Source organism: Xenopus tropicalis, chromosome 5 (assembly GCF_000004195.4).
Source record: "Xenopus tropicalis strain Nigerian chromosome 5, UCB_Xtro_10.0, whole genome shotgun sequence".
NCBI lineage: Eukaryota > Metazoa > Chordata > Amphibia > Anura > Pipidae > Xenopus > Xenopus tropicalis.
In genome coordinates this window covers 96,488,461-96,632,639 of record NC_030681.2, presented here as the reverse complement: position 1 = coordinate 96,632,639, position 144,179 = coordinate 96,488,461, and the positions used below count along the sequence as shown (strand labels likewise).

Sequence of the window (144,179 nt, the reverse complement as noted above, 5' to 3'; positions counted from 1 at the left end):
TGGTTGGGGATCCACTACACAAGGGAATTATCCAATTGCCAGTTTGGAATTAGAAGGAAATGTTTTCCCTTTCCAGCAAAATGCTCTAGATATTTACCCACATGGGCCAAAAGCTGGTCTTGGGACTTTTATCTAGACTAACAGGCTAACCTCCAGCACGACTCAGTGCAAAACCTAAAGCTAGCCATACATTATAAAATTCACTCTGTTTATGGCCAGATATCAGTCAGATAGGCCAGTCGGAGGGCCCCATTCATGGGCAGATAAACTGCTAAATCGGTCTGAAGGACTTGAGTCGGCATCTTAAATCTGTGTATGGCCGCCTAAAGGGGACCTGTCGCCCTAAGAAGTAATTTCAAATGATTGTCTATTGTGTTTGTCAAGCAAAATGAACTTCCCTTACACTATACAAATAACATAAGTCATGTTTCCTTTTGTCTTGGAATTACACAATCTCAGCAAGCAGGCAGGCACCATTTTGTGGGCACTATTAACCCTTTTACTGCCAGCCATTTTGGTCAAAGCGGAACTTGTTTTGCCAGACAGTTTTTGAACATTTTGCACTCTTTCACTTTAGGGGCCTTTCCTCGGGGGGACTTTTAGTTTACCCAGGAAAACAATATATTGTTTTTTTCAGAACAACCTAAGCTTTCAAAATATGGTAGAATTTTTGTGTAATTCCAATTCTGTAACAAGATATAATTAAAAATTATTTTATGCATGAATATACAACTGATTTGGAAAGTCCCATGTCTCCTGAACGTGCCAATACCAAATATATATATAGTTTTATGGAGACTTGTCACTTGTATAGGTCAAAAACTCCCAGCAGTACACTACCAAATTTCCAAAGCACATGCCGCCGCTGCAGAGAGCAGCGCTTAAATGCCAAGGACGTATGGGACACGTCGTTGGCATTTAAGCCCTTTTACTGCCACGACGTATCCCATACGTCGTTGGCAGTAAAAGAGTTAAGGCAAGCTTTGCATCATGCCAAAGTCTTGTGTGTGTGCCAGAATGGGGGGACCTGATTCATATGCCCATGCACTGGCTACAGAATTAGACAGAGAGGTGGGAGAGGGAAAGTGAGTGCTGAATGGAAAGTGAAAGTAATTGTCTGACCTGCCTCTGTCAAAGACATACAGGTGGGGCAGGCAATATATGATTGACAGCTGGGGTTTTTAAATGCCTTTATAATGGGTATGGAGGTGCTTATAAAAAAGCTATTTGAGTTTCATGTTTCATTTGTAAAGGACTTTTATTATATATCTTTTTATATCTTAGTGACGGGTCCCCTTTAATGGGGAAAAATTGCGTTTACTGTAGGAAAATGTGTGTTTAGGAACTGCACCAATTAATTATTTATATCTAAACCCTTATGTAAATAAAGAAATTCTTAAATGTACACCACAGGAAGTGCATTCCTATATAGTAAAATGGAGTACTGAATTTCTGCCAGCTAGTCACAGTACTACATTGGATCATAATGTAAATGTTTCCATCCATTTAGCTTTACAGTATGCCTTGATATGTATTGGGCACTTAAGGAATAAAGCCTTTTGATGCTTCAATAATACAGCTATGAAATTCTTATACTGTATGCTCAGCTGAATGTGTTGGCTTAATTCAAGTACGTTGTAATGGTTTAATTATGGGAAAATTATTTGCTCTTTCTTAGATTTACAAAGCTCTCAGCAGCTTGAAAGAACTTGACATCACCCTGGATATTCTTGTGGTAAGTTTTTTTTTTTTTTTTTTTAATAAAAACAATGTTTGGAAACCGTGTTACTGACGAATAAATGTCACTCATAGCTACAAATATTATTTATGTCTTTTTTATAAAAACACTGCAGTCATTTAATGGAATACAAAATATCTTTAGCCCTGTTAGGTCTGCCACTCAGCCAATATTTCAGCAGCTAGGGCCAGAGTCAGCTTTAAAAAAAAATTACCAGCAATGTACTGGCCAGTTATACACTGTGCATTCCAACCCTCCCAGGCCAGTTCCACTACCCGATGCAGCCTCTGTTCCTGCCCTGATGACCTACAGCTCCCGAACACTCCCTTGCACTGCCCATTCCCACCCCTGTAACATTGCTGCCCCTCTCAAGCAGGCAAGGAGTAACTACTACTCAGACGTAAAGGTGGCAACCTTAAGAACAGTGTACCCCTAAACTAGTGCCAAGCTTGTCCAGTACAGAATTTTCTTGCCAAGAGAATCCCAAAGCATGGACTATCTGAATATAAATTGAACTGAGGGAAGGCAGAGAGATTTCTTTTCAGAGCTGGTACACCCTTATTAAATGGGATAGTAAAACTAAATTTGAATATTGCAAATGAACCTTAAATAAGTTGAGGTGTCAGGGCCTCACCCTCTAAAATAGTGTTGCTCTCTACGCCTCTCCCTTTTCTTTCCTGTTTTCCTCTGTTTTTGCTTTGTATAGGAAACTGGAATTGGAAAAACTGTGAATGGATTACGAAAACACTCCGAAGTGGGAGATGTTGCTAAATCAATTGTCATTCAGTGGAAAAAACTAGTACCTGAGGGGAAAGAACAGTAAGTTTGTTTTGTTGTTTTATTTATTTATTTTTTTAATATACATAAAATATTGTGGTTCTCAACCTGTGGTTCGGGACCCCTTTGGGTCACAGGGGTCGCCTAAGACTATCGTAAAACACATATTTCCAATGGTCTTAGGAATAATCTTATGGTTGGGGGTCACTACAACATGAGGAACTGTATTAAAGGGTTGCGGTATTAGGAAGGTTGAGAACCACTGTTGTAAGGCAGATCTAAGAAATCAAGGCTTTAGTATGTAAATCCTAGAACCTTTTATTTTTAGCCTTAATTATGCATCTGTTATATGAGTAGGTTTGTAAACTCTTCAGAGTACTCTGCTACATACTGTAAGTAAAATTTATGTTTTTCATTTTTAGTGTTTAGCTTAAATGTTAGGTTTGGATATTGCTAGTGTCTATGCTTGTGATTTCTTCACTGAAAGAAGCAGATTAGTCTTTGGCTAACGTATTTTAGTTCCAGCAACCATAAACCAAAAATCAAGACTGGTGGGGATCTTATCAGTGAGAAGCTGTCACATCCAGTTTCAAGAGAGAAGACACAGTTTAAGGAAAAGACTTGTGAGACTGTTACGTCAAGATGTCTTGAGTCTGATAAAACTGCTGCTAGTTGTATTAACAAGAAGCTGTCTAAGGAACCAAAGTCTCAGAAAATCCTAAACAGTAACAAAGAACGCAGCCCTGATACTGGTAATTCACACTCCAAACCTTTCCTGTCCGCTGACAAAAAGAGCTCTGCGAAAGATGAAATGGCAAAAACAAACTGTGTACAGGCTTCTAAAAGACATTTACATAAAGACAATAAAATGGAAGGACTTGAAAAGAAATCAAATCATACATTTTCTGATGATGAATATGATATCCCCTCTATGTCCTTCGAATCATATCTCAATTATGATCAAACAGCAATCAAAAGGAAAAAAAGATCATGCCCATCAAATGAGCCACCAAGAAAGATTCAAGTGTGCAAACAGTACAGCACTACACAGCTGGGCAAGACTGAAACTGCACCATCAGTGAACAGTAGTGATCAACAGAAAATGAAAGTGGAAAGTCATACAAGTGAGGTAAGTTGCGTTCTTTCTTCTGTCCCCTATAAAAGTATGCTGTATCCAACATCCTAAAGTTTTAGTTATTAGGTTTGATTTTAATTGTTTTATCTACTATAATATTTGGGAAGAACATTTTGATACCCAGTAGGGTGGCAAACCCACAATCATGCAAACAAAAACAGTTTGTATGTACTGGGAACTAATCATCTGATAAGTTATCACTAGTGAAAAGGGCTTTAGCAAAGAATGTTCTCTTTTTTTTTTTTTTTTTTTTCTAAACCACGTATACAGAAAACAGTTGCATGACATGCTATGAATTCTTTATAGGTAACACATGGCAAATATTACATAAAAAAAAATAATTTCAAAAGGTAAAAGTGTGTAGAAAAGGCTGCTTCATCTGTATTTAGGCTTCAACTTTTGGCTGCACCATTATGTTGAAAGTTCAGCATATTCTTGGCACAAAATTGTTATGTTTGCTAGGACCTTTCTCTGTAAATGTGCAGGCTCATAGAGTTCTAAGTTGGCCAGTGACCTTATACACATGACCGTGTCTTCAAAGGCATTACTGAACTTTAAGGATTTTCTCAAAACATGCCACTTTAGTGAATCTTATATTGGAATGGTGTTGGACCCTTTTATTGGAGCTCTACTATTTCTGACATAAAGTGGATTAACCTTGTGACTACAATCTAAAACCGTGGTAATGCAACTTAAATAACTTTTTTATTTATAATTCAGTGTTTGATAGCATCAAGTTGTAATTTAATCATGTTAATCAACTTTCAAGGCTGGAAAAAACTTTCATCTGTTTTCAGGGCAAGACGGGGACTTTATCTGATTTGCTTAAGGTTCCACTGCCTAAATTTTTACCAGACTATTCCTTAATGCTGTCACCACCACAAACCACAGACCATAAAGGTAAGTCAGTAATTGCTGAAATAGATGCTGACATTTGCCAATTGCTTGGGACTTGACCTGCAACTTTGTTGTTTTTGTGCAAACTGCAATATGATCGCTTACCCAAGTTTATTCATACTTTGATTTGAATTGGCAGCGCATTCATAAGACTAAATCATTACGAGGTGATGGCTTTTTCAGAAACCATAAAAAGGAACAGTACATTTTAACCTTGCTTAATATTAATCATAGGGCTTTTACTATATAAGAGATATGGGTTGATTTACTAATGATTGTTATGGAACAATGGATCTATAAAACAAATTTTAACCAATTTATCCTAGAAAGTTCCCAAAAAGTAAATTTGATAAATGTTGATCAAATCTATTATCTGTTTGATACAAACCACACTAATTTAGCTTAGCTGCATGCAGATGTTTAAAGTACCAATGCATATTCAACCCATGGTAGCCTTTCAACATTATAAGTAGTTTCCCACTCATCAGCCCACTCACTGTAATGGGTTAGGGCAGCGTTTTTCAACCGCTGTTCCAGTGTGCCGCGAGATGTTGCCTGGTGTGCCGTAGGCAGGGCTGCAATTTTTACTTTCAAAAAAAAAATCCGGGCCCTGTCATTGGTTGCGCCCCGTGTGTACGGGTGACGTCCGTACGCACGGGGTGCAACGTTATAATAGGGCCTGTGTGCGGTCGCGTGTAGGCAGAAGTGCAGAGGCGGCGCGCATGAGGGGAAGATGCTGCTGAAGCCGCCGAAGAGTAAAATGCTGCTGGGCACCAATGTATTAGGGGGGGCCACGGGGCACACTGACTTATGGGGGCACTGCTGCTGGGCACCAATGTACTAGGGGGGCTGGCTCTTAGCACCAATGTACTGGGGGGCACTGCTGCTGGGCACCAATGTACTAGGGGGGCACTGCTCTTGGCACGAATGTACTAGGGGGGCACTGCTCTTGGCACGAATGTACTAGGGGGGCACTGCTCTTGGGCACCAGTGTACTAGGGGGGCACTGGGCACCAGTGTACTAGGGGGGGCACTGCTCTTGGCACCAGTGTACTAGGGGGGCACTGCTGCTGGGCACCAGTGTACTAGGGGGGCACTGCTCTTGGGCACCAGTGTACTAGGGGGGCACTGCTCTTGGCACCAATGTACTAGGGGGGCACTGCTGCTGGGCACCAGTGTACTAGGGGGGCACTGCTGCTGGGCACAGAGTTAAATTTTTTAACATTTTCTAATGGTGGTGTGCCTCGTGATTTTTTTCATGAAACAAGTGTGCCTTTGCCCAAAAAAGGTTGAAAAACACTGGGTTAGGGCACATTATAAAGCACACTGCTCCCAACCTCCATTTTTCTATTTGTCAGACATTCCACCCCCAGTGCTCCATTTTGAAGAGCATTGGTCAGGCTTTTGTTTGGCATGCTGTTCGAACAATTATATCCATATATTTGGTTCTGTGGGAAGCTATTGCAGTAATTTAAGTCGACTAAACTGCAAATGACCATCAGTAATTGGCACAGTAATGGAAAACAAAAGTCAAAATATAATTTATTAGGACAAGAAGAACAGCCCAGCGTGTTTCATGCCTTATGGGGAAGGTATTGCAGCAGTTTGTAGCTTTATTGCTCTGGACTGCTCTAGTTGAATGTCCTTGGTATAGTTGATATACAGTAACTGTTGTTGTTTTGCTCAGAAAATTGCCATGTCTGTGGAGGATGCTGCTTCTTTTAAAGATGTGATAGAACATAAAGCTTAGATTTCAGATTCAGAAAGTCTTTATGGAGTGTGGCTACTAAATGGACTGAATGAACTAAACAGAGCTCCCGATTCTAAGCTACAACTATAGCCTTCATTTCAGCAGCAGCTCATTACTCACCAACATGGGTAAAAATAGTAAGCTGCACCATCCGCCTCCACCTACTCCTACTCAAACCACAGAGACTCCCTCAGTTTCCAGATCTTTTGATAAATGAGAGCTAAGAGGCCCTCTCTGAAACAGATAAAATGGCACAGTTTCCTGAACGCAGCCCTAGTCCTGCAGACTCCGACAGCCCCTCCACTACAGCACAACAGGACTTATTTCTCTCTGTGGCTTGCAACTTGGGAATATAGAAGTGCAAATGGCCACCAACTGGCAAGCAATCGATAGTCCGCAACCTCCTAGACATCCTCCAGAAGTGTCCCCCCCACGTCACCCTTGCTATGTTCTACTAATCTGTCCACTGAATGATTGCATCCATTGCAGGTTATTCAATTGTGGATTAAATGAACACCTTCAAACATCAGAGGTGTTAGTAAAGGCCACAACTTTTAAAAGAACTTTTATTCATTATGTGTTGGGTAAAAGCAAACTGAGAAAGTGTTATGGCCTTTTATGTCCCTGGAAGATTGAATCTTTTTTTTTTTAGCACTCTGAATCTCAATACTTCAGTCTTTTAAGCTGTAGTATTTTCTTTTCAGGTAGATCTCATGGCATCAGACCAGAATCAAAAATGCAAAAAAAATATTTGTCAAACTGGATGGATGCTCTTTGAGCTGGAAAGCAGCATTATATCTCTTGTAATAGCAATAATCTGGTTTGGACCAGATGCCTGTAGTAACTCCAATTACATTAACTGGGTGTGAAACCAGCAATGAGATTACCAGTATTGCATGATCTTTTGATTTAGGATCCATTTTAGTAGATATGTGCAACCTGTCCCTGACGATCTCAAAATTTAAAAGGCAGAGACTTTGGGGAATTTGTGACCTTGTTACTCAAATTTAGGGGAATTTACAGTTTCTACCAACTCTGTACTGTCAGCTTTGACTGGGAAGACTTTGGCAGGAGGTATAGCCCCCTTGGCTTTAACGATCTCATAATCCCAATGTCTTTTCTCTTTAAACATATAAACAGAGTTTCTGATATGACCCTGTATCTGGTTGCTGTCTACTCATCATTTACAGTCGGAAAATACTTTTTTTTTTTCTTTGCAAGAAAGCCAGACCGCGCTCTTTACAAATGTGATATGAGATGGCTTTGGAATTTCTTTTAGAAAGTCACTACTTTATCATTGGGATTTAGAAGTCAACCTACAATGCTTTTGCCCAAACCCTGAGTCTTCTCAAAATGATGATTTTCATACTTTTGATTTGGTGTAAGCTATTTCTTATTGCCCAACACTTATGAAAGCTTGGTGTAAGTCCAACATATTGTTTGCAGGGGTACAAGGAAAAGCTTAACTCCTTTTGAAACCTACCATTAGCCTTTGGGTTGCACATTGCATTGTGCTGTCCTTCATTGTTCTAGCAGAGAGGTGCCTAAAAACCTCAAGGCTTAATTAACCAGAGTGAAGGCTGTCAAGAAGCAAAACTTAAAAGGAAGGTTTAAAAAAAAAAAAAAAAAAATATGAAGCAGTAAATGAGCCCCTCATCTCTCAGATTTGGTAGTTTCCATGCTGGCAAATGGCTGTTATGTTTGACATAGAATAGAGCAATTTTACATATTTACTTCATATACTAAATTTGTATTCTCAGATTCTCTTCTGTGGCAGCATTTGTCAACCTCCCACTTTTCTGAAGCACCTGTGGGCCTGAATGTTCCTACAGGTTTTGCAAATGGCACATATATTTTAATATGTTGCTGTAAAACCATTTGACCTAAAGATACAGCATTTCCAACTTAACATTTTCCTTTATTTGCACAGACCGTTTCTTCGAACCAAGAAGCTCAAGGCATGCCTGAGCTTCCCTGATTATCATGGTAAACTATTAGCAAATAACTAGCACCAGGTATTTTAGAATTTTTAAATATTTTATTGTAAGTTTCTAATAAAAGCATATTACAATATAATTTTCCCCCCAATAGCACTCACCTACCTCTTTAAAAATCTTGTCCTTGCAGCAAGGGTTTTTATGGTCTTTCCAAAAATCCAGGCATTTTTGAGGTCCAGTACAAGTACCTCTAGTCGACAAAGCCTTCTCAACCCCTAAGGGTGGCACGTGTCTTTCTCAACTTATCAGACCTGGGTGTTTGAGGGGTATCTGGCTGTTCTAGCATGTGTATGTGTGATAGATTTACATAATGTGTATGTGCTGTAATTTGTTTTTAATTTTATGTTTTTTAGAATACAGTCTGAAATTCCAATGACTAATAACTTTTGTATATTTTGTTGTAGCAAACCTTCCAGAAGCTGAACAGAGCTGTGAATCATATGGCTTTACTGGGCGCAGGTTAAATTCCAAAATGCAGGTCTATTCTGGTTCCAAAATCATTTATCTTCCAAAAATGTTAACTCTATATGAACAATGCATACGAGTTCTTCAAAACAATATTGACTGTGAGTTTTGTTTTGGGAGAGAAGGGGTGTTTGATCTGAAACCAGTGTGACTTAATTTATTTATGGACAATAAATGGTTTAAAGAATGCTTTTATAAATAGTTTTCTGTAGAGGAAGGGTTGAAGTTGATTGCTGCCTTTAATTAATCTTGCATGCCTGATCAATGAGTATTTAACATGTGTAGGAAAGTAAGATTGCAGCTGCAATGACTAGAGGATGTTCTGTAAACTGGCCATCGGCTTAATCACCATTTTAGTTTCTTACCTATGTTAATAAATCTTTAAAGGGAATCTAATGATTTTTATTAGCATACTGGTATACTTTTTTTTTTTTTTTTTTTTTTTTCTGTGACAAGAAAAAAAACCCTTTTTTAGTGATTAATTTTGTTTTTAATTGTGTTTAGCTATTCAAGAAGTTGGGGGTGTACCATTTGACATTCTTAAACCTGTCCTTGAGCGCTGTACACCAGAGCAGTTAAGCCGAATTGAAGAATATAACCCGGTATGTTTTCCCTGGGGCAACAACTCCATGTGCCCTTATTAAGCACCCACAAAGCCTAAAATTGCTAACCTGTTACCCTGGGCTGGTGCTTCTCTTTAGTGATAAACACATGTTCATAGAAGTTTTTGCACACTGCTACCATGTTACCCTGTCTATCCAAGCATGTCCTGCACTGCTTCAGATTTCTCATATTTGCAGTTGCTGAAACCATTTTGCATTGGGCTTGGTCCAAGTCTGTTTTTTTTTTTTTTTTTTTTTTTTGAAGATGTCTGGGTAGGTAGGGGAACATGGTTGTGGCCCTGCTGAAGTGCACTGGGCCATTCTGTTTTGTACAAAAGAGGAACACTGGCCCAGGGAAAGATGTCATTGATTACAGACTTCCACCCCACCCCCCAATGATTCTTGCCTTTACTTGTTCTTTACAGTGTATAGACACATAAGCCAAGAATAAATAGAGATGTCCTGGGCAAACTACCACAAAGATTGTTGGTTACAAAGCAGAATAATAAAGTAATGTGGATTGGTAAAGTATTTTCTTGTTTCAAGGTCTTTATAGAGGCCTCTGGACTTATGTGGGAAAAACATTGTGCAAGAGATTTTAAGAGCCACAAACTTATGGAATATGAGACCTGGCGTGAAATGTACTTAAGGCTTTTTGGCGAGAGAGAAGAAAAATTAAAAATGATTACACAAAATATCAGCTCTGCTCATTCTGGGAAACCAAAAGGTAACGGCATATACTCCCTTTTTTTTCCCTGTAGGTTTTCTCGGTTAATGTTCTTTAGTTTTTTTGTTCTTTAGAAAATAAGATTCACTGAGAATTAATAAAAGTGTGTTTTTTTTTTTTTTGTTTTTCTAAAAAAAAAAAAACATTTTACACATACATATAGGCTTGTAATTACTGCAAATATATAATGTCTATATCCTGGCTGTCCAACTGGCCCCCCTCTATGTGCCCCCCCCACCTGTCTGGCTGCTGTGACTGCTTACCTTTTTGTATAAGCTTTTAAATCAGGGGTGGGCAAACTTTTTGGCTCACGGGCCACATTTACTTACCCCCGGGGCAGGGCCAGGCCAGCGTTACGCCCCCTTAGTCTGTTTAATTCCGGCCCGCCAATGACACCAAGTCTCGCGTGATGAGACTTGGCGTCGTCGGCGGGCCGGATTAAAAAGGCCAAGGGGCCGGATGTGGTCCGCGGGCCGTAGTTTGCCCACCCCTGCTTTAAATGGTATCACTGCTGAGTAACTGTCCCTCTCTGCATGGTTCACACCTTGAAATTCAGGCTGTATTGTAATCCTCTGTACTGTTCACACCTTAGTTTCAGACTGTAAGCCCCCACATTGTTAATCTTGTTATACAGACTGTAGGAGTAGTGCCAGCATTGTGTCGCTGTGTGTGCCATACTCTGCCTGCCCTATGCTGCCTGTGGGAGGTGATCCTGGCAGGTGTGTGTTTAGCATTTGGAAATATTCATTATATGGTCCCTAAGGTGTGTAATTATATGCTGGGGGTTGCTGTGCTATGCACAGGGTAGGAAGAGGCACATGAATTTAAGGGTGTGTCTTAACATGACACAATATTATTCTTTCACATATGAATGAAGGGTGATATCCCTACACCAGCCATTTGGGTTTTTGCTGCGCTACCACCATTAATGTGGGGATGGTCTTAAAAGCTTTTGTGATGACATTGGTGTGGTTTGAAGTGGGTGCAGTTTAAAAAAAAAGGGGGGGGGGAAGTGGTCAAAACTGACATCCATTATTGGCCCTCCACCATGTAGGCTAGAAAAATTCCGGCCCTCTGTACCACAGAAGTTGGACAGCACTGGCCTATATAATTTCATAAGTGTAATGCAGAGTTAATAAAGATATTTGTTAATGCCAAAACAGGTCTGTTTTGGCATACAGTGCTTTTATGGTAGTCACTGCCTTTGGACAATTGAAGCCAAAGGTGATTCTAAGTATTAAGTCAGCAGTTCCAGCAAATATTGACTTATTTATTTAATTAACAAATGCCTGCATTGTTTGCATTTTGTGACAGGAGTGTCAAGAAATGTTGTGTAAACTAATTTACATGGGGGTTTACCATTTGAATTCCAGGTTATAATAGAGCATAATGTGAGAGAGTAAATATGCAAGTCGCTGTGTTGAGTAGCTACAGCAGGCCTGGTGCAGGTGTTGAACTAAAAATACAAAATGAGTGAGCACAGAAAATATTCAGACACCTCCTATTAGAACTGAGGCTATTTATGTACGGCTGACAGACCTCTTGTGGCTGTTGTTACATGGGGAACTTTATAACAACGCTGTAAAATGAAATAAACTAGGTGAAAATGTCAGCCACAGTGAATTCACCTTTTTAACTGCATACCTTTAGTTCTATCAATGTCAGAATTCTCTAACGTGATGTTTATCCACAAACTCTAGGGGGGGTCATTTACTAATGGTTGGAATATTTTTTTTTTTTTTTTTTTTTTCTACCCGATTCTGATTTTTTTTTTTTTTTTTAGCATTAAAAATTGCAACTTTTTTTTTCGAGATTTACTATGTGAAAACAACTGCTAAAGATCCAAATCTGATGATTCAGCAGCTAAAATTTTTTGAGATCACATTCAATGGCAGATGTCCCGTCCCTTCCCTTCCCTGGAGAATCCAAATTTGCTTTGAAACTTTGGAGGTTTTGGATTTTTTATGCTTGGCTTTTTGTGCGACAATGTAAAAAGTAGAGGTTTCAATGCAACAATTTGAAAGTCGTTGTTTTGCAACTTTTCTTGGATTAAAAAGCTAGGGTTATATGGAGGCTCATAATTTCTCCCAGTTTAAGGAAATGGTTCTGCTACTTTATATCCCACATTTTAAAGCCTCACAGTCATTCATGTGCAATTAGAAAAGTAAAAATATATTTGGGACATGTCATGTTTTACTTTTCTAATAGCTTTTGAATGACCTGTTTCTATGAGGCTTTAAAATACAGGATAAAGTTTACTAGCATTAATGTAATTTGCCGGTTAGAAAACACATTGCTTATTGGCCCAAAATTGCATGCAATCCATATGTATTTCCATGTGCTATATTGGACAATTTGATGCATGCACGGAGGTTGCTATGCCCTTAACTTTTATAACATCTGAGCTCTCTATGACTTAATGGAAATAAGTACAGTTGTATGTTAAGACATTCTTTGTTAGAAAAGAAAACTTTTTAGTGTAAAAATATTCATTGTGTGTATGTGGGTATCTTGTCATTTTGTGAACACGAGATTAAAAATGGAAAAGGTGACTAAAACCCCAGATTTATTTAACTCCCATCTTTGTGGGGTTTCTTCTGTTTCAGGCCGTCAGGTAAAACTAGCTTATATAAATGGTGCAGCCAAACCTCCACACAATATTCGCAGACGACAGGAGATCCTTGGGACAGCTGGACCAATTGTACAGCCTCATCCAATAGACAAGCTCAAGTAACTTTTTTTTTTTTTTTCTCTTTAAGTAGACTTACCGATCTTTTGCAGTCTCTAACATTACAGTCACGCAGCTCCTTCTCTCAATAAGCTTGTTGTAGTTTTAAAGGGGTGTTTGTTAAAAAGGTGTTTTTTGGTTTTTTTTTTGTTTAATTGGACTTCAAGGGGAAAAAACTTTTCACTTAGAAGTATGAAGTACATTTTTATGCATCTTTTATCTTTATAAGTGCTACTTGTACACTGAACTGTACAGAAGAAAAAATACATTGATAAAACAGGAGTCAATACAATATTAAAATTAAAATATAGATACAAAATAAGTGCTATAGACAAAAATCAGTATGTCCCAAATCATCTCACTGAAAACTGCAGGCTGTACATCAATAAATTGTAAGGGGTGGAACATATACTACATCTTTAGTAGAATCTTCAGTGTGCCCGTTGTTTTAGGGAGTGGGCAGGATGTAGATTGTGAGCAGGGCTGGTGAGACTCAAGGGCCTGGACTTGGGGGTAGGCAGACAAGAGATATGTTCCTTGCACCCCCCCCCCCCCCCCCCCAGCATTGTGTTGTGCCCAGGGCATGCCTCTTCTGTGTACCCCTAGTTCCAGCTCTGAAGTAACTGTAGTTAATGTTGTTTGGAGGCATATATTAAAAGGAAAACTAGGGGCCCCCCCCCAGACAAAAGACCCCATCCGCTACCATCTAATGAGGCCTCCCTGCTTCATCCACACAGTCTATTTTAGTGGACGGTGTCTGATCGTAAAGTAAAAAAGTGTATTGGAGCTAGCAGACGCTATTTTTTGAATTTTCGTGTTCTCTTCTGATAAGTTTGTCGACATGGAGCTCGCTGGTGCACGTGCAGTTAATGATACTCCTGGATAACCATCAGCTGTGCATGCGCCAGCAAGCTCCATGTCGCCAAACTTCTACAAAGAGAACGCGAAGATTCATAAGATGGCACCTGCTAGCTCCGCTGTTCTGCTTGTATAGGTCAGCGTTACTGTCGGTGTTGTTCAAATTAAATAGACTCTGCGATAAAGGGGCTCATTTGATGGCAATGGATGGGGGCTTTTGTCTGGGGGTTTCTAAAATGAAGTGCTTCAGACTGAAGTGAATTCGTTATGCTGCAATAAAAACTTAAACAGTTGCTTTAAAATATGTTTATATAATTCTATATTCATTATGTTGCCCACAGTCCTCTGTATAGATTGCTCAGTATGCTACAGCGAGTCTAAACAGGGTGAAAAGCAAGAAATGTGAGCACAGTAGTGTGTGTGCTCTTTACTTCTCTTGTATTTCATAATTGTGTTTGCAAACCTACTTCCATAAATATAATGTACTAGGGTACTCATCATATCATATATCTACATTTTCCTGCCACTATACAATAAACCGTGAACAGTTCACATAGTCACCCAGCAATTTTGTGTTTTAAATGTTCTCTGTATTTCAAAATGAGCCAAAGCAATGTGTAGCCTGCTAGGCCACTATAAACTATTTTAGTTTTGTAACCAAAGTCTGAAACCTGATCTGGAAATCTCAGTGAATTCATGGGCTGCCTGTTCCTGCCAGTCAATCTGCTATGCCCTGGTGACGCACTTTAATTTTTAATTGTTTCATTTTTTTTTTATCCACAGTTTGTTTTTATGCAACCTTTTCTAACCTCTAGATGATTTTGAATGAAACTGATTTAATTACATGGAAGTTTTAATTTAATTAAAGGTTTATTCAAAATGTATAACTGTTTTCTCTGAATTCTGTTTTAATTCTTTAATAATTTGCCGGTTTATTTAAAAAATTCAGTAGAGAATTTGAAAAGAATGAAACCTAAAATGCACTAAGGCATTCTCAGCTGGTAACTCTTCTAGAATATTTATATTTCCGGTATGCTGATCTAGGGGTGTAGGGGACCTTAGAAGTAGCAAAACTTTGAAACATGTGGTTGGATTTTTTTATGTTGGTACACTTTCATTTGTTATTTTGATTTCCTATTCTGAATAATATGATTCTGCATGACTTGCTTCTAACTGGTAGAACCCACTCTGCTAATAATTTGCTTTAATCAAATATTTCCACGTGTCAGGGTTAATCATTTTTAAGATCTTCGTTCAGCTCAGTTAGAAAGTTTTTCAGGTGGGGTGAAAATGTTCCTCTCCATACTGTAAATGGAGACCTGTTTAGCAGCAAGGAATTAAATACAGCGGCCTTACCCTCATGGTGGCTTTTTCAGGAAGGAGTGGAAGTATTGATTTAGATGGGACTTGTAAAGGGAGACCCAGCATGTGTTGTATAGTCTAATTATAATCTTGGGTGATGGAATGAAGCCTCTGTGCAAGTGCGGAAGAACAGAAAAGGTGGAGCAGCTGTTACCACTCCACAGGCATATTGCAGCATCCCAGAATACTGAACACTGCTGTGCAGCAATGGTTAAGGGAAGGAACAATTTGTTTCATGTAAATCAGTGCCTCTATTTTGATCAGATGTCTTTGGAAATGTCCAGTGCTGGCAATTTTTGAATCTTGCCACTAATTTCTTATCACAAAGGCTAGTATTAAAGGTCCATAGACAGGCAGATTTAAGCTGCTGATTCGAGTCCTTCAGACTTATTGGGCAGCTTATGTGCCCATGTATGAGGCCTTCAGACAGGTCAGGTTGAGTCTGTTGGACCAAGGATTGTATCAGCTCGTTGATGCAGTCCTCGCCCTGGTGGCCTGTACCATGTCATTGTGATCTGATCCCTAGGGCCAAATGATTGGATCAGTCTATCGCTCACCTCAGGTGGTCATATCGGGGGGGTAAGGATCCCCTTGTTTGATGACCTGCCAAACAAATGGCTCTTATAATATTTGGCCAGCTTTACTCTGAACATTGATTGCTTAACTGACCGTGAAGCTTCAGTTAAAAACACTTCACAGAAATCTCTTTAGGTGATCAGTCACGCACAGATTTTATGCACAGTCCTTTGTGCAAAGCCTAAGCATGTTTTGGTGCATGCAACATCTATGGAATATGAATAATACATTTGTTGGAGGGTGGAGTTTGGATAGTGCAATTTTTGCACTTTTTAGTCCAAAGTTTGCCAGAATGCTCTTTGCATAGAACCACCTGATCTCTGGCCATTATTCCCCCCCCCCTTTTTTTTTTTTTGCCTTATACAAATAAGTATTGCACTTTCAATATTGGGAACACTCATAACATTGCATCTGGTGTACTTGGAGATGCATTTCCTTTATCTCAAAGTACTAAGAGTCTGTGAGTGCCTTGCAAAGGCATTCAAATCCTTGCTCTCTACTTAAGCAACTGTGGAGATCTAAAACAAATATCTTAGGCTAAGCCAAGCTAAGTGCCCTCGCAGGTGCAAAATGCATAAGGCTTGTAATTTTAGGATTAAACTTTGCTAACTTTTTTTTTTTATTGTATTTTCTGAGCTCTGAGTGTCTGGTTCTTGTCAGCCTGACAGTAAATACTGACCCCTTACACACAAATGAGTATTGCATTGCACCCTATTGCTTCCCATTTGTGCCAGCCTGCCGGTTATCCTGTGAAATGTTTTCTAACCAACCCCAAGCTGAAGGTCTGGGGTATGCACACCACCCCATCCTGTTGGAACCTTCTTTTTCTTTAATGATTCGGTATTTACAGTCTGCCCTTATCAACAAATTCATGCAGTGAATCGTAATCAAATTGCTTAAAAACTTTAAATCTAAACAAGTTCTATAGTTTTTTGTCTGCAGCTCAAAGTAGTCTGAGTGATGTCTTCCTCTGCAAGTCATAGATTTGTGTTTTTACTAAAATGTGAAGTAAGCAAGCTTGGGTGGTAGTTGAGGTGCTAGCAGGCTCCTCTTCTATCTTTGGCAGTTAGAGGCATAAAAAGGACAGTCATTAGTCAGGGGCTGCAGTTAAAAGTTCTAATGAATATATACTGACAGGAGCTGGCCACCACAAGGATCTGCCTTTTAATTGCATACTCTGCTGCCTGGGTTTATAGGCTATTTTAGAGTTTTGAGATCTGCAAGGAAGTTTCTAATGTATCTATAACAAATTGCAAATCCAATTTTCAAACTTTCTCTAAATCCCTAGGCAGCAAAGGAATGAAAATAAAGACAGATGTATTGCTACTCCAAAGCAAAATGCACCAGCTAGCATGGTTGTTAATAGTAATGTCCATTCTGGAGGAGGACCAAGCCAAGATCCAAAGAAGACTGTTAAGAGTAAGTCCCTGAGGAATCTGTCTTGTTGGCACATTCTATAATAAAACTATAAGGTTATGAGATGTTGTCTGTTTAAAATAAATGAGTGCAAGTTCTGGAAAAGTGTAGTTAATGGGTATTGTAAGATCATTGTTTTAAGATCTACAGCCCTGGCAGTTGAATCTATGGCAGGCAAGCATTATGTTTATAACTTGCTGTTAAATCTGTGCTGCATTGTGTGTTGGGGAAAAGCTCCTTGGCATGGTTGAGCCACTGTGACTATTTAAACATAAATGGGATTCTACGTACAGATCCTAGCAGGGGGAACACTATTTATATTGAAAAACTAGGGGTGATCTTATTTTGTCCTAACACTAAACATATACAGACATGGGACCTATTTATCCAGAATGCTCGGGACCTGGGGTTTTCCAGATAAGAGTCTTTCTGTAATATGGAACTTTTAAGGATTGTTTTAGGATTGCTTTGCTTCCAACAAAGATCAGTTTTATCTTAGTTGGGATCAAGTACAAGGTACTGTTTTATTAGAGAAAACTGTGAATTATTTTATTATAATGGGCCTTCCTGTAATTCGGAACTTTCTGGATAAGGGGTCCCATACCTGTATTTAAATTTTAATGCTGACTAATTGCATAAATTATAAATAAAATTAAATAAAGGTGATCACTTCTTTAAATATACATGAGGGCATGGTAAAAAAAAAAAAAAAAAAGACAGACAGAAGTTCTGCATAGGCCTGGGATTTGTATTGCACTGTGTGTGAGCTGTTATACCAAGGTTAACAGCATTACACAGTTGTTGGAGAATATTGGGAGCTATAGTCGGATTAAATGGCTGGCTGGGAGTTTGGATCTGCATTAGGCTGCAATGTGTAGCTCATTAGCAGAGACGTATAGACAAGTGCTTAAAATGGTTTTATATTTTCTTGTTTAAGTGCCCACAGAGCTCAGACAGCTGGGTTTCCGCATATATCTGTCCTTATCAGGACTGGTGCATGCTTGGGTATGAAGCAGCCTGCACTGTGTTTCTGTGTATGCGATTCTGTGGCTCAGACCTTCAGCCTGGTCTTCATTTGATACTAGATTATAATGTATGTGCTTATTGGGTATACATAGGTTTGGGATAGTTGCATGTTCAGATACTAACTCCTATTTTCCCTCCTTCTCAGAAATTGCTCCAATGATGGCAAAGTCAATGCGAGCCTTCAAAAACCGAGTTGGGCCAAGATAAATATTCTCACAATTTTGTGTTTTCGAAATAGTCCAATGTATAATAATTATGTAATTATGTAAACATTCTTTAATTTGACAAAAACTATGTATGTAAACATATTCCTAATGTAATAAAGAGTAAAGTGAGAACCACTGTTTGTGCTGTTATACGTGCTACGGAATGACTAAACTAATTGCTAACTAAAGATCTGATATAACTTTGTTGCTGTATAAAAGTTTTGGGACAAGGGTGTACTGAGGGGTTGAAGGGGGGGGAAAAAAGTGTAAATCACAACAAACTAGGTTGATCAAACTTAAATGATGTCCTTTTCGTGAAGGCATCCACTAACTAGGTTCATGTGGATTTATTTTAAATACACAATATAGTTTAGCTGGGCATTACTAATGTCCATCTTTGCCTTTTATTTGATGTTTTAATGTGGACTGTTTTTGAAGTATTTTGTCTCCATTCTTGGTGATGGCTACCTGGGCATTATTGGCTATCCTTAGTAACTGATATTGTGGGTGGGTGGAATGTTTTAAAATAAAGACTGAGTAAAACCAGACCATGGTGAATTTCCAAACTTTATACATGTGTATGGCCCAGTCCTTTAGCCTTCAGGCCGATCTGTATGTGAAGAGCTTTAGTCTTAAATCTTGGCCAATTCAGTTTTATGCTGCCTTCTCAATCCTTTATTCTAGGACGTTGACATAGAGGTAGCCACAGGATCTCCAGCACAAGGCTGGAGCAGGGGGATAGGTCGTAAGTAAACTGTAATGTTACATATCCCACAAAATACTGAGTAACATTACATTATTATGTAAGTATTTAGAGTCTTATCTAAGCACAATATTTTAAAAGGGATTTGGGGTTTATTCAAGGCCTTCTTAGTGTTTATTTGCTGCCACGTGCAGATCTTTTTAAAAACTGCATATAAATCTGCTACGTATTCCGTATAACTACATTATACCTATTTTATCAAAGCCTTAATTTAATCACTTTGGCCTCTGTTCTCATTATTAGATTAAAAACCATGTATGGTGAGATTTAAAGGAACAGTAACACCAAAAAATGAAAGTGTATAAAAATAATTAATATATTATATACTATTGCTCTGCACTGGTAAAAGTTGTGTGTTTTCTTCATAAACACTACTGCAGTTTATATAAATACCCTGCTGTGTAGCCATGGGGGCAGCCATTTAAATTGAAAAAAGGAGAAAAGGCACAGGTTACTAAGCAGATAACAGTTAAGTAACAGATTCCCATTGTATTCTACACAGTTTATCTGGTATCTTCTTATGTAACCTGTGCCTTTTTTCTCCTTTTTTCAATTTAAATGGCTGCCCCCATGGCTACACAGCAGCTATTTCTATAGTAGTCTTTCTGAAGCAAACACGCAACTTTTACCAGTGCAGGGCAACAGTACATTATATTTTAATTATTTTAAAACATTTTTATTTTTTAGTGTTACTGTTCCTTTAACAAGTCTTGTTTTGACATGTCACGATTGGCAGTTCCATATATCCAGAATAAACTCGGATTCAGAAGCTGAGAGCTAACGTTAAAAATTCTCATTCAGAGTGCCAAGTGTACTCTTAATGCAACTCTTGCCAGATATTACAGACCACCTGTTGCATTCTTTCTTTAAAAGTGGCTGTAGTTAGTACTTCCTTGGGTCTAGGCAGAGTCTGTCGTGTGTTATGACTTGCCCCACAAACAAGTTTATATTTTGCATTGGCCATTTGTCTGTCTATGGTTTCATTTGGGAAGTATATAGTATGCCTAAAAAGTCTGATTGTATGCTCCATGGGTTCTGCTGTAAGGTCAGTATAAGGGAGGGTGTGCAGTGGTCAGCCCTGCTTCCTTCCATTTCTTACTTCACAGGTTTTTGGCTAGAACCCCTAACTCATATCCTATTAAACATTTTCCTGTAATTATTTTAACAGCAATCGGGACGAAATTATTGTGTTTTCTGTGATCATTGTCGTCCTAGGGGATTGTTATAATTAAAGTATTTTTTTATTTTTTTTTTTTCCAGATTTCTTCCCACAGAAATAAGTTTGAACTATTGTGGGTAGCCACAAACTGAACTCTCCCCAGCTACAATGCTAATGTCAGAGGGATCTGACCAAATCTGACCAAAAGCTAGTCAGAGGCTCTGATTATTTTGCATGCATGTTATGTAGCGCATGTTGTGTATGCAGCACCATCTGGTGGTTACAATATATATTATATAAGATTATGTTCTTGGATGGAACTTAAATTAAAAATGAACAACCCTACCCTCCAACATTGATTTTAATCTTGCTGGGCTGGAGAATTATAGGTTGCACACATTCTGTTTAACATGTTACTCTGTAAGAGTAGAATCATGGGAGATTAAGCTCTAGATCTTGCGCAGGAGCCCACTTTAGCCATGAGTATTTTGTACTAGTAGTAATGCAACAAAAAAAGAACACACAGAAGAGAACAGCTGGCCACATAGAAGTAGTGGGGGAGCTCCTGCTATGTGGCAAGATGAGAACCTTGCTTCAGGTGGCTGTGCCCCCCCCCCCCCATGACCAAAGTCTGCAAAAAGTCACTCACTCGTGGCAGCAGAGATCGCCATCCACGCTCTCCCTGCAGGACAGCTCAGTAGGAGTCTTGGAAGCAACCACTATTGCTATCTTTGCATAAAATGTTCTCCATAAACTAGTGAATTGGCATCTATTGTGCAAATAGTCTTGGAAATTAGTGCTGCCTTTTGGCTATATTAATCTGTTACATTTGAACATTTGCTTAAACATGGGGACAGCTGTGTTTTTCTCAGCAAGAGGAAAATGTTTAAGGACCTTGGCACCCCAGTCCAGGCCCTCAGCTTATATGCAGTTGCCTCACTGATATAGATAGAACTTGCTTGTTGCAAACAATGAACTGTGCAGACACTAGCCAGTGGGAAGGAAACTTAACCTACTTTCGTCAGAAGTAATGTTGGACAGTTGTTAGCTGTCTGCTTGCTTATTTAAAATATGAGTTGTATACTCATACAACTCACAAGATGTATCTGAACATTATCTGAAAGCTGAAGAACTGATTCATGTTGAAAGGGAAATGGGAGCAGACTTTACAACATAAGAGTAGGAATAAGTTAGTAGGAAAGAGCAAAATGACAATAAGGGCAGAGCAAAAGTGGGGGAACGAGAAAATACAAAGAAATGAGTGAGCAATTGAGGGTGATCAATGTTGATCAAGAGCTACATGGGACTGAGGAGAGAACAGACGATCAAAAGATGATAGGACAAAAATGGAAGGGAAGAGAAAATGGTGTTGTGTTAAAGAAATGAGAGGAGAGAATATGAGCAGAGGGATAAGTGGCAGAGAAGTATGGAAGAAAAATGAAGAGGCAATACACAGATAAAAAAAAAACAATACTAAATGAAGGAAAAGAGGAAAAACCAAGATGAGAAGAATGAAGTAGGATTAGGGCTAAACTCCACGGGAGATTTTGTGGGTAAGTTTTTTTTTTTTTTTTTTTTTATCAAATCTCGTCATGCAACAGCTCAAGATTTTGTAGAATTGTACACAATCTGATTTTAATAGGCTGCAATGTAAAGTTGGATTGTGTGTTTTGTTCCTGCATCTGCATCTCAGTCAGTGTATTTCAATGAGAAAAAAGTCTGCCAGACACCATCAGATTTTATGATGAAGACACAGTATTTGGCATTTCCATCCGACAGACACGTTGTGTTGGATGGCAGATCGTTCAGGTAGTTTGAACAGTCCCATTAAATTTTGACCCATGCAACTACATCCAACTTGTAGGATATGATTTGATGATCCAGCACCATCTGAAAAAAGCTCCAATGTAGTTTAGCCCTTACAATTTCAGTGGGACTGCTGTATCTGCCTATAGCTTAATATAAAACCTCCCCATGTTTGAATGAAAATATTTCATTAGTGTCTGCTGTTGGTGTGGTATAGTATAAGCTTCATAATACTGAAATACGATGTTTTCTAAATATAATTACACATTTTGACCCATTTCTGAAATAAGTTAATCTTCACTATCCTCTCTCAGCATCTGTCTCTCTTTATTCTCTCTTCATGCAGGAGTTGGGAGTCTGATTCTGATTGACAGCTCTATTACAGCCCTTGGGGGGGGGGGGGGGGGGTGTTCCATTTGCCTAGAAATTGTATTAGAGCTCACTCTTTTATTTTGTGGTGAAATTAATTATTTGAGAGAGCTGTAATTCATGTCTTAGGAAAGGGAGCCCCTCTAAAAGATATATTGGATCTAACTGTCAATGAAAATCTGACACCTAACTCATGCATGAAAAGAGAATGATGAGAAACAGATGCTGAGAGAGGAACAGTGAAGATTTCTGAATGTTTAATTGGTTATATTTTATAATGTTTCTTATTTCAAGCTTTCATTTTTGCAATAGTTCCCCTTTAACTTTCCAAGAAATAAATGCAGTGGAAATACGGAACTTCCTCTCTAAAAAGCTTAGGCTTTAATGCTCTCTTAGGCCAGGATTTATACTGTTCAGATATCATAATGCAGATCCATACTAATGGTAATATGTTGCCTTTTAAAGGGGATCTTAAAGGAAAACAATACCCCCAAACAATATAGGTCTCTATAATACTTCATAAAGCAGCTTATATGTAAAGCTCTCCTAGTAGTATGTGCCATTGAGTAATCCTAAATAGGAAATTGCCATTTTAAGTACTAAGGCCCACCCTCTGGGACCATATGATTCATAGTGCACAACAAGCCAAGGCACACATACATGCTAGGCCACATCAGCCAATTAATGGACAGAGTTGTGTCTGTTACTCCCACACATTGTCCTGTTACAGTTAGAGCTGCATTATTTCTTTTGAGACCACACACAGCCCATCACAAAATGGTAGCTCAAAGTAAAAGCTGTAAAAGGGCAACATTTCCTGATCTATTCCACTTTCTGTGATACAGTATAGTCCAACACCTTCACAAATGTAAAATGAAATTGCTTCAATTTAAATTCTAGAACTGACCGTTAAACAATTAAACTGGCTTTGCCACCCAGCCCCCATATTTCCCTGTAGCAGTTTACAGTGCAGCAAGCCTGATCATTGACTCACTAAAAGGTTGCCTGCTATTGATTTAATCCTTTGGCCACTGACCTGCTAAATTGTTGGATGCAGGAGCTTTAACTTTTTATCTGCCAGGCATTATAGACTCTACAGCACTGGATCCATAGTGGTACGCCTCCTTTTCTATAAAGCCAAACTATTAACAACTTGCCTGATCTGATGTGTACAAAAGGAACCGCAAACTTTCTATGAATTGATAGTGCCATAGTATCTGCTACACCAGGGGTGGGCAAACTTTTTGGCTCGGGGGCCACATTCACTTACGGCCGGGCCAGTGTTATATCCAGGGCTGCCATCAGAAATCACGGGGCCTCTCAGCTCCACTCCCTAGCATCTTTCAGCTCCTCACCCCAGTATCCTCCCCAACGTCCTCCAGCTTCCCCCCCAGTATCCTCAAGCTTCATTCCCCATCATCCTCCATCACCCCCCAGGAACCTGCAGCTCGGCTCCCTGCGGCTGCTTCGGCATCCTCCGACTTCTGTCTCCCCACCGGCATACTTTTATACGGTTGCGCCCTGTGCTCGCTGACTTCACGCACACGCACGGGGCCTAACCAGTTAGGGCCCATATTTCTTTTAAGGGGCCCGTGTCAGCGGGATGGATTAAAAAGGCCAGCGGTCCATAGTTTGCCCACCCCTGTGCTACACCTTGACGGTAATAGACCATCTGAAGAGGAAATGCAATAGCTTGGCAATTTGATAATTGTGCTTTTGATAAGTCTAAGGCTGATGCCACACGTGGCGTTTTTACGCTGCATATTTTCTAATTCTCTCAGCGGCTGTAAAACACCTGATATCATCATCCATAGAAATAACTTGAAAAGACTCGAAGCAAACCACACAATGCGGAAATACGCTAGAAAACGCCTTAGCATGGATTTTTCAAGCATTGGCTGAAATACGCCAGTATTTGCAAAGCAAGCTATTCCTATGTATACACAAAGGCAGCTGCCAGACCTAGCTGAAATACGCAGTGTTTTTACTATTTTGCACTATTAGCACCATGGAAACGGGATTTGCTACGTCACCAGTACTAGGCTGAAAAACGCCATAGTCAGGGGCTGTGTGGCTTGTGCGGCGTTTTTAGGCTGAGAAAAAACGCAGCGTAAAAACGCCACGTGTGGCATCAGCCTAAGGGCAGACCTCCTGTGATCATAGGATTCACACTGCACTCAAACAAGTCAAGGCACATCTTGTTGGATAAGTATTCATTCTGGAGGTATAGTTTTGGAGGTATAGCAAAATAAGTGACCCTCATCCACAATAGATAGATTTTATAATTTGCCCCAGTGTGCAGTGTATGTAATAAAGCTGAAAAAAAACCAATTCTTTACCTGCCATTTTTCTGCAGGCATGAAAATGTGATGTTTGCAATAAACATTTGCAGTGCAGCAACTTTGTGACTTTTTTTTATTACATTTCCCCGTGATCACATATTGTGCTGTTGCATGACTAGTTCCTGTGGGTCATAAAGGGGTAAAATGTGTTTCATAAATGGTATCCTTAGATCTAGAGCTTAGTCACAGAGAATCATCTGTTTCTTAGTTTTGAAAAAGAGCAGAAAATGAAACCTCTGGTCTATGCAGGCCATTTATTCCCATGTCCAAACACGCCCACTTTTATGCTTTAAACCATGCCCACTTTCTTGTGAGCCCCACCCCTTTGGATTCTAGATTTGGGGCTGTCCTACTGAAGTCAAGAGAAATGGGATGTATGCCTTTAGTTAGTACTGTGAATTAAAGGGCTTGCATAACATTCTGTTAGTCTCACAATGACTAGACTGGAGAACGGTGAGCTGATTACAATGAGTGATCCTCAGTCACTGGGAAGTGCTTCATTTCAACAGTATGAAAATAGAAATTGCAGGACTCGTTTTTAACCTTTTAACAGTGACAAATAGGGATGTGCATCTGAATGCATTCTTTGGCTGTTTTTATGTTCACCCCAATGTTATTTATGTTATTTTGTTTGTTTACCTTGTTTCAGCCAAGTAACTAATAGATCATCTAGAAACTTAGATAGATGAGAACTGCATAGTAAATCAGAGTTCTTTTATGTCTGTTTTGCTGTGAAGAAGCATTTAAGGACAAGTACATGATCTCCCGGTACTGCACAAAGTAATATATCCTATTCCCTGTTCTTATTAATCTCCCAGCAGTCATAATTCTGCAGAGAGGTGACTATGACTAAACTGTAGCCAAGCTGCAAATCATCCTGACGCCTTTTTAAATAAATTACTATTTTCTCTCCTCCATTTGTTCTATTTTAAACAATCCGTTGTATATACATTATAAGCCACTAGATGTCACAATGCACCAGTCCGAACAGCAAGCAATTCTCTTGCAGTGATAAAATAGGCATTTGTTCTCCAATATTACAGACAATGAATGATTTTATTCTGCTTTAAAACAAAACAAGATATTGGCCTTCATTCAATTTCATAGGTGTCAAGTTTGTGCTAGGGCAATGCCTCACAGCAACCAATCAGATATATCTTTTATTCTACTGATACATTTAGGAGTATATTTATCAATGGGTGAAAATAGTTCACAGTTTGCCAGAGGGGAAATTCGCTACCTCTATTGACTTGTGTGTTTTCTAGGGGAATATTTATCAATGTGTGAGCCACTACCTACTTTACTTCCTGATTTCGGTAGCCCCTCCGGCCCTGACAGCTAGAGAAGAGAGAGCTGTGGAGTTCCCTAGTAACAATCTCTATGTGATAAATATGCCCCTTAGTGAGGATGCATGCCTTCTCCAGTGAATGAGAAAGCCTTAGAGGGTTATTTCTATGGAGAGCTCCATGCCCCTAATGGCACCACAACACGCTCCATGGGTTTAGGTTCCAGCCAACTCCGTAACACACAAACCTATGGGGAAGGGACAAAAGAGCAAGCTTCTTTTCATTGGGGATGAATAAATAATTATTTCCATGGCTTCTATAAAAGTAACATTGACATAGCTATCAGTTTCATCTTTGCATAAATCTCCATTGTTTTCTTGCTGGGAATGGTCTTCTAGCAGTATATTGCTCTGATAGGGTAAAAAGTCAGCATTGGTCATGACTTAATGATAACGCATCAGTCTGGCATAAATATGGGCACTGCAAGCCAAAAATGGATGGTAATTTAAAAACTCCAAGCATAATATAAGCAATGACCATCAGATCAAAACTTGTCCAGAGATTTACAACAGCCTTAGTGTTGGTAGCAGGATCCCTTGTGGGTCTGTCTCTGTAAAATGTAATATTTTATATATTCTTTCCATTTTTTGTCCATGCTGAAATTACCCTTGAGAGCTGCAATTTTTAAGTCATTGAGGCTGTTTATTGGTTCTGAATTGCTTTCCATCAGGGTTGTGTGAACAGTTTTAAAGTAGTGCCTAAATGTATATTATGGGGAGCATTATATGTTCAGGTTGAAACCAGGTTTACAGAAGGCTGTAATGCTTTAAGACCTAATATATATATGGGAAAAATACTTGAATCAAGATTGAGTAATTGCAAAATTAAAGCAGTTATTATTATTATTAACATTTATTTATAAAGTGCCAACATATTCTGCAGCGTTGTACATTAAGTGGGTTTCATACATTGGACATACAGAGTAACATATAAAGCAATCAATAACCGATACAAGAGGTGAAGAGGGCCCTGCCCAAAAGAGCTTACAATCTACAAGGAGAAAGGGTTGAGACACAAGGTGTGGGAATGGGCATGACCAGAGTTGTGAGAGTTATGGCACAGGGTATTGCTTTTAGCGGCACACTGAGGTTATGTTAAACTAGATTAGGGTAAGCTTCTCTAAATAAATGTGTTTTTAGAGATCTCTTGAAGGCAGAGAGATTGGGAGAAAGTCTGATAGTTTGTGGGAGCGAATTCCAGAGAAGGGGGGCAGCCCTTGCAAAGTCTTGAATGCGAGCATGTAAGGAGGGAATGAGAGAGGAGTTGAGGAACAGGTCAGTAGAGGAGCGTAACAAGCAGGTTGGATGGTACCTAGAGATAAGTTCAGAGATGTAGGGTGGGGCAGAGTTATGAACTGCTTTGTATGTGAGAGTCATTAGTTTGAATTTTATCCTGGATGGTAGGGGAAGCCAGTGCAGGGATTGGCAGAGTGGCATGGCAGAGGAGGAGCGGTTGGAGAGGTGTATGAGCCTGGCAGCAGTATTCATTATGGACTGGAGAGGGGACAGTCTTTGGAGGGGAAGGCCAATTAATAGGGAGTTATAGTAGTCCAGGCAGTTCAGTCAGCTGCAAACATATTTACACACTTTCGCAATGTGTCTTATTGGGAGTATCATGGCCCTACCAGGCAGAACCCAATACAATTGACCAGGGTTTCTCCTTATCAGAGTGCTGCGCAGTGACCTACACAGGAAGGCCTGTGACAGGAGAAGCTGTCTGCTTTACTAATGAACCCCTGAGCAACCAGCCGTGTTGTTACCCTAATTTCTTGCAAGAGCTTTCAGAATAAAAATTGCAAAACTGGAGCGTGTTTCACATTTTTACTATAATTTCCACTACATAACCAAAAGTATGCTGACAGCTGCCTGTCCACAAAAAAGTATTTTGGAACTGTCAAGAATTTCATTATATGCTGTAGTGACAAGGTTTGTTTTTACTAGAACCTGAGGCCTTTGCCCAAATCAAGAAAAACAGGCCCAGACCATTATTCATCTTGTAGTAAACTTTCCAGTTGACATGTCCCACTTTTTGCACGTGGTGATATTAGGCTTGTATACAGCTGCACACCTATAAATATCTCCATGCTCCTGATGCATATTTTTTGTGCTGATTCTTCCAGAAACTGCCTGCACTTTAGCAGTATATGGAATATTATAAAAAGTTTCAACTTGGTCAATATTTAGTAACCCATCTTTATCTGATGTTTGTTTTGAGTCAGCCAGCCTGTAAATTCTACCTGCTAATTAGTTGCTAATTGTATATACAGGTATGTAGGCATTAATATACATAAATCCCTATAAACACAGGCTTATGAACCATGAACCAGTCATTAGACATTATGCATGGATCATGGGTATATTCACAGTAACTACAGGGCAATACAGAGAGATACGTAAGTGCTATTAGGAGGACAGCCTCAAAACATTCAGTGATAGTAAAGTCTGATGTGGGTTTCAGGACAGACATGCATGACAACATAGTAAGGAACAGTTCAGTGTAAACATGAAATGGATAAAATAGATAGACTGCGCAAAATACAAATATTTCTAATATAGTTACTTAGACAAAAATGTAATCTATAAAGCCTGGAGTGGACAGATGTCTAACAAAATAGCCAGAACACTTCTTCCTGCTTTCAGCTCTCTATCCTCTTAGTTAGTCAGTGACTTTAGGGGGGAAGGGCACATGGGACATAACTGTTCAGTTAGTTAGCACTCAGGCCAGATTACTAACTGAACAGTTATGTCCCATATGCCCCCTCCCCCCACCTCAACACAATGATTGGTTACTGCTGTAAAGGAAGAAGTAGAATTCTGGCTATTATGTTAGACATCTGCCCACTCCAGCCTTAATAGATTACATTTATGCCTTACTAACTATATTGAAAACATTTTTTATTTTGCGCAGTCTATCTATTTTACCCAGTTTCATTTTTACACTGAACTGTTCCTTTAAGAAACTTTCATTAACTATCCTTTTTATGGAAACTGTGCTTTGTATTAAACATAAAGGGCAAGTGAATACTCAGGGTACACATCCTTGGTGAAAACCAGAACTAAATGAACAGATCTGTGAGCTAATCATTTGAATTAGTAATTTTAGCTGAAACAAAAAGCTAACGTTTCTAACAGTTCATTAAAAAATGTAAATCACTGCCAAAGCAATGTGTTCTTTTGCCCAAAACCAACAGCTGCAATGGGCAAGCCGCACTGCGTGCATGAGAAACGGCTCGCTCATCCGTAACAGATACTGTCAATACAACAACGGGATTTCTGTCACTACTCATTATTGAGTCCGGCTCAGTAATCAAATCAACTACAAAGCACAACCTTGTCGGTTTTCTACCATGGGACAAAAGGCAGAGTCAGTAACCAGGCTGTAGAGGCACAGAACCCAAACACACACAGCTTCTAGGCAAGGTCTCCTCGTACAACTCATTGTGCATGTGGTTTCTATAAAAATCCAGGGCAGCAGTTAGAGGGGGGTTGGAAAGAGTGCTGCTGCTGCTGAAAACATATATAGCCTGGCAGTTGCCACCAACAGTTTGGGGATGTCGTATAGAGATTGGGAGAGTTTTACATTTCCTCTAATTGAAGGCAATCAAAATTAAAAAAGCTTCTGTTTTTCCCTTTATATTAACACAAGGCTCTGTTTCATGGCATATGAGATGGGTTTTTGTATATATCAATATCTGCCATACATTGCATCAATATTTTATAAAATAAAGAGTAAATATGCCTTGAACACTTATTATGTTGTGTGGTGAGGTTTTTCTGTGTTTCTTTTAGATGTCATTCTGTACTGAAGGAACAGCCTGTTGGATGGGCATTTGAGTGGATACAATATTATAAAAGCTATTTGGGAGGTGGCATTAGCCAGACTGCCCTGATACAGAGCTGTGTTATTAACCTATTAGCAGTGAGCTTGGCTTGGCACAAAGTAGACAAAAGCCTCCTTGGGGTTAGTGGTGTAGACCTGATTCAGTATGGAGAAAGCGCAGGCAATTTGGCATTTTGACGCAAGCAGTTCACTTTTTAGAAAATAATTACAAGCTTCCAGAACACCATTTATTACATGTCAGCAAACACAACATAATGGTCCTTTCAACTACTGTTTGTTTTTTGTACAGTTTGATGAAAGGTTTGCTATGAATATCACTATGACTCAAGTGTGTAACAAAACCCTTCAGGTTAAACAAAAACATTTGTTTAGTATCCTTTTAAATATCTGAGGCCACTAAAGACTTGTTCAGGGAGATAGCTACAGAAGAAGCAGACACTTCTATTGCTGGGGGGGGGGCACAAGAGATAGGGGCTCAGTGGGGCACTGACTGATGAGCAGTTTGTTATTGGAAAAGCTTTTTCTTACTGTGGGACTCAGTAACATCTAATTATGCAACTGTACTTGTTCTATCTATATTATTTACATACTGGTTACAAACAAAGCTAAGGGTCAAAACAGTGTTGCAGCTCAGTGCATGCACCTTAAATGGGTCACCCAAAGATAAAATGAATGTGATCCTCTTAAGGATAAATAGTTCAGTGTGCTGAATAATGATATAATACATAAAAGCTATGAATAACCTATAAAATATATAGCCTTATACTGATGGAACGTGTGTCACATGACTCACTGAAACTCTTCAGACAGTAAAATACCTACTAAAGTAAACCTTGAAGTTCTTCAGTTTTTATTGCAGAAATCAGCACGTGGCCCCTTGCCTTTTACACAGCACTGGAACTTTGGAACATGTTGTTAAATTATGGATTACATTTCAAACAAGATAAAATATGAAATTATAGCATAATAACTTCTTACCAAGTAAAAATTTTAGTCCATGGACTTTAAGCATACAAATCCCAGTCCCACTGACTTATTGTCATTTTGCAAATTTTTTTGTGAAACGGGAAAGAATTGCTCATCACTACTCAGCAGCAGATGGTCAAACATGCCCGCCCCAGCCCCACTTAGCAACTTTTAAAGAAAACATTTTTACCACCAGAGACCTTACTAATGATGGCATAAGGCTTAGCTCTTAAAAATTTGCCACCTCAAAAGGTAACAAAAGGATGTAAATTAGTTTTGGACACTGCCCAGGGATTCAGCCACAAGGCTCTCTGCACTCACCCATTATTAATATATATGGGACATTAAGACATTTTACAAAAGGGACTGAGTTTAATTTGCAATGTACTTACTACAACCATTTGGGGGTTTTAACCTTGAAACAATCAAGTTGCAGGTAAAACTCAGTCCCTGTATAAAATGTATATTGAAGCTGTAGAATTCTTAATGAATCAGAAAAAAGTGAGTGTAGGACTGGCCAGACCAGGGATGACTTAAAGTATATTGCAATATATGGACAAAAAAATCCCTGTTTTGTATAATAATGAGAGGGCATTTCTTCGTAGCTTAATGCACAGAATGTCCTATATATATTGATAATGGGTGAGTGCAGATAACCTCTTGTTTCTGCCTGTATGAACTTTATGGTCACAGCCTCATTGCACCCCCCTAATGGTTTCAAAAATTTAGTGGGGAGCAAAACTTTTTGCTATAGTCACAAGGCTCTTGTGGCTACCACTTATAATGCTATGGCTCATGCTCATGCAGGGATGCCTCTGACATAAATTCCAAAGCTAGCGTGCAACATAAGCCACCATCTCCAGAAGTCTAGTCCTTTTTACATTTGGTGAGATGACTTTGATGGGCTACTGCATTCTAACAGCACTACCCACTGCTAGTTTGTGTTACTGTATTTTACTCTTAAATGCAGGCAGGAACTGAGGGACAGGAAGGGGAAGAGGGACTAGGACAGGGAGTGGGCAGATGGGGGTCTGGGCACCGGGCCCCACCTAAGATTTTTCTGCAGGGGGGAGAAAGCCTGGCATAGACTAGTTATGCCACTGGATAAAATCTAATGCAGAGCACTCATTAGAAAAAAAAAAATGATTCAAAATGTATTTGTGAAAAACGTGTTTTGGTCCCAATAAGGAGCCTTCGTCAAGGGCATATGCAAAAAAGGTGCACCTTTTTTTTTTTTTTTTTTAAGAAATGCCCTGTATTTGATTTTATTTGCAAATACTGTGGAGGCATTCAGTGTGCCTTCCTAATATCTATAGTTACGTCACTGGAGCCAAGGGTTGAAGTTCCTGTTCCAGCTTTAGAATTTGCTCCACATACAGTATAAGGAAATATTGGGAAACCCAAGGTACATATGAAGCTATATTATTTTATTCTATTATTATTTTTTTATTGACACAAATGCTTGAATTAAAGCTTCCTTAGACCCTTACAGTGTCCTACAATTTGGCGTCCAAATAAAGTAAAATGAAGGGTTGAACTTGAGAGATTTTTGCCTTTTTTTTACCCAAATTCACAATGTAACTATGTAAAATTAAATAGCACATTTTGTTGCAAAAAAAAAAAAAGAAGCCACAGAACCACTGGAAATATTTGTTTTAATGATCTCAAGCTGTGACATCCAGAACAATGCTTCATTAACAAGTAATAAAGGGCACTGAACTCTCTCTGTCTCTGCAGGGAAAAACTAAACTTGCAATGCAAAGTGTTCTGAAGGCAAGCTATTTTATATTTCTTTCTGGGATGTACGTGTATGATGCCAGACTGTGTCACATTACTAATTCACAAACACTACAGGTACTTGTAGAATTACCAGTTTGTCACCAGGTCAGGGGTCAACTGTATAAATCATATACTTTAAAGAAAAGAATCCATACTGACAGAAGTTATCATGGCTGCTGAAATATATGAAGCATCTCTCTCTCTCTCTGCTAACAGCCTGTCTTAGGGTGAAGACACACGGAGCTACTAGTAGCAGCTACTTTTTAATGGCTACTAAACACCAGAAAATACTCTGCCATAGACAATACTGAGAATTGCCTCTGCTAAAACACATGCAGAGACAATTATCAGTAAATGATCAGTGTTGTTTCTTTTAGTAGCCACAACAAGTAGCTGCTACTAGTAGTTCCATGTGTCTTTACCCTGCTTAGGGTAAATAGTGCCCTGTGCAAAATAGTGTGGTTGCTGCCAATGGAAAAAGTACAGTGGTCCCTATACCCAATGTCTGCTTAAAAGCTGGCTACAACAATTTACATTAGAGATTAGTATTAGATATATTGTTTTTATTGTACAGTGTAAGTTTAAAGTTTCTTTATAGAAGGATAATGCCAGTCTAGTACCCCCTTCCTCATGGCACCCTGTGCAACCACACAAGTCTAACAACCCAAAAGCGGGACATGTCTGCTAATGATGAAAAGTGTGTCTCTAAAAGATATTTTTTGAATCCCCGGCCTGCTAGCTGCCCACATACTTCTACAGCGATTTCATTCATAGTCCCTGGCATTTGGCTTTGGAATGCAACCAGGGCCAGTAAGAAAGGCTTTCCATTAATGCAGCAGAACAGAATGCTCTTTAGCAACAAAAGAAACAAAACAGAACACAAACCTGCTTATCTGGCATGAAACAACAACTGTACCTTGCTGTGTGTAGACTCACCTCCCTTTAATAAATCTAGCTACCTTCTATGGGAATCTTTAGACTTCAGGCAATGTGGGGCTGATATATAAACATAGCAAAGTTGCCAGTACCAGACAGTCAGTATTCAGCTTTCAATTGCAAGTTAGAAAATAAGCAAAGACCTGATTTTTTTTACAATAACCAAATGTGCTTGTGCAAGTTATCTTGCATCTCTTTCTGTCCCTAAAGTCTGATGTAACACGGAATGAGTGTCCTTGTTTCATAAAGTGCTCATAGGCATAACTATTCAAAATGTACATGTGGGTTAGAGAAGTAATTTCATTCTATGTCATTACTGCAGAACCTGTACAACACTTTGGCTGATGTTCCGCAGAGTGTGTTAGTCACCGTGATAAGTCCCTGCTATTGTGGGCAACTAACCGCTACAAAATGCATTTCCACCAGCAAAAATAGGAATCACTGGTGAAATGGCCTTCATGTAGCTTTGGTTTTCCAAAGTCACGCAAAGTTTCCTCCTGCAGGGACATCAGACTTAAGGGGCAAGTTTTCTCGCTGCACATCAGATCAGAACAGGTTATGTGAGTTGATCTGGCAAATGCCAGAGGGACTGCTGTAAGATACCACATAGACAGTAACTATTTAGTGAGCTGGTGGGGGCTGTTTGGGCCTCTCTGTACTTAAAATGCCAACACCTATTTTAAATCCCAGTCCAGACCTGACTGATCCCATTGTGGTGGTATTTCCAAAACAAACACCATACAAGGTATTTTGCTGAAAAGTAGCAAGAGCAAAGAACAGAAAAAAGGAAACTCTTGTTTCATAAAAAATTCACAATTTTTTGTTAAACACTAACTTGGTAGTAGCCTTGTTTTAGTTAGTCAGCAATATTATTATTAATGTTTGTTTTAGAATTCCTTAACTGACGGGTGTAACTTCCCTTTTACTTCTTCTTTAGAAATTATACTATAAAATACAGATGGGAAACAGATTTTGAACCTTATATATTAAATAAAAGGCACATGACCAGAACACAAATAGATTAAATACCATATCCATACCAAGCACAATCAATTTTAACCAGGGCTTTCATGCTTCCTATTGAGTTTAAATCTCAGGTGTCATCTTCCAAATTGGACTCGCTTCTCAAATTGCTAACCTACTGCCTCGTCATTCATGAGTACACAGGGGCAATTGAGCAGCATTCCTTTGTAGTTTTTGTAACTAACATCATTTACATTCTTAGCAATACAGTTTTTTTTGCCGACTATCGAAAAGCCCATTAAAGATGGAAATGATATAACTCATATTCAAGCTTTCTGTGCTAGCCAATAAACTAATCACCCCTTTATGGGAATCCATGCAAGTTGTGCCCTGTTGCTCCCTATCTTTTTTATCTTAGTTGCCTGAAGTACAGTATAATTTATTTTGAAAGTATATAATAGGTACCTTTATAGTTCAGCAGATAATTATTTCTGTAGGTAAAATGGCAGCAGACGAGACCCACCAACACTTAGGGGCTGATTCATCAAAGTACGAGTTTGAATCCCAAAATGGGTAAAATTTGGATTAGTTACAATAATTTCTGATGATCGCAAATGTCACGAAAATGCTTACGAAAAAATCGTATTAGTCACAATAATATCGTATTGGCAATCCGAACGTCACAAAATTTTCGTATCAGAACGATCGTAAAGGTGGGAAAACCTTTCTGACTTTGATCCTTCAGTGCATGTTTTTGGAAGCCTCCCATAGGACTCAATGGCACTCTGCAGCTCCAACCTGGCCCAAGGAAAGCCTCCCATAGGGCTCAATGGCACTCTGCAGCTCCAACCTGGCCCAAGGAAAGTCTCCCATAGGGCTCAATGGCACTCTGCAGCTCCAACCTGGCCACGATACCGAAGCTTGAATGAATCCGAAACTTACGTACTCGGCGCGACAATATGATTTTGTTGTGTAATTTTTTACGCACAGTACAAAAAGTCACACAAATTAGCGAAAAAATCTGCAAAAATACGCAAAGTATGAAAACTTAGAAAAAAATACGATTTTTTTTTGTATTCGGAGGCAATCATACTTTGATAAATGGGCCCCTTAAGTTTTGTCTGTGATCACTGATCCCACATAAATCTCAGTTGTGTTTATTTATATGAATGGTAGTTTGACTACAGTTCACATTTTTGCAGATAGTAGTCAGCACAACACCTTGTCTCTGTTCAGGATCTCCAATGGCCACTTGGGCCAGAGCTTGATAAAAGGCCACACATGGTCTGAAACAATGCTGCAATGGCCTATAAGATTTATGCAATAAAGGCAATTTAAATAAGAATACAAGTGGTGCTGTTCCGGACTGTTTTTGCTTGACTACAGTTCACGCAAATAAAAAAAAATGAGCATGTTAATAATGCGACAATTTTCCTATGACAGTAAAGCGATAGTTATAAAAGTGTATTGCCATTTTAGCACCTTAAAGGAGAAGGAAAGGCTAAGTCACTTGGGGGTGCCAAAATGTTAGGTACCCCCAAGTGACTTTAATCGCTTACCCGGGGTAGCAGCAATCGCTTCCTCCTTCCTGATAGATCGCGCGCATGCGCAGTAGAGTGAAAAGCCGAACTTTAACAGAGAAGTTGGCTTTTCACTGCGCATGCGCATGCGTTTGTCCGGGACAATTGGCTAGCGAGCGAATAGGAAGGAGGAAGCGCTACAGCTACCCCGGGCTGGTGCTGTTTTCTCCTAACAGGGGCACCAGCCCGGGGTACAAGGTAAGCGATTAAAGTCACTTGGGGGTGCCTAACATTTTGGCACCCCCAAGTGACTTAGCCTTTCCTTGTCCTTTAATATGCCATTTAAAATTCAGGCATATAAAGAAGATCAATCTTTAATCAGAAGTCCTTTTTAAGTCCTTTAAGTCAGATATTATTAGGATTTAGATGAGGACATACAAGCACTGATCAACTGATCATTTAAAACAACTGCCACATGTTTCACTGGAAAATTTGTTTTCTAGAAGATAATTTGCCATATTCATATTGATTTTGTTAACATTACCTTGAGTTTCATCCAGATGACGTGGTCCTTTGCCTACCAGAACTTCAGTCTGTTTGTTTAAGGAATTTATAGCAAAGGATTGTGTTTTCAGCTTTCTGTGCTAGCTAATAATCTGATCACCCCTTTAACTGTGATAACCCCTTTAAGTTGTTCCCTGTGGCTCCCTAACTTTTTTTTTTATCTTTGTGCCTTAGGGCTGTGACACACAGGGAGATTAGTCACCGGGACAAATCTTTCTTGTCCCAGGCGACTAATCTCCCCGAAATGCCATCCGGTGAAAATGTAAATCGCCAGTGGGATGGCATACGCGGCCTTGAGAGGAAACTTCCGCAATTTTGGGAAATCGCCATGGCCGCGTATGCCATCCCACCGGCGATTTGCATTTTCACCGGTGGGATGGCATTTTGGGGAGATTAGTCGCCCTCGACAAGGGAGATTTGTGGCAGGCGACTAATCTCCCCATGTGCCGCAGCCCTTTAGTAAAGTATAGTTTATTTTGAGAGTATATAATAGGCACCTATTTCCGTGCAAGCTAGACGTGATCCTTTGCCTACCAGAACTTCAGTCTGTTTGTTTAAGGACTTTATAGCAAAGGATTGTGTTTTCAGCCATTTTCCCTTTACCCAAGTGTGCACACTTTATATTTAGTGGGATGTCTATATACTTGCTTCAGCTGGGTTAAGGCGTTAGAATATCTAGCAATTTGCTTATTAAACATAGGCTGTGTGATGACACAGGAGCAAACAGGGGTTGGGCAGCATTTACTGAAGCAGACAAAAATCTGGGCAGCCTACACAAGAGTGGACCAATGCTAGGCAGCAAGCACAGAAGTGGGAAGGGGTTAAGTAGCTAGCCTAGGAGCAGACAGAGTCTGGGCAGCTAACACAGTAGCAGACAGAGGATGGATGCTGACACAGTAGCAGACAGAGGCTGGTTAGCCAACACAGAATCTGTCAGGGACAGAGAGGCCAGCAAAGGAGCTGGAGATAAGACAACTGGCACAGAAGCTGTAACAGCCGATATAGGATCTGGAAACTGAACAACTGACAAAGAAAAAGGAGGCTGCAGGAACTGGAAGCTCTATTGTTGGTACAGGAACAAGAGGGAATGGGGCATAAGCTGGAATCTTAAAAGACAGCACAGGAGCAGATGGATGGTGGGTAACTAGCACTGGAGATCAAGACCAAGGTACACAAACTACCCAGACATATAGTCCCAATCAATATGGAAAGATCTTCCACCTATCCATCCTTGCATACAAGCACAAGGGTTTTTGAGGCATAACATCAGGTTGAGGATACCTTGAAATTCAAGGAGTAAATCAGGTAGTCTCAACAGATTCAGAAGTATTCCGAGAGATGAAAAGACAAATCATAGGAAAATGCCCAAAATACCCTGTGGAAATTGAGTTTGGGAAAGATAAAATTGAATAAGTAGTGGGCTTCTTCATTTATTCATCCCTTAAACCACTCTTTTGTCTTACCCATTAGGAGGAAAAGGATAATAAGTCTACTATTTATGTTGCCCTTTCTCCCTCATAATTCTTAATGGACAAAAGTCTTGCTGCATACTACACATGAGATGGTACCAGCATAATGACAGAGCTCAATATGTTGGGTAACAGTGGATGGGACTAAATACAGTCTGCTCTAGTGGTAGAGAGTAAACCATTCATGGTAATGGTCTCAACCACAAGCCAGAGGTCACAGCAGGTGTCAGGCAAAAAGCTGGATCAGTCTTCTTCCAAAGAACATTTGGATATCGGTAATACGTTTAAATGCAACAACCTGAAACTAACATTATGGGGCACATTTACTAATCCACGAACGTCCGAAAAGCGTTCGAAAAGCGTCCAAATGCGTTTTTTTTCGTAATGATTGGTATTTTGCGACTTTTTCGAGCGCTCAATACGAAAAAGTCGCGACAATTCGCGAAAGTCGTAATGGCTATGGAAAACTTGTGTCAATTCACGAAAGTCATAATAGCTATGAAAAAGTCGCGACAATTCATGAAATTTGTAATGGCTATGAAAAAGTTGCGACAATTTGCGCAAGTCGTAACGGCTACGAAAAAGTCGCAAAAAATACGAAAAAGTCGCAAAATGTTCGTTTTCCAATCCGAATTTTTCCCATTCGGATTCGGATTCGTGGATTAGTAAATCAGCCCCTTAGACGGAAATAGTAGGATAAAGCCTTTAAGATATAAATCGGAGGATGTTCTGAACATGAAATAGACAGACACCAATCGTACGATCATGACTTCCACTGTAGGTCCCCCAAGGATATTGTCAGATACACAATACATGCACAGATTTTATCGTTATCCCACCAAAATTTTCTACCCTGGCCGTTCAACTAAATGACCGATCACCATGGTAAGAAAATTGTCAGGACAATAATTTGGAGCCCGCGCACGGTCCAAAAATCGCACTAAACTGATTTTATCGGTACGTGTATGGTCAGCTAAAGTCTAATATACAGAACAGAGGACAAGGAGGATGGCAGGTACAGGCAAGAACTGGAAAGAGAAAATCCACAGGCTGCATCACTTGTAGGTAGAATTATGTTCTTACTGATAAGACAGCAGGGATCACAACAGCCCTCTGTACCATGTTTATTATAATTACTCTTTCACTTACAAGACTTAAAAACTTTATTTCACTTACAAAGATGTCAAGCCCGCAGCACAATATAATAGGTAGATATTATATTGTTTTACACAATAATTTTATATATTTTAAGAAGATCCAGAAAACACAGTTTTTAAGTTATGATCTAAAGTATTGTATCCCTGCTGGCCACCATCATGATCTAAATAAGTTCCCCTTGTTCATGCGGATAAATATTCTCACAACCCACAATCCACTGCCAAATCAGGATATGCAATGATCCTTGCACAAGACTAGAATATGATATGATTTATCTACAGATTTTATCAATATTAAAAGTATGTTGTAGCAAATTCTAAAAAAAATAAAGATCACACACTGGCCACTGGTTGTTGTTTGTTTTCTTTAATTAATATATGTATTTGTGTAACACCAGTATAATTTAAAGGGAGTCACCCAGGGCAAGTCAGGTCAGTGAGGCAACCCTAGACTGCATATACATAAAGAGACAATTCAGACTGAAGGATTTCTGTGAGAGCAATTGCAATTGTTACTTAGAATCAAGCTGAATTATTTACAGAATTGAAAGTAAAGGCTTTAACATACCTCACACTGCTAGCCAGTTCAGCAATGGCCCCCAAGATATCCTCAGTGCTAAAGTACTGGCCAACTCATTGCAGAAAAACAGCTACAATTTAATAAATTGCAGAAAATTGGAATGAAACACGATTTCTTAAAAAGGTGCAAAGACATTGGCACTTATAGAATTGGTGTAAATCTAACTTTGAAAGTGCCAAAGGCACAGACTCTTAATGGCATTTAAATACCCCCTTTCCCTTTATAAAAGCCACTTTGATTGCAATAATGGAAGCAAAACTGGAACTAAAAGAGATAAGTAAATGTAGACAGGCCAGTGGAATATTTTGCGTAGATAAAGAAAGCAGCACACAGGACATAGCCTACATCTACTTATCTAATCCCCTATGCTCCCTTTATGAGGGGGCGGCCATATTTGGTCATGTTGGCAAAACAGTCAGGTTTAGGCTTCAAGTAATAATTACTCACAGAAGCAAAAGTGATCAACATGACTTTTTTAAGTACATTAATATTCTGAAAAGTAGTTTTTCCTGCCAGTATTAATGGTGAATAGAGGACCTTAAACAGTGAGTTTCAGGATCTAGGCTTAGGGAAAGGTCTTCCAATGTCATTTTTTTAAGGTTTGTCAGTGCAACATACAAGTTCAGTAAGACAGCATGAGCTTAGGGAAATACATGAGTGGCTAAGGTCTTGGGGATATATTAACATTGGAGACAAAACATCACAAGTGATGTTGCCATAGCAACCAATCAGATCTTTGCTTTTGTTCTCTAACTTGTAGGTAGAGATGTAGCGAACTGTTCGCCGGAGAGCTAATTTGCACGAAAATCGGGTGTTCGCAAGTTCGCGAACTTTTAGCGATGTTCGCAATTTTGGGTTCGCCTTAGCTGGAGCCAAATTTTGACCTCTCACCCCAGAGCCAGCAGATACATGGCAGCCAATCAGGCAGCTCTCCCTCCTGGACCACCCCCGGACCACTCCCTTCCATATATATAAACCGAAGCCCAGCAGCCATTTTACATTCTGCCTGTGTGTGCTTGATGAGTTAGCATAGGGAGAGAGCTGTGCAGGGGTTTGAGGGACAGTTTAGGTAGCTTTGCTGACTAGTTATCTACTTTCTACTGCTCTGTATGTAGCTGCTGTGGGCAGCTGTCCTGTGCTGATCTCATCTGCTGTAACCCAATAGTCCTTGTAAGGACTGCTTTTATTTTCTGATTACTGTTACTCTTCTTTTCATTGTGTACTGCAGCTTCGTCTGTGTGTGTGTTGGAGACAGGTGTGCTGCTCATAGTAGTGCACTAAGCATCAACCACACATTCACATAATTTTTTTTTATTTGTGTTTTTTTACTTTGCTACTGTAATTTATAGAGCCGAGTGCTATTAGTCTAGCTGTGTTGGGGACTGGTGTGCTGCTTCTAGTAGTTCACCCCCAGCACCAACCAGAGATCACTTTTTTTTTATTATTAATTTTTTTTTTTTTATTTAACTTACTGTTCTTTAATGTGTCCAGTGCTGTTGCTGTTATTCATAGTGCACCAAACACGTTACACATAGTAGTGACATTGCATTGCAATAAAATCACCTGAGCGATGTTTTTCCACCAGCAATAATATATTCCGTATCCACTACTGCGGCGTTTTGTCTTTGCGTGTGAACCGGCTGTAACCTTTACACGACTTGATTGGCATGTAGACGCCAGACGTTTTAAAGCAGTTTATTACACAAGTTTAGAAATGTAGTGTGATTTCTGCCCTTTACAGCACAAAACGCAACGCTGTGTCAACAACGTATTTTTCAGAGAAATTTTTGCCCTTGATCCCCCTCCTGCATGCCACTGTCCAGGTCGTGGCACCCTTTAAACAACTTTAAAATCAGTTTTTCTGGCCAGAAATGGCTTTTCTAGTTTTTAAAGTTCGCCTTCTCATTGAAGTCTATGGGGTTCGCAAAGTTCGCACTTTTTGGCGGAAGTTCGCAAATTTTTGTGAGGTACGCTACATCTCTACTTGTAGGTGACAATGTCCAATGTTAATAAATAAGCCCCTTGGTGTAGGACGGAAGGGTTTGGATTCCTAGAGCACTGGACTGATTTTTGCTTGGGGTACAATCTATATAACCATTAATAAGCTTTTTGAAACGTAGGGGCTGGAGCCTTAGGGGCTGGAGGAGTTTTTAATTAGGCAAGAGGGTTGGGTGAGTTAGATTATTATTGGGAAAGCTAGTGTATACCTGGCAGTGGGATTAGTAAGGGGCTATGGGGGAGTGAGGGGCCATACAGTTTGCCAGCAAAGGAGATTCCCTGTTACAAAGAAAATGGTAACCTTAGATCTAACTCTCTGTTACACAATTTAAATGTCAGAGGGCAAATTAGTAACCTCCGCTGTATGCTGGCAAATGAACAGAGCTTGTCAGGTAAATGTGGAGAGCTGAAGTTTATTGCACGTGCTTTAAATTATGATATCACTGGTATCACTGAGACCTGGTATGATGAAACATGTGACTAGGCTGTGAATTGAAATGGTTAAACCCTTTTTAGGAGGCACAGAGGGATTAAAAAGGGTGGAGGAGTTTGTCTTTATGTAATGCCAGAATTAAAGCCATGCACTAAAGAAATTACCAGGGACAACTTCAGGGAGGGTGTGGAATCCCGGATATAGATTTCAGCTGGACTAAATATTAAAAAGAAAATTATCATTGGTGTATGCTAAAAACCACCCCGTATAAGTGAGGAGCATGAAGCCCAGTTTCTATTATAAAAGGAAGAGGCTTCTTAACTAGCGCAAGTTGTTATTATCGGGGACTTTCATTATCCAGACACTAATTAGAGTAAGGGACAGCCAAGGCAGAAAAAACTAACCGGTTTGTAAATCTGCAAATGTTGCTTGATAAATACACGTCTGTATATTTCACTTAGTGAAAGTGAAACCTTTATAACTTGATAAAAGTGTTGGTGTTGAGGTTGGTAAGAACCATCAGGTACAAGGAAGCCAGAAAAAGTATGAAAAAAACTATCACAAGCTAAAATGGAGATGGATAAGGGTATTTTTTAAATATACAAATAGTAAAAAAATGAAACAAGAAAGGGTGGGACCCTTATTATCAGAGAGATCAGTTGGTGGATGAGAGCAGGTAAAAAGCAGAAATTCTGAACAAAGTGAGGAACCAGCTAATGAAGGCTTCCTTTTAACAGACCCAATTCTAGTAATATACTTACTGATGCATGTGTCACTCAGGAGGTAATTCAATAGAGACTTGAACATGTAAAAGTAAACAAAGCTCCAAGACTGGGTGGTATTCATCCCAGGGTACTAGATAAGCTTTGCTCTGTGATTGCCAAACCTCTTCACCTATTTTTTCAGGATTTATTGAGGCCTGGCACTGTGCCGAAAAACTGTTGAATTGTTAATATGGTGCCACTACACAGAAAGGGACCCTGTCTCAGTCTAAAAACTATAGGTCTGTTAGTCTGACATAAGTGGTAGAAAAGAAAGATTTTGCCAAACTAATTGTATTGCCTTTTATGAGGAGGTGAGAAGGAACATAGACTCTGGGATGTCAGCGGATGTTTTGTCTTTGCTAAAGCATTTGATACAGTACTACACAAAATGTTAATGATAAAATTAAGCAATATTGGCCTGGAATGTAATATTTGTACTTGGATAGAAAACTGGCTGAAGGATAGATTACAAGTAGTGGTAAATGGAGCATTTTCTAATTGGACAAGTGATGTTAGTAGAGTACCTCAAGGGTTTGTTTTTACTAATGACTTGGAAGTTGGGATTGAAACTACTGTTTCTATTTTTGCTGATGATACTACATTGTGCAAAGCTATGAAGGATGCTGCCACTTTGCATAGTGATTTGACAAAATTGAAAAACTGGGCAGCAAAATGGAAAATGAGGTTGACTGTTGATAAGTGCAAAGTTATGCAGTTTGATAGAAATAATATAAATACGAGTTATACAATAAATGATAGTGTGCTGAGGGTATCCTTAATTGAGAAGGATCTGGGGATTTTTGTAGATAACAAGTTGTCTAATTCCAGGTAATGTCATTCTCTGGCTACTAAAGTAAATAAAGTGCATAAAAAAGGGCATTGACTCAAGGGATGAAAACATAATTTTGCCCCTTTATAGGTCCCTGGTAAGGCCTCACCTTGAGTATGTGGTGCAATTTTGGGCTCCAGTCCTTAGGTAGGATATTTATAAGCTGGAGAGAGTGCAGAAATGTGCAACTGACTGGGAAAAAGGATGGAGGATTTAAACCTATAGGTTATGGGGGTGAAGGCATTATAGACAGATGAAGGGAATCTTTTTTCCCACAAAATGATCCATGCACCAGAAGCCACCCCTTTAGATTAGAGGAAAAGAAATTTCATTTGAAGAGTAGGTGGTTTTTCACGGTGGGAGAAGTGAGGTTATGGAATGCCCTGCTGAGTGATGTCAGATTCTATTAATACCTTTGAGTGGTTTGGATGATTTCTTGGACAAGCATAATATCAAAAGCTATTGTGATACTAAAATCTACAATTATTATAGACATTGGTACATATAGTTTATATATTTGAGTATATAGCTAGGTTGGTAAGAGTGTTTATGTATATATGTGCAGTAGGGTCATTTGGAGAGGTTAAACTTGATGGACTTGACGGTCCTTTTTCAACCCAACATTACTTACTATACTATGTAAATATCACTTTAAGATAAAAACAAAGCAATTTCATACTTGGATACTGTGAATTTGTTATTCTTAGGTTCTACTGGTGACTTTAGGGAGGTTGGCTTATTTTGATTTATCTGTGGTATATAAGTAGTTGTGGGAACCTGCTTGAGGTGGAGTCTGTATATTATCCTATTTCAAATGGAAGTTTCTTGAAACAACACCGCAAAACTGTTTTTTTAGAGATAATAACAGGTGATTATAATAAGCATTTAATGTTTTGAATTAAGAGACACTTCTCTTTAATTCTCACACCAGTATGTTTTTGAAGTGGGATTTAGGCTAATGCCACAAATAGCGTCTGGAGCGTATTTTCGGCAAGCCGAAAATCACTTGCTGAGAATATGCTCCATACACTAAAAAATGCCCCTACCTGTTCCTGCACCCAAATGAATGGAATACACTTGGGTGCAGGCACATGTAGCCAATATCTGCTGAAAATATGAAGCCTTGCATTTTTTGGCGGATATTGCCCACATGTGCCTGCACCCGAGCGTATTCCATTCATTCAGGTGCAGGCACAAGGTAGGCGGATTTTACAGTAGCGTGGCGTATTCTCACCAAGCGTTTTTCGGCTTACCGATAATACGCCCGTGTGGCATTAGTCTTAAGGAGCAACAGGGGATAGGGCTGTGGTCCTGCAACCATACATCATCTATAACATACTTGTAACGAGAGAAGGCCATTTCTACAGCATTCCATTCAGAAGTCCATCAAGAGGTAGCTGGCAAAGGGAGGTATGAGACCCTGTGAAGTGTTGACAGAAGTAGCTACTGCTCGACTCACCACAGTGATTAAATGACAGGCCAAAGTCAAGGCAAGCAGGAAGCAGTGTAGTCAAAATGTAGGCATGGGTCAAACCTAGTAATCAATCAGTTCAAGCAAGGTACATGAGGGTAATACAAAAGAGTCAATCCAAGTTCAGAAATCAAATTCTCAATCAAAAGTTTGCTAGAAGCACAAAGCAGGCAAGGACATGTCCAAGAGTCAGTTTATAGCACATTTTGCATGGATCTTGTTTCAGGGAGGACTCAGAACCATGTCATGACATTCGCAATATTGCCTTGTGACATCACTATCCAAGCACTGCTGTGCGTGAAGCTGAGCCTGACCGAGCGCTCCTTTTATTTTGTTCTCAGACAATTTTATCATTAAAAAGGGGGTGCTCTCATTACATGTCAATTTTATAGTACAAACACAGATATATAGAGATTGTAGAAGCCCTGAGTTTTATGATCATTCTATGATTACTTTATTAGTAATACTGTTAAGAATTTGTCATCTATATATGGGGGTTAAGATTAACTAACTGATGTTTATTTTACATCATGTGAAATATTCTATAACAACTGTGGCTGATAAAGTAAAAATAAAATGCATTAAAAATCTGATACGCTCAAGACTTTTTGTGGCTGATAGGATGGCCAGGAGTACGATTTAGTACTGACAGATGTATAGTTTCAATATATTCTTACAAATATATCACCACCTTGAAGTTTTGGGAGTGTAAAAAGAAATTTCTCTGGAGTCCAGTGACTTCTAGCTATCCCCCTGTTTGTAATATCATTTGTCATGCAGTACTTGGATAAGGGATGAAAATATCTGTAAAATAAAGAAATATAAATGAACATATTACATTATTATACCATTATAATCCATATCATGCAGATCCAAAAAACAAATAATAAAATCATAATTTCATTCAAACATTTCTATGGCTCTCATGGAGAGCACTGCTTTGTGGCAATTTCTCTAATAGGAGCGGAACAACAATCTACCATTATATTCATGTTTACTAAACACAAACATTAAGTTATCTCTTGGTGAAACCCAAAGAGGCTGAACAATACAGTTTAACAGACAAAGATAACCTGTTCTGCAAGTGTGTGTTCAGCCTCTGGCAGCAGAGCAATATGTTTTTGTGTCTTCCCTGTTCTATACTGTACATTGTGAAATCAGGAGCTGGGGTTTCATGTTCCACAACAATAACAGTTACCAGCAAGATGTGTTGTGAAGGTAACTAACAATGATACCAGAGCTAAAATGCAAAGATAAGAAAAATATACTTTGTTTTCTCAGTGTTTTATTTCTGCAAGTGCACTGAATCAAGCACAAGTAATAATTATCACAAATTAGCCCCCACTCCTAAAACCAATCCTCTCTCAGCCCCATAATTGTTTCCATATATTGTTCTCTGTAGTAGCTAGGTTAGCATACCAAGGGTCATGTAAAAAAAAAAAAATCAGTTGCATATGCATTAGACCACAGCAGTGGTCTTTTTTCTAGGTGTCAATGGTTATGGCCCATAGCTCGCTTTTTAAAAATTGCAGCAACTAAATCTCCCCGTGGGACATTAGCCTAATGTTTTGTCTGCTGCTGCCCTCAGATGGAGAACAATGGGCGACAAAATCCCGTTTAAGGGCAGTGGTACACGGGGAAATTAGTCGCCCTGCAACAAATCTTTGTTGTTGTGGGCGACTAATCTCCTGAGACTGTGGGACATCGCATCAACTTTTATGCCATCGCGACAACTAAGATTTATCGTGGGGCGACTAATTTCACGGGTACCCTGCCCTTACCACCCCTAATACTAAAGAATAAAAGGAAGGCACCATGTCTGACGCACACAGAGCAGTGATAGACTCACCTTGTTGACAAAACACTTCCAATTTGTCAGGTCTGCTTGTTGCTGCCTTTCAGGTGTTCAATAGGGCATTTGTCATGCGGTAGTATACTCATAAATGACAGATGGAGAGAGAGGTGATTGGTCCACTGCTGTTCTGATCTGAGGCAGAGGAGGACATTTACCAGTGGTCTTGGTTTACTTGATTTATACCAGGATTCTAGATTAACTGTGTTATGGTGCAGGAAAACTTTCTTTCTAGTTCCCAGTACTTGTACACTTGTTGGGGCCCCACATTAAAAGATGCCTGAAGCATATTGGTAATAAGCTGGTAATACATTATCCCTATCTATATCCAAATACTATAGAAACAGTTCAGTTTGTAGATTGGGCATGTTTTAAAAATGTTATCTGCAAATGATCTGTTGCTGCAAGTATATAGTACATCAGCAGATCTGATCTTTACATGAGGGATAGCCAGATAGATACAGTACATGGTTGCCCTGTTTATGGCCCCCTTTAGGCCCAACATTTTGTTAAGCAAGCTCTGTAATGCAGCCAAGGGTGATTCTGCGTCCCCTGCTGAACTAAGGCAGCCTTTCCGATGCCTTCACCTCCTCCGCACCCATGCTTACTATTTCTGCTCTTTCTGCACTAGAATAGATGAATTTCCAGTATAAGAACTAGAAAACAGACACTTAAAGGTGCCCCTGGTAACCTGCCACACACTAAGATTCTGACTTTACACTAAAAGTATATTTGACACTGCATGCACCATTTCTTTTTTGGCGGTTGCCAAATGAGCTGATCTTTTCCAAATACGGGCAATATTGAATTGAGCCGATTGTTCATCCCTTGGGCCAAATGAGTGGATCACATTGCTTGGATAGAGCCCATCAAGACCTGCATCAATGCGCAATGCAGTCCTCATTCTGACGGAAAGTTTAAACCTGTCCATTTAATATCTGGATGCAAGTGTGGGGGTAGGGCATTTATTCTGCATGCCTTACTTTTACCTCACCTCAGGTAACTCAGTGCCTTAGGTTACTTAATTGGCAGACACTTACTAATTTATAAAGTTATTGTTAAGATGACAGAAATCCCAAGCATTCAGCATTTCAGATACATATTTCTGCTTCTGCATTTTTTTTTAAAAACGTAGCATGTCTAGCTTTGCCATGAAACTGCAAACCATTGCCTAATATGTCAAGGGACACTTTAGGATGTCAGACTCTGTATGTACCATTTCTCAGTAAGATTGGGAATATACTTAAGGTGGCCATACACGTTGCGAACTGCTCATTTGGCAAGGTCACCAAATTAGCAGATCTTCTCCCGATATGCCCACCTAAGGTGGGCGATATTTGGCCCTAGGGCCAAATGATTAAATTTAAATGGCAGGCAGGTGCTGTGGGACTAAGGACCACATGAACAAGCCAATGCGGTCCCTGATCCAACGGGAAACTCAAACCTGCCTGATTGCTTTTGGCCAATTTTAGGTGGGGGGTGCCCATACAGGGGCAGATAAGCTGCTGACTCGGTCTAAAGAACCCAAATTAGCAGGTGAAATCTGCCCCTGTATGGCCTAAAGGAGAAGGAAAGGCTAAGTCACTTGGGGGTGCCAAAATGTTAGGCACCCCCAAGTGACAATCGCTTACCTTGTACCCCGGGCTGGTGCCCCTGTTAGGAGAAAACTGTACCACCTGTAGCGAGCTCTTCCTTCTTCCGTGGCGAAATCCCTGGGTCGGCGCATGCACATTAGAGTGAAAAGCCGACTTTGTTGTTAAAGTTCGGCTTTTCACTCTACTGCGCATGCACCAACGCGGAAGAAGGGAGTGCTTGCTGCTACCCTGGGCTGGTGCGGTTCTCCCTAGCCCAGGGTACAAGGTAAGTGATTACTTCTCCTTTAAGTTGGTGCATCTTGCTTCCTGCTCATGCATCTGCAGACTCTGATAAGATAATGCAAGACATGAGGACTGGGTATAAAAATGTAGAAAAAAACTGATGTAATTTTGTATTTCTATTAAAAATGACAGTGTGAATGTGTTTATTGGCATTCAACAAGCCAGACCCAAAAAACTGAAAGATACTGAACATTTTTTGCAAGTACCAAATGGACTGGCACATTTAGCAGAAATACTATATTATTTATAGATGGACAATCATTGATATAGCTCATCTCTTCACTTGGTCTCATAGGCTGCGGGTATTTTACAGCTTAATTCTTGAACTGTCCATTACAGAAATTAAAAACGTTAGTCCACACCATTAACTTAATTTTGATTCAACGGCTGATTCCAGTCTAGACTGTTTTTAGCAAATCTATCTGACAAGATGTATGTCTTTAATTATTTTTGCAACGTGTATTTCCGTATTAGAATTAGAATAGACTGTGTAATAAACCTTCCAATGACACAGATATGTATACTATATTTGTTTAAATGGTTTGATTTCCCCTTTCCTGAGGGTTATTCCTGAAGGGGTATTTTTGAATGGTCACTTTTTCAAGAAAAGATAGTAAAGGTAAAATGTAACAAATCATTATGGGCCACACAGGAAAGACCAGTGAGACACAGGGACAAAAAGGATGAAGCATGCAGAAAAGCATGCCATGGGCCTAAAGGTGACAAAAAATCAGAAGTTAGGCAAAAAATTGTGAGTTTTTATTGTAGCTCAGCGGTTAGCACTCCTACCTTGTGGCAGTGGGGTCCTGGGCATTATCTGCAAGGGGTTTGCATGTTCTCTCTATGCATGGGTACATTTCCTTCATTTACAGTACTCAGCAAATACGCAAATGAAAACACAAAGGCAAAATAATTGGGTCATGAAAAAACCGACTAGTTTGTGTAATATTGTGTGAATGTGACAAAAAAATTAGAATACAAGGAATATGTATATGCTCCCTGTATTTATGGGTTTCCTACTGGTACTCTGGTATGCTTTAACACTCAAAAATCACCTACAGAAACATGTAAAAATTGGCTCTTGACATATTTGAACATGATGTGTCCCAGGGTACTTAGTTTAGCTCTGCGATTGCCAAAACTTTTTACTTAATCTTTCAACATTTTTTAACATCTGGCATGGTGCTGAGACATTGGCAAATCGCTAATGTGATGCAGCTATTCAGCTGTTCTCAGCCTGAAAACTATAAGCCTGTTAGTTTGACATCAGTGGTAGGAAAGCTTTTTGAAGGGGTAATAAGGGATAAGATACTTAAATTGCAGATTACAATACTGTGAGTTTGTGCCATTGTTGTTTTATGCATAATAGATCTTATTAGACTAATGTAATTGTGACGTCGAGGGGCGGGGAAAAAGCTGGTCGTGATGTCACAGGGGTGGGGCTATGACGTGACGATTGGCCGATCACTGTGTCGATAATACAGAGTCCTACCTGATTTTCCTCATTTGGAAATCGGCAGGAGGTTTTGACCTGGGCAGCCCTTCAGACTACCGGGCTGTCCGGGTTAAAACTGGACAGGTGGTAACCCTAACCTCAGCCCTACCCCTTTGCTATGCAATCAGTGCCGGCACAGCAGGCCTGCTCTACTACATGTATCAAACAGAATGAAGGTACCACCCCTTAATCCTGAGCTTCATTACCAAATTTAGGAACTGGGGAGATTTCTTTTTAATTAATTTTAATTACCATATAGACACCTCCTAAAGGCACAAGCTCTCGGGAGCCTATATGGTAAATACAGTCTTGGTGGTAATGACAGGGGTGGTCAGTGCCTGCCTCTGCCTGATGAGATGTGCAGAATGTAGTCAGTACCGGGGCACAATTAATCTCTGCATGATACTCTTGTCTACCAGTCCCTATGTAGTTCTGCTCCGAGTCTACGTAAATGACCCTTTTTTTTTTACAATTGTCAGAAAATGGAGTGTTGCAAAACCTTAGCAAAGTAATTTATTACTGCAATCAATCCTTTTCTTTGTACAATCACATGCTCTACCATATAGAAGAGCCCTACTCCAAGGTTGCATGTACATGTCCTAATCAATAAGAAACAGACCCTCATTTTACCTAGTGTGCTACACCATTCCATACTTTCTGCATAGCAAAATAACTTATACCCAGTTCTTTGTTTAAGGCAGTGCCCAGATTAGTTTCTGGAAACTCAGAGCTCAAAGTGTGACAGATAAATAACAGCAGTGATAAAAAGGAAACACATAAATTGAAATGTCACATTAATTATGATGGCAAAATTACACAGCATGCTGCTAAAAAAGGTACAACACATGCATAATTCATTGGAAATGATGAAACCATGGTTCATTAAATTAGATTTACCTAGGTATATATTAATTAATTGCACGTATAACTCTCAAAAATAGTGAATGCAATAGTGCAAGACACAGAGAGGTAAAATATGATAGAGATTAAAAAAGTAGACTTTTAGGGCAATCCACAAAACAATTGGCAGAAACCGCATTTTACGTTTAGAACTTTGTAGGAGTAAGGTTACACAGACTCCTACTACATTACCTAACTTACACAGTCCACTTGCTTCTTATGTCCACACTCTAGCAATACTAAACTTACACTGCAGGATTTTTTCCATGTACACCTTAAAGGGCAAGGAAAAGCAAAGTCACTTGGGGGTGCTAAAAGTGGGGGCACCCCCAAGTGATTTTAATCGCTTACCTTGTACCCCGGGCTGGTGCCCCGTTAAGAGAAAACAGCACCAGCCCGGGGTACCTGGAGCGTAGCGCTTCCTCCTTCCGGAGGACAGGCGCATGCACACTAGAGTGAAAAGCCGACTTCTCTGTTAAAGTTCGGCTTTTCACTCTACCGCGCATGCGCGTGCGAGCGAACCCGGAAGTAGGAAGCACTGCAGGTACCCCGGGCTGGTGCTGTTCTCTCTGTACAGGGGCACCAGCCCGGGGTAAAAGGTAAGCGGTTAAAGTCACTTAACATTTTGGCACCCCCAAGTGACTTTGCTTTCCTTCTCCTTTAAGACGAAATCAAGAAAAACATGTTTTAAACATACATACTTGTAGTCCCTCTGCTTTTCATAGTGGGTGGTGAACAGATTCTCTGAAAAGCAGAGGGACTTTAAAAGAATACTGTCATGGGAAAACATGTTTTTTTCTAAATGCATTAGTTAATAGCTCTTCTTCAACAGAATCATAGTAACATAGTAAGTTGGGTTGAAAAAAGACATACGTCCATCAAGTTCAACCATAATGCCTATATATAACCTGCCTAACTACTAGTTGATCCAGAGGAAGGCAAAAAACCCCATCTGAAGCCTCTCTAATTTGCCACAGAGGGGAAAAAATTCCTTCCTGACTCCAAGATGGCAATCGGACCAGTCCCTGGATCAACTTGTACTAAGAGCTATCTCCCATAACCCTGTATTCCCTCACTTGCTAAGAATCCATCCAGCCCCTTCTTAAAGTTATATAATGTATCAGCCAGCACGACTGATTCGGGGAGGGAATTCCAGAACCTCACAGCTCTCACTGTAAAAAATCCTTTCCGAATGTTTAAATGGAACCTCCCTTCTTCTAAACGGAGTGGGTGCCCTCGTGTCCGTTGGAAGGACCTACTGGTAAATAAAACATTAGAAATGTTATTATATGATCCCTTTATATATTTATACATAGTTATCATGTCACCTCTTAAGCGCCTCTTCTCCAGTGTAAACAGACCCAACTTGGCCAGTCTTTCTTCATAACTGAAACTTTCCATACCCTTTACCAGCTTAGTTGCCCTTCTCTGGACCCTCTCTAACTCAGTAATGTCCCGTTTGAGCACTGGAGACCAAAACTGAACAGCATATTCTAGATGGGGCCTTACCAGCGCTCTGTAAAGGGGAAGAATAACCCCCTCCTCCCGTGAATCTATACCCCTTTTAATACAGCTCAAAACCTTGTTTGCCCTTGCAGCTGCTGCCTGGCATTGCTTGCTACAGCCAAGTTTATTATCTACAAGGACTCCAAGGTCCTTCTCCATTAGGGATTTGCCTAGTGCAGTCCCATTAAGGGTATACGGGGCTTGCATATTTTTACATCCCAGGTGCATGACCTTACATTTATCCACATTAAATCTCATCTGCCACTTAGCTGCCCAGATTGCCAGTTGGTCAAGATCCTGCTGCAGGGATGTCACATCCTGGATAGAATTGACTGGTCTGCAGAGTTTTGTGTCATCTGCAAACACTGATACATTACTCATAATACCCTCCCCTAAGTCATTTATGAACAAATTAAACAAAAGTGGACCCAGTACAGAACCCTGAGGGACCCCACTGAGGACCTTACTCCAAGTAGAGAATGTACCATTAACAACCACCCTCTGTACCCGATCCTGTAGCCAGTTTTCTATCCATGTGCAAACGGCTTCACTAAGACCAATAGACCTTAGCTTAGAAAGCAGTCGTTTGTGGGGAACGGTATCAAATGCTTTGGCAAAATCTAAATAGATTATATCTACTGCATCCCCACTGTCCAGCTTCTTACTTACCTCATCATAAAAAGCAATTAAATTGGTCTGACATGACCTGTCCTTCATAAAGCCATGCTGATTACTGCTCATAATGGCATTCTCCACTACATAATTTTGAATGTGATCCCTTAACAAGCCTTCAAATAACTTGCCCACCACGGATGTCAAACTTACAGGCCTATAATTGCCAGGCTGAGATCTTACTCCCTTTTTAAATATGGGAATGACATTCGCCTTCTTCCAATCCCTAGGTACCATGAATCCTGAATTGAAATTTGTTTTTTAAAAGAGCAAACTATTTTTTTTTATTTAATTTTGAAACATTTTTGACATGATGCTAGACATATTCTTAGTTTCCTAGGTGCCCTCATTCATGTGACTATGAAAAACTCGTCACACTTTAATGCTGCACTGCAAGTTGGAGTGATTACTTTGCGTCACTTTCTCCCCCAGCAGTCGATCAGGAGAACAATGGGAAGGTAGCAAGAATACAGCTCCCTGACAGCTGCATTGCTAAAAATGAGAATCACCCTCAATAGTAAAAATCCAAGTCTGGCTCATGACTCCTTCAGTAACATCGAGTAGGAGAAACAATAGCTTATTTGAAAGCAGTCCTATTGTGTAGTGCGGTCTCCTTCTAAAGTTTAGAATCAGACACAATGCACTGAGATGGCTGCCTACACATCAATATTACAGCTAAAAATATACATTTATTGGTTCAAGAATAACATTTTCAATGGTAAGATCAATGATATGCAAAGTGAACAGTGTAATATAGTAACTATACCATAAAAATCACAACAGAATCCCTTGTTCTATTGTGAATCCATTGCTTCACAAGAGAACAATGTAAGGGTTTGGTTGCAAAATAAGGAACCAACACTCCTAGGCAATTTAAATTGGGACAAGCCCCTCATATTTATTGAGGACTATATTACACATACTTTTATTGCTTTTTGGGGTCATTTAAAAATTAGCTTTGTTAAAGATGTTTCACTTGTGGAAATAGATGTCTTTTAATGGTGCTTATATAAAGTAGTATTAGGTAAAGGCCTGGCTCACACAAAACAGAATCCAATTTATGTTTTATAGATTGGTTAATGACAGACAATGGGATAGTTCTTTCTCATCTCTTACAAGATGTGTGATTATCTATTGTAGAAATATTGTTACAGGAAATTTGTCCCAAGTGTTCTAATTAAGGAGCACTGTTTTCTGAAACTGGGACTTATGAAAATGCAAATTTGTATGGGGTTGTGAAATACAAGTATTTGCAATTTCAGCACAGCTGTTCCCTAAGGATAGTACTATGTGAGGAAATTAGGTATTTTAATGGAAACCATGGTATGGATGGCTATAGCTTATGACTCTACCAAATGTATGTGGAATTTCTATATAGGTTTGACCTTGTGCCTCTGCTTCATTTTGAGTCAAAGCTCTGTAACCTGTATGACAGGTATCAGTTTTGAGGATGATATCATAATGTTTTATTAAGGGTTTGGGGAGAGGTTGGGTTTTCTACAATAGAAGAGATAACTCCCTCTTTGCTGTGTATGGAAGTCTCATATTGGGTTCCTAATTTTTTCCAAGCCACATTTGTAAAAGAAAAAGGGTGCTGTTACTAAAGGTAGGGAAACTTGATGACATTGTTGCATTTTTTCCACTATTCTCTTGGTTTTTTTTAGGTTTTAGGCAAAGCCAAAGAAAAGTAGGGAATGAGAGTAAGCTAGTACTGATTTTCCCAATGTATGGCGAATCTAAAAAAATCTACATTTGCAAAGACAATATCAGTCAGACATGATGCACATATCTCCATTTTGTCTTTATGAGATATTAGATTTTTGTTATGCTTAAGAATGAATATGCAGCATTGGAGTAGGCCAGTACCATTAGTAATTTTTTAACTGAAAGCTTAGAAAATCCCTGTGGTTCTTTAATATTCCTATTGTATGCAATCCAGCTTTCACTTTTATTTCTATGCAGTAGCATTAACTTTCATGGTGTACGTAAAATCTGCTATACATTTATTTCTAAAACAATTCTTAAAAATCCGTTTAAAGATTAATTTATTTGCAACCCTGTCAAAAAAGTAGTGTAAACAAAAAGAGAATGGGATGATTTGCAAATCATTTAAACCCATATATTTAATTGCAAATAATACAAAGACAACATACCAAATGCTGAAAATGAGAAATTTGTTTTCTGAAAAATATATGCTCATTTTGAATTTGATACCAGGAACATGTTTCAAAAATGTTGGGACAGGGACATGTTTCCCACTGTGTTGCATCTCCTCTTTGAACAACATTTTGTAAATGTTTGGGAAATGAAGAGACCAACTGCTGTAGTTTAAAATAAATGCATGATTCCCACTGTGTTGCATTACCTCTTCTTTTAACAACACTCTGTAACTGTTTGAGAACTGAGACCAATTGCTGTAGTATTGAAACTGAATTATTGTCCCATTCTTGCCTGATATAGGAATTCATGTGCTATTTTTTTTCTTTTATAATGTTCCCCGAGTCCACTACTGAATCATGTCTGTTATTAATGCAGTGCTACCTGAGGGCCTGTAGAAAATGGCCATCCAATATTAGCTTTCAGCCTTGTCCCATGCACACTAAATCTTTTTGATATTATGTACTATAGATCAGGGGCCCCCTCTGTTCCTGGCCGCGCTGAATATGCGCGTATAAAAGTGTCGCGCCTATAAAGACATGGGGGTTTAGAGGCGCCGATCAATGCGCCACACAAATAGAGGCTCGTAGGAAAGCCTGTACCTATAAAGACGTAGTTGAATGCGCCGCACGTATAAAGGCATAAATGAACGCGCGCTGCGCCCCCCCACCCCCTGGTCCATGGAAAAATTTACCTGCTTGCTACTGGTCCTTGGCACAAAAAAGGTTGGGGACCACTGCTATAGATGATAAAATTCCAAAATTCTATGCAGTTTTACGTTGAGGAACCTTATTCTTAAATTGCTGCAATATTTGTTCATGCGAGTGTTTCACGTAGTGGTTGTACACCTCCCCATTTGTACTTCTGTGAGACTTTCTGAGAAGTGTTCATTTTAGCATTACACTACTTTTCAATTTTTTTTGTTGCCCGTCCCAACTCTTTAGTTGCTGACATCAAATGTAAAATTAGCATATATTTTTTCAGAAAACTATAACATTTTTCAATTCCAATATTTGATATGTTGTCTTTTTACTACAGGTATAGGACCCATTATTCAGAATGCTTGGGACCAAGAGTATTGTGGATAAGGGTTTTTTTCGTAACTTGGATCTCCATACCTTAAGTCTACTAAAAAAATCAATAAAACATGAATTAAACCCAATTGGATTGTTTTGCCTCCAATAAGGATTATTTATATCTTAGTTGGGATCAATTACAAGGTACTGTTTTATTATTACAGAGAAAAAGGAAATCAGTCTTAAAATTCTGAATTATTTCGTTAAAATGGAGTCTATGGGAGACGGGATTTCCATATTTCGGAGCTTTCTGGATAACGGGTTTCCGAATAAGGGATCCCATACCTGTATATGCAATTCGATATGAGGTTTAAATGATTTAATGATTAAATTATGAAGGTCTGGTCTGACAGAACCATCTTACATTAGTAATGGAAAGGGGGGGGGGGGCATCTAAGGCATCATTTAAAACTGTATATACTTTTATCTCTGAATCTGTTGGAAATCTAAATAAAAGAGGATATTTAGGGCTCTGGCACACGGGGGAGATTAGTCGCCCGCGATTTAACTCGCTGTTCGCGGGCGACTAATCTCCCCGAGTTGCCTACCCCTGCCATCCCAGTGGAGTTAAATCGCGGGCGACTAATCTCCCCCGTGTGCCAGAGCCCTTAGTAGAACATATAATCCCTGTGTCCCAATAATTACAATGCTTTTGTTGATGTTATTGTTTGAGAAACTATAGCAGCTCTGAATGAGAAGGTTTGCAAATTGGTCAGTTGCAACTTAGTTCCTGTAATTTTTGGATGACTCTTTGACTACAAGAAGCTCTCTGTAGGGCGAATATATTCGGGTGCCCCGAGCGTTTCTCATTCATTCGGGTGCAGGCACATGTAGGAGGCGTAGGGCGGTATTTTCAGCAAGTGCTTTTCCGCTTGCTGAAAATATCCGCCCTACACCTCGTCTGCCATTAGCCTAAAGGGGACATATTGGGTGGAAAACAATATTGTACCAATGAATTGTACTTCTCTAAATATTGAAGGAATATGCTTTAAAAAGTATTGTTTTGGGATAATTTATTAAAAATTTCTCCAAAAACCTACTAGTCCCACCCATCTGTTCCACTTCCTGCTACCTGATTTCCCAGGCTGTGCAGAGGGGCTGGTAGCACTCAGCACTATAAAATAGGAACCAATCAGCAGCTAGGATGACCTGATAGGGAACTGAAAATTTAAATACTTCATTTTTTAGTGATAACGTTTTTTGTAAATGTAATTAAAAGCAGTATCTACCTGGTTGTTTATAGTCTCTGTCGGACTCCTGAAACAATCTAGCAAAAGCCACCTGATTAACAGACCTGGACTAATAATTACTGCTATACATACTGTTGCAAATGCATTTACAAATATCTGTAAACTACTGCAAATGTTTCATTCATATACTGTGGAAATTTCATTATATAAAAATACTTTGAGAGAGATCCCATTAAAAGCTCTGTTTGAAAGCTAATGGATAATTTTTTCCAATCTTCAAACAATATAGGTTCTTTGTATGTGATTTAAGTTTGTTATTAAAATCTGTAACAAATAAATATGAATTTTCAAAGTCAGGAAACTCATGTGACTTTGGTGCAAGGTCAAACATACCAGTAGCTTGCAGTGAGTGACTTTAGACATGATTAAATGCTTGACATATCATTACAACTCCTCTCATACCAGCTTTAAAAAGTACCAATTTTGAGGACTCTTACACTAGACTTTTTGTTGTAATTTCTGTCGGGAGCTTTCTGATGAACTTTTCTGAGTCTGAGGAAGTTTCCAGTGTGTAACACAGCTTTCCATTTATAAGTGTTCACAGATTTCCAGTGGTTGTTTGTGGCACAGTTGCCAGGTGGTATTGTTTCATAAAACAAAAGCAGAAGTAAAAGAGTAGAAAGAATACAATAAAAGTAAAATACGACTATTTAAGAGTTCTATTTCAGGAAGGTGCTTTACAAATATTGGTGCTGAATTGCACAAATGCATATGCAAATAGCAACCAATAAGAGCTTTGTTTTGAATAGACTTCTACAAGTTGGAAAACAAAAGAAAATACCTAATTGATTACTACTGGCAACTCCACTTGTGCAATGTATGTATAACTTGACTTATAAACGCTATTAAGCAATACAATGATGTACAACATTACAAAATTGAAACGTAACACAGAAAAAACAATGGATATCAATTCATAAATAAGAAAAAATATACAGAGATGAAGTTCCATATGGAATGAGACAGGTCTTGACTGGGATTCAAAATAGTTCCTGGCATTCCAAGTACAAAAACAGCCCCCCATCGCCTAAAACATAGTGACAGTCTATGGCAGTGATCCCCAACCAGTGGTTCGTGAGCAACATGTTGCTCACCAACCCCTTGGATGTTGCTCTCAGGGGCCTCAAAGTAGGTGCTCATTTTTGAATTCCTGGTTTGGAAACAAGTTTAAAGGACATGTAAACCCCCACACACAAAAACTGAATCAGTGAACAGCCTCTTTGAAATCTTTCAATACCTGCCACACTGGTTGTCCAGACGTTAATAGTAAGGCTGCAACATCTCCTTAATCACTTGGATTTCCTTCTTCTCCTGTAACCCACTCGGCCCTCTCCCTCAGGAATTTGCTTTGGCTGTTGGCTTGTGGGCATGCTCAGTTGTTCTAAACTCAGATTACTAAACATGCCCTCCAGCCTAGCAGCCAGTAAAGAGATGGCATTGCTGGTTCCCATAGAAACTCAGCTCTAGCTGTCTGCTTCAATTTTTTCTCCTGAGCTCAGGATTTAAATGTATCTGATTATATATCAGAGGAAAAATGGCCACTGGGTGAAAGCTGAAAATGTGATGGTGCTGGCAAACGGAGGGGATATATGCAGTACAAATGATGCCATTTGGGTGGGGGAGACGTGCCCAACTGATATACATTGTAAGCAAATGTAGGCTTTACATGTCCTTTAAGTTATTATTATTAACATTTATTTATAAAGAGCCAACATATTCCGCAGCGCTGTACAATAAGTGGGTTGGACATACAGAGTAACATATAAAGCAATCAATAACCGATACAAGAGGTGAAGAGGGCCCTGCCCAAAAGAGCTTACAATCTACAAGGAGAAAGGGTTGAAACACAAGGGGGATGATTTACTAAGACACGATTTCGAATCCGAATTGGAAAAATTCCGATTGGAAACGAACATTTTGCGACTTTTTCGGTAATTTTGCGATTTTTTCGTATTTTTTGCGATTTTTTCGGCGTCTTTACGATTTTTTGCGAGTTTTTCGTAGCCATTGCGAAAGTTGCGCAAAGTCAAAATTTTTTCGTAGCGTTAACACTTGCGCGCAAAGTCGCGCCTTTTTCGTAGCGTTAAAACTTAAGAGGCGCGACGTTTCGCGCAAGTTTTAACGCTACGAAAAAATCGCGACTTTGCGCAACTTTCGTAATGGCTACGAAAAACTCGCGTTTTTACGCAAAAATCGTAAAGACGCCGAAAAAATCGCAAAAAATACGAAAAAAAATCGCAAAATTACCGATCATTACGAAAAAAACGCAATCGGACGCATTCGGCCCGTTCGTGGGTTAGTAAATGTGCCCCAAGGTGTGGGAATGGGCATGAAACCTTTTAATGCTTGTGTTGCTCCCCAACACTTTTTCCATTTACCTGTGGCTCATGGGTATAAAAGGTTGGGGATCCCTGGTCTATGGCATGTTATATAGCAGCCCCTCTGACACAGTAAGCCCGTCCATATTGCTTTGTCGTCCTGAACATTAACTGGTTAATAAACCAACAGTTTTGTAATTTTCTATTACCTTATGATTAAGATTAACTGGAATTGTTGCTCTAAATGTACATTCACGTGATGTGATGAGAAACTCGGTGTATCCCATAATAATTATACAGTGTGTCAGGCTCTTGTCACAGCGAGCGCCACATTCTTGCAGCTGCCTCCCCGGCCTGGAATAGCCATCAGGCAATGGAATGGCAAGCCCAGGGTCCCCACACCACCAAGTGTCGAGGGGAGCAGCTCAGGCTGTCGCAGAGTTATGTAAATGCCATCATTAACTTAAAAGTAAACTCTTCATAAACTTGACTGCGACTGCCTTTTCCTTGTGGGCCGCCCAACTCTCATGTTCTGCTCATTGTAATGTGTATAACAAAGCGCTTTAACAGTGTGATAGCAAGTCTCCCGGAGTGACTGAGACTATTCCGTGTGCCCATCCCCTCCCAGCGCAGCAGGAGCATACCACTGACCAGAAGCTCAGGTGTAGCAGCCCACCCGGGGGCGCGCCAATAGCAGCGAAGAGGGAACCATCACCACCAGACAGCGAAGGGACAGATAATAGAGCGATAGCCCGGGGAGACTGAGTGGGGCGCCGCTCACTGATGCATGTGTACATGCCCCATACAGGAAGGAGGGCTGTCTCACTCACACCCAGCGCGCCACTTAACGCGGCCCAAGTGCCGCTCCCAATGACCAATCACCGCCCGCTAATTAGGCATTGAGGGCGGAGGTGCCTGGGAGTAGCAGAGCCGGTGAGTGGCACTCCTTTACAGTAGATGATTCCCTATGCTGGTTCCGCGGAGCCAGACCGTACTGCAGGGTACTTTGTAAGAAGTTCCGGGAGAGACGAAGTACGGCTCACAGCAGAGAGGCGAGTGATTGGAAGCCGGACCTGTGAGGGTGGCCAGTAACCTGCTTTGAGTGAGTGGCGGGGTGCGTGTGAATCACTGTACAGCCAGACTAGGGGGTGTTGTGACCCCCCTCCCAGGAGGGGCGGGCAGTCTGAGCAGTTGTGAGTGCAGTGTGTGTGGTGTGACCTGGGGAGCCCAACAACTTGGTTCTGAGTGTGAGGTCGGGCCGGCGGATTGAGTAGCTCGCAGCTGGGGCGGGCTGACCACAAGGCACGGGGGGGTGCCAGCTGTTCGGACTTTCCCCGGGGATGTTTCATTGCATCCCCCTGTGGCGGTGTAACCGTCATGTGGAGTCCGTGGATAAGAGACACTGCTCCCTGCTCGCAGTCCCGGAGGAGATTTATAGATACAGCCGGAGTCTGGAGGAGCTGCTCCTGGACGCCAACCAACTGCGGGAACTCCCCAAGGTAAGAACGGGAGGCCTGGGATTCCATCTGTGTTTCTGCCTGTCCCTTCCGAATGTCATTGGATGCGACCTGTGGCGTTCCACATGTTTTAAACTACAACTCCCAGCATCCCGTGACAGCGACAGTGCGATTATGGGATCCTGTTAGTAATTGCAGGAACTCCACAGGTTGCAAGGCTGTTGTGATGTTACAGTGTTGCATTTTTTTCTAATGTGATGTTCTGTTTACTGAAATATTATACTTTTTTCCTGTAATCAAGAGGCATTGCAAGTTATTAACCAACTCTAGCCCCATGTTGGTATCCACACTCTGTATTCAGGGGGAATGTTAAGGTGGCCATACACAGATTTTAGTCGTCTTCTGACGCTCGGATATTGGTTGTATGTTTAAATGCAACACATAAAGCTAACATTCAGAATGAAACTGTAGGATAAAGCCCTAAATATACAAATTGGAGGATGTTCTGAACATGAAATAGTTGGTGGACCCCAATTGTACGAAAGTGACTTCCATTGTAGGCCCCCCAAGGATATAGTCCAATACACGCGCAGCTTTTATCCCACTGAAATTCTCTAACCTGGCCGATCAACTAAACAAGTGATCAGCACACATTGTCTGGATGATAATGCTGATCCCACATGGTCAAAATTTTTTATCGGTACATGTATGGCCAGCTGTAGCAATTATGCCTTCCCTCTGTTAAGGTCCCCATACTCGGGCCGATTGTAGCTGCTGATATTGGTCCCATGGACAGATTCGGCAGTCTATATGCCCGTGTAGGGGCAGAAACGAGGGGCCTGCCCGACCAATATCTGGCCTAAAATTGGGCAGATATCGATCGGCCAGGTTAAAAGATTCAGTCGGATCGGGGGCCGCATCGGCTTGTTGATAAGGTCCCCCAACCGACTGCCCCATCGCCGCCATTATAATTCGATCGGTCGGCCCCAGGGCCAAACGATCGAATTGGCCTACACGCTCTCCGATATCGCCCACCCGTAGGTGATATCCGGTGAAGATCCACTCGCTTGGTGATCTCGCCAAGCGAGCGAATCGTAACGCGTATGGGGACCTTTAGTTATATAAACCTGATGGTACAGTCCATTTACTTTTGGTACCACCTGTACTTTATCACATTTATTTTATAATAAACATTGCTTTATTGAAGATCCTTTGATGTACTGTAATTATGTCATTAAGGATATTTGTGGCATTATGTGGGTGAGCCAATGCACAGCCACTAGATTAAATAGGAAGCAGAATACATTATTGGGTCATCCAGAGGATTTTCAAGCTAATGTGCTCTTTGTGCATGGAGGATGTATGTTACACTTTACTAGCTCAGATCTGTCTGGGGCCAGCAAACTTCATGGTTAGATTTTCAGATTCATATGTTGAATGAAGAGGTCAATAATTTGATTCAGTTCTTCTGTATTGGTAAAAAATGTGCATCTGGAACCAGGGTTTTATTTAGGCCTCTGTTTAATCCCTCAAACGGAGTGATGTGATAATCTTGTTTTACAATGTGCTCTTCCTGGTATTTTTTCCCCTCTCCATCTGTCTCACTGGTTACACAGTTCAGGTTGTTTACATGGTGTAACGAAGGTGGCTGCAAAGCTCAAGTGGCAAAGTGAAGTTGGTTTAATGAGTAACGCTTGTCATGACCTTGCCTTAAACACAAAGTTCTGTTGTCACCTTGCCTCTTCAGCATGTTGCATTTTATCATAGGAATAATATCAATATCTAGAAATAGGATTCTTATCTGTAGCTGTCATTTTACAGATGGTAATTAGTAATTTTTAAGTGGTAAAGACCATTTTCTTCACTGTGATTATAATTGGTGTTCTTTTTTTCATACAGCTTTGATTTAAAGTATTGTTCCTAAAGCAAAAATCCTTTTCTGTCAGCCTTTCCCGTGACTTGTATTTTTAATATATTTTATTTGCATAGCACTAACATGTTCTGCAGCATTTTACATTTGCTTTAGGAGAGAACCCACTGCTAGTGAAATTAATGCTTTTTTTCTGTGCCTTTGTGGAGAAATCTTCAGTATAGGTGGAATCTCTCAGGCGTAGGCCTTGCCTCATGTAGTATAAACATTTACAAGAAATGACGACTGTTTTCGAAAACTACCTGGGATCCTGTAACCTTGCATCTGGGCAGTTCCAACTATGATCAGGAATTCCTCAGCTCAGACATGCCCTTGTGTTGTCAGCCAATCGGGCTAAACTTCCAGGTTATACACACTGTGGAAAAAAAAAATCGAAACTGAGCTGCACGCTACATTTGGAATGGATACAATGCTAACAGACTGGATTAATGTGATTTTGTATTTGCTCAGACTTGTTCTTTTAGCTACTGAATGCATTATGACAGCTGTAGAAAGAAAACAGAGTTGCTTCAGTCCAAATGGAGTGACTGTTGCCCAGCTTCACAGTTTGATACTGTGCAGTGTAACAAGACTGCAGCCTTTGGATCCTAGGCCATTTTGAGCCCAAATTGAGTTATCAAGCTTAATTTCATTCTTTTGGCATTACCAAACCTACAGCAGTATTGGGCTGCTTGCACACTTAAAGGACTCCTCTATCTATTATTTTTTTAATAGTGAAAAAATATAATTCTAAGTAACTTTCCAATATACATTAATTAGAAATCTGATCATTTTAAAATTATGTGTAAATGTAATTGCTATTGATTGTAGTGTTTTTGTATTACTTTCTGTTTTTTTGAAACAGCCCCCTAAAACAGTGAGTTTTCAGAATTTCTCCTCCATGTTTGATCAACTGCCCCTTGCTACATTGTTTCAGGGGTCATAGCCAGGAATTCAGAGAATGAAAACAGCCAGACATATAACTACATTTGATTTCAATGACATTTACTAAAAATGTGTAATTCATGTATGTTGCAATGTTGCTTAGAATTACGTTTTCTTTCACTATACAAAAAGGGTATTTTAGGTAAAGGGACCCCTTTATGGCTTGCATTCTACGTAAGCTGTACAGGTATGGGATCCAGAAACCCGGTTAACAGAAAGCTCCAAATTACGGAAAGGCCTCTCCATTATAAGCAAATAATTCTAATTTTTAAAAAGGATTTCCTTTTTCTCTGTAATATTAATTATTAATTATTAATATTACTTGATCTCAACTAACATATAAATAATCCTTATTGGAGGCAAAACAAGCCTAGTAGGTTTATTCAATATTTAAATTATATTTCTTTTCCGGAAAACCCCAGATCCCGAGCATTCTAGATAATAGGTCCCATACCTGTATAAGCAACCTAATATACATTCATGTATGAATATGTATTTGTTAAAAACAGTTGTTACATAGGGTTGAAAAATGACCATAGTCCATCAAGTTCAACCCATCCAAGTAAACCCAGCACACACAACCTATACTTACCAATCTATACACTTACATACATAAACTATATATACAACCACTAATACTAACTGTAGATATTAGTATCACAATAGCCTTGGATATTCTGCTTGTTCAAAAACTTATCCAGGCCCCTTTTAAAGACATTAACAGAATCTGCCATTACCACATCTCTAGGAAGGGCATTCCACAACCTCACTGCCCTCACTGTGAAAAACCACCTACGCTGCTTCAAATGGAAGCTCTGTTCCTCTAATCTAAAGAGGTGGCCTCTGGTGCATTGATCGTTTTTATGGGAAAAAAGAACACCCCTTATCTGCCAATATTCCCCTCTAATGTACTTGTACAGAGTAATCATGTCCCCTCGCAAGCGCCTCTTTTCCAGAGAAAACAACCCCAACCTCGACAGTCTAACCTCATAGCTTAAATCTTCCATCCCTTTTACCAGTTTAGTTGCACGTCTCTGCACTCTCTCCAGCTCATTAATATCCTTCTTAAGGACTGGAGCCCAAAACTGCACTGCATACTCAAGGTGAGGCCTTACCAGGGACCTATAAAGGGGCAAAACTATGTTCTCATCCCTTGAGTCAATGCCCTTTTTTATACAAGACAGCACTTTATTTGCTGTAGTAGCCACAGAATGACACTGCCTGGAATTAGACAACTTGTGATCTACAAAAACCCCTAGATCCTTCTCCATTAAGGATGCCCTCAACACACTACCATTCAGTAGATAGTTCGCGTTTATATTATTTCTACCAAAGCGCATAACTTTGCACTTGTCAACATTGAACCTCATTTTCCAGTTTGCTGCCCCGTTTTCCAATTTTGTCAAATCACTCTGCAAAGTGGCAGCATCCTGCATGGAACTTAAAGTTTTGCATAATTTAGTGTCGTCGGCAAAAATAGAAACAGTACTGTCTATGCCCACCTCCAGGTCATTAATAAACAAGTTAAAAAGTAAAGAGCCAAGGACTGACCCCTGCGGTACTCCACTAACCACACTGGTCCAATTAGAAAATGTCCCATTTACCACCACTCTTTGTAATCTATCCTTCAGCCAGTTCTCTATCCAATTACAAATATTATGTTCTAGGCCAATTTTTCTCAATTTGATCATTAACCTTCTGTGAGGTACTGTATCGAACGCTTTAGCAAAGTCCAAGTAGATGACATCAACTGCCATTCCAGCATCGAGGTTCCTGCTCACCTCCTCATAAAAGGCGACTAAATTAGTCTGGCAAGATCTGTTAAGCATAAAACCATGCTGGCACAAACTTATAATATTGTGAACTGCAATGTGTTCAAGTACCCTATCCCTTATTACCCCTTCCAAAAGCTTTCCCACTACTGATGTCAGACTAACAGGCCTATAGTTTTCAGGCTAATTGCACCACATTAGCAATTCGCCAGTCTCTCTGCACCATGCCAGACCTCAACGAATCCTTAAAAATTATGTGAAGAGGCTTGGCAATCACAGCGCTCAGCTCATTTAATACCCTGGGATGAATCCCATCTGGTCCTGGACCTTTGTTTACCTTTACATGTTCAAGTCTCTTTTGAATTTCCTCCTGAGTGACCCATGCGTCAGTAGCTAAATTACTAGAACTGGGCATATTAAAAGGGAAGCCTTCATTAGCTTGCTCCTCAGATGTATAGACAGATGAAAAATAAGAGTTCAAAATTTCTGCTTTTTCCCCGTTCTCATCAACCAGCTTACCCCCCCCCCCCCCGTGATAACAAGGTTCCCACCCCTTCTTGCTTCATTTTTTTACTATTCACATAATTAAAAAATAATTTTGGATTTTTTTTTCTCCTAGCTGCAATATCCCTTTCCATCTCTATTTTAGCTGGCCTGATAGCTTTTTTGCATGCTTTATTTGCTTCCTTGTACCTGATGAAAGTTTCTGCTGTCCCAGCTAACTTAAATGCTTTAAAAGCACGTTTTTTTCTTACCAACCTCGACACTAACACTTTTATTCAGCCATAAAGTTTTTACTTTGCTATACCTCTCCTTGCTTACAAGCAAGTGTTTTAAAAGTTATTGGTAAATATAATTGCAACTGAAAGCTGTGTTTTTTGTACTGCTGGTTCTGTCTCCTGAAGCAATGTAGCAGAACCTCACTGCCCTCACTGTGAAAAACCACCTACGCTGCTTCAAATGGAAGCTCCGTTCCTCTAATCTAAAGGAGTGACCTCTGGTGCGTTGATTGTTTTTATGGGAAAAAAGAACATCCCCCAACTGCCTATAATCCCCTCTAATGTACTTGTACAGAGTAATCATGTCCCCTCGCAAGCGCCTCTTTTCCAGAGAAAACAACCTCAACCTCAACAGTCTCACCTCATAGTTTAAATCTTCCATCCCCTTAACCAGTTTAGTTGCACGTCTCTGCACTCTCTCCAGCTCATTAATATCCCTCTTAAGGACTGGAGCCCAAAACTGCACTGCATACTCAAGGTGAGGCCTTACCATGGACCTATAAAGGGGCAAAAATATGTTCTCATCCCTTGAGTCAATGCCCTTTTTTATACAAGACAGCACTTTATTTGCTTTAGTAGCCACAGAATGACACTGCCTGGCATTAGACAACTTGTTATCAACAAAAACCCCTAGATCCTTCTCCATTAAGGAAACCCCCAACACACTACCATTCAGTAGATAGTTTATAATGGTTTATACAGTACTGTTACCCACCGCTGGATTTGTGGTTGGGGCGCCCGAGGCTGCCCCATTTGCACCCCATTGTCATCACCATCCCCCGCCCCCACCCGGCCACGCACATGCGCATTCACCCTTCCATTCAAACTCATACAGAGCAGTGGGGAGAGGTCCCCATTGCTCCGTATGTGAGCAAAATTTCAGGTTGGCTTTGGCGGCCCCTAAATTTGTGCCGTCCTAGGCCCAGGCTCACCACAAATCCGGGACTGCTGTTGCCTATATGTGTATGAATAATTAGTTTCTGCTATTTTAACATTTTAATATACTTGTGGCAGTGTAATGACCATTACTGTTTATTAAAGTTTTTGTTGAAATGTGAATGGGGCCATTCTATTTAAATTGTTCAGTTTCACACTGGTTGTGCATATATATGCAGTTGCAAATTGATTGCAAGGTTCAAGTTTCTATCGTAAAATATCTGCATTGTAACTAAAAGCCTTCAGAAAAGTTGGTAGGCATGGAAAGCCACACCCGTTTGTTATCATTTCTTTCCTCCCCAAAAAACGTCATTAACGTTTAGACTACTGATCAACGAAAAGGGCATTTTAACTTCTCAATTAACTTTTTAAAGCAGAATTAAAAGTAAAATTTCAGGTATCCCCTGCACACTATATAGGTTTGGGTGCCCTAGTGCCATTATATCAACTTAAGTGACTGCCTACATGGCTACACAGTTCATTTCCTATATAAACCACATTTGAGCCTCTGAAATAAACTTGCAGTTTGTACCAGGGAGATGTAACCGTATATTCTACTTTTATGCATATAAAAACCCTTTTATTTGGTGTTACTTGCCCTTTAAAGTTTTGTAATACAGATACATTTTTTTCTTATTTGACTAATGAGTGTTTTTTGTTATGAAGTTGGTATTTTGGACTTCACTGAATTAGTTTAGTAGTATGTCTGACAGCTGTAGAGGAAATAATGCTATTATGTCATCTGTCATGTTGCATTATCATGAACCTACCATTTGGAATCATTAAGGCAAAAATAATTATACAGTGCTTCTAGCATACTCCCATCTGATTACAGCAAAGCTCTCTCCTTATTTTTATTGTAGAAACTGTCTCTCTTTCAGAAGCAAAACCCATTTTTTGTTAAAAAAAGAAGTAGCCTATTTAAAAACAAAATAATGCTGATAATAGCTTTTAAATCATTTTAATTTATAAAATATATGAAGCTTGTTAATGAATATGCACTATGGTGCATGTAGTTTTAAATTTTGATCATGCGATGAATGGAAAATTATTACTTTACATTGTACATTCTGATTTATCTAATTACATTGACATGCTGGTTGTTTTGAGGCAGTCATTATCATTATCATTGATTATCTGTTTGTTATTCTTATCTGGTATTACTATTTATTTGTTGTTATTATCTGTCTTTTTTTGTTTATCCCCAAAATATTGCACAGTGCTTTACAGAGATATTTCAGTCACATGAGTCCCTTTCGCAGTGAAAGTTGTCTATGGTCCTTATCACAAACACTTAAGGTGGCCATACACTTTAAGATCAGCCAAACGAGCGGATCTTCTCCCGATATCCCCACCCACGGGTGGCTAATATCGGGGGAATTTAGGCTAATTCGGTCGTTTGGCCCTGGTGCCACAGTTGGTTCAGGGACCACATCAATGAGCCGATACGGTCCCCGATCCAACTAAATTTTTTAACCTGCCAGATATCGGTCGGGCAGGCCCCTCGTTGCTGCCCCTACACGGGTTGATAAGCTGCCGAATCGGTCTACACACCAGGGAAACTTTATTAGGAACCAAATAACCTGCCTTTGAAATGTGGGAAGGAACTGCAAACTCACACACAGATACTGGGAGAACATACACAATATTAAGATGGTGCCCAAACCAGAATTAAACTAAAAGAATTGCTACTTACAGGAATGTTTTCTTTGGCTGAAAACTGACTTTTAATTTAGTTTGTTTGCTGCAGGGAGGGAAATATAACATACCTTGTTGAGTGCTTCTATGCAGATATGCATATTCCTAGTTACGGTGTAACGGGCTAAATGTTATATCAAAGGCAACATCTCTTTACGAATCGTAAAGGTGCTTTTGTTTTTTTCCTAGTGCAGTGCTGGTCAACTGTTAAAGAAGAACTAAAGCTTAGCAAAAAACAGCATAGCAATGCTGTACGCTATGGGACAGATTTACTTAAACTCTTAACATTTCTAATTTTTTTTTCTTTTTAAAAACTTTCCAAATAACATGTCTGAACTGAAAAAGTTCATGTGGGAAAAGTCACAAAGTTTTTGTCGCACCAAGACCAGCATCAAAAATCCAAACACCTCTTACGTTTCATAGCAAAGAAGGATCTTCCAGGAAAGGGAAGGGACATCTGCCGTTGATTTCTATATGATCGTGGCAAGTTTTAGCCAGCGATTTGTAGGATTCGCAAAATAAATCTCGATAAACTTTTTTTTTTTCTGCTACTTCTAGTGCTAAAAATCCTGAATCAGAAAGGAAAAGAATCCAAGCGTTCGTAAATGGCCCCCTATGTGTTGGGGTTCTGTACCAGCCCAAGGCAATAACAGCCCTTTAGCAGTGGAAGTCTGTGCCTTCAAAGTTTACCCCAGTAGTCCCCATCTTATTTTCTGCACATGTTCTGTGCTGCTGTCAGTTACTGAGCTTAGGGACAGATTGGCAATATACTGTATGCACAGAAATCTAGAAGGCTCAAGGCTGATTAGTAACTTATTTAGATTTTCACTACACAGCAGCTAAAAAACTAGTGCAATTTGCATCAGAATTTAATAATCAGCCCTATAAGCATTAGTTTCTATGACAGGCAAACATAAGTTTCTGCTTATTAATTTGCGAAGACCCCTAAGTTTAGCTTCTCCACAGCTGCCCAGAGCACACTGAGCATGTTCATGTCACTGATGCCCCTAACAAAATCCAAGATGGGGAGCTCCTGTGACAACTTTGAAGAATTTGATCATTACAGTTATAGAGATGTTGAATATTTAGGCTGGTTCATTATATAAAATAAAACATTTTTAGTGAAATTTGTTTTCAGGGTTTAGTTGCCCTTTAAATATGTTATTTACTTGATACACCACATTGTATAAAAATATTTTTGTAGAGCCCTTTAGTAAACTGGTGGCCGTAAAAATCCCTTGGGGAAGCCACATTCTACTCCGTTGAGCCAATTTGGGACATGGTAAGGGACGTGTACCAAGACAGACAGTATTATAAATGAAAATAAGTAGGAACGTGCATGTTGTAATTCATGTGTAGTCAATGAGTAGGAGCTACACATATCTGCTTTCCTGTTGATGTTATTGTACCCTCGGCAAGTTAGGTAGCATATACACATGTAAAATACAGATTTGTAAAATATTTGCACTAAAGTTAGCACTGTTTTTTGAGATTCTAGGTATGGAAAAACAAGTATTTTCTGAAACCTCGAATAATTTCTATTACCTTAAGTTTAGTCTCAAGTAATGTACTACAGGTATGGGGCCTGTTATCCAGAATGCTTGGGACCCGGGGTATGTTTCCGTATTTTGGATCTCCATAACTTGTCTGCTAAAAATAATTTAAATATTCAATAAACCCAATAGGATTGTTTTGCCTCCAATAAGGATTAATTATATCTTAGTTAGGACCAAGTACAAGGTACTGTTTTATTATTACAGAGAAAAAGGAAATCATTTTTTAAAAATTAGAATTATTTACTTATAATGGAGTCAATGGGAGATGGCCTTTCCGTAATTGGGGTTTCTAGATAAGGGTTCCCATACCTGTATAGTGAAGATAGATTTTTGAGAGCAAGCTTCTGATTGGTTGCTATGGCTACTTGGCCAGGGAAATCATTGCCTATGTAATTACTTTGTGAATAAAATAGTTGTATACAAAAAAGAAATATGTGCACATACATTACATTACATATATTATAAGAGAGTGAATAAGAATTTTGGCAGCATCTTGGGTGATAAATGATTGGATTTTGGAGATATTTCTTAGGTGAAAGTGACATGATTGGATATGAGGAGTGAAGGACAGGGCAGAATCAAGGATAACCCCAAGGCAACGGGCCTGGGAAGATGGGGTGATGGTAAAATTGTTAACTGTTATATCACATACTGGGATATAGCCTTATATTTTCTTACTTTCTGAAAAGAATACATTATTTTTTTGAAGGGTCCATGTATCCTGCATATTATTAAACTCCAAATGCATAATTTTGTTACTTAGGCACCCATATCTCTGGTTATTCCAAATCTCCCTGTAGTGTTGATACATTGTGCATTCAATTCATGCTGGAAAAAAAGCTTAGGTGCTTTAGATCATCGGTGCGAAATTAACTTCCAGTTCAGCGCACAGAGGAATTTGAGCTTCCGTCCCAAGTCAAATTCAAGCTAAAGATTAAAAAAAAAAAAAAAAAAATCCAAGGGGAAGTAATGCATTACATATCATTATAGCTGTTTTGGGGGTGGAATTATGTAATAAAACAATTTGTTGTTACCGTTTCTTTAAATGTTTCATATATGCATATTTTAAGTACACAAACTCTTTTAAAATTAAGTATTAAATCATTGAAGGACATCAAAGAAACAATTCAGCACATCAGCTAAAAAATCCAATGAACTTCTTAGAAATGTGTTCTTTGATCCATGTTCTACCAGCAGTACACCTTCCTTCAGTGGTTACAGGCATTTGTCTCACTGTTACATGCTGATGATGAATGTCTGGAATGGCACTTGGCAGTAATTATTTTTTTTTAATTAGTTACGCACCAGCACTTTTTTTTGCTGAAGGGAAACCTCATACATGTGTCTTTTGGGTCCTCTCGACTCAAACTTTGCCAGAAAATTGCAATTGCCAAATGCTTGTGGATTCATCTTGATTACAGATTCATGTAGCTGTACTGTGTATTTAGGTGTCTTCAGTCTGTAAATAATTGCTTTTGCTAATTAAAATCTTAACTAATTTTAGTACCCTCCTCAACTACCAGTCCCGTAGTGAAACAAACAATTTGTAGTATAAGGGCAATGACACAGATGGGCAAATCTGTCCCGTTTCACCAAAAATTAGCGAAACAGGGAAAATTCCCAAAATTCACACAGACTAATGCGATGTTTAGCGCATTTAACCCTTCATATGTGTTTGTGAATCATGCGTTAGTATTATTTCTATGCGAGAATTAACGCAATGCGAGGTAAATAATGCATTGCGATAGTACCTTTTTTTTTTTTTTACACATGCGATATGCGTCTTTACGCATGCGATATTGCCCAGGAGCAGTAACCCATAACAACCAATCAGCATGAAGCATTTACTGGTCACCTGTTTGAGAGCAAATATCTTAATTGGTTACTGCTCCTAGGCAACTTTTTATTATATTTGGGGCATATAACTGTTATCTAGCTGGGTATTTTCAAAGCCATTGATCCTGCGCTGGGAAGTCAGTCAATCCTGACACAAAGCGAGAACATCACTATGCCAGGAGTGGGTCAAAATTCAAATATTTTAATCCACCACTGTCACTATTCCCCTTGCCTGATAATTTGTTTTGCTACCTGCACTTAATTAAGCTCCTAGGAATAAGTAAACCACAGAAAACCACATATTTTTGCATTGTACCCAAATTAAAAATAGGTAATTTAATCTCAAACCCAAAACCTAAGATGAGCAGGTTAAAAAAAAAAAAAAGGTATCTGAAATTCATTTCAAACCTTGCACTTTATCTCAAGTTTATGTTTCCCTTAATGAAGGGTCTACCATTTGTCCCTGTGTGTCAGAGACCAGTCCTATTTGATCCAGGGGTTCTAGGGAATTTTAAGCATTCAGGTGGCCATGCATTTCATGTCTGGGGAAATAAACTTGAAGTTGGCACTACATTAGTACTGGTGGCTATGTTTTGGGCATTTACCAAACATTTACACTGTATTTAAATTGCTGTATTTGTAATGTGGATACATGGGACACACACAATTCCTGCATTGAAATGTTGTTTTAATTCAGTTGTGTTACTGCCTTATCTCATAAAAGTACACTGTGTTACAGCTAGTCTGTAGAAATATGCACAAATCTTTTTTTTTTTTTAATGTAAACGGTATAAATAATTGTTGGAAGCTGAGTGGGTATAGTTAAAAGGGATGTGGTCCCAGAAAAGAACTGTGTTCCCAGATATCATTTTATAACCTTGAAGTCTTGTAACTAAAAATGTACTTTTTAAAACTATAAAATAGCTTCTTTTTTTTGTCTTGGTAGCTGTATTATCTCTGGAGGTGGAGGGGTAGGGAATAGTGGGCATATCAGGCAAGAGACACCTGGTGGCCTCTGAATATTGTTTGATAACAGGAATTATATTTTGTCCCTTATATAGATGGTGGAGTGGTGATCCTTAATGTTTTTTGGAATATCTCAGATAGTCGATTTCTAGGCATTACATTCAGGTGGCTAAAGATATTAGAGAAGTTGAATATACATCTTTACATTTTGAAATTTCAGTTGCTATCTGGTTGCTCGAGCTTAATTGCACTAACAATCAGGAAGCAGTGACCCCGGCAACCAGGATTCCATGATGGAAATAGGCAGAAAAGTATTTGCTCATATTCATTAAGAAGAAGAAAAAGTCTGTCAGACACAATCATATTTTATATTGTGGGAGACAAATGCAGCATGCAGCGTTCTATTCCGTTCACATTAGATGGCAAAACTTTCATATAATTTCAGCTTTTTCTATTAGTCCCATTGTTTTTTAACCCATGCAACTACGTTGGACTTGATGATGCAATGATGTCTGATGCAAGCTGTCCAACACCATTCTACAAAATCTTGTGTAGTTTAGCTTTAAAGTTATGAACCAACCTCATTTATTTCCTCTTTTAATTTAGATTAAATAAATCAGTATGATTAATTTTCCCCTCTCATGTTCCCTAATATTAGTTCAGTGAACTGTTCCCCTTCTACAATAAAAATTTCATAAATTAGTTGCTGTTAATTCTCTAAGGTTTATTTGCTTATGATGCAGAGCAGCTGTTTTAGTTTGATAAATGAGTTGCTGTCAAAACTGCCAGTCAGGGAGAATGCTCTAAAGGACTAAAGGTGCCACTTCTTAGAAATGCCTTCAACTAATGTCTGAAATTGTAACAGTTTAGAGAATAGGTGGCTTGGAAACTGGGCTGCTACAGGGGAAACATGAACAGGGGGGAGACAAACTAAGTCATTTTCTTTTGTAGTGTTTTCAAAAAGTGGGGAAAAAATACAGTAGAAAAATGTACTGAAAATAGTCAAACTTATATGGAATATTTGGTTTTTGTGAATTGCACAATAATAGAATGAATTTGGGAATTTGAGAGATGCATCTGTATAAAATGAAAATTATTTCAACGTTCATTTTTTAACAATAACAATTTGCGTACTCACTGCGCTATAAGCCTCTAGCATACAGCAGTATTCTCTACCAACGTATTGTAGCTAGCTAAGAAGCTTGACTGGCTCTTATTCACTTGAATAGGAAATGTGTAGCAGCATTTCTTTTGGCACTTTTCAGCCTTAAAAAGTGTGTTTTTGGCCTGAAAAGTCCATGCCATGCTTTTCATATGAATGAGGGGTTGTTCAACTTTAAGTTAACTTTAAGTATGATATTATGAGAAAACTTGCATTTGGGCTTTTTTTTTATTTGTAGTTTTTTTTTTTTTTTTTCAATTATTTCAATAATTGTTCAGCAACTCTCCAGTTTGGAGTTATAATGGCTATCTGGTTGCTAAGATCCAAATTACCTTGGAGTGGGTTGAATGAGAGAGGGAATGAAAAGAAAAAAAAAGTTATAAAAAGTAACAATAAAACCAAAGCCTCACAGAGCAATTAGTTTGATTGCCAGATCAGTGACCCTCATTTGAAAGCTCAAAGAGTTGGAAGAAGAAGGCAAATAATTAATAAGAAATAAATAAGGAAGACCAATTCAAAAGTTGCTTAGAATTAGTTATTCTATAACAGGGATCCCCAACCTTTTATATCAGTGAGCCACATTTAAATGGAAAAATTGTTGGGGAGCAACACAAGCATGAAAAATGTTCCCGGGGGTTCAAATAAGAGCTATGATTGGCTATTTGGTAGCCCCTATGTGGACTGGCAGCCTACTGAAGGCTCTGTTTGGCATTATACTTGGTTTTTATGCATACAAAACTTGCCTCCTTACCAGAAATTCAAAAGTGAGCGACTGGTTGGGGAACACTTTTCTATAACATACTTAAAGTTAAATTAAAGGTGAACCACCTCATTAACCAAGCTCTGCACAGAACACAAAAGCTATGTTGTGTATTGTTTTCTTTGTCTATGCAGTTGGGCACCTTGGATTTTCAAGAAGATATACATTGTAAAAGAAGTCTTTAGTTGGGGGAAAAAAAGTGTTCACTGCATATACTACCTGACTACATGTGAAACAATGTAGCAGTAGTGACCTTTCACTCAGGTAATTGCCACAATGTGTTTCTTGCATGCTTTTGGGATTCTCCTTCATAACATGCAAGGTATTGTGGCAATAAGTCTTGTCTGGGAGGGAGCTGGCACAACTGCTTGTTTCAATTGTACAGGGCAAGCAGTGCAGAGAAGAGTAAGGGACCAAGAGAAAAGCTGAAATCATTGAAACATTAATGTATTGTAGAAAGTTGTTTAGAACTACAGTTTATGCAACATTTAACTTTAACTTTTTTGTTATGTTGATGGCATTCCCTTTTAAATGGAAAGGTGAAAGGCTTTTATATCATTACAACATTTTACTCATTTCAGGGTTACAGTGTTTTATACCTGTACTAAGCAAAGGATTTACTATTTTTAGACAAACTAAAAAAAAAATATAAGCAATGCAATTAACATTTTCTATCATGATTTACTAACTTGTGCAGGGAATACCTATGCTATTGTACCAGCGGTGCTGTCCAAAATTTTCTGTAGTGTTTGCCAATTGTCTCCTATTTTATATGAATATGGATTGGATTATTATAAAACAGTAATATTATACAAAGATGTCTGAGGAAATCTTGAGCATGCTGGGGGCCATAACAATCTCATGGAAAGCCACTGCTCGCTAACTATTCAGCATGCATGTGACCAAAGAGCAAATGAAAGATGGCAAAAGTATCTTACACACTGTGAAGGAATGGCAACTGAAATCATGGATCCATAGTGGTTAGCATTCTAGTTTAGGGTATTATCTACAAGGGGTTTGTATGTTCTTCCCATGTGTACGTGTTTTCTCTGGCAGGTTAATTGGCTTCTGGTAAAACTGACAATAATGTACTTGAAAGGGATCTTCGAATGTAAGATCCACTGGGCATGGACTAATGTGAATGATGTATGATTTCTGTACATTACTGTGGAATATATTGGTGCTGTGTACAATAAGGATTATAGTAATATTGAAATTGGGATTTAAGTGAAATACTAATTTGAAGTGGTGGTTCCTTTTTATTCTGGGTTAGTCTGTGCCATCAGTTAATGAGCAGAAACCTGTACTAGAATCTATTTTCAAGAGATGAAACATATTTGTTTATATTTAATTTTGAAGATTGGCAAGGCAAGACATTTTCTTACTTTCACTGTTCCATGTTCGTTCTTCACTCAATGTGCATTTTATTTCTTATTATCAGGGATGGTAATGGGACATTTTAGCTGTCCTGGCCACTGACTGACAAAATGCCCTGTGTCCTAGAGCTGTAATGGTTACTACTGCTAGTACAAGTGCTTAGTAATGTTTTGTCATGTTTTGTTTTTTAATGTGTGTTTTTGGGATGAGAACCTACTATACTTTGTCAGACAGTGTCTAAAAATACTCCTGTTTTCCACCTACTGGTAGATATGAGAATTGCATCCAAAGAGGAGAAATAGGGGCAAAATTGAAGTCCTTCACAGCTGGGAGATTGAAAAGGCAAGTGCTTTAAAAGAATTTCAGGGTGCTGAGCTGACAGTTTCTGAAAGTACATGATCATGCATAATGAACTGAGATGGCTGCTTACACACAATTATTAAAACATTTTATTAGCTTGAAAATAAAATTTTAAAAGTTAGAATTATAATTATTTGCAGTGTACACAGTATAATATAGCATTCATAGAAAAATTATGACAGAATCCCTTTAACACCAAGACTTCTTCTGGAATCACACAGTCTGTGTTGCCTACCCGCCAACACATGGAAACATTTTTAACAACTTAGCCTTCAACATCATCCCTGTTCTGCCAGCTTAAGATGTACGTTCAACATGCTGTTCTTTTGCACATTCTGTCAGAATTATGTCTTCTAATAGAATGTTGTTGATGAAGAAGTTTATTTTGTCTTATTGACACAAATAAATTATATTTAAGTTTTTTTTTGCCCTATTTTTTTGTTATTTTGCTCTATTTTTGTTCTTTAAGAGAAGAAACCCGTAGGCACTATATAGCTCCTTTATAGTACTGCATTCATCAAATACCTGTTTCATGTCCTAAGAGTTAAAGCAGGCTGCTTAGCAGCAATGTAAAGTTTCTTGCCCACATTCCCATCCACCACAGTTCTTGATAAGGTATCTGTAGTGCTTTTGCTAGTAAGCTTTACCCATAAGCAAAATAACATAAAGGCAAGGCAAAGTGCTCAGTTTCTCTGTGTATATTCTTAAAGCTGTGATCTCATTCCTTGTAATAGGTGCTACACATAAAAGATCATTAAATTGAGAATTCTAAATGACATTTTTTATTGTTTGTAGCTGCCAAAAGGTATCATTTCATTGCAGTTACAGAAATAGCCTATCAAAGTGGTGGAAGTTAACTTATCAATGCTGCACCAAGCGGTATGTATCTACTTAACACGTAGCAAGTAACGCTTGTACTTTCTACTCATACAAATCGTTGTCACTGTTGTAAATATGCCCATTGTATTTGTCCAATAGAAATATTCCAGATGTATATTAGTTTTTTTTTGTGTTGAAAAATTTCAGATTCTGATTTTTGTGTACATTTGTAAATGTACACAAAAAGGTGCGCAGTGAAGAGCCACAACTAACAACAGATTCTGTGATCCCCTCGGGAGTATTTTAAATCTTCCTGCACTAAGCTGCACGAGAACTGAAACTACAGAGGGAGAGATATTGAACTCTGTGTCAGCGTTTCTAGTTCTCTGGTGACAGAGGTGCAGGGATTTAAACTGCTCTGGAGGGGGTCATAGAAGTTATTGTTGGCAGCAGGCAAGTACACACACACAGTTATATCCTTCTTTAGCATACAGATATGCTGATTCCACTGTGACACTTTTCTTGGTCCCTGTGATTTATAATAATAATACATTATTTTATTATTATAAAGCACCAACATATTTAACAGTCCTGTACAAAAAATGGCTACATACATTGAAAATATAGATTATATACAAAAACCAATAAACTATGCAAGAGGTTGAGAGGACCCTGCCCAAAATAGCTTACAGGGTATAGCAATATATTTCTGTCACTACGGTTATGAAATGATGAGTCAGTGTGACATATTGCAGAGTTACTGTGTGGGGAAATGCTGGGGTCCTTGTGTCTGGAAATGCTGGGACTACATTGTGGTAAAAAGCTGGAGCCACTGCATCATGTATTGCTGTGTCTACTTTGTCATGAAATGCTGCAAATTACTTAAACTTATGAAATTGTGCACATTACTTAAGTGGGTGGTTTTACAAGGGGTTGTGGCTAAAACAAAAAATTGGCGCTATAAGTATTGGGGCCCATGCATCTTTCTTTTGCAGCAGCATATAGACAAAAGTTGTTAAAGTGTGTATGTTTAAAGTGGGTGGTCTTACAGATGGATTTACACGAAAAAATTATATATCCACAGCACACAGTTTAAGGGATGGCTTAAACATAGAAATTAGTTTAAAAATACAGGTGCCTGTCTGGAAAAAGCAATACAGATTCCCCACACAAACTGCTCACCGCTCAAATCCTCTGGTCCAGGTGCAACCTGCCCCGGACCCTGCACTCAGGTGAAAAAACTCATGGCCAGGGATAACTCACTTCCAAATAAGAAAGCATTATGCTTACCAAACAGTCCTGTTGACCCGGGTGCTCCTGCCCCAAGTCCGTAGCCATGGGACAAATCTCGTCACAAAACTTCACACATTGGCAGTGCACTTACAGATGGATTTCACAAAAATGGCATTCCTCCCCCAAGCCAAACTATATAATTGTATATATTTCAGTTTGTCAGGTGTGTATTCTGACAATTTTAATTTGGGAGCAAGTAGATTGTTTACTTAAAATTACTCAGAAGAATACCAAAACTCTGTTCAATGTATAGACAAATGAGATTCTATTCTGGTTTTGTAATGAATTGCCGTATTACCTTTGATAAATATGCTCTTGCATACTTTATACTTCATCTGACTGCAGTGCAAGCCAATGAATGTAAGCATATATATGTAATCCAATTATTTTGATCAGAATAAAACTGACCATACATGCACCGATATTATTGTATGAAATGAGGTTTCACGCACTATTCAGTGCGTGTTCGGTGGATCGACGAGATGACTGATATCGGCAAAAGCCTTGGACCAATGGTAGCATGAAAGATAATTGTAATGTGTATGGCCAGCTTTAGACTGATTTATAAAAATCTTTAATCCAGAAGTAACAGTTTGCTTAAAAGGTGTAGTTCAAATCAGACATAAGCATTCTTAGACAACGTGCAACTAATCTTCCGCAATGCCATCCCGTAAATTTACGGTGGGATGGTATACGTGTTCCTGCGATGTCCCAAAGTCGCCCGAAGTTGTCTTCGGAGGAAACCTTGGGCGACTGCGGGACATCGTAGTGATGCATATGCCATCCCACTGGCGATTTACATTCTAGCTGGTGGGATGGCAATTGCGGTGAGATTAGTATCTATCTCACCGTGTACCACTGCACTTATGCTATAATGTCTCACTAGTCAGAACCAGCAGTAAGTGTGGTACCACATTAAAGGGACAGAGACAGTTTGTGTGATACTTTATATAAACCCGTGTTCTGGAATGGAAGGTATATACCCCAACCCTTTTCAGTTTATGAGCTCTTTAAAGGAACAGTAACACCAAAAAATGAAAGTTTTTTAAAGTAATTAAAATATAATGTACTGTTGCCCTGCACTGGTAAAAGTTGTGTGTTTGCTATAGTAACACTACTATAGTTTATATAAATAAGCTGCTGTGTAGCCATGGGGACAGCCATTAACGTTGGAAAAAAGGAGAAAAGGCACAGGTTACATAGCAGATAACAGATCCTCTCTAGAATACAATAGTGTTTTATCTGTTATCTCCTATGTGCCTGTGCCTTTTCTCCTTTGAATGGCTTCCTCCGTGGCTAAACAGCAGCTTTGTTTATATAAATTTCTGGGACAAACACACCAGTTGTACCAGTGCAGGGCAGCAGTATATTATATTCTTATTACTTTTATACACTTTCATTTTTTGGTGTTACTGTTCCTTTAAGAGACACCACAGGGTTAAAAAGCAGGAGTTGTGGTCTGGATATTCATGGGTTTTTAAGGAAGTAAGTAGCAGGTGAAGATGTGTGAAAGTAGGAGTTGCATGTGGAAGATACACACGGAGTGGTTTTTGGTTCCAAATGCTTGAGTATGCTCTGTGTGTCTCTGGGTGCAGGCACACCATAGAGAGACACAGAGTGAAGGGATGTTTTTTTGCAGGTAGAGAAAACTCCCCCTGTAGCTTAAATATAAACACACTTTTTCATGCATGTCTGGAGTGGCTTGCATTTGTGGTGCAATCCTGGTTTGTTCCCCCTTCACACTTGATACAAGCAAAAAATCCAATGGCCCTGGTGCAGTCACACACTTGCCCCATCTTCAACCCCTCAAAAAGTTCAGCCACTATTTAATTTTGTTTTTCTGTAAATGTCCAGTAGAGGTTTTGCATTGGTCTTTCTTCTCAGAGAACCTAACAATAACAATCCAGTCATAATTGTCATATATTGACTACAGTGAATCTAACCCCAGTAAGCTGATAAAACTGATTTTTTTTCTTTTATCATCTTTGATAGAATTTCAAATACAGTTGCAAGAAAAAGTATGTGAACCCTTTGGAATTATATGGATTTCTGCACAAATTGGTCATAAAATGTGAAAAAGTCGCGCAGGTGTACAAAAAAGTTGTGCGGGCGCGAAAAAATCGGCGAAAATACGCTCGGAGCGTTTGTGTCTTCATAAATCTCCCCCATAGTGTTGTGTGTTTCTTCCAAACAACTCAACTTTGAAATCCATTCTTGTTTAGTGTTTTACGTATCGTAGATCAACAATTCTTAATCGTAGATCTTCTGAGAGCTCTTTTGTGTGAGGCATCATTCACATAAAGCAATGCTTCTTGGGAAAAGCAAACCCAAAACTGTTGTGTGCTTTTTATAGGGCAGGGCAGCTGTAACCAACACCTCCATTCTCATCGCATTGATTGGACTCCAGTTGGCTGACACCTCACTCCAATTAGCTCTTGGAGATGTCGTTAGTCTAGGGGTTCACATACTTTTTCCACCTGCATTGTGAATGTTTACATGGTGTGTTCAATAAAAACATGGAAACATTTAATTATTTGTGTGGTATTAGTTTAAGCAGACTGTGATTGTCTATTGTTGTGACTTAGATGAAGATGAGATCACATTTTATGACCAATTTGTGCAGAAATCCACATAATTCCAAAGGGTTCACATACTTTTTTTGCAACTGTATTTACTGCAAAGCACACATTCTCTTATACATATTCTCTTTTCTTTTCCTGCTCCATTGTTTATTGGCCTTCATCTTGAATTAACTTTAACTTCTAATGAACACACTACAAAATAGAACTGCCTGCAGTTTAGTCTACTATAGTGTGAGCAAATATGTGCTTTCTTTTCAATATGATGTTAGAATGCATAAATGAAAATATTTTATAGTAACTAATGTTGTACAGCCATTTACATCAGGGGTAGATGAGATGCTAACTTTGCGGAACGGCTGTTTATGTAAATGTGCCTGGTTGGTATGTAAGCATCAATGACAGATGTCTTATGCAGTACCTATCCTTATGCATATTGTATGACCTTGATTGGAAATGCCTTTTGCTGGTTTGTCTCAAGTGTTCTATTTGCTACGCTTATTACCCTGTCACATCCTGCTTAGGAGGCTGCTGTTGCATTTTTGGCTTCGCTATTTCCAAAGCAATGCTCCTATCAACATTCTTTATTTGTTTTAATGCATAATTTTTCATGAGCACTTAAAAAATGAATTATGTATTCTTTGCATATGAAGAGGTGGCAGACATTAAATGGGAATAATACCATTTAGTATATGTTGTCTTTTACTTAGTAAATTGTATCAACGTGTGTTTTTATGATATTTATTTGCAGATAGCATAGGTAAAATATCTTCAATGAGACATAGGTTCCTGTGACAGATTTTTATGAAAACTTCCCAGTGCTTGATCACTATAATGTCTGTTTTATAGAATGGTACTTTATTTAGGCGACATGCATGGATCCACTTTTTATCCTTTCATATGTAGGAGGGTAAATGTTGTGCTCGCTTTTACTTTAGGCAGTTCCCAGGAAGGTTAATCTAGCCAACTGCTAGACCTGTTTGAGAGTTGGGAGAGGGAGCTTTTTCCCTTTCCAGGTTAAAATTTTATGTGGCAGTATTGTAATTGGACAATCAGGGTCAGAAACCACTCATGTGCCATAGACTTTTGATTTTTTTTTTTAAATATGCAGGGTTATCCATTTTTAAACCTTTACCTTGTTCATTGTTCAAGTGCATAATACATCCTCAAAAAAAATTCTACAGTTAAGCAAGATATTACCACTTGTAATCTTGTATAAAGGTCAGAACATCACCAAGTCTACTTGGTTCATAATTAACAAATAGCAACTTTTTCTGAGGTCTCTTCAGTGATGCCTGACGAAGTGGTACGCCCCCAAATGTTTCTGCTATATTTTAAATAAACACACAGAGACTAAGCCCCACTTGCATCACACTCGCTGTGCCGGTCAGTTTTTTTTCTGGATATTCGTGAGAGTGCCGACTCTCTAGGCACCGAGTTTAATTATTGGAGGAGGTAAGGGTGTGCTGGAGGAACTTTTTGTCTCTTCAGAGGTGGGCAAAGCTTTGGTCATAAGTGCTAGCTTATATGTGGAAATATTCTGATACAAATGTAAAATGTCAGTTAATAAAGCATCATTATTCTACCAGCATATATATATATATTTTGCATGTATGACTGCTAATCTGCCCAAAATGATCCCACTTCAACATCCTATAAAGAAATATATTATGTTTACATTTTATAACCAGTAGGAAAGAGCCTGCAATACAGATGATCCTTTAAGCAAATTACTTGCAAGTTATGAAATATCATGAATGAATTGTTAGGAAAAAATCATATTTTGAAGAAAATTGGAATCCAAATTGAATGTCTTTATTTTGCTTTGTTGCTAATCTTGTATTTACTTACAACTAGTTATTGAACTAGAGAACAAACAATATATTTTTTCCTTACAACATCACTTTGTGAAAATCCCACTTTCAATGAATTTCTATTGGATAAATAAGCCAAAACTGACCATTTTTTTTTGTTAATAAGGATATTTTTATATAAAGTAAATGTCAGTAAAAATTATTTTTAAAGCATTCCTTCACCATGTTTATTTTTCATAAGTAGTATGTACTACAGAGACCCATAGAAGTGCTACCCCTTTAAATTGTTCAAATTGCGTTTAAGAAATAGTGGTTGTTCTTTCTTGAAATACACAGGGGAAACAAAATCTGTCTATTAGCCTGATACAGCAAAGAGGGGAAGGGTTGTTAAGATAGATAGTTTAAAGAGATTTAATGAGTCTAACTGAGGTTATTACGTGGAAATAAAGCAGGAAGTAGTAAGTATAAAAGAAAACTGTAAACTGTTAGTGCTATTTATAGTATTTTATAATTTTTTGGATTATTGTAAATGAAATTTAAGACTTTGCAGATTACATTTCCATAATATATTCAATTTATGTAACAGGATTGTTTGTTGCTGTCTAAAAGATGACTGTATTATATAGGACAAAACTATCACAGATCTCACGATTTTCTCCAGATGTAAATGAGGCCGGTTGAACACTCTTTGCGAATGTGCGGTGACATCACAACCCCCAATCCCCCAGTACAGCAGCAGTCTAATTTGGCAGAACTGCTGTCTTTTCATGTTGCAAAAAGTCTTTCTACTTAGACTCAAACTAGCTCTGAAACCATGCAAAGCGGCAATTTCTGTGGAAGTGGAAATATGAGAAAAAAATTGCTGTTAATGGATAAAGATTCACTTTTTTTTAGTAATCTTTATGTTCGCAGTACCCTGAAAACCGTTTTTCTGTGTGTGTGTGTGGCTTTTCTTGTGGACTAAACAATGGTACTCTTAGATGCTTGGTTCTAAAGTTAATGTTAATTCAAGCATGAGCATTTGGACAGTGTTTTACAAAAGTCTCTAAAAGTTAACAGGTTGCTCTTGACTGGCATACAATTGTTTATTTATGTGTTGAAGCTGACATATGTTGTAGACTTAAGTAACATTTCCTGGTCAATATAACCCAGAAAATAAATATTTTTGTTAACATGCTAGCTACTGGAAACCGTATATATGTCTCCCTTTCTATTCTTTACCCTGTTGGTTTTAAAGGAACAGTAACACCAAAACATGAAAGTGTTTTAATTGAAATATAACGTACTGTTGCCCTGCAATGGTAAAACTCTGTGTTTGCTTCAGGAACGCTACTATAATTGATATAAATACGCTGCTGTGTAGCCATGGGGGCAGCCATTCAAGCTGGAAAAAAGGAGAAAAGGCACAGGTTACATAGCAGATAACAGATAAGACACCATTGTATTCTACAGGGTTTATCCGTTAGCTGCTATATAACCTGTGCCTTTTCTCCTTTTAAATGGCTGCCCCCATGGCTACACACCAGGGTTTATATAAACTCTAGTAATGTTTCTGAAGCAAACACACAATTTTTACCAGTGCAGGGCAGCAGTACATTATAGTTTAATTTCTTTAAAATATATACATTTTTTGGTGTTACTGTTCCTTTAACTTTTAAAACAATGTAAAGCAGAGCAGAAAGGTACTCAGAGATGCTAATTTCTATGGAGATGTACATGTACAGTTACAAAAAACTTTAATTGACAATTTTGAATAAATATATAGCAGAAAATTTCTTATTTTCATTAATCGGCTTCATTTTATATTTGGATATTTAAATTATGCTCCTAAAAAGCCCCTGAGACATGGGTTCAGGAACATCTTCATTTACACAATCTTCTTTATCATGTTTTCCTGATCAAATGATTACTGCTACATGCTGGTTTATACTCTCTGTGTGATCATATTGGTGAACTTTATACATATTTTGTCCTCTAAATATTCAAAATATCCAGGAGATGTATGTAAAACTGCAACATCAATAGTCAGCTTGAGCATTCAACTTCCTTGTGGTTTTACTATCAGTTATATTAGTAAATTTTAGCTTTGTCCAGTTGCACCAATCACAAATTAGCATTTACTGGTTTAGTGCAGGTAGAATAATGAATGTAGCAAACCTTGTGCTAGATGTCTTGATATTATTTGGCATCACGTGCCTCCTTTTTAAGGTCCAGTATGTTTACGGAGAACTCGATGTAATTACCTTTACCCCAATAACCTTCTGGCAAACCGCTGCCATCTTCTGCTCCTTTGGAGATGGGAGGATGTTTGCATAAGCTCCATGATTTAAGAATCACTGCTTTTAAGACAGGGTTATGTATAAAACCAAGGAATAGATCTGCATGGTTTATTTTGGAGTCTGCAGAAAATGTTATCTGAGCATTCTTGCAGTCCCTCTTTGGGCACTGTTTAGTGATGCCAGTTTCAAGGACAGGGTTTGTTTTCCCACTACTCAGATGTCATTCAGCTAACAGCAGAAATGTATAGCTGTGGAGATTTATGTTATGACACCTTATTTTTGCCAGAAATTCCTGTCATATTCACTTGTCAGTTACATAATTACATGCTACACATTGTAGTTAAGATTGAAAAAGACACATCCATCAAGTTCAGCATTTTGTTCAAATGATACCTGCCTAGCTCCTGATTGATCCAGAGGAGAAAGGAAGCCATTTTCTGTTTGTATCCAGAGATAAGCATTCAGTGTAAAGGTTGAAGGACTGTGTATATATTTCTGAAAAAAAAACACAAAATGTACCTCAGTTGGTAATTACAGAGTGTGCACTGAGTTATATTGTTAGGTTTTTGTTCAGTTATCCCTATTTTCAGCCCTGATTATGTTAACATATTTTGCATTTTTACTACTGACATTCCAGCAGTTGATCCCTTGTGCTGTTCCTCAGTTATGATTACAGTTAAATTGTTGGTCTTTCTAAAGTTTGTGTAGTTGAATAATAGGTACTATAAACAGACTGGAAAACCCTAATCAATCAGTGCATTCTTTATTTATTCTTTAAATTAAATAGCCCTTTAGTATGAATTTCTATGACAAACCTCATTTTCTGCTTAATGATTTCCAGCTTTTCCTAAACTTTGCTTCTCAACAGCTGTGCAGGGCATTCTGAACATGTGTATTTTTGCTGACACTCGTACAAATCCAAGATGGCAGGCTGCTATGAAATGCATTGAGGGCTTTGATCATTACTGTTCTAATGCTACTAAACCTCTCTGCTGGTTCAATAAGTTCAGTTTATAAAATACAGAATTACTATATTCATTTTAAGAATTTTGTGTGACCAGTCAGGTAGTAGAGGAAAATTTAATTACCCAGACAATCTTTCCTGCCAGCAATCATGGAGAGCAGTGGCCATAAACCACATCCTATCTGGTATTAATGGGAACAAGATAAATGGTTACATCCAACAGTTAAAAGAACTCTGAAAGACTTTCTTTTCACTGTTCATATTATCTTGTTGGCTGAAGACACAGCATACAGCATTCCCTTCAGATAGGCGCGTCATGTCAGAGGCAGTCCTTTAATCTAGTTTACAAATAAGATTTTCGTATCTGTCCCATTATATTTTGATCCATGTAACTACATCCAACTTGTAGAATGTGTTTTGTCAATCCAATGTCATCAGTCAAAAGCTCTCATGAAGTTTAGCCCTGAACATCTTTATTTTGGGTGTCTATGAAATTGCTCAGATGATTGCACCTAGTAAAATGGAATGGACTGTATAACTGCACATTAAATGCCTTATGTAATTTAGTGTTAATGAATTCTGTACTTGGATTGTATATTTTATATTATTGTACACAGCTGTTTGTGAGTTAGTGGTTTTGAATAGCTCTGATTTTATATAGTATCATTATACACTGTAGCTTCATGTGCTTTAATGTGCTTTTTATGTAAAGAACTGCAACTGTTACTACCTTTATTTTAAGAATATAATTTTCATTGTGTGTACAGGTGTTCTATTGTTTTTTTCTTTATGTGCTTTTGATAAGGCATGCTTAGGATAGTACTGTTGGCTTTTATTGTATAGACTGGTTTATCTATGGTTACCAATCTCTCATTAACTAGTGGTATTTCACCTGTATCGCCTTGCTTATGAGTCTATGTATAATAGTGCAAGACTATTATAAATATGCTTAACTGTGGTCACGCTGCTTGCATAGGACAACCAGCCCAGTGAAGCCATAGACAAGACAGGCAGCTGGAATGTATGTAATGTAATAAAAAGTCTAAAGTTTGCCCACATCTAGCAGTCAATCAGATATGCTTTTTCAAGGAGCTGACCATCTATTACATTACTCCCATAGTATCCAGTCCTAGGTTCATGGTATGGACTTGACCCTAGTATGTTCATTTTGTTCTTTGAATGTCCAAGGGATCTTTCGTTTTAGAGGCCGTTGCAAAGCAAAACCTTTCTAGTTTGATAAAAGTGGTGGCGTTATGGTTCGTAAAAAAGCATAGCATAGTGGAGCTTTTGAATGCGGCTGCTCAAGCCATCCGTCTACAAAGACCATGAAGAAGGGAAGTAAAAACTACTTCAATGCCATCACTTTAAACCTGACGTTGACACTTAAATAATGTTATGTGGGCATTAAATGTGAATTTAGCACTACAATTATATATGTGTATTTGTTAAACATCGATTGTTACTTTTTCTTGCTTATTGTGCAAAATGATAGATGTCACCCTGTTTTAACGGTGGCAGATATCACAACACAGGCCAGGTGGCAAGAGTAGATCACAGGGTGACCGTCTGGGCACCCCTGCTCTACACCATACTAAAAGTTAATTAAAATGTGAAAAACTCTTTTAAGGTGTCCAAGTTAGCTGGGACAGCTGAAACATTTATCATGTACAAGGAGGACAATAAAGCATGCAAAAAAGCTATCGGACAAGCTAAAATAGAAATGGAGAAATGGGTATTGCAGCAAGGAGTAAAAATTAATTAAAAATGTTTTTTTAAATATGCAAATAGTCATAAAAAAAGATGCAGGAATGGGTGGAACCCTTATTATCAGAGTAAGGTGAGTTTGTTGATGAGAGATTCTGAACTGGCACTTTTCGTCTGTCTACAGAACTAAGGAAACAACTAAACGCATGGGTCCCTAATGAGATGCCAACATTCAAAAAGGGATTCTGTTCTCAGTCTGAAAACTATAGGCCTGTTATTTTGCTGCCAGTGGTAGGAAAGCTTTTGGAAGGGATAATAAGGGATAATGTATTTGAATACATTGCAATTTACAATACTGTAAGCTTGTGCCAACATGGTTGTACAGGTATGGGACCTGTTATCTAGAATGCTTGGGACCTGGGGTTTTCCGGTTAGGGGATCTTTCTGTAATTTAGATCTCCACAATTTGTCTGCTAAAAATAATTTAAATATTGTTTTAACCCAATAGGGCTGTTTTGCCTCCAATGAGGATTAATTATATCTTAGTTGGGATCAAGTACAAGGTACTGTTTTATTATTACAGAGAAAAAGGAAATCATTTTGAAAAATTTAAATGATTTGCTTATAATGGAGTCTATGGGAGATGGCCTTTCAACTGCAAACTGTATAATATTTTGCCAGTGGCAACACTCAATGTTTTGTTTATTTTTTCCCATTGGATTATATATATTACCACACAATCCTACGTTTTTAACAAGATCTGAGTTTTTATATGGAAAAGTCACTGTTTGTGAGACCACTTTAATTCAGAATGGTCTATTTATAGGCAATTCAGAAACAAGTGAATCATTGCCCAGTTTGCCCCCCCCCCACGTGCCAAGTTAGACTGACTAAATTGGAGACCAATCAATATGGGTGCGTCAATGCAGCCCTACAGGTTTCTTTTTAAACGTGCCCAATGGATATCCGGCTGATTTACAAATCAGTATTAATTGGGAAGGCACTCCCAAGGACCAGAGTCTGCAGTTTTTATTGGCTTGTGTATGGCCACCTTTAAAATAGTATTTATGTGTGATCTTTTTAAATACCTTCAGTATCTGACTCATTGTTATTATTAACACGCATTTATAAAATGCTAACATATTGCAGAGTGCTGTACAATAAATGGGTGATTTGTATATTAAAGACTTCGGAACTGCAATGTTAGCTTTAGTTAAAGCCAGTCATTTCTTAGGACTCGTGCATGTGAAACTATATTCATAAAAATGTATGTGCTAGCCCTATCCCGAAACCTAATTCGGATCTGTCAGATTGTAAAAACTTTCGCCCAATTTCCGTTTTAAACATCGATATAAAAATTCTAGCGAAAGTGCTTGCAGTGCGTTAAACAAGATCTTGCCGACTATTATCCATAGGGATCAAGTGGGCTTCATCTGCGGAAGGCAGGCAGCAGACACAATTAGGAGACTCAGCATATTATCTAACTGGGCCATGCAGATAGGAACCCCATCTATGCTTCTTAAGCTAGACATAAGAAAGGCATTCAACTCAGTTGCCTGGCCTTACCTCTATTTTACGCTACAAAAATGGGGATTTGGTCCTAAATTTGTCACTTAGATAAAAGCTCTATACCATAACCCGATTGGTAGGATCACTATAGGCCCTCAAGGGTTCTGTACTGGGTCCACTTTTGTTTAATTTGTTCATAAATGACTTGGGGGAGGGTATTATGAGTAATGTATCAGTGTTTGCAGATGACACAAAACTCTGCAGACCAGTCAATTCTATCCAGGATGTGACATCCCTGCAGCAGGATCTTGACCAACTGGCAATCTGGGCAGCTAAGTGGCAGATGAGATTTAATGTGGATAAATGTAAGGTCATGTACCTGGGATGTAAAAATATGCAAGCCCCGTATACCCTTAATGGGACTGCACTAGGCAAATCCCTAATGGAGAAGGACCTTGGAGTCCTTGTAGATAATAAACTTGGCTGTAGCAAGCAATGCCAGGCAGCAGCTGCAAGGGCAAACAAGGTTTTGAGCTGTATTAAAAGGGGTATAGATTCACGGGAGGAGGGGGTTATTCTTCCCCTTTACAGAGCGCTGGTAAGGCCCCATCTAGAATATGCTGTTCAGTTTTGGTCTCCAGTGCTCAAACGGGACATTATTGAGTTAGAGAGGGTCCAGAGAAGGGCAACTAAGCTGGTAAAGGGTATGGAAAGTCTCAGTTATGAAGAAAGACTGGCCAAGTTGGGTCTGTTTACACTGGAGAAGAGGCGCTTAAGAGGTGACATGATAACTATGTATAAATATATAACGGGATCATATAATAACCTTTCTAATGTTTTATTTACCAGTAGGTCCTTCCAACGGACACGAGGGCACCCACTTCGTTTAGAAGAAGGGAGGTTCCATTTAAACATTCGGAAAGGATTTTTTACAGTGAGAGCTGTGAAGTTCTGGAATTCCCTCCCCGAATCAGTCGTGCTGGCTGATACATTATATAACTTTAAGAAGGGGCTGGATGGATTCTTAGCAAGTGAGGGAATACAGGGTTATGGGAGATAGCTCTTAGTACTAGTTGATCCAGGGACTGGTCCGATTGCCATCTTGGAGTCAGGAAGGAATTTTTTCCCCTCTGCAGCAAATTAGAGAGGCTTCAGATGGGGTTTTTTGCCTTCCTCTGGATCAACTAGTAGTTAGGCAGGTTATATATAGGCATTATGGTTGAACTTGATGGACGTATGTCTTTTTTCAACCCAACTTACTATATTACTATGTAAGTGTCGGACACATTCCCAATAGAACGTGGTACACGACAAGGTTGCCCCCTATCCCCTTTGCTGTTTGATATGATCATTGAACCCCTAACAATCACAATCCGAAGCGACCCAGACATTAATGGCTTCAAATTTGGTTTACAAGAACACTTACTTAGTCTATTTGCTGACGATATCACGGTACTAATAACACGGCCACTTAGGTCATTGCCAAACTTGTATAAAATCCTGCAAAAATTTGGTACAATCTCAGGACTGGCGATAAATCCCACGAAAACCGAAGCACTAAATATAAATCTCTCTCCTGAACAGCTCAAACTATTATCTATAAATTTTGAATTCCAATGGTGTAAGAAATATATCACAATACTAGGCATAAGGTTCACAGCTCAACACAACCAGCTTTATCAAGCTAATTACCCGCATACTTATAAAAAAATTACAAAAAATGTTAGAGGACTGGGGCTAATACCACATTTCATGGATCGGGAGAATAATCGCAGTAAAAATGACACTTTTACCTAAGCTCCTTTACTTGTTCAGATTGCTCCCTATCAACATAATCAAAAAGGATCTTAAAAAATTTGAGACACATATCCTGTCATTTGTTTGGAAGGCAAAGAAACCAAGAGTAAGCAAATCCATACTCTACAGAAAACCATTAGAAGGAGGTTTGGGACTCCCCAATTCAAAAAAATATTATATTGCCTCACAATTAGCTCAGGTACCTACCTTCCATGTACAACCAGCCCCTACATCTTACTCTCTGATTTCACCCTACACTCCAGTAGGACCTATTACAGGCAACCCTAAATTCTCCCCAGGAACACAGGCAAAAACGTTTTCTTGGTGGACAGATAACAAATTCACGAGGATAAAAAATCTACTATTAGTAAGGGGCCCATACACTATGGCATATCTGATTGAAAACTATTACCTCCCAAAGACAGAGCACTATAGGGCACTGCAGGTACTACATTGGGCTAAGAAGTGCTGGGGACCAAGTGACCCTAACCAGGCCCCACCCACTTTCTTTGAGAGATGGTGCTCCAATAATTCTATCCCAACCAAAGCTATATCCCTACTGTACAATATTATGATCTCTCCTAAAAACCTCACGGAAACCCCATATATTAAACAATGGAGTAAAGATCTAGGGACTAATCTCACAGAGGCACAATGGTCCAAACTGGTATTTAACCCCAGCTAGGCTGGCAAAAATGTACCAGGGCTCAAATGAATTATGCTTTAGAGGTTGCTCGTCTTCTGGCACTATGGGCCATATATGGTGGCAATGCCCTAAGGTGGTAAGGTTTTGGGTGAGAGTTTATAACATGGTTTTCTCAATACTACACTTGAACTTGTGCAAAGATCCATATGAAGCCCTAATGGGTCTGCCTATAGCTAACGTTCCCAAGAACAAACAAAAGCTCCTTAACCACATACTGTTAGCAGCCAGGCAGACTATAGCGAAGTCCTGGAAGTCCCCAACAGTAAACTTTCTTATGTTCAAAAATAAGGTTGAATGGATTTTTGTTAACGAAAAACTAGCAGGAATAGCCACAGATAAACTGACAGAGTTTCAGGCAGTTTGGAAACCCTGGATTAGTTACAGGTATAACAACTCGCTACCCCCTCACATCCTTACACTATGAACGTGTGCAGCTCCCCAAGTAGAACTTTGATTAAGTCCACTCCTGACTTTATATCTCCATTAATTAGTTTATTTTTACTTTCTGCATTATTGTTTAAGTTAGTTCATATATATATATATATATATATATATATATATATATATATATATATCAAAATTGGAAAGAATATGCCGCACACTCAGGTCTTAGATGCAAAAAACAAAAAAATTTTTATTTGGATCAAGGACTGACGTTTCGGCCACACAAGCAGCCTTTCTCAAAGTGCAGATGTGGCAATCAAACCCCCCTGATAAACCCAGCAGTGGCAAGCCTTGATGACATCATAGAGTGGGTGTGTCTAAACACCAGACACTGTACAGACACAATTTGAATAAAACAATTACAAAGGAAACCAAAAATGAGTAGAAAGTGCAAGAGAAGTGAATCACCCTGTGTAAAAGGAGCGGGAAATCCCAGTGAAATAAATAAAATGCAACAAGTGTGCAAAGAAAGGGCGCTTGAATCACTGTGTGGCTGAACTGCAACTCCCAGTACCCGCTCTGATTCGAAGGACGCTGTGGTAATTTGTATATGTTTGTCCATACTGTTAAGTAATACGCTCAAACACATAGGTAGGCTGGCGGCTTGGGGCACAAGGAAGCGATAAGAGCACCGTAAGCACAATATTGTGCTGCAGAGGGTGGCAATGTATCAAGAAAGGGAACCATGTAGTTCACATAGCGCTCCTCAGAGCGTCTAAGTATACTTATACCTCGGCATATAGCGGAGTGTACTGACATGAGTGTCATAATTGGCGCTGTGAGACAGTGCTCATTAGCAGTTTGTTGAGGTGCCTGCGGCTAGCTGCGTGCATGACCAGGAGTCCGATGTTGGGGGACCCTATTGTCAATGCGACGCAGCAGCAGATACCGACAGGCTAGGAGCGTGTAGTGCTGGTAAAAGCAGACTGTATAAGTCCATTCAGAAATCCTGGGGAATGCCTTGTAGAGTTATAGCGCCCAGTGATCTGGGTTAGCACCCAACTTATTGTCAGTGAGCCTCCAATAGCCAGCCAGGGGTACCAAATACTGGACCTGATATATACAGAGTAATTGAGCTGGGTAGTATAAGGGAGAAAGTGCCTACAGTCACAGGATAGCGATGTTTGAAGAAACTCCCAAGGTAGAGGGAAAAGCAGACTAGAGAGACTATAAGTCAAGTTTCAAGACAATAGTATATACATCCGAGGCACAGTGTGAAATAGAAAACAGAGTATATAACACAGAAACACATTCGTAACAGACAGAGATGCTTAATAGTAGTAGGATACAAAGTTGCAACATAGATATTATGACATTGTATTGCACAGCATATAAGGCAAAGTAAATAGCATCAAATTGATACTTAATAGTAGTAAGTACACAATTGTTATTTTAGAAGTTAGAACACTGTGTTGTACAGTGTATAAGGCAATATAGAGCATGTTGATTATTGTACACGCATAGTGAATAAAGCACATCATCTATTGGTAAAGGGGAAGTCAAAATTAGATAGAAACAGTTCATACTATTCACTTTAAGTAGAAAGGGGCATATGAGATCAGTTCATTCAGTCCATATGGGCTTAGAGTGTTCAGTCTGTGTATCCATTTAAGTTCACAGCGTAGGAGCAGTTTTTCCCGATCACCACCCCTAATTGGTGGGGGAATGAAATCAATCACCATACATCTGAGGCTCGCAAGGGAGTGTCCTTGGGACAAGAAATGAGCGGCCACAGGGGTGTCAGCTTCACCGGTGGCCAATGCTGCCCGTATTGCCGACCTATGGTTCGCCATTCGGTCACGAAATGACGTGATTGTTTTACCGATGTACAACAAGCCACAGGGACATTTAATAAAATATATGATGTACTTAGAGGTGCAGGTAAGCCTGTGCTGCAGCAGTATTCTCCGCCCTGTGTGAGGATGGTTAAATGTAGTACCCGTAATGAGCGAGCTGCAAGTGGTACAATTGGGGCATCTGTAGCACCCTGGTCTCGCAGTTGGAAGCCACGTGTTGGGTGTAACAGATTGATAGCAGTGGGCCGGGTCGGTTTTAACCAGCATGTCACGTAAACTCCTGCCCCGTCTATAGGCAATTCTTGGTGGTGTCCTAAAGATAGGAGGTAGTGTCTGGTCCTTTTCTAGCACCGACCAATGATATAAAATAGAGTCTGTTAGGGGTTTTTTGTCAGGAGTGAACGTAGTGATGAACGTAAGTCTGTTTCCTTGTGCTGTTTGTGGTGAGGGGGCTTTTGTCCCCATAGTATGCTCACGTGGTAGCTGTAGTGCTCTTTCCTTACATTGGAGTAAGTGCTGGAGATGGTATCCTCTCTGTAGAAAACGCTGTATGAGGTCATATATCTATATATATCTATATATATATCTATATATGTATCTCACACGTGTAACAGAACATCACAGCTTTACTATTATTGTAAAAAAGGACTACTCACTACGGATAATTAAGTTACAGACTTTATTGTTAATAAATGTGATAACTTTGTTGTAACCAGAAATATATGTATAAGGGGCGGTGCCCCAACAGACAATATATGTACTGACAATATATGTACTGACAAAAGCAGAAAATATATGTTTTGGTTAAAATGTCCTTTACAAGATGTAACCATGGGTAACACTGTGATATATAATAAGCAATTTATATGTATGTTGAAAAATATTTTAAAAATAAAAATATTAAAAAAAAAAAAAATGTATGTGCTTTGTTTCCCTCTAGCAATTTTTCCAACTTGTTAAGTTAAGAAAATTGGGCCTTAGCGACAATGAAATACAACGGCTTCCTCCAGAGATAGCAAACTTTATGCAATTGGTAGAGCTGGATGTGTCTCGAAATGGTGAGTCTGAAACATGTACTTATTGATTATTTATTAACAATGTTGTTTTCTCATTCAACCTAAATAACTGTTAAGAAACAATCCAACTTTACACTATTCATGTCAATTAAGGCAGTTATATGAATAATAACAGCACATACTGATTACTAGACGAGTGCATTTTCAGGCGGAAGGCTACCATTACAACTATATGGAACAGGTGGATTCCATAGAATAAATATGCATACCTGTATTTGTTCATCTGCATATTATATAGCTGAAGTAAAACCTCATTATGTACTTTCTTTGTATAAAGTCAAAAGGCATCATTTAATATTTCTAGGCACAGTTCTAGTTTTTTTTCATTGGTAAAATGCAAAAAATTTTTTTAAAGAACTGGTCTGTGTATTTAACTTAGAGGAAGATTGACTGTAATGTAGAACTATCTGATGTTATGTAATAGCATTTTGTGTCTTTGTTTCATTAGTATTGAAAAGCAAATTTAATCAAGAACAGGAAAAGACGCCCTATACCCAGAATCAGTCTATGCAGCTGCTAGATAGGATTATTCTTAGTCTGGCATGTTTTCTATTGCTTCATAGGGCATTTGTGATGTAAACCAGTTAGGATTAGATTTTTTGGGGGCGTGCAGTCATTTACTTGCCATATGTCCTAAAATATTTAGGCCAGATGAAGCGATATGTGCTTTTTCATGCGTATACATATTAGTCTCTCTTCCTTTTTTTTAATGTAATTAAAACAATTGTTAAACTCAATTACTCTGCATGCCAAAATCTTTAGAGTCCACTTTAGTCTAGTTATTTAGTTTTTTTTAAGCTTTGGATCATTGTTGGTATAGAATTAACTGTATTTTATGCTCTTGCTAAAGACTAGAAGAGATGATTGTGTAAAAACGTATGTGCTGTATTGTAGTGCAATGCAGTTACTATGTTGGCATAAGCTTTATGTCATTATTCTGTACACCTTGAAAACTCGTGATGTTCCTGCTGCTCATATGACCATACAATTCTCTTGCAGATTGTGCTTTAGCTGGAATCAAACATAGGACCACAAAATCACAATATATTTGATCTTCAGACCCCTTATGCTATGTATTGTGTTGTCACACAGGGAGGCAGTCAAACATAATAAGAATATCTCTAGTGGTGAGAGTCAGTGGCAGGCCAAGTCGGCCAGGCGCCCCCAGGCAACATGGTGAGCGGATGAGAACCCAGACTAGGGGTAGGCAGAGAGCTACATGCTTAACGCCCCCTGCGCTGTTGTGCCCAAGCCAGTTGCCTCTTCTGCCTGCCCCTAGTTGCAGCCCTAGTGAAAGCTGTAGTTTAAGCACCGTGATGTACTAATAGAGACTGAATGTGCAGAGGGTGTCAATAGCAGTTACAATAAAAGGCATTAGGAGTATTATTGCACATTCATCTCTTGATATCTACCTTAGATAAAATAGATTTTTATGAAAATTCCATTTATTGTATAACCATTTTACCGTTTTTACATAAGCATTTTTTCATTTTTGAATAATGTTGTTTTATAGAAATTCCTGAAATTCCTGAAAGCATCTCATTTTGCAAAGCACTCCAAGTAGCTGATTTTAGTGGAAATCCACTTACCAGGTAATGTTTTTACAAGTCTTTGTCATAGTATGAGAAAACAACTTGCAGTGTATACCATGTTTAATATGATGTTATGTGGGTCATGTTGGTTGTTTTTTTGAAGTGTCAATAATATTTAACCTAGTACAGTGGTTTACAAAACTGCAATAGTATACAAAATATTTTACATTTTTTTCAGGTAACAGGAAAGATTTGGTAAAGGGGTTTCTAGCTTATTTAGTTGCAGTATTTCTTCTTCACTGATAAATTGTCACTCACTGCCTTAATCAAGACTTATGGGTGTTGTTTTCTTAAGATGTTTGTGTAAAATTGTGTAATGTGAAATGTGTAAAATTGCAGACATGTGCCATATTTTCTATTGGACATTAATTTATAGGTCTATTTCAGGTATTGGGTTGGTTTTCTGTGATGTTACTGTTGCTAGTATAGAAAATCAACCAAACTGTAGTGGATGTTTAAAGGAGAAGGAAAAGCTAAGTCACTTGGGGGTGCCAAAATATTAGGCACCCCCAAGTGACTTGAATCGCTTAACTTTTACCCCGGGCTGGTGCCCCTGTACGGAGAGAACAGCACCAGCCCGGGGTAGCAGCGATTGCTTCCTCCTTCCTTCTTCGCCGCGCGCGCATGCGCAGTAGAGTGAAAAGCCGAACTTTAACAGAGAAGTCGGCTTTTTCACTCTACTGCTTGACTCTCAGTCAAGGCTTAGCGAAGGCGAAAGGAGGAAGCACATCGCCCCAGGTACTCCGGGCTGATGCGGTTTTCTCCTAACAGGGGCACGAGGTAAGCGATACAAGTCACTTGGGGGTGCTTAACATTTTAGCACCCCCAAGTGACTTAGCCTTTCCTTCCCCTTTAATCATTTTCATAAACCTTTTTTTTTCTTATAGTTTGAGTGTGCTTCTTCAACCTAACATTTTCCCCACCTGAACCCTGAAATGGGTTACAATTATTAGGCATATTATATGCCATATTTTATATACTGAACTTAAGCTAAGCTCAGTAACTGGCTACTGGGGGCATCTTCAAAGGCACAGATCTTCCCTGCTAAAGGGCTGTGGTTGCATTGTGTCGGTAAGGAAAAAAAGCAAATTGGACATAATGTCACACAAAACTCCAAAAATGGGCTGGACAAAATTATTGGCACCCTTAACTTAATATTTAGTTGCACACCCTTTAGAAAAAGTAACTGAAATCTGTTGCTTCCTATAACCATCAATAAGCTTCTTACACCTCTCACCAGGAATTTTGGACCACTCTTCCTTTGCAAACTGCTCCAGGTCTCTCTTATTGGAAGGGCGCCTTTTCCCAACAGCAATTTTAAGATCTCTCCACAGATGTTCAATGGGATTTAGATCTGGACTCATTGCTGGCCAAAAAGCTCTATCTTGGTGTCATCTGCCGACAAGACGTTTTCCCAGAAGGATTGTGGCTTACTCAAGTACATTTTGGCAAACTGTAGTATTGCTTTTTTATGTCTGTGTCAGCAGTGGGGTCCTCCTGGGTCTCCTGCCATAGCGTTTCTATTCTGTTTCAGCTGCTGTGGCTATGTAATTACTGATCCCTAGACTGTCCCAAGTCCCAGTGGAATGGCAATAACTTACATAAGGGCAGTATCCACAGATAGGCGACTCAATGGAAGACACGTATGAAGATCTTGAAGAAGTTTAATCTTGTAGTGCAAATCTTACAGTGACAAATCCATAGGTCAAAACGAAGTAGCTTTACCAGGTACAGAAAGATGGATGCAGCACATGCTTACAGATACTTGTCTGAAAGATACTGACTGTGGGAGGGCAGACTAAATGGGAGGAACCAAACTACAGGGAAGAGAGAGGGACAAAACTAGCTACAGGCAAACTAGCTGCTGAACATCATAACACATATATGTGGGACACAACCGTTTCATTTCATTTAAATGTCGACGGATAGTTTGCGCTGACACTGATGCTCCCTGAGCCTGCAGGACAGCTTGAATTTCTTTGGAACTTGTTTGGGGCTACTTATCCACCATCCGGACTATCCTGTGTTGCAACCTTTTATCAATGTTTCTCTTCCAACCACGCCCAGGAAGATTAGCTACAGTGCCATGGGTTGCAAACTACTTGATAATGTTGCGCACTGTGGACAAAGGCAAATCTAGATCTCTGGAGATGGACTTGTAACCTTGAGATTGTTGATATTTTTCCACAATTTTGGTTCTCAAGTCCTCAGACAGTTCTCTTCTCTTCTTTCTGCTGTCCATGCTTAGTGTGGCACACACAGACACACAATGCAAAGACTAAGTGAACTTCTCTCCTTTTTATCTGCTTTCAGGTGTGAGTTTTATATTGCCCACACCTGTTACTTGCCCCAGGTGAGTTTAAAGGAGCATCACATGTTTGAAACAATCTTATTTATCCACAATTTTGAAAGGGTGCCAATAATTTTGACCAGCCCATTTTTGGTGTTTTGTGTAACATGACCAATTTGCCTTTTTTCCTCCCTTTTTTGTTCTGTTCCATTACACACAAAGGGAATACACATGAGTATAGCAAAACATGTGTTACTGCAATACTTTTCTGTGAGAAATTCTGATTTCCTGGAAAAATTTGTATATATATATATATATATATATATATATATATATATATATATATATATATATATATATATATATATATATATATATATATATATATATATATATATATATATATACTACAACACTAAAAAATTTAGTGAAAAAATCCACTGTACCCTGCTCCAATAACAGATGTATCCTGCAGAATATTTATTATATGCTATATTTTATCAAAAATATCATTATAAAACTCTGTATCCCTTTGTACGCTGTCTTCTCAAAAGATAGGATGCATCGTACTTTCTCAGCATAATTTTTTTCTGTAGCTGGAGCAGTGAAGAAATGCACATGTTGACTTTATGGGGTCTTTTGTGGTTCTTAGATTGTTCTGTGGTTCTTCTGGTTGTTCTGTGCTTTTCTAATCATCTGGTTTAGAGGTCTGGCTAGGAAGACAACTGGATTGCCACACCTTCACTTTTGCAGAGTGCATATTACCCTATCACCTTTTTTGAGCAGGACAAAGTGAATTGTTTGCTTAATAATTTTGAGTGTTACAGTGTTGCTTTCCTTTACTTATTTAAAGAAAGTATTTTTGCACCTTTAAATGATCATGGAAATTTTATTTGACCTCTGATGTCGTTATCTTGTACTGTAATTATAATGGCTTTTTTTTTTTTTTTTTTGTTATGTCACCAGGTTGCCTGATAGTTTCCCTGACCTTGCAAGCCTTACTTGTCTTTCCATTAATGACATCTCACTTCAGGTGCTCCCAGAAAATATTGGAAAGTAAGTATGTAAAATCAGTGATTTGCCATTTGTTGGAAGCTAGTCTTGTTGTTGTGAGAAACATATAACATTCTGTGCCTTTTTACAGCACGCATACAAAATATTTAGAAACAAAAATAATGTAATCATGGGTAGAAGAACATAAGGCTAATGAAAGCATGTTCTTAATACCCATGAAACTAGTATTTTTGTGCCACCTCTACACTTTGCATACAGTCTTTTATCCAATCTGTGTAGAGTATATGTATAGGAGTCATTGCTGCTTTCTTTTCTTGCTCAGATTTGTTGCCCAACTCTAGTTACGCCCTGGTGATACTCAGTAACCTAGCTTTTTATATGGGCACTTTAAAGCTGAACATATACCTGTGAATATTAGTATGATTTACAAGATAAGCAGTTGTAGCTTTATATACAAAGAAGATTCTGTCCTGGACAATCAGAATAGAGTGACAGAGTAAGATGAGATGTAGCCACATAAGAGTTGAAATATAGTTTGACTTTTGGTAAAAACATCTGCACTGTGTTCCCTTTTCTATGTTAGATGCCTGATTATGTTATCACAAAACTGCAGCAACTCGGAGTAAGATATTGAAGTCAAATGATTGATGCTCACATCCTAACGTTGTCTCTTATAAAAACATGTACAATCAGATTAGGTTTAATACCCAACTGTTTCCCAGTTTTAATTCAGTTTGTTCCTCAGATGCTGAAAGATTCCCCACAAGACTGGAAATATGTTCTATCATTTAATGATATCAAGGTGTTAAAAAGTTGATTTACTTAGAGTATGTAAACCCAAAATAAAATGTCTCATGAAAGAAACTTTTTCTCAGCAACATTTTAATATTAATTACTTATGTTTTAGTAGTTTTAAAGTATACTGTAGCAGTAGCTGTCTCTTTATATTCCTGCCCTGGTGGCTCTTAACTTTTAAAAGTTAACAGAATCCAGGCTGCCTTGTACTTGTTGTTTCAAGATATCTATTTAATGAATGTATATACACACTTTGCTTATGAACATATTTTTTTTCATTAAGAAACATATTTTTGTTCACCCCTCATTCCCTCCACAATAGCTCCATTGGGCATATTGTAATGGCTGTTTATATATTCATACTATAATTGTTTATAAAACACATGGTATCACCACAGAAAATTTTCACATGGGTCTTATTTCTTTTAAATGGGACAAGTGCTATTATTATTATAATATGGCAGTTTTACGTATATTTGCTCTTTGCAGGGATTGATAATCATTCATGTTAGTCTCTGGCCTAATGGAATTCCCTATTATATTTGCACACAACACATCTCCTGGTAAAACAGATGTAAACACCAATGGCAATAACATTTTTCAGGTTGGAATCAAACTGGGCACAGCTAACCACTGGAATTTACAGTGATGCAAACAATATATGTTTTATTAAAAGTCCAAAAATCTTACTGCTTAGGGTTTTTGCAGGTTAGTACGCCTTTTGTGCAAAGTTGGACAATCTTCAGGGGCTGCCTAGACCAAATGCTAAAAAATTAGCAAGAGGCTTCTTATAGGATTCCTGGTACATGCAGCAGAGTCTCAGATCAGTTCACTTTGACCAGTACCATCCCTTCTGTGCTAAAGAAAAGGCAATTAATAAAGTATTAAATACAGGTTTTGCAACCCCCAAAAGTAATCTCCAGCTTATCCATGGGTATGCAATTAATAACATTTCTTTGTTTGCTAAAACAAACCTCTTCACAGACGACACTAAATAAATAATTAAAAAAAATATATATATATCCCCTTTTTGACACAAGCCCATTCAGTTAGTGTTTGTGCACCTTCCAGATATAAATATAAAGCTGTTATTGTTTCACACAAACATACCTGATTCCAAAGATTGAAGAGCACTATGATATTCCAACATTTTGAAATTTCACATGAAGTTAGCCATATTCTTCATTTCCCAGGGTGCCACAACCATGTGACCTGTGCTCTGATAAACTTCAGTCATAATTTCCTGGTGAGCTGCAAGTTGGAGTGATATCATCCCCCTCCCCGCAGAACAATGGGAAGGGAGCAGGATAGCAGCTCCAAGTAGGTATCAGAATAGCACTCAATAGTAAGAAGTCTGGCTTGGGAGTCCTCAAGTTACATGGGAGTAGAAGAAACAAAGAGTTACCCGAATTCAGTTCTAATAAGTAGCACTGGGTCTTTCCGAAAGCTCAGACTCGGGCACAATGCACTGACATGGCTGCCTACACACCAATATTACAACTAAAAAATACTTTTGTTGGTTGAAGAATAAAATTTTAAATAGCAGAGTGAATTATTTGCTATGTAAATTTAGTGTAATTTAGAAATAAAAAGTATACCATAAAAATCATGACAGTATGCCTTTAAGAGCAAACACACTCGGGAGATTGGTAGCCAGTTTTAGAAATCTAATGATTTGTCGTTTGGTAGAAAGATACATTAACCATTTTGGGTTTGTGAGAATATTCATACAGGTATGGGATCTCTTATCCGGAAACCTGTTATTCAGAAAGCTCCGAATTACGGAAAGCATGTCTCCCATAGACTCCATTTTAATCAAATAAATCAGAATTTTAAAACTGATTTCCTTTTTCTCTGTAGTAATAAAACAGTACCTTGCAATTGATCCCAGCTAAGATATAAATAACCCTTATTGGATGCAAAACAATCCTATTGGGGTTAATTAATGTTTAATTGATTTTCTTTTTTTTTTGACAGCCGTGACAGTTAGTTAATATGCACTATTTTCATTTTGGGTAAAACCTATACAAGGTGGACATCACTCTCTTCAGTAGACCCCCCGGCATTCTAATTTAGGATGTTGTATCTTGGTACCTAATGGCATGTTGGAGAGAAGATCTTGTAAACTGCAATCATTGAGGTTATTTTTCATAAATTTCAGAAATCTTTAGTAAAACCATTAATATTCGGAAAGCAATTACAGTTGGATAGTTTAGTGTAGAAAGGCACATTTACCATTTAAAAATGTATTTTACCTTAGGTAAACCTACTGTTAGTGGGAGTTTTTGACTTATACAAGTTAGCAATCTCTGCAAAATAATGGTTTTTCTCATTAACATCCTTCTCCTCCAACAGTTGCTTACAAGAACTTACAATTTGTAAATGTCATTTATCAGTCATTTATAACATAACCCTTATTTTTGTAACTTATGCTTAAAATTACTCTATAACCATCCAAGTGTAGGTGCAACACTGCATAGGAGGTTTTGATGATATTTTGTGGGTCAAACTTTATCCTAGAAATTCTGATCCCCCCTGCTGTAATGTAAATAGTTACATAGGGTTGAAAAAAGACCATCAAATTCAACCCTTCCAAGTGAACCCAGCACACACAAACCTATACTGACCTATCTATACACTCACATATATAAACTATATATACCAACATCAATACTAAGGGGCTGATTTACTAAGACACGAATTTGAATCCGAATTGGAAAAATTCCGATTGGAAAACGAACATTTTGCGTCTTTTTCGTATTTTTTTTCGGCGCCTTTACGACTTTTCGGAAATTGTCGCGACTTTTTCGTTACCAATACGATTTTCGCGAAAAAACACGAGTTTTTCGTAGCCGAACGCTACGAAAAAATCGCAACATTTTGCCCAACTTTCGGAATGGCTACGAGAAAGGCGCCACTTTTCACGTAAGTTTTAACGCTACAAAAAAATTGCCAGATTTTGCGCAACATTCGGATGGCAACGAAAAAGTCGCAATAATTTTCCGTAAAAATCGCCAAATACCGATCATTACGAAAAAAACGCAATCGGACGCATTCGGCCGGTTCGTGAGTAAGTAAATGGGCCCCTAACTGTAGATATTAGTAACACACTAGCCTTGAATACTATGCTTGTTCAAGAACTTATCCAGGCATAAACAGAATTTCCTTTTACAACATCTCTAGGAAGGGCATTCCACAACCTCACTGCCCTCACTGTGAAAAACCACCTACGCTGCTTCAAATGAAAGTTCCGTTTCTCTAATCTAAAGGGGTGGCCTCTGGTGCGTTGATCGTTTTTATGGGGGAAAAAAAAAGAACATCCCCTATCTGCCTATAATCCGCTCTAATGTATTTGTACAGAGTAATCATGTCCTCTCGCAAGTACCTTTTTTCCCAGAGAAAACAATGCCAGATAAAGTTGGATGGTGTGTTTTATTTGTGCATCTACATCTGACAGTGAGTTTATTTCAACAAAAAGAAAGTCAATCACCATCAGAAAATATCTTGTCTGATGCAGGAGCAGCAATGCAGCATTCCCTTCTGACTGGCACATTACGTCAAATGGCAAATCTTCTGTGTAGTTTCCACATTAAAGCATTCCCATTTTGTATTTTAAACTCACGCAACTACATCTGACTTGTATGCATTCTGTTGATCCAACACCATCCTACAAAATCTCCCAAGTTTGTTTAGGCTTTACCATGGACTGGTCAGATGTCTTTTCACCGATGTTGTCATGCTTAAAAAGGATTATTATAAGACTGCAGTACTGACCTCTTACCTCTTATGAAGTTATCAGCTTTTACCTGATACTGTGGGGCAAATAATGTGTCATTGTGAAGTAGTTAAAAATTAACTTGTTCTAAGAGAAATTACTAAAGTGTCTTGTGTGGGTTGAAAGAGCTGGTAAGCATTTTTTTTTTAGCTTTCCCTTTATTTAAATAAAAAACGTATAATTTAAAAATAGCTAAAGGGCTGCGATATGTTGAATTAAAAACCAAAGTAGAGTGTCATCTTTCCTATAGTGAATGAAAACATCTATATCTTTGATCATGATATAAAAAATGAAAATGCTTTACCTGTCCTTATATGTTCTGTCCGTTCTCATTTCAGCAAACTGGCTTATGGCTGAAAATATATATATATATAATAAATTTATAAGAATTGCATCACTCACATGTATCAGAAATGCTGGGCCTGGGTGAAGTGATCTATGTATGAAATTTAGCTTCCTTAAGCTTTTCTGCTTACTTGTGCAAGTATTTTTTTATTCTTCCCCGAAAATATGAAGTTATAAGAGATTAAAGCAGATTATACAGTATTGGATAATGTCTTACTGTTGGTGCTCCATTTAGCCACAAATAAAGCCTTTTAAAATCTGGCTGTTACTATGGTGACTGATGAAAGCTTAGCATACGAAGAACCAGAAAGGTTTATATGCTTAATCTATGATAGCGAGGATGTTCTAAGTAGGAATATAATATCTTATATATATTTCTACCTATTGTGGTTTTATTAGTTTCATTCTGTCCATATCACAGTTTAACAAAATATCATCTGAAATTTTGCGTTTAAATAATCTTTAAACCAAAAACAAATAGCCTTCTTTTAAGAAATACCAATTTATTTGAATATGCCATTAAAATAAAATAGTGGCAATTGCATTTTATGGTTGCAGATCAATATTCTTGTTTGAGTCATAGTTGCTAGTGAAGCCTTTTTCTTGTCTGCTCATATAATTAATTTATCAGTCTGAAGTGGGGAATGGCAACTTTTTCATTTGTCATATCACTTTCTTTATGTTGCTGTTCTGGTTAGAGAAAGCAAAAGCTAAGGGTCATTTACAACAAGCACAGGTACTCTAAAATGGATGCAATGAAAAGCGCATTTTGTGCGCATGATTGCTGTCCTACATCTTCTGATCAATGGTAAGCAACTGTGCCTAATGATTTAAAGGAAACCTTGGTGCTACTGCCACCCTTAACATGAAGGCAACAAGCAACAAGCTGCTGTTTTTAAAGGAACAGTAACACCAAAAAATAAGTGTTTTAAAGTAATTAAAATATAATGTACAGTTGCCCTGCGCTGGTAAAACTGGTAAGTTTGCAACAGAAATGCTACTATAGTTTATATAAATGAGCTGCTATGTTAAAACGGGGGCAGCCATTGAAGCTGGGAAAAAGGAGAAAAGGCACAGGCACATAGGAGATAACAGATAAACTTTGTAGAATATAATGGGGTTTTATCTGTTATCTGCTAAGTAACCTGTGCCTTTTCTCCTTTAAATGGCTGCCCCCATGGCTACACAGAAGCTTTATTATATAAACCAGTGCTGTCCAACTGGCGGCCCGCGGACCCCACTCTGTGTGGCCCCCCACCTGTCTGGCTGCTTTGATGCCTTACCTTTGTGTTAACTTTAAATGGTATCAGTACTGAGATTAACTGGCCCCTGCATGGTTAACACCTCAGATTCAGGCTGTAATCCCCAGTATTGTTTAAAAATTTAATCCCCTGTGTTGTTCACACCTTTTCATCTCTGCATTGTTCACCCCCTGCAGTGTTCACACCTCAGGCTCAGGCCCTAATCACCCCCATTGTTCCCCTGTTCACACCTCAGCAGTAGAAACCCACAAATAAACCCTACACACTTTAAAAAGAACATATATTGTGGTGGTACTGCAATTAAAAAGTTTTTTAATATATAGTTATTGTGCAGACTGTAGGAGTAGTGCCAGCATTGTCACTGTAGGCTGCCTGTGTGTGCCATACTCTGCCTGCCCTATGCTACCAGTGTGTGCCATACACACAGGCAGCATAGGACAGGCAGAGTATGGCACACACAGGCAGCATAGGGCAGGCAGAGTATGGCACACACTGGCAGCATAGGACAGGCAGAGTATGGCACATACAGGCAGGGTAGGGAAGGCAGAGTATGGCACACACACACACAGGCAGGGTAGGGAAGGCAGAGTATGGCACACACAGGCAGGGTAGGGCAGGCAGAGTATGGCACACACAGGCAGGGTAGGGCAGGCAGAGTATGGCACACACAGGCAGGGTAGGGCAGGCAGAGTATGGCACACACAGGTAGGGTAGGGCAGGCAGAGTATGGCACACACAGCTAGGGTAGGGAAGGCAGAGTATGGCACACACAGGCAGGGTAGGGAAGGCAGAGTATGGCACACACAGGCAGGGTAGGGCAGGCAGAGTATGGCACACACAGGCAGGGTAGGGCAGGCAGAGTATGGCACACACAGGCAGGGTAGGGCAGGCAGAGTATGGCACACACAGGCAGGGTAGGGCAGGCAGAGTATGGCACACACACACAGGCAGGGTAGGGCAGGCAGAGTATGGCACACACAGGCAGGGTAGGGCAGGCAGAGTATGGCACACACAGGCAGGGTAGGGAAGGCAGATTATGGCAGGTTTTTGCTGTACTACCACCATTAATACGGCTATGGTCATGCAATAAAATGGGTGTGGTGTCAAGTGGGTGTGGTTTTAAAAAGGGGAGTGGTCAAAACTAGCTTCCATAATCGGCCCTCCACCACGGAGGCCGGAAAAATTCCGGCCCTCGGTACCACAGAAGTTGGACAGCGCTGATATAAACTATAGTAGTCTTTCTAAGGAAAAACACACCACTTGTACCAGTACAGGGCAGCATTACATTATATAGTAATTACTTTTATACACTTTCATTTTTTGGTGTTACTGTCCCTTTAATGCACGCTCCTGAAATTAAGCAATCTCCTCTCTGAAAATACTAGATGCCTCTTGCATCAAAACACAGGTGCATTTTTGTCCATTTTGGTGTATTGGGAGCCATTGCAGAGGATGCAATTAGAACACCCGCAAGTACCCTGTAGTTATGGGAAAATATATTTTATGGATAAAAAATGGCGATTTTTGTGTCTGAAAAATTGCATGTTGCACTTACATTCATAAATGATGGCTTATGTATGACCTATATATAAGGCGATCTCTAGTGATGAGCAAACATTTTTCCAGATATGGATTCACAGAAAAATTAATCATCAAATGCCCATAATTGGTGGAGTGAACAGACAGAATCATTCATCACTAGTGATCACTGTAATGTTCTAGTGCTTGATTTATAATATGAGTATTGTATGTTTTTTTTATGTACAGTACAGATAATCTTCTGAACTTGTAAGAAATCTTTACACCCTGCTTAAGGTGGAATTATAGGGAATGTGTTTTAACATTTAAAATAAATGTTATTTTCTTGTTTATCACAGTGGTGGAAAAATATAATAGTAACAACGTCAATTTCTAAAGTGTGTAATTGCACAAAAATCTGTGTCGCGGTTGTACAAAAATATTGTGGTTGTGATCCGAAAGTTACCCAATTTTCGTATCCGATAATCGTAAATGATACGAAAATCTTTCTGACTTTGAAACTTCAGGGCATGATTTTGGAAGCCATCTGTAGGACTCAATGGCACTCTGCAGCTCCAACCTGGCCTAAAGATAGTCCAAAACCAAAGCTTGAATGAATAACAAAATTTTCGTTGTTGTTGCAAAAAGTACAACTTTTTCGTGGAATAACGAATGTATCATGAAAAAGTCTGACTTTTTTAACAATATTATCGTTAACAGTACGAAAACTTCTAAACTTATATACTATTTTTTTTCTAATCGTGGTCATCATGCTTTAATGAATGGGCCCCTTAGTATGTTATAGAATGTACTATTTCTAGCAACTTTTCAATTGGTCTTCATTATTTTTTTATTTTTTTTTTATAGTTATTGAATTATTTGCCTTCATTGTCTACATCATTCCAGCTTTCACATGGGGGGTCACTGTCCCCGCTAGCCAAAACACTTTTGCTCTTTGAGGCTACAATTTTTTTTTTTTTATTGTTACAATGTATACCTTATCTTTGTATTTAGTACTTCTTCTATTCATATTCCAGTCTCTGATCCACTGCCTGGTTGCTAAAGTAAACAGAACCCTAACAACCAGAGGGCTGCTGAAATTTCTGCAGAGAGTTGCTAATCAAAAAGCTAAATAACTGCAAAACTATAATAAAATGAAAACCAGTTGCAAAGTGTCTCAGAATAGCAATGTCTACATTGTATGAAAAGTTAATTTCAAGGTGAACAACCCCTTTAAGAGCAGGGTTTAGTTCAGACATGTAGGAGCTATTTCTGCTGGAACCCAGTTGTGCAACTTATCTGTTAGAGCAGGGCATTAGATTCAACCTGTGCCTGATCTTGTAAAGAAAGAGAAAATGTTTTCTGCAGGGAAAGGTGCCAGGTCTGCAGTGAGCTTAAAAAAAAGTCCTAAATTATTTGTTGTACAATGAAGGGAACATTTATTTTTTAAGGGTACAGTGTTTCTAGTAAATTCATCTACCTACCTTATTTTCTTAAACAGAGGTGTCTTTGCTCTGATTAAAATTAGGGGCCTGCTGAGAGAAATAACAGTACTGCAGTTGAGAAGTAGATTGTCATTAATGCAAATTAATCAAAAGCTCTTAATGCTCTACTTGTTTTCTATTTGTAGGTAATAAAAAACATTTTATTGATTCATAGTATTATATTTACAATAATGATTCCATGTTGCATGTACATTACATTTAAGTTGTACCTAGTGCCTTCTACAGTACTGGTTAATTTAATTTTTGTGTTCTTATTTTAGTTTATCCAACCTGGTATCTCTCGAGCTAAGAGAAAATTTGTTAACGTTTTTACCAGAGTAAGTTGATATGTATTACACTGTATTATTTCTTACTAAATCAGTCGGTGCAAGATGGCTCACACTTTAATATGATTTTGTGACATATAAAGAGGACTAGCTATGCATATAACATTCTTAAAGTTTACTAGCACCACCTGTTATGTGTCTGAATGCCAGAACAAGTTAGCAGTATTAGAGAGGGCCACACAATACATGGAATTACATAGTTAGTTACATAGGGTTGAAAAAAGACCAGTGTCCATCAAGTTCAACCCATCCAAGTAAACCCAGCACACCTAACCCACACCTACCAATCTATACACTCACATACATAAACTATAAATACAACCACTAGTACTAACTGTAGATATTAGTATCACAATAGCCTTGGATATTTTGATTGTTCAAGAACTCATCTAGGCCCCTCTTAAAGGCATTAACAGAATCTGCCATTACCACATCTCTAGGAAGTGCATTCATCATTTTGTTTTAAGTACAATGTGAATTTAATTAAAAAGAGGAATATACTTCCCGGCTAAGTTAAATAGCTAGAAGTAATATAATTTCTAAATGACTTTTAATACTCCATGCATTACAATAACCATTACTTGGCTGGAAGTCTCATTATGCTTAAATATTAAACTAGTGACAAGCCTAAAAGTACATTACTGATTTTATTTTTGCGTAAATGTGTTAATTGAGATACATCAAGAGAAAACAAATGTTTCTATTACCACTCTAGGCTCAAAATGTGCTGAAAGGCCTCAGGATTAGAAGCTTCAATTTTGCCTGTCTCTTGATGTACTGTGAGCCAGCTGTGCATTGGCACTAGTAAAAAGACAACCCCATGCCCCACTTCAAATAACACTTAAAATTCAACCTTATCACACAAGTGAATGCACTGGATAATATTCAGATGTGGGCATTTTAATTGTCTTTAAGCAGCATCTGTTCCTTTTACTGGATTAGTAGAGGGAAATTTAGTGCTGCCCTTAGGTTAGGGTTTCACATTATTTCCTCCTTGTAAACACTGAAAAACACAATAATTTTTTCCGCATCCCCTTTCAATTGCTTTATAAGACATATTGAATAATAGCCCAGTTTTTTCCAACACTAAATGTATTTTTTAACTTTAATGCTGAAATCTATTAATAACATTTTATTGAATGATTCCCAGAACATATGACACATGCCTGCTAAAGCACATACTATTTTCAGTTTGCCTCTCTCCTATTTAAAAATACCTGATGACTGTACCCCTTTATACACTTTTTGGTAGAGTGACTGATTTAGAAATGTACTATACCTATTACACTATGCATCTGGAATAATGTATGTCTGCTTCAGTAAGATGTTATTGTTTGTATGTGTAAACTGTTATGTCATGTGCTTGTATCCCCATCCTCTGTACTGTCATACAATTGTGCTATAACTAATAGTTAATTCTTAACACTGACTGTATTTTTTTAATGCATTGGCAGATCTCTTGCGCAACTGCATAGATTAGAAGAGCTTGATATAGGAAACAATGAACTTTATAATTTGGTAAGCAATATGTGTGTATTTTTTGTATATGTCAGTGTGGTTTGTTATTCTGATGTTGATGGTTATGGGCTGACTAAAGTGAAACGGGATGCTTTAAAATTGTATAGGACTTTTGTGTAATTTCCCATGTAATTTAGTATAGTGCAACAAAGTCCTTGGAGTTTCCTCCATTTTCTTCCAGGTTATTTCTACGTTTGTTGGCCTCCTCTGAGACATGCTTGTTTTTCACTGGTAGCTTGTGCCTTTTTAGAGCGTATTAAAGTCTCTGCCAAGACATTATGATCAGTATTAAATGTACCACACCCCTGCCCATCACTAGCATCAAAAAATGGCACTATCCATGTCAACTAGGGATGCCCCAAATCCACTATTTTGGGATTTGGCAGGACCATGAACCATCTCTGTGAAGGATTGAATACCAAACCAAAGCCAAACCCTCAAAGTATGCAGTGCAATGGTTAAAAAAAAAAACTCAGCTTGTGTGTATGTGATGAAATGTCACTTTATTATAAGAATTCGGTTCAACCAGGCATGCAGATTTAGCCGAATCCTGCTAAAAAAAAAGGCTGAATCTTGGCTGAATCCCAAACGGAATCCTGGATTCAGTATATCACTAATGTCAGCAATATGGTCCTAGCCTGTGGCTTACTGGTATTTAGACTAACATTGTCCTTTTGTATAACTGTTTGTGATGTGATGCTGGTTTACAGTTCTTCAACAGCGAAAGAGTTGGTAGTTGCAAAGCATTAAATATACTTATTGGCATAGTTAGCATCTAGGATATGTCAAATCATTTTAATATTCATGGAGGGAGAAGGAGATCAACATAATAATCTTTTTGTTGTCCTATCCAGCAGTGCAGTGTTAGGAGAGGGGATATTACCAGGGCTGATTTTAAAATCCTAACTGTGTGTTTATTAAAAGGATAATACCTTTAGTAGTACCTGTAGAACAGTGATCCCCAACCAATGGCTCATGATCAACATGTTTCTCACAAACCCCTTGGATGTTGCTCTCAGTTCCCCAAAATCCTGACTTGGTGGCACGTTTTAGTTGAATAAAAACAAGATTTACTACCAAATAAAGCCTCCTGTAAGCTGATAGTGTGCATAGAGGATACCTAATAGCCAATCTTAGCCCTTATTTTGCGCCTCCATGAACTCTATGATACTTGTGTTGCTCTCCAAGTCTTTTTACATTTGACTGTGGCTCACAAGTAAAGCTGGCCATACACGCACTGATAATATTGTACGAAACCTCGTTTCGTACGATATTCGGTGTGTGTATGGCGAGTCAACCGATATCGGAGGAGGCTGCTGATATCGGTCGACTCGCCAATCGGCCAGGTTAAAAGATTTTGATCGGGCGCCATAGAAGGCGCCAGAGCAAAATCTGCCGTCAGGGCTGAATCGGCAGAAGGAGGTAGAAATCCTATTGTTTCTACCTCCTTATCTGCCGTTTCAGCCCTGAACATTAGTGGCGAAATCGCCACGTGTGTGGCCAGAAAGGTTGGGGATGCCTACTGTAGAACAATGCTGTGCAAATTCTTACACAATAATTTGTCCTTTTTGTTCTTGTTTTCAGGCTAAATTATATCAAAATGATAATGTCATACAAAAATTCTGTTGAGTTTGTGTAGCCCTTGATTAAAGGGGGGCTTCATATAAACATCTCTGCTGTAGAGCACAAGTAATGTGTTTTATTGTTATAGATGATAATCTTCAAAACAATACTAGTAATAATAAGGCGCTTTGTGCTTCTACTTAGCCATGATCTGCAAACATTTGTAATATTATAGATAAATTCTTTGTTTCAAGCAAAAACATGACTTTGAATGTTAATCAATAATATGTATTTTAACTACTCTTTCTAATTTGTTTGTTGAGAGATCTATCGGGTTAGCTAAGGATAATAGATTGTTAGAGATTCTTTAGCCAAAAAAGTCAATATGTAATGCAGTTTTTGTAACTCTTAATTCTAATATTTTCACCCTATTAGCTTAGCGTTCCCATCACTCCTGGTTTTAAGGGGCAGGTCTCATTTTAGGATCATGGTGCCTGGGAAGTAACTCTGCACCAACTGCCTCATGCATGTCCCTGATTTTAGCTCACTCATCCCACAATTCTGCAGTAGGAAGATGCTTTATATGGGTGTCCCCATATTTTACTTTAAAAATATGTTATCCTTATTTCAGCTTCAGTGTTAACCCTAGCTTGCGTGCAAGTGTGCTTATAGAATCCGTGGTCCGGAATATACTTATTTTTCTTGTTGACAGGTAATAGTAGTATAAGGTCTCCTTAAAAAGCAGTCATACAAACCACTGTCAGCAAGTTACTTATAGGAGAAAGAAAGGTAAAAACTAAGTAAGCTTTATCAGAAAGGTCTATGTAAATACAGCCATAAGCACTCACAGAAATGCTGCACTGACTTCTCTGTGAAAAGATTTCTTGTGTCTGTAATTCATGTGCCAGAGACAAGCAGCTCTCTGCTGTTTCCCCTCCCTCAAGAATGCTAAGAACTCACCCCCCCTCCTTAGGAATGTGGATCTGAGCCAATCAGCAGGAAGCTGACTCATAGGGGCACATTTAATTATCCACGAACGCTCTGAGCGTTCGTTCGATCTTTCCAATCGTATTTTTCGCAACTTTTTCGTACCTTGTGTTTTTTTTTCGCCGCTTGTGCGACTTTTTCGTGTTTTTAGTGCGAAAAATCTGATCAGTTTTGTCGCTGTTTACAATCGTTTGGTACGAAAATTTTGGCAATATGATATTATCGTGACTAATATGATTTTTTCGTAAGCATTTTCGTGATATTTGCGATCTTCAGAAATTTTCGTTTCCATCCGAATTTTTCCCATTCGGGATTCGAACTCGTGTTTTGGTAAATCTGCCCCATAGTCTTACTAACTGAGCATGTTCACTTGGTCTGGGTGTCTGTGCAGGAGCAAGGCATTATGGGAACTTTCTTTACACAGCTCAGCATTTTTTCTTCCTGTTTGGCTTCTGAACAGGTGAAATATGGGGAAACTTAAGGGCACTATTGAGACAACTGAAGGTATGCCTGCAGCTTGAGATTAACTCTTTATTAGCCTTTCCTTCTCCTTTAAGGTCTGTATTTTTGAACCACTAGGCTTTACCTCACATATGCTATGAACATAGTCTTCTGTATTTTCTTGCTGGTATAATATATATCATGTTTTTTATTTGTGAAATAATTGTTTAATCTGACTTCATATTTCTCATTGCAGCCAGAGACCATTGGATCACTATATAAACTTAAGGACCTTTGGCTAGATGGAAATCAGCTTGCAGATTTACCTCCGGTATGTCCTATTATATTATGATACATTTTTTTTTAATTCTTAAAAAAAATCATTCTACTGAAAAAACATTTATGGTGATACCACTAAATGTGACCTGCAGATCTGTATAGTACTACAGTCATGTGAAAATGTAAGTGCAATGGCAATTTTTGACTTTTTCAAAATACAGATATTTGGTCTTCATTTCAACATTTTTATAGATAAAGGTGATGTTATATAACAATAATCTTGCACCATTTAAATTTTTTTGTCCATTGCATAATTGACAAAAAAAGAAATACAAATGAAGCATGTGAAAAAAAGTGCGCCCCTTCATTTATCAGTATTTTAAATCAGTGAGATTAAAATAAGATGCACAACATGCAAAGGTTTAGACAGTCATTTAGACCATTCATTTAGATAAACCTTAATATTCTCCATAAGTAACATTAATCATTGTGGTTAAAATGCAATGCTGTGGGCTTTGTGGAATATAGCCTTCAGTGTTCAATACATTCTTATTTTGTCCTGTAGTTCAGCAACAAATCTAAGAACGTAAGTTGTTAATTGAAGATACCCCTAAACATGCTTAAAGTGTTGCTTCCATGCCTAGAGCATAGCACATGTAGTGTGCAGTAGGCCTCAAGGCTGATAAGATCCTATTTCAGTTTCCAAAAGGGCTACTTTTAAGATGATTAAAAAGGCTCTTTGTTCATCATGAAATCAATGCTTATATGAGGTTATATAATAAAAGGTACTGTTAGCTTATATGCAGTAAGCCATAGCAACCAATCAGCAGATAGCATTCACTCTTCAGCTGTTTAAAAGCATGCAACTTGGTTGATATTGATTACTGCACCTAGGCATACTTAATGCCTTTTATTTCATACACGGGGTATAGTCATAAGAATTGAATGTTGAAAAAAAAATTGCATATATTTTGCCCCATTGACTTCTACATGAACTCTCAAGCTTGCTTGTAGATCGCAACATTTTACATTTGAGTTTTTCAAATTTTTTGTGCTTAATTAATATCAAACATTCAAGTTTTGGAAACCACCTTGTGTGGAGTAATTCAATTGTACAGGTGATTTTACTGAAATGGGATTGCAAGATGATCTGTTGAAAAGTCTCTGCTGTGGTCCCCACATGGACTGATGGCTGAGCAATTCTGTAAGATCAGCCAAACTGGATATGTATTTCACTAGATCTGCTTGAAAAAAAATTGCATAGGACCCATCTCTTGCAATGTGTATGGGTCTTTCTGGGTCATAGACTCATTGATCATATCTCTGTTTTTTGTGCAATAATGCAGGCTAATCACTTGTATAATATGATGGTGTAGCCATTTGTTTTAGTATAGTTTGACCATCCAGTGCTCCATATACTGGTATATTTGAGTGCTATAAAATGTGCAAGTAGTGTATGTTGTTTTTTTTTGGGGGGGGGGGGGGGGGATATCGGTACAATGGCATTGGTTTGTGGGTGACATTTTTTGCATAGGGCACAATGTAGACCTCCCTATTTGAAACAAGTGGTGGTCTCTATTTTTCTAAAATATGTTCTTATCTGAATTAATTTGTAACTGCTTTCCATGGTGCAGGAAATAGGACATCTAAAAAATCTTCTTTGTTTGGATTTGTCTGAAAACAAACTGGAAAGGCTTCCTGAAGAGATCAGTGGATTGAAGTCACTCACAGATCTTTTAGTGTCACATAATTCCATTGAGGTTTTACCTGATGGCATTGGTAAGTTACTACAGTCTAAAGGGAAACTAATCTTCTCCTGGCAATTTTTTTAATGAACGAGTTCACTGTCCCCTTCTCTACTAAGCATTTTGGGTGAAACAAATACAGTAACACCTAGGGTGATGTAGAGACTTATTATACTGAATTCAGTTCTTCCTAACCTTAAGGTTACAGCAGCGGACATTTTGATCTGTAGTATCAAGTAGCTGCAGTAAAACTGTTGTTGATCATTTCCTACTGATTACAAGAATTAATTATCAGACCTACAATTGTTCCCTAAAATATGCAATAGGGTGTGTTTTGAGAACTGTACACAAATACATTTTTTAATGGGTTATTAATAATCTTAAAAATGATGAAATTACATTACTAATGATTTATCAAATGAATGAATGAATATATATATATATATATATATATATATATATATATATATATATATATATAATATGTATCAAACTCAACAGTAGAAAGCACTCACAGCTACAGCATCAATCAGGTCAGTGATTTATTTCAGCATACCATCTACGCGTTTCGATCACCACAGGATCGTCATCAGGATGATAGACAGGAAGTGAAGTGTCAGGTTAAAAACCCGCAGTATCCAATCAGTGTTTATACAACATTAACCCATTCAATAACATGTGCAAAGTGTAATCAAATACCAGGTACTAAAAAAATCCCCATATGATCAAAAATAAAATAATTATCAAACATCTAGACTCATGATAATACATAAACTAGGACATATCCCATATATATCAATGTAGTAAGCCACATGGCAAAGCTCATAGTGAAATATAATTTTAAAACACATATGAGTCAATCTATCAAGACACATGACCGTGCTGAGAGCAATATTGATTGATCATATTCCCCCCCTTGCACGGGGTGGAGATAGATCCAAGCTACTGCTGCAGAGGGAGGCCCAATGGATCCGGAGACTTGACACAATTGCCCCTAGGGGATTAAATGAGATGCTATCACTATCTTGTTTTATATAAACTGACTGTTGTGTCCCTGGGTATTTCCTATATGATGGCCTTATGACCAATCTTTTTAGATAGGATTGGTTTATGTAATTTTAAGTCAGTTAATTAGCGTGATCCTAATTTAAGATATTTGATGCTATTTTGATCATCCACTATCCTAGGTGATGTTTCTTGGTCTTTATGTAGTGACTTCCTTAAATGTTTTTAAGTGTGACTGCTTTTAACTTTATAAAGATTGTAAGAAATGTTTTTTATTAGTATTGGACAATTTTTGTCCATTTATTTGTTCCCATTTCCTAAATCTCACTATGAAAATTAAATTATTTTTTACAACACGTTAGTTTTTATCACATTATAACTTTGGGTGGGTAACTTATTTTCCCTATTAGTATGTAATAGTTAATGTGTATGAGTATTAAAGTTAATGGTGATATTTATCATCTCGATTTTTAGACATGACATGTGACTTTGTCATGTGTCTTGATAGATTGACTCAAATGTGTTTTAAAATTATATTTCACTATGAGCTTTGCCATGCGGCTTACTGCATTGATATATATGGGATATGTCCTAGTTTATGCACTATTATGAGTTTAGATGAGTATGAAGTTAATGGTGATATTTATAAATTAAATTTTTAGACATGACATGTGACTTCGTCATGTGTCTTGATAGATTGACTTATATGTGTTTTAAAAAAATATATTTCACTATGAGTTTTGCCATGTGGCTTACTACACTGATATATATGGGATATGTCTTAGTCTATGTATTAGCATGAGATTAGATGAGTATTGAAGTTAATGGTGATATTTATAAATTCAATTTTTAGATATGACATGTGACTTTGTCATTTGTCCTGATAGATTGACTTATATGTGCTTTAAAATTATATTTCACTATGAGCTTTGCCATGTGACTTACTACATTGATATATATGGGATATGTCCTAGTTTATGTATTATCATGAGTCTAGATGTTTGATAATTATTTTATTTTTGATCATATGGGGATTTTTTAAGTACCTGGTATTTGATTACACTTTGCACATGTTATTGAATGGGTTAATGTTGTATAAACACTGATTGGATACTGCGGGTTTTTAACCTGACACTTCACTTCCTGTCTATCATCCTGATGACGATCCTGTGGTGATCGAAACGCGTAGATGGTATGCTGAAATAAATCACTGACCTGATTGATGCTGTACCTGTGAGTGCTTTCAATTGTTGAGTTTGATGCATTATTTTTGTCAGCACCCAGCCTTTGCCCCGATATTGGTGAGTGCCGATTCTTTACAAGACTATATAATATATATATATGTATATATATATATATATATATGTGTGTGTGTGTGTGTGTAAGAAAAGGAGAAAAAGAAGCCGCTCTCTCAGGACTTAGGTGCAAAAATTAAAAAGTATTTATTGGGTAGACGAACTGACGTTTCGGCTGAACACCTCAGCCTTTCTCAAAGTTATATAAATGCATATATAATAGAGAGAGAGAGCTGTGCCATATTCTGTGATTCTGTCCTTTTTATTCTCTCAGTAATCTATGAATCTGTGCAAGATAAAGGCAGAAACAGCACCCTCTAGTGTCTTCTTGGATTCCATGTAGTCAGTTGTAGTAGTACAGTCTGGGATCTACTTATCAAACTGTATACAAAAAAGTAGAGTTAAAATAAACCACCAACATTGTTTTTTTTTTTTATACCAGAATTTTCTCTCAGCCCCACTAACTATACACATACCAATAATATTGTACAAAACAGTTCTTGTTGCCTGTATAGTGGCCAGTTGATTCAATATCCGTCTATGGATATTGTTTAGTTCAGATATTGGGTATGTTTAAAAATGTAATCAGCCAGAAACAATATCTGTTTCTTAAGTAATAATTGATTCTTTTTTTTAAATGTAATATATTGTAACATCCAGTGCAGTTCAGCAAATGTATGGGAGCATCTGTATTGCGGTTTCACTGCAAGAGGATTTTGTGCCCTTATTTTCTGGTATCTTGTGGGCAAGCATGTATTGTATCAAACAATTTGCTTTTGTTGCAAAATGGATGAATGAACTATGTGTTCTGCTAGCCAACACAGTATTGTCGGTTTAAAATTGCAAGAATGCTACATGAAAATGCTTTATACAATTTATATTTTGCAAAGCATCTTAACTCGTTGACTTGTATTTTCCCTGATTTTATTACTGTTTTTTAAATATAGTTGTATTTATCATTTCAAGGGAAGTTAAAAAATCTGTCTATCCTTAAAGTTGATCAGAATCGTCTAATGCAGTTAACCGATTGCATAGGAGAATGTGAAAGCCTTACAGAACTAATCCTTACAGAAAACCAACTCTTGGTAAGTGTAGAAAATATATATATGTGTTGAAGTTGTAGCTTATAGATAATGATCATAGTCAATGATGTAACAAATCCCTGTGCAGTCCTAGCCTATTACTTTGTGTGTTGTGATCACATCATAATTTGTTCTGACAGAAATAAAGTGCTTGCTAAAAGCTATGTTCGATTCAGTGTCCTTTCAGGGCATGGGTAGATAATTGGGAAGTCCTTTTCCTGTTCTGAGGCTTGTTTTTAGAGCTTGGGGATTACTCATGCCAGAACAATGTTCTTTCGCCCAGTGTTACTTGCAAGCTCACTGTTCAACACAGTTGTAATCAGTTCAAGAATTCTGGCTTTTAGCCAGCAGAGTTAACTCATTTGTTTAAGTGCCTGAAGAAGAATGAATTCTTGAGCACAGACTTCGGCACTGGGCACCTTTTATTCAGGACATATGCTCTTATCAGTAATATAATCCTACTTTAGAAATGTTTTTCTTTATATGGGACATTGTTTTAGGCCTTTAAAAAATTATAATATGCCATTTATAAAAGTATTCATACGCCACACTTTTTAGAGCCATCTTTGTAACGGTAACAACATTATGTTCGAGTTTGATTTTTTCTACGATTCAAATTTTTTTGCTCTAAAAAACTCGAATTCGAATTATGGTTCAAAGAACTTGAATGTCTGCTATTAAGTGCAAAAAACTTGAATGTTAAAATTCACTATCTAAAAGCTTTCAAGTTTCTATAGAAGTCATTGGGAGTTGTCCAAGGCAAAGTCAAGCCATATATGCAAACTCAAAAAATGGACTAAGTTTTACTGGGTCTTGATGCAAATGATAAAAAAAATCTCTTTAAAACCGTAAAATTGACAACACTATATGAATAAAGTCTAATAAATAAATACAAGACCATTGAATCTGGTAAAGCAGCTAGAGTCATGACAAACAGAAAGTAGCTAGACTTCTTTGTACAGGTATCGGACACCTTATCTGGAAGCCCATTATCCAGAAAGTTCTGAATTACGGAAAGGCCATCTACCGTAGACTCCATTTTAATCAAATAAGTCACATTTTTTAATGTAATAATAAAACAGTACCTTGTACTTGATCCAAACTAAGTTATACTTAATCCTCATTGGAGCCAAAACAATAATATTGGGTTTAATTACTGTTTAAATATTTTTTTTTATTAGACTTATGGTAGGAGATCCAAATTATGGAAAGATACCTTATCCAGAAAACCCCATGTCCCAATCATTCTTGATAACGGGTCCCATACCTGTACCAGAAATGATGCAAGCAGAAGTATGCTATAACTTTATCAAAAGTAAATAATAATTTTGCAGTGCTAATCTCATTCACTAAAGCATTCATATTGTTTTCAGTGAAAACAAATTCAGTAGTGTTGAGGGTGAGGTTATCAGACAATTTTTTCCAGAAACTTTTTTAGGAGTGTTTATTTCAGGAAATTTACACAAATACATTTTAAATGGAAGCAATTTCCATACACAAATTCTGTATAGCAAAGCTTTTTCCTTTTTCCCGTCCAGACGTACAACTGCTAAGTAAAACTTTACCATATGTGAAAGGAAAAGCCAAAGCAGGTAATACTGCAAGGTGTGTTTAATCACACGACATGTTTCGGGTACACAACCCATTTTTAAATGGGTTATTAATGACCCTAGGCATTGAATTACACTGACTGTCAGATGTGGATGCATTAACAAAACACACCATCTAACTTTACATTACAGCCTACGAAGATCATATTTTGTAGGATCCTACAAAATATTGTGGTATTATGTACTGTTGCATGGTGGAGCATATAAAATCTGATCAAAATTACTTGTGGAGTTTAGCCCTTATACTATTTTCTCTATGCTCCACTATATTAATTAAGAAATAATTTTGTTCTCATTACCAGGTATTACCAAGAAGCATTGGGAAATTAAAGAAGCTCTGCAATTTAAACATAGATAGGAATAAATTAATGTCTTTGCCAAAAGAGGTGAGTAAAAACACACAATTTTATAAAATAATTTTTTCAGGAGTGTAGTGATGAGCGACTCTGTACCGCTTTGCCGAAAAATTTACGATGCTGCACAACTTCTTCTTTTTACCACGCAACTTTTTTTTTTTTGCTGCCAATGGAAGTGTCTATGAAAGTGGGGTTTTTTTTTGTTTTGTTTTTTTTTGTGGTGGAACCTGGCGAAAAATTTTGCTCATCACTACAGGTGTTTAAAGGAACGGAAAGTCATTTTGGCATTTTACTGCCAATACATTCGCCACATAGTGCCACCTAGAACACTATATTTATTCTGCAGAAAGCATCACCATACCGGAGTAAAGCTTCCTCTATTTGTTTAAGACAGCAGCTGCCATTTTAAGTAGCTTCCTGCTTGCAGCCCTAGCCGTTGGTAGCTCAGATTACACATTCCTAAGGGAGGGTGAAGTGAGTTCTTATATGCATTCTTATCGGAGGGTGGAGCAGGAGAGGAGAGAGCTGTGCAGACTCTCGCCCCAGGAGTGAAGGAAGCCAGATCCCCAACATGTTTACAAAAAAGGAGACAAGAAATCCTGTGTTTCTTTTGATAGAGGACTCTCTAGCAGCTTTTCTGTGTTTATGGCTGTATTTACATAGAGCTTTCTGATAAAGCTTTCTTAGTTTTTACCTTTCCTTCTCCTTTAATGCAATAATGGTCAAATAAAGGCAAAAGCAATCAAAGGTAATCATTTTTTGTGTGGGTTTTAGTAAGCTCATAAGATTTTGTTTGACAGGTGAATTGGCAAAAATATTGTTAAGATGTATTTTTTCCCCACTCAGATCTAAATTGCTCTTTTATGATGAGGTGGGTAGGTTGATTTTTTTTTCATGAAAAGTTGCCATGTATTTTTAGGCTGTAATGTGAAAAGTTTTGGGATGCACCAAATCCAGGATTTGTCTTGTGATTCAGCAAGAACTGTCTGGAACAAGGCATCTGCAGGAGAGGATTCTGTCTGGGGGTGGCATTAGGGGAACCAGAAAGTGCAGGCAAGAGCAGACAAATAGTTTGAATGTACCTGCTGGTGTCTAGGGTCCCCTGGGTGATCGCACCCAAGGGCTTGCTGATGGCTTGCTTGAACAAGCAGGAAGTGAACGAGGGGCTTTAAAAGCCACTTCTGTGCTCCCAGACCCGGAAACGCTGCAGAATGTAGAATTTATAATCTGTGGCATTTAGGCACTTTTATCTACAGAACATAGATTCTATGTTCTGTGGCACTTAAAGGGTTAAAGGATTTGGATTAGCACCTCCTAAAGGGTTACTTTTTCACCTATACATATAAATGTTCTACTGCTTCGATGAGAGCACCAGCTCATGAGAGAAAAGTAGGAGAATATGGAACATCTATATATTATTTTATTATTATTTGATATGTGAACTATAGTAAACAGTTCTATTTTCTATTTGCAAAAAAATGTGCATATCACTAGGTACATCAGTTATGTTTTGTTCACCAGTCGTAGACCGCTGCAATGAATTCTTCAGCCCCTTTACCTTCCTGTACCTAATGTGTGTAAATGCCGAAATAGAATTCATGACTCTCCTTTGAAACCTTAGTTTTTTTGTTTTTTTAATATTGCATTACAATATTTTGCCCTTGTTGTTTTACAGATTGGTGGTTGCTGCGGTCTTAATGTATTTTGTGTGCGTGAAAACAGATTGTCTAGGATTCCCTCTGAAATTGCAAAGGCTACTGAACTGCATGTCTTGGATGTTGCTGGAAACAGGTAAAAGTACTGTCATTGTTTTTAATTCTATTTTCTCTTATTTCTATAAAAGACTTGTGTCATAAAGGATCGGTTATTGCAGTATTATTCAGTGGGCCTGTCGCTTTCAAGAAAGAAAATGCTGCAGGCAGAGCTGAGCCCAGTACTATTGCTGCCCAAGGCAATGCTACTTGACCGGGCTCCTCGACAGTCCACCCCTCCGATTGGACCAGGGCTGTGGAGTCGGTAGATAAATACTCCGACTCCGACTCCTCAGTTTCTGATACTTCCGACTCCACGACTCCGTCTCCTCTGTTTTATATATTTGCTAATGTATTTTATACATTCATACAGTCAATGAAAAGCATGCTTCATGGTCACTCAACGTGTTCGTTTATGCACTGCCTGCATTGGGCTTTATTCTTATAGCAGAGAAGTAATTAATTATGACTGTTTGTGAATTGGGACATTTAAACTTGCTTTATTTTTTTTTTTTTTATTCCCATTTAAATTTAGTAGGAGTCGGAGTCGGTTCATTTTTTGCCGACTCCGACTCCAGGTACCCAAAATTGCCTCCGACTCCACAGCCCTGGATTGGACCCCTTCCTACTCACTAAACCCCCACTCGCAAATCCCATCACTGCCTTCGCTAATCCCCACCCCTGTTGTCACTCACTTGTTTTGCTTGTTTTCCGGATAAGGGGTCTTTCTGTAATTTGGACCTGCATACATTGTCTGCTAAAAATTTAAACATTAAATAAACTCAGTAGGATTATTTTGCCTCAAAAAAGGATTAATTATATTTTAGGATTAAATGCAAGGTACTGTTTATTATAACCGAGTAAAAGGAAATAATTTTTTAAAATGTGAATTATTTGATTGAAATGGAATATTTTGAAGGCCTTTGAAGTAATTTGGAGATTTCTGGAGAATGGGTTTCTGGATTATGGATCCCATGCCAATATCCCATTCTTACCCCCAAAGCTTACTAACAAAATTCATAAACGAAGGGGGGTCGGGGGCTGCCAATATGTTAGTATTATCTTTTTAATTATTATAATTATTATTATCTTATTTATCAGTTGTTTTTTTTTTTTTACTTGTTTTTTTACTTGTTTTTAGATTGACTCATTTACCATTATCACTGACCTCACTGAAGTTAAAGGCGTTATGGTTGTCTGACAACCAGTCTAAGCCTCTGCTCACTTTTCAAACTGATATAGAGCCTGAGAGTGGTGAGAAAATCTTGACGTGCGTACTATTTCCACAGATGCCTTCTGAGCCCAGTGGCCAAGGTAATACACTGACCTGTCTTGTACAGCATGTGCATTCCTATAGATCATGTATATCTTTATGTATTTGTTTCCCCCAAGCAACAACTTAATTCCATGGTAAATAGGGCGATAGCCAGTTTGCACTACAATGTAGGTTTGTAGGTTAAACTAGCAACAATTTTCAAGGAGCTTGCTTAGTAAAATAATAAGTAAATAATACCTGCTTATTGTTTTCTGTTGGTTGCGGAAGCTATAGTAAACTTTGCAGGTCCTATGTATGCTCAATGATGTTCTTAAATCCCACATCTAATGTCAAATAATAATTCTGTGACCCAGCATCTAACAATGCAGAGCTTTATCATTGTGTCTCGGGGTACAGCTCAATATCGTTATTTATCGTATATCGAATTTTACTGTCTGTATTAAAAGGTAATCATAATACAACTTAATGAAATGGTATTACTTGAAGGCATGTGAGAGTTTTATTCTATTGATTTTCTCTGTTTTTTTTTTTTTGTTTGTTTTGTTTTACTGTAGACAATTTACCAAGATGCGGGGCTTTTGAAAGTTTGGTAAATGACATGTCAGATGAAACCTGGAATGAAAAAGCCATGAACAGAATAAGTGCCATACGATTTTTAGATGACACGAAGGAAGAAGATGATGATGAATCGGTAACGTTTCTTGTGTGATATGCTTTATATGTGTATATACATTTATTTGCAACTAATACAGAGAGGAAAACACAGATTTTATTTAATAAATATCGGAGCCAAATATTATTTTTTGTTTATAAGACATAAACAGCCAGAAGGCCATCATTTTGCAATAATACAGTATGTGTCTCCACACTTGCCCCCCTAGTAGTTCCCTTCTTTTTTAGTGCAGATCCCGTTTTACTGTCAGTTACCTGAGCTTTAGCACCAGTTCACAGTATATTATGTAAAATTCACAATACAAGATTAGAAATCATTCAAGACTTGCATTCCACTTCAGAGAAAAACAATGCATTGTGCATGAGAATTTATTAATAATTCTCCCTATAACACCATCTTTGACAGATATAACCTCACTTTGTTCTAATGTTTTCATGATTTCCCTTGACCTCTAAGCTTTTTAACATCAGCCCAATGAGCAATGTTAATGACCCTAAAAGATCAGAAGATGGGGGGCTGCTGGGTGTTCTAAAAGTCATTGATTATTACTGTTAAAGGACTGCTGAACTACTGGACTAGTATAGTAAGGTCATTATTTATAATACAGCATTTCTAGCTATGATGTTTTAATTAAGGGCTTAATCCTTGTTTAAACAGTTTAAAAAGGCTGGACAATTTCTAGTGTTTGAGAGCTGTCTCTTCTTGGGTGGTGAAAAAAATTCTAGAAATAGCCCCATTTCAAAGTGAATTTTAAACTGTGCTATGCAGCAGGTCCTAAGCAGTAAAAGCAAAAATCGCTTGAAAATGCATCACCATGCTTTTGAAGAGGTGCAAGCCTGTCATTAAGACAGGACCCAATGTGATGCAGTTATTTTAATCCACTTGCTTTGTGGGGACTAGTAGTATTCTGCACACCCCTTTAAACCTAGAATTGCTCAGATGGCAAATGATAGAAATTGCCTAGTGTGCCATTACCATTGCCATTAAGTGTAAAATGGACAGTCTTTATGCAATTATGTTGTGCCAGAGCAGTTCAGTAACAGCTGTATCTCAACTTGAGCACTTAGGTATTACAGTCCTCTTCACTATGGCTGCAGGAACTGAAATTTAGCAGTATATTGGCTGACGTCAGTATTATCTGACCACTTTGGAAGGCATATTCTGCAGCTGGATGTTTTTAGATGTGGTTACTTACCTATGCATCTCTTCCAGATACTTACTACTGTATTTTAAAACTTTCCCCAGAGGTGCTTATATGCACAGATGGTGCCACAGTAAGATTGGCCTGAGTAAAAATGCATGTGTATGTGAATTATGGGAGGCCCATCTCCTCTAAAGTTCATTTAAAGTACCAAATTCACATTTTTTCTGTCTGTAGTAATAAAACAGCAGCTTGTGCTTGAGGCTAACTAACAGTTGTGTTAGGTTTTCTTAATTTTTAAATTATATTTAGCAGACTTAGGGGCACATTTACTAATCCACGAACGTCCGAAAAGCGTCCGAATGCGTTTTTTTCGTAATGATCGGTACTTTGCGACTTTTTCGAGCTCTCAATACGAAAGTTGCGACAATTCTCCAAAGGCATAATGGCAATGAAAAAGTCGCGACAATTCTCCAAAGGCATAATGGCAATGAAAAAGTCGCGACAATTCCCGAAATTTGTTATGGCTATAAAAAAAAAAAAGCGACAATTCGCGCAAGTCGTACCGGTTACGAAAAAGTCGCGACAATTTACGGGAAAGTCGTAACGGTGACGAAAAATCGCAAAAAATGCGAAAAAGTAGCAAAATGTTTGTTTTTCAATCCGAATTTTTCTCATTCAGATTCGTGGATTAGTAAATCAGCCCCTTAGGGTATGAAGACCTAAATTACAGAAAGATCCCTTGTTCATAAAAATCCAGGTCCCAAGCCTTATAGGTAATAGATCCCATGCCTGTATTTACAACCACCTTAAATTAAAAGTTATATTATGTCTGTTTATTTTTTTAAAACTACATCAATGCTGGTTATTAATATACTTGTATTTAGCCAATTTAAAAGTTCAGGGATAAATGCTAGGCTATGTAGCACTAGTGTTGCACTTATCATTTACTTTTTGTCACCTGAAGTTCATTTTGTTGTATATTTTTAGGCAACTCTGTTGAGAAGGGCCACTCCTCACCCCGGGGAACTTAAAAACATGAAAAAGACTGTGGAGAACATACGTTCGAACCTGAATGCTGCTAAAGGACTGGATTCTAACAAAAACGAGGTCAATAATGCCACTGACAGAGTGACCACGTCTGTGTAGAGTTCCACTTCCACATCTTACCTCCTGTGTCTTCCCTGCTGTCGAAATGTCCCTCTGCTTCCAGGATCACATTCTCTCCTTTGTTTGTACCAGAACATGATTCATCTCCCTTCCTTTGTAACCTTGTTGAGGTGCTGCTTACTGGACAGAAGTGCCTTATATCAGTCAGTTGCTTGCACCTGTGATCTCTAAATTAATGCTGTAATTTTGTATTTTACGAATTGTGTTTTAATAAGTGGTACACACTACTGCATATTTTTTAATTCTTTTACTTGGGGAATATATTGTGTATTTTTTAACTGCTGGGATATTTTATTACCAGTTATTTTTTTTCAACACACTGGTGAAAATTATATAGTTTTATGTGAAAATTATAATTTTTTTACTTTTTGGCAGCTTAACTGGTGTACAATATAAATATAATTGTATAGGAGCTTGAAAATGTGGTTTGGTGTGTTTTAATAGAGAGCATAAAGGATGGTACATATGTCAATAGTTGTAATTTGTTGATGGCACTGAATCAAAAAGCATGTTTATCCTATGTGCACCACTCAGTTGTGCCTTGAAGTTGTAGTTCACCTTGAAAATTAGTCCATATTATAAGACTTGTCTTTTTTTGTTGGTTTTAGTTTTTATTCGTTTTTTTATGTTTTGATCTTATATTGGGAATTTAAACTATTCTCTGGTTGCAAGGGCTTAATTACCCAACAAGGCATACATTTGCAAGGCCACCTAGAAGATGTAGAGAGGAGGGCCTGAATATAAACATATACAGTAAACTTAAATGGGTTGTTCACCTTTATCTTAACTTTTAGTATGATAAGGAGTCATATTCTGAGAAAATTTGCAATTAGTTTAATTTTTTATTATTTGTGTTTTTTTTAGTATTTTGCTTTTATGTAGTAGCTCTCCAGTTTGGAATTCAGCAGCTATCTGGTTGTTAGGGGGCAAATTACCCTAGCAACCTGAATGGAAAGGTAAGTAATAAAAACAGAGCAGTTATTTGGCTGCTTGGGTTATTGACCTGCATTTGAATGCTGAAAAGCGACAGAAAAGGAAGGCAAATAAGTCAAAAACTATTGAAAAGAAAATATGAAGGCCACTTGAAATGTTGCTTAGAATCAGCCATTCTATAACATACTTAAAGTTACCTTAAAGGTAACAACCCCTTTAAAAATAACAATAAATGTGAAGCATCACAATCATTTTTTTAGTTGCTGGAATCGGTAACCCAGTCAACCAGATAGCCTTTTGATATGCAGACCGGACAGGACAATATGAAGACCTGTTGAAAAAGTGCTTAAAATAGTTTAATCTATAACATAATAAAAGTGAACTTACCCTTTAAGGGAGTGAAGTACCGAGGCAGATGTATTTGTTGAGAGTTTCTATCTATGTCTTATAGGAAGGGCTACAGTGTTGGTTAAATTTTAAATGCTGCTGATTCCAAACCAAAAACCAATGTGATGCATTGTTAGGTCTATGTATTGCAGCTTGAAAGACAGTTACAAATATATGTAATCCATTGATAAAGGCTTGGGAACTAATATGGCTAAGGACACACAAAACATTGGCTCCACTGCTTTCAACTTTTTTTTCAGGCTGAGAGAAATGGATCTGCTCCCTTCCCCAGCTCCATTGATCTGCACTTAAAAGTACAGCGTCTGCTTGCTTTCAGGCACACATAGTGAAACAAAGTAGAGGTTGGCCGAAAAATGCTTGCTTTTGCGTTTTCCGGGCAAACTCCACTGTGTGCCTACATGCAAGTGGAAGCTGTATTTTAAGCCCAGACCTACAAAGCCTATAGTAAGGAGCAGGTCAGCATCTCCCAGCCTGGAAAAAAATGCAGGCTGAGAGCAGCGGAGCCAACACTGTGTGCCCTGGCCCTTAGGGGTTGCCTTGGTATCTAGGCCTTTTACTGAAGAGCTTACACAAATGAGCCTTAAGTGGTGGTGCCTTTGGCAATGTTTTTGAGATTTTTTTTTTTTATATAATAATGAAACAAAGTATGACGCATACTCTGTGAGTGTTCGTGAGACCAAACATTTCATTATTACACCCACAGACTACCATTCTAGCTAGGCTGAATGGAACATATACCTTCTAATGCAATAATATGTTCTATTCATAGGCAGCTCATGCTTTGCTTTTTTTAATGTGAATATACTGTGTATAAATGGGGCCAGCAGGATATTTGATGTGTTGCACAGCAAATTATATTTAACTAAATGGTTTTGTGTCCTAATAATAAAAATGGAAAAATAAATCACCGCATAGAGTACCATTAATTAAAATGTGCTTGCAATCTGTAATGCTTCACTCGATTACCATCGACAATTTATTTTCTAATTAGGTTTACCATTTATCTGAGGGTGTCTAAAGTCTCTTTTTTATCTTATTACTGATCTGAGCAGTTTTTTTTACACTGTTAGTTCTTTCTGTATATTTCTAAATTAAAATTGGCCCCATAGTGCCTTGTGCTACAAAGATATCTTATAGCGGTCTTTTTCCTCTATCTTGCCCTACAGTGGCATAACTGGAGGCTCATGCTTTTTCTTCAAACATCCTCCCCCTTAACTTCTTTGGTCTCAGTTACACACCGTTACTTTTCTTTTTTTAATTTTTCTATACAATGAATACATTTTCTTTCTGTGGGGTTTTATGGCTCCCCAAAAGCATAGAATGGACTTTCTATTTTTCTAAGACTTTCTGCATCACCCTGTATAAGACATTAGTTGTTGTGTTCTGCTATGCTATAGGTTCTTTTCTGTTTGCCCCTGATACAATACAAATTTCTGTCTGTTGAGGGACATGCACTTTTCTGTACATTTCAGTGTGTGTAAAACTGATGTCATTCATTCTGTCACTTCTGTGCATTATAAGTTAGGATATATCAATTCAGCTCAAGGGCCTTTTTAGCGGTGTTATTATGCTGGATTGGCTTTCATGGCATATAACTGTCAAAGAAATTAAGATGGCTGCTTCTTTCTGTGTGAGAATCTGATGCTCTCACAACGCACTTTATTATTCGTTCTATAAATAAGAAATGGGTTAAGTTAGTTACTGGTTTCACAAGAGTATAATGTAGAACTCCTGTATGTGAAAGCCTGAGATACCCAGGACATAATTTACAAAGGCCCCAGATGCATACTCTAGAGGCACAAAATCACACCTCCTAGGGCTCATTCACTTAGCACTTGACTCCATGTCCTTGCTGTGCCCACCACCTCATACTGTATTACAAATTCTCTGCCAAATGAAAAGCGCAGCACTGGCACCCTACACCCCCCCTATTTTGCGATTTGGAATAGGGTCCATCCCTTAACAATAAGTACTTCTGAATGTTTGTAGTGCCGTATTTATTGGGTAAATAACAGGTCTTTGTGCAAAGTGTGTGGCAGGGTCACTCAAAAACATGTACATTTGTGGCCATGTTTTGCACCCACTTTTTAAGTGACGTCCACTCTCTACTTCTTCTTTACAAATATTGTCTCTAGCCTTTTTCTGTCTGGGACAGTGCTCTGGACCTCACATTGCAGTCCAAGTGTAGCATTGGCAGGCACATGACAGGCCTGTACTAGCCATTATGGCAGGCACTAAGGACAGGGATCCTTAGCCCTCTGGTCCCGCTGCTGCTCACTTGTACTTATGAATGATTAACAAAATAGGGGGTGAAGTGCTTTCCCCTGCCTCTCCTCAAAAATGTATTCTATCCTGGTGCAGTGTTCAAATATGCCAAAAATATGGCATTGTGAGTTTTTGCACTTTGCTCTCTTTTCTGCACTTTGTAAATGAGGCCCACTGTTTCTCTGCCTGTTTGATAGGAACACACATTCTTGTAGAGCCTTTTATGCTTTCTCTCTTTTTCTGGGAAACCTAATGAGTTGTCTTTGGTCTGATGTTATCCCAATGTGGACACCCTAATTGGTGGCCCAAATTTTGCTAATATTCTTGCTTGGCCTCTGGATTAACAAACAGGTTACATGGGAAGCCTGTGCATGTCTGATCTAATCACGCCATTAATGTAGATCTAGACCAGTGGAACTTCCACACAGCCCATAAATTCAGACAAAGGTGGTGGTTCTGGCCAAAAAACACTGACCTGATCAAGACATCTGACTTAGCAGGCAATATTGGCCCATGTTTACCAGCTTATTTTTTATCTGTGTATATGTATTTGCATGTATACAGCAAAATTGAAAACTCTTAATCGTGAAACTTCCAGAAAAGTCAGTGTAGTAACTGAAATTAGTAAATATTCCTTTAAAGGAGAAGTAAAGTCTAAAAAAAAAATGACAAAATTATGGCTAGAAATGCTGTATTTTATACATTGAACTCATTGTACCGGCTAATTCTTCGTTGAGCTTTAGTTTTCCTTTAATACCATTATTTTCATATCTTTTCAATTATTCAGTTACCAGAGGGTTGGAAATATTGATTATTCCATCACTCATTTCACCCATCACAAGTTTAACAGAAGTTCTTCATCCTCCCATAGGAAGTAGAAGAATTTTGCCATCTTTGATCTGGCAGTCTTTTGTGGTCAAAATCAATATCAAAGCTCTTTATAAATAGAGAGAAGTCAGAAAAGTTGTGTCGGAACTACAAATAAAATCTACTGAAAGTTTCTAAAAGCCATTTTTATCTATTGTGGGAAGCTAGATTCCATAACCCTGACTACTTGCTGGAATAAAAGAATTAGGGTGTTGTTTGAGGGTGTGCAGTAAAATAGAAATTAATTTTCAGTTTTTAGGTTAACCTTTTGCCCATCTGAGTTTGTTAACTAAATGTATTCCAACTGGGATTATTATTCAACTAGGTAAAGACACATTTTCTCAGTGGTGCTACAGACCTAATTAGTTTTAGATAAGTTAGTTTCAGAGGCAATGTACATGAACATGAGCCAAACAGTGGCTAATTGAAATGGCCGACCATATCTTCATCCCAAGAAGACACTCAAAATCATTCACTCTCTCCAAAATAACAAGTAAAACATTATGGGAGTTGCAGTCCTATTTACTGGTCTAATCAACTGGCCTGTCACAGAGAAATTGTATTTGTCTATATACGAAATGAAACGTTTTGGCAGAAGAGAAGAGGGTCTGTGCATCTCAACCTATGGACAAAGGATTGTGCTTCTTGTAAAAAAGGTTGTGTTCTGTGTCTTGAATTATTTTTTTTTATGCTAAACTTCGATTTTTATTTTTTTTTTAATGGGCGATTGTTGTTAAAGGGGATTTCATTCAGTGAAAGATAAAAGTGCTGAAAAATGAGCCCCTCACGTTCACTATTTACATTGTGTCTCAGGCTTACAGATATGGAGAAGCTCGGTGAGCTCGTTCTTTGGCCTAGACCTGAGAACACAGTATGTTTAATAAGATCTTAATAAACTGTAAATTTTAATTTTCACCCTAAATTCCTATCTCATGGAACCTCAGTTTTACACAGGGCCTTTACTTTACTCCATATTGGCAATGTTAATTAATTTATTACATTCATAAAGTGCCAAAATATTAGTAATAGTAATATAATAAGTTAGATTGAAAAAAAGATTATATAAGACTTATGACTAGTGTAACCTGCCTAATTGCTATAGTTAGTATGGTATAAGTTGCTGGCATGTTTTTATATCCCTGGCACATGACTTTACATTTATCAACTTTGAATCTCATCTACCACTTAGCTTCCCAAATTGCCAGTTTGTCAAGATCATGCTGCAAGGATGTCACATCCTGGAATTAATTGGACTGCATAGCTTTGTGTCACTTGCAACCCCTAATACATTACTTACAATACCGTCCCCAAAGTCATTAATGAACAAAGTATATAAAAGTGGGCACAATACAGAACCCATGGCACTCCGCTAATAATCTTACTGCAAGTAGAGAATGCGCCCTTAAATTAAACAGGATAAACAAAGAAAATGGGTCTTGTAGGCAATTATAATTAATATATGGTGCTGGTTTCACTTTGGGCTAAAGATTAATACTATAATAATGTAAAAATGGAGCTCCCTATAGATCCTCTCAGGCCCCTGTCTGTGTTTATAATGAGGGGGACCGCAGTAGAAGGGAAGTAGCCAATCACAGCCCTGCAGTCAAACAAGCAAAGACAGGCTTCAAAAATCCAAACAGATCACAGCTACTGCACCCCCACTGTTCTTCCTACTAACCTCCTGTGATCCCTCATCAAACCTTCAAGACCACCATGGATGTCAAACTTACTGGCCTATAATTGCCAGGCTGAGATTGTAATCCCTTTTTAAATATAAGGATTAGGGATATAGGAATCGACTTTCCTCCAATCCAAAAGTACCATACCAGTTGAAAGTGAGTTTAAGAAAATCAGAAATAGAGGCTGGTCTGTAATCACAAAGGAGCAGAATTATATTTTTAATATGTAACAAGTAAAGAAACTATGTAAAAAGGGTGGGACCTTTAGTATCATAGGAAGATAAATTGGTTAATGACATTTTTAATTTTTATATATTCATCTGTTTACACAGCTGAAAAAAAAAATAAATTGTATTTTATTTTTCTTTTATGTAAACAATATTTGAAATATTACTTGACACTATAATAGTAACATAACAGTGGTGCTGTCACACAATGTAAAAATAGCTTAGTTAGAATCAAGCACTGCTCTAGTGGTTATGAAACCGTGTACCTGACTCTCCATGGCATAAGGGAAAGTGCAATTTTGTCTAAGCCCCCCCACTATGCCAAAGAGCAAAAATGTAAATGCAGTTACAGACACTGTCTGCTCTGTACTGAGAAACTCAACCAATCAGCATAGTGTCAGTAAAAAGTTCCTTTATGTGGAACTTCTACCAAAGTAGTACTAAGCCATGAACTGCTGACCTTTTTCGCACAACACTCAGAATTCCCCAGCAGCGATAGGAAGGACTGCATGTTGGAGAACTCAGTTCCACTACATTTTATATAAAGCACTCTTTTAAATGCAAAAGGGAACATTGCTATGGAATATATAGAAAATCTAGGGTCTATCATGACAATGACTAATGTATTACCCTGACTAACTGATCAAGTTCTCAAGGGTGCTTCCATGTGGCTCTAGGATGTCATTGATGTCACTACTGTATCTCACAGATACATATCACATTATGTCAAAAACACCCTCCAACTGTTATCAAATTTAAGCCTTGAAATTCCTTAAAAAACTTCTACCTGGTTTGGGGGGACTGAGAGCAACTTCCAAGGGGTTGGTGAAAAACATGTTGCTCACGAACCACTGGTTGGGGATCACTGTCTTGGATGTTGCTGCCAGTGGCCTTGAAGCAGGTGCCTTTTTTTGAATTTCTTACTTGGAGGCATACAAACCAGGTGTACTGCCAGACAAAGCCTCCTATAGGCTGCAAGTCCACAGAAAAGCTACCAAGAGCCAATCACAGCCCTTATTTGGAACCCCCAGGAACCTTTTTGGTGCTTGTGTTGCTCCCCAAATCTTTTAACAGCTAAATGTAGTTCATGGGTAAAAAAGTTTGGGGACCCCTGATCTAGAGGGCTCTGCTACCCCAGGCAACCAATAAATTTGTACGCTATAGTGAGTTTTTATATGTGATCACATGGTTGCATTTTGCATACCAACAGCACATCACGCTTGTAATGACTTTAAAGTTTTAAAAATGAGAATAAATATGTTTGTTAGAGATGAGCTGATTGTTGGTTCAGTAAGCTGCATAAATAGGTGCAAGAATGACTTATTTAATATTATTGCTCCACAGTGCTATCTGCATTGTTAGGAGTGACAGAACCAGAGGTTATCTATTTATGCTTTAACTGTTATGAGGATGATGTTCTGCATCGAAAACAATAAAAAATGATGAAATATATCTCTGTACTCCTTGCAATAACATTCATGGGGGGACGAAGAAAGAGGAATTAAAGATCACTTCTGATGTGTTTCTTGATTATGGGTGAACTGTGAATTATGGATGCAATGCTATTTCTCTTATAAATATAATAGCTTACCTGTCATCTCTCAGCATTCCATTCTAAAGAATAAAGGTTTGGTATCATAGTTTGCATTGCTGCATCATACTGCTGGGATCTTGGGTTCCTTATACCCTTGCACTGCCAGCGCTTTTCCAAAAATGGTTGCATGAAAGGTCAAGCTGTTTTTTGGCATATTGTGTTTATGATTATGATTAAGGATGAAGTAAAAAAAAATGTGAACCAAATACAAATACCTCAAAATCATTGTTCAGAGTGTGATTACAACTGAACCCCCTCCCAAAAAATTCTAAAACCACAAAGTAAATAAATATTTTACAAATTGCAAAGGACAGCTCCCACTGACTTTTACAGCTTTTAGATGGCGTGGTTTTTACACAAAATAAATAACGAAAATTTGTGGTTTTAGAGTAATTATTTTTATTCACCATTTTTTTTTGCATTAAAAAGTTCAATCTATGGGAAAAAAAAATTATGATAATAATAAATCTGCCTCTCATACTAGGGTCACTTTTTATCAGGTACTAGTGAACCTGCCAGTATGTTTTGGGAGGGTGAAGAGAAAGCAGAGTACCCCAAGGAAAGTAAGCAGACACAGGGAGAACAGACAAACTTCTTGTAATGTACATAGTGCCTTGGCTTGAATCAAACCTAGGACACAAGTGCTGCTAGCCACTGTGCCACAGTGCTGCTACTGAAGTATTCATTCTCTTGCCTGTTCTCTCAAATTCCACACTGCAATTGTGTTATATTTCTATATTTAATATTTTTATTTCAATGCATTGAAACTGAAAATTTATGGAGGCATTAAAAAACCCACAAGGCCGAATCTGACAATTAGCCAGCTAAAACTTGTCGAGATCATGGAGAAGTCAATGGCAGATGTCCTTACCCTTCCATGGAGGATCCTTCTTTTTGACACTGGTTTTTGGGCGCCAAGGTGAAAAAGTCACAGTTGTCGTGCGACAAGCTGAAAAATTGTGGTTTTTCCCCGCATGTGCTTTTTCAGTTCAGATTTTTTGATGTTTGATATTTGTGGGAAGTTTATTCATGGTTTTAAAAAAAAAAAATAAAAGATAAATTTGAGTTTAATAAACCTACCCCTAACTAGAAAGAAAAACCCTGCAATATACTTTTTTTAAAAAAATATTGCCCCTTAGAGGACAAGGCAACGCAAAATATAATTTTTTGCCTAATAAAAAAATCCAAAATTCTAAGCAGCTTTGAAATATACATTTATTACAAGTTTGTAATGGTTTTTGAGTTATTTGTATTTATAATTGCTATTAGAAGCAGTGCTTGCCTGTCCTTTTCTATTCTCTGCCCTGGTGGCTCAGACTGTTGAAACAATGTAACACAAGGCAGCAGACTGACAGGCCTGTCTTGCTGGAGAAGCAAGACCTTTGCAACATTGTTTAAAATGTAACAACCAGGAGTTCAGCAAATGCTGCTTTCAATAGCAATTGCATTTACAAATAACGTTTAAAGCGCTACAAATTTTTATTTCATATTGGAAAGTTGCCTAGAATGCCCTTTAATATTTTTAGAGTCACCCTTTGCAGCAAATACCTCTGCAAGTCTTTTAAGGCAAGGACATACCATCTTTGCCCACTGTTTGGGAGTAATATTTCCAGGAAGATGAACTCCATTTTGGTGAAGTCATTCTTCGGGACATTCACTTTGTTTTTGCACTGCTATGTTACTATGGTCTCATGAGTGGATTCCATGTCCTGCTGGAAATTGAACTTTCTCCCAAGATTTAAAGTAGGAAAAAGAAAATTAGTCTGCACAGTCTAGGCCTATGATTAAGGGCTATGGCACATGGGGGGGATCAGTCGCCTGCGACAAATCTCCCTTGTCGTGGGCTACTAATCTCCCCGAAAGTCCATCCCACCGGCAAAAATGTAAATCGCCAGTGGGATGGCATACGTGGCGCTGCGTTTACGGGGAAATTGCGGCGTATTGAGTATTTACATACTCGCCGGTGGGATGGTATCTCAGGGAGATTAGTCGCCCGCAACAATGGAGATTTGTCACAGGCTACTAGTCTCCCTGTCTGCCACAGCCCTAAGGGTTTCAGGCTGTTTGCATTGCAGTAGCCACTCATGTTTTAACTTGAGTGGCTACTGCAACTTAGTTACTATCAAGTACAAGGCACTATTTTATTACTACAGAGAAAAAGAAAAAAACAAATTAGAATTATTAAATTAAAATGGAAGGAGGCGGCCTTCCTGTAATTCTGGAAAATGGGTTTCCACATAAAGGATCCCATTTCTACATTAGCATATAATGTTAGCATTGTAATATATTTTTTGATTGTAAAGAAAAAATCTTGTCTTGTTAGCTACACAAGCATAAAATGAAACATCTAACTAGGACACTACAATGGAGGGAATCTAATCGATGTGGCGCCTCTTACTTCTGCATCTGCTAATAGCCCATCCACATGACGAGAAGAGTCATTGGTGGATGAGATATTCCTTTGGGATAGAATGAAGTTCCTCAGTCTGATGAAACTGCCCTTTCCCCTGGTACTGTTTATCCCCATCATTATGGAACTGAAATTGGAGATCAGAAATTTAATCTTAGAGGTGGAAAATATAATATTCATTTCATAGTGGGTACCATTAGTAGCATATGCTAAAAACTATAAAGTGCATCGTTCTAGAGATTTCAGGGTGGCCTGATTGACATTGAAAGACACTGCCTTGGCATATATATGGGATCTGTATTATGCTGATTTCTATAACTATAACACCTCAGTGTTTATAAAAATAAATCATTATGCATGTTTATTACATATGACTGCCTCCAGAGTAGGTAATTTATTATATGGACATGCTTCCTGCAAAGAAATGCACTAAATTAAGTGTTTAAATTCTAAGGTGACCAGATTTTCAGAGTGAAATCTGGAGACAGGTGTTAAAATGGCTGCTAAACATGCAGTGGCCATGCCCACTGTGGGAGACACGCCCCAATAAACCACTCCCCATTTTCCAGATATATCCTCAGTAAATATATAAATGATAACACAAGCAATTCCATTCCAATACCCACAGAACTCATGGCAGGATGGCACAGTGATAGTTTCATGTATAATACCCCAGAACTTATCACAGGATGACGAAGTGGCAGTTTCATGTAAACAACCCCCAGATAACCATTATAATACGCATTCAGTACTAAGTAAAATTATTGTAAGTGACAAACTTATTGGGGAAGCAACAGGTCAGTAAGAAGCTGAAGTGACAATAAGGGAAAACTTTCTGAGAGTGTCAGCACTGCAGATGTGGGCTGTGGGGGGGGAACCAGGCAGGACCTGACCTTGTTATCACTTTGATGCCTGCAACACATTACTTCTCAGCTAGCATTGGCTGCTGCTGTCAGCTGCATTCCTTTCCTCTATTGTTGAATCATGTTCTGTGCAGAAGGGTCCACAAACAAATCATTAGGGTTGAGGAGACTGCCTTATACAGATACAAATAAACAAAAGGAATTCTGGGAATGAATTCCAAATCATTCCAAGTGCAGTAGGGGGGCATCGGGAGACACAGGAGCCTGAAGCAATGAGTAAATAAACTCCTTGGGCACAGAGTACTTCAGTGTACAAACAATCAAGGAGGCACTTCAGGTTTTACAGTGAACTGAAAGTGCTGCCGCTTGTGGCCCCCTAACTGGCCAATTTGCACACTGAAGTTCTCCGTGCCAAAGGATCCGCTTAGGCAACTGTCTAATAGTCTGACAATCCTGTGGATTCACTGGGGCCTTATTTGCCAGACAGGAGCTGCCTACAGGACCAAATTTGCATGGGGACAGCAGCTCTGAAACGAGGTTAATCCCCGGCGCTCTGGGACAGATGGTAACCTTGTTAAAAATACTGAACAATTCCAAAGCTAAGCAAACTGAATTAGATGACTTCTTGCTGCTTATCAGAAAAACCTATCTCTCTCTACGTGGCAGCCATCCTTCATGAGAGGCATTCAGCACTTACAAACTTGCATTGCCTGAGAGTAAGCTTGTATCAGTAAGAGCTTAATAACTACACTCACATGTAATGAAAATGCATACAATAAATACATACAGGTGCTAAACTGATACTGTATTCTTCTTATTCAAATGCATTAATGAAACATAAATATTGATCCTATTATCTTTATGACTGATCCTTTATCATATAAAAATCAAGAGACTGATGTGGATGATTACATTCCCGGTAAAGTGCTGCATCTAAATGGTGCTGCTATATAAAGTATAATAAACATGATCGGAAGCTTGGCAATTTAATTACATTTTCTTGGGGGTGCAAAATAGCCCCTATATCAACAATCTGCAAACAGCCCCCTAAATAAAACAATCATATGTTCCAATGCAAATTGTGAAGGTCCCTGGGTTTAATATATGTGTCAACCCCAGTCCCATTCAGTAATGGCAAAAATGCTCCTGTGTGTTACAAGGGTACAGAGAACATTTTTGTCCAAAATGAAGTCCCCAAACTGCTTTTTAGAAGACTGTTGGCAGGGTTTGTGTGTGTTGTAATGCAACACACAGAATGCAACAATATCTTGTTTGGCCGTCCTGCTGCCTATCACTAATATAGGTATTTCATTTATACCAGAATTAAAATGCCAGGAGCAGGATATATAAAGTATATTTTCCTTGGATGCTATCATAAATGCAAAAATGAGAACATGAATATGCATAAAACAGATAAGCACATTTTGTGGGTAAATTTTGTAATGTGAATCTGTGCGGCTATGCATAATTTATTACTTGTTGCTGCTTTTTATCAGGAAGGGAAGCAGCACAGAACTTTGAGTCCATTATACCCCACCTCTATCCTTTAGCAATTAGATAGAAATAACAGTATTTCTGTAAATGAACAACAGTGAATGGGGTAGAGCGGCTACAATTATATAGCCATCAAACCAGCATATGTGCAAATAAACGTGTGTCTAAAACGTTTATTTACGTTTCAGTGCATGTAAATTCACATCATCAAGTATTCATTTTCCTCTGTAAAATAGTTTTAGTGCTGTTTTTCTTTGTTTGTCAATGGATTTAAACTCTAGAACAACTAACATGCACCCTACATATGGTCCTAAAGGCTATGGTGGTTATTCACAGAGGTGGAACAAAGTCAAGTTGGAATAAGAGAAAGTGTAAAAGAAGATTGCATGCACAAAAGCCTCACTCCAGTTTACTTAATGCAGCATTTCTGTACCATAAATTCTATGAATCACTTTTATGAATTCACAGTACCAAATACAAATCACACAAATTTGAAGTCAGTTTAATTTTTGCCATTATTTTCTCATGTTATTAATGACTAATTCAAAAAGATAATTTAAACTAGTGGAAACACTATAAGTCCAAGATTTTGACATTAAAAAAGAACATTTAAGCGTATGGTGTATGTATATATTTATTTATAAAGCGCTACTTATGCACGCAGCGCTGTACAGTAGACTACATTAATGCAAACAGGGGGTTATTAAGATAATAATAGATAAATACACAGTATTACAGTAAATACAAATAAATAAATACAAATAAATACAAGATACAGTTGCACTAAATTAAGAGTCAAAGACACAAGAGGATGGAGGTCCCTGCCCCATAGAGCTTACAATCTAGATGGGAGGGTAATTTACAGACACAAATAGGCAAATATAAGTGCTGTAGGTCACAGTGGGTGTCATTACAATATAAGTGCTAGTTCCCACATCTGGTGCTGGGTGAGTGCTCCAAAGGTGGTATAAAAGGAAATGAAACTTGGGTTGGCAAGGGTGAATTTGGCATTATATTATATACTGAGCAATTTACTTACTTTTACTTCAATTTTGAGCTAACTCTAAGTTTGTGAATTCCTACCCATGACTGCCTTATTATTCTATCTTACATTAATAATTATTGATGATGTGTATTTAGTACTAAGTTCTATTTAGTACTCGGTTCCATTTAGCCAAGCAGAATTCAACTGAACCAACTGAATGGAAATCAGCCAATATGTTGAGTTTTATTGTTCCATAAAAACAATCTGCTCGTGTTTAGATTGCATGTCAGCTATGACCAGTCCTACAAAATATTCAACATGACTATTCAATAATCTTTTCACCAGATTCCTAACCGGAAGCTCTGTCAACCCCACCAATACCCCAAGGTGCATTTTTAAATGTTTTATCACAAAGGGGTCTTCAGCTAAAAGAATATGTCCGGAGACTTTAGGGATATACCAAACTAAATATTTTTTGGATTCTATCAAATATTAAATCCATCACAAAAGATTTGGCAGAAAACCAGACTAAACATGAATCCTAATTTGAATAGGATAATTAGCCAAAATTACAAAATGGCAGCAGCCGTGAAGCTAATTATTTTCAGCTGTTTAGTACTTTAAAGTCTTATGACAAAGGGGTTGGATTTGGTGTGGATGCCAGTCTCTTACTCTGAAATTCATGTGGAAGATCCTTTCTTTGCTTGTGACTTTATTTCTTGTGTTTTCTCCTCATGCATTTTGATACACTTGCAGACATTTCATTATTCATTTTTTCTGGTCTATGCCCCTCCGCACCTGTGAATGTCTTGCTGTGCACAAGGATTACAGTCACATTTTTCTTATGTCTCTCTTGCTGTGGATATGATAATTCCAGTTGTGCCTTACTCGACGTGAGTGACTATTGATGAGTCTTGCTCAGCACGTGTAACTGTTGTCTTGACTCTTTGGTGGGACTGCAGGTAACTTCTTATCCTGCTAAAATAATGAAGGATCATTTATCACAATGTGCCACTGTGGTTGCTTTGTGACACAAACCTTGAATAGCAAATGAATATGCAGCAGTGCTCCAATTATTTCTGTGAAAATGACCATTGGTATTTCTCAGTGTACACAAGCATTTGCCACAATATCTTAGTCTGTCCAACTGTATGCAAGGTAATGCCCAAATATGCCTCACTTTGTGGCAGTACTTCACTATCTAAAAAAGTGTTTTTATGTATGTTTTATGTATGATATATATGCACTGTTATCAAGCCTTTCTGCCTATCTTGGTGGGTATGAGTCTATGCTTCTGCCTCACAGTGGTGTGACCTTTGTGTGTAAGTCTAACTGAATGTGAATATTGTGTTTAATTACAGACCACACTGTGTTAGAAAACAGTGTAAAACTAGAAAAGGAAGTTTGAGAACAAACTTCATGTTGGTTGG

General features: G+C 38.3%; 2 protein-coding genes and 1 long non-coding RNA gene across 4 annotated transcripts in view; 2 read left to right on the top strand and 1 right to left on the bottom strand.

Annotated features, from left to right (window-relative positions):
* Positions 1-18,392, top strand: part of LOC100497894 (elongin-A) — a 25,444-nt gene extending 7,052 nt beyond the window's left edge. The window contains exons 2-11 of one of the 2 annotated variants that reach the window (XM_004914492.4): positions 1,679-1,735; positions 2,445-2,557; positions 3,041-3,644; positions 4,448-4,550; positions 8,699-8,860; positions 9,264-9,361; positions 9,908-10,088; positions 12,695-12,818; positions 16,901-17,031; positions 18,200-18,392. In XM_004914492.4, the coding sequence (XP_004914549.1) occupies positions 1,679-1,735; positions 2,445-2,557; positions 3,041-3,644; positions 4,448-4,550; positions 8,699-8,860; positions 9,264-9,361; positions 9,908-10,088; positions 12,695-12,818; positions 16,901-17,031; positions 18,200-18,261 (1,635 nt within the window). In that variant the 3' untranslated portion in view covers positions 18,262-18,392. Of the gene's footprint in view, positions 1-1,678; positions 1,736-2,444; positions 2,558-3,034; positions 3,645-4,447; positions 4,551-8,698; positions 8,861-9,263; positions 9,362-9,907; positions 10,089-12,694; positions 12,819-16,900; positions 17,032-18,199 lie in introns of both variants that reach the window. The other variant, XM_002934865.5, reaches the window with a different exon arrangement.
* Positions 18,393-45,436: 27,044 nt separating this feature from the next.
* On the bottom strand, positions 45,437-47,761 carry LOC116410912. Its single transcript, XR_004222749.1, has 2 exons — positions 47,164-47,761; positions 45,437-46,118 (listed from the first exon to the last, which is right to left on the bottom strand). It is a non-coding gene; the product is annotated as an uncharacterized LOC116410912 (long non-coding RNA).
* A 13,729-nt stretch (positions 47,762-61,490) lies between these two features.
* lrrc1 (leucine rich repeat containing 1) lies at positions 61,491-129,496 on the top strand. The gene is made up of 14 exons (NM_204055.1): positions 61,491-61,916; positions 96,575-96,692; positions 98,224-98,302; positions 101,559-101,648; positions 111,067-111,123; positions 112,587-112,650; positions 115,898-115,972; positions 117,555-117,699; positions 120,932-121,050; positions 122,960-123,043; positions 124,689-124,804; positions 125,906-126,078; positions 126,595-126,731; positions 128,845-129,496. Exons 1-14 carry the CDS (start codon positions 61,758-61,760, stop codon positions 129,001-129,003), a joined length of 1,575 nt encoding a protein of 524 aa, NP_989386.1. The 5' UTR covers positions 61,491-61,757; the 3' UTR covers positions 129,004-129,496.
* The last annotated feature ends 14,683 nt before the right edge of the window (positions 129,497-144,179 follow it).

Coding starts and splice junctions, on each gene's coding strand:
- lrrc1 (NM_204055.1), top strand. CDS start 61,758: ATGTTTCATTGCATCCCCCTGTGGCGGTGTAACCGTCATGTGGAGTCC. Junction 61,917..96,574: donor AACTGCGGGAACTCCCCAAG/GTAAGAACGGGA, acceptor GTTTCCCTCTAG/CAATTTTTCCAACTTGTTAA. Junction 115,973..117,554: donor AGCTTGCAGATTTACCTCCG/GTATGTCCTATT, acceptor TCCATGGTGCAG/GAAATAGGACATCTAAAAAA.